Source organism: Dipteris shenzhenensis, chromosome 17 (genome assembly GCF_047967505.1).
Source record: "Dipteris shenzhenensis isolate YYH24624 ecotype China chromosome 17, Dip_SZ_1.0, whole genome shotgun sequence".
NCBI classification, from domain to species: domain Eukaryota; kingdom Viridiplantae; phylum Streptophyta; class Polypodiopsida; order Gleicheniales; family Dipteridaceae; genus Dipteris; species Dipteris shenzhenensis.
In genome coordinates, this window is record NC_141612.1 from 5,890,525 (window position 1) to 6,034,703 (window position 144,179).

Here is a 144,179-nt window from a genome sequence, read left to right on the forward strand (position 1 = left end):
TTGCCTTCCTTTTCGTCTTCTTGCATATGTGACACTTGCATTGATGGATGGCATGCCATGATAGAGGTGTGCAATGTTGGATAACATGCCTTGCTTAAGCTTTCCATTGCTTTTCATGGGCTTTCATTTGGGTGACAAGGCATGGCAGATTGGTTTGAAAATTCGAAGAAGAAAAAACGAGGCCGTCGTGCCACGGCCTAGTTTTGCCTACTCCAAGTATGCATGTAGTAGCCAAAGCCATATGCAACGGCTCTCAAAGCCAAAGCAATCTTCAATTACATTTCCATTCTTTTCGACTTGCATTGATCATGGATGGGGCTTTTATCATTGGAGAATTGGTCATTGATGCGGCATTGATCATTAATGGAGCATTGAGAATTTATGGGGCTTCCTTTGCTTTTCATCTGCTTGTATATGTGAGGCTTGCATTGATGGATGGCATGCCATGATAGAGCTATGCAATGTTGGATAACATTCCTTGCCTACGCTTCCCATTTCTTTTCATGGGCTTTCATTTGGGTGACAAGACATGGCAAATTGGTTTTGTTTTGAGGGCCATTGCATATGGCTTTGGGTACTATTTGAAAACTTGAAGTAGACAAAACCAAGCCGTGGCACCACCGCCTGGTTTTGCCTACTCCAAGTATGCATGTAGTAGTCAAAGCCATAGTCAATAGGTCTCAAAGCCCAAGCAATCTTGAGTTGCATTTCCATTCTTTTCTACTTGCATTGATCATTGATGGGGCTTTGATCATTGGAGCATTGATCATTAATGGAGCATTGATCATTGATGGGTCTTGCTTTGCTTTTCATCTCCTTGCATATGTGATGCTTGCATTGATGGATGGCATGCCATGATAGAGTTGTGCAATGTTGGATAGCATGCCTTGCCTAAGCTTTCCATTTCTTTTCATGGGCTTTCATTTGGGTGACAAGACATGGAAGATTGGTTTTGTTTTGAGAGCCATTGCATATGGCTTTGGGTACTATTTGCATACTTGGAGTAGACAAAACCAAGTCATGGTGCCATGGCTTGGTTTTGCCTACTCCAAGTATGCATGTAGTAGCCGAAGCCATTTGCAATGGTCTCAAAGCCAAAGCAATCTTCAGTTACATTTCCATTCTTTTCTGCTTGCATTCATCATTGATGGGGATTTGATCATTGGAGCACATTCATGGGGCAGTGATCATTAATGGAGCATTGATCATTGATGGGGCTTGCTTTGCTTTTCATATACATGCATATGTGATTCTTGCATTAATGGATGGCATGCCATGATAGAGCTGCTGTGCAATGTTGGATAACATGCCTTGCTTAAGCTTTCCATTTCTTTTCATGGGCTTTCATTTGGGTGACAAGGCATGGCAGATTGGTTTTGTTTTGAGAGCCATTGCATATGGCTTTGGGTATTTGCATACTTGGAGTAGACAAAACCAGGCTGTGGCGCCATGGCCTAGTTTTAGTATGCATGTAGTAGCCATGGATGTTTTTATCGAAGCTATGCTTATATGTTAATATAAAATCATGGCAAAATTTTATCAAGTCCAGTGTTTTAGTTTCACACTATTAGTAGGATACAATACAATTTTATATATTTTCTTTTGAATTTTAAAGTTAATGTAAATCCTGGCGAAACTTTTAATTTTTTTTGGATAAAAGTTTCAAATCCTGGCGATCCTTCAAATGTTTAGTTTTATTAGGCCATACAAACTTTCGACACCAATATAAAAGTTTAGCTTCTTAACGAAACTAAGTTGAAAAATTCATCCATGATAGTAGCCAAAGCCATATGCAATGGCTCTCAAAGCCCAAGCAATCTTCAGTTACATTTCCATTCTGTTCTACTTGCATTAATCATTAATGGGGCTTTGATCATTGAAGCATTTATCATTGATGGGCATTGATCATTAATGGAGCATTGATCATTGATGGGGCTTGCTTTGCTTTTCCTCTACTTGCATATGTGAGGCTTGCATTGATCGATGGCATGCCATGATAGAGTTGTGCAATGTTGGATAACATGCCTTACTTAAGCTTTCCATTTGTTTTCATGGGCTTTCATTTGGGTGACACAACATGTCAGATTGATTTTTTTTTAGGGCCATTGCATATGGCTTTGGGTACTATTTGAAGACTTGGAGTAGACAAAACCAGGCCATGGTGCCACGCCTTAGTTTTGCCTACTCCAAGTATGCATGTAGTAGCAAAAGCCATATGCAATGGCTTTGAAAGACAAAGCAATCTTCAGTTACATTTCCATTCCTTTCTACTTGCATTGATCATTGATGGGGCTTTCGTCATCGGAGCATTGATCATTGATGGGGCATTGATCATTAAAGGAGCATTGATTATTGATGGGGCTTGCTTAGTTTTTCATCTCCTTGCATATGTGACGCTTGCATTGATGGATGGCATGCCATGATAGAGCTGGCAATGTTGGATAACATGCCTTGCTTAATCTTTCCATTTCTTTTCATGGGCTTTCATTTGGGTGACAAGACATGGTAGATTGGTTTTGTTTTGAGGGCCATTGCATATGGCTTGGGGTACTATTTTAAAACTTGGAGTAGACAAAACCAGGCCATGGCACCACGGCCTGGTTTTGCCTACTCCAAGTATGCATGTAGTAACCAAAGCCATATGCAATGGCTCTCAAAGCCCAAGCAATCTTCAGTTACATTTCCATTCTTTTCTACTTGCATTTATCATTGATGGGGCTTTGATCATTGGAACGTTATCATTGATGGGCATTGATCATTACTGGAGCATTGATCATTGATGGGGCGTGCTTTGCTTTTCCTCTGCTTGCATATGTGAGGCTTCCATTGATGGATGGCATGCCATGATAGAGTTGTGAAATGTTGGATAACATGCCTTGCTTAAGCTTTCCTTTTCTTTTCATGGGCTTTCATTTGGGTGACAAGACATGGCAGAGTGGTTTTGTTTTGAGGGCCATTGCATATGGCTTTGGGTACTATTTGAAAACTTGGAGTAGACAAAACTAGGCTCTGGCACCACGGCCTAGTTTTGCCTACTCCCTATATTGCATGTAGTAGCCAAAGCCATATGCAACGGCTCTCAAAGCAAAAGCAATCTTCAGTTACATTTCCATGCTTTTCTACTTGCATTGATCATCATTGATGGGGCTTTGATCATTGGAGCATTGATCATTGATGGGGCATTGATCATTAATGGAGCATTGATCATTGATGGGGCATTGATCATTAATGGAGCATTGATCATTGATGAGGTTTGCTTTGCTTTTCATCTCCTTGCATAAGTGACGCTTGCATTGATGGATGGCATGCCATGATAGAGCTGTGCAATGTTGGATAACATGCCTTGCTTAAGCTTTCCATTTGTTTTCATGGGCTTTCATTTGGGTGACAAGACATGGGAGATTGGTTTTGTTTTGAGGTCCATTGCATATGGCTTGGGGTACTATTTGAGCACTTGGAGTAGAAAAAACCAGGCTGTGGCGCCACAACCTGGTTTTACCTACTCCAAGTATGCATCTAGTAGCCAAAGCCATATGCAATTGCTCTCAAAGCCCAAGCAATCTTTAGTTATAACATCTCAATTCTTTTCTACTTGCATTGATCCTTGATGGGGCTTTGATCTTTGGAGCAATGATCATTGATGGGGCATTGATCATTAATGGAGCATTGATCATTGATGGTTCTTGCTTTGCTTTTCATTTGCTTGCTTATGTGAGGCTTGCATTGACGGATGGCATGCCATGATAGAGCTGTGCAATGTTGGATAACATGCCTTGCTTAAGCTTTCCATTTCTTTTCATGGGCTTTCATTTGGGTGACAAGACATGGCAGTTTGGTTTTGTTTGAAGGGCCATTGCATATGGCTTTGGGTACTATTTGAAAAATTGGAGTAGACAAAACTAGGCCATGGGACCACGGCTTGTTTTTGCCTACTCTAAGTATGCATGTAGTAGCCAAATCCATATGCAATGTCTCTCAAAGCCAAAGCAATCTTCAATTATATTTCCATTCTTTTCTACTTGCTTTGATCATTGATGGGGCTTTGATCTTGGATCATTGATCATTGATGGGGCATTGATCATTAATGGAGCATTGATCATTGATGGGTCTTGCTTTGCTTTTCATCTCCTTGCATATGTCATGCTTGCGTTGATGGATGGCATGCCATGATAGAGCTGTGCAATGCTAGATAACATGCCTTGCTTAAGCTTTCCATTTCTTTTCATGGGCTTTCATTTGGGTGACAAGACATGGCAGATTGATTTTGTTTTGAGAGCCATTGCATATGGCTTTGGGTACTATTTGCATACTTGGAGTAGACAAAACCAGGCTGTGGCTCCACGGCCTAGTTTTGTCTACTCCAACTATGCATGTAGTAGCCAAAGCTATATTCAATGGCTCTCAAAGTCAAAGCAATCTTCAGTTACATTTTCATTCTTTTCTACTTGCATTGATCATTGATGGGGCTTTGATCATTGGACCATTGATCATTGATGTGGCATTGATCATTAATGGAGCATTGATCATTGATGGGGCTTGCTTTGCTTTTCATCTGCTTGCATACATGAGGCTTGCATTGATGGGTGGCTTGCCATGATAGAGTTGTGCAATGTTGGATAACATGTCTTGCCTAAGCTTTCCATTGCTTTTCATGGGCTTTCATTTGGGTGACAAGGCATGGCAAATTGGTTTTGTTTTGAGAGCCATTGCATATGGCTTTGGGTCCTTATGCATATTTGGAGTAGACAAAACCAGGCCGTGGTGCCATGGCCTGGTTTTGCCTACTCCTAGTATGTATATAGTAGCCAAAGCCATAATATGCATTGGCTCTCAAAGCCAAAGCAATCTTTAGTTACATTTTCATTGTTTTCTACTGGCATTTCGATCTTGGAGTAGATAAAACTAGGCCATGGTGCCACGGCTTGGTTTTACCTACTCCAAGAATGCATTCTCAAGACCAATTCCTTCTACAAAGGCTATCAGAACCATAGCCATATTCCACTATTTTGCATCTACCATTTGCCTCATGCACATCAATTGGCTAATAGTGCCAAGATATATTCCAAATTGTCAATGTTGATAGCCATGTTGAATCTCATAGTTCTCTCTCCTAGGTGTAACTCTCCCTCAGAATGCATGGAATATATTGGAGGGTTGGCATTGTGGAATTGTGAGGTATTCACTAGCTTGCATTTGTGAGGATTGGTGGAAGGCATTGGTGCTTTCCTTGTGGGTCTTTTGGTATATCATCTAGAGATTGTGGTGGCAAGTTCCAGCTGTTTAAGTGGAAAAGCTTTCCACTATGGATCCATGAAAAATCCTATACATCAATTGATGGTTTTCCCATCTGATTTAATGGCAATGCTTGCTATCTATTTTATAGGCAATGAACATTGATGTGCTTATTTGTGGATGCTTGCTTTGCTTTTCATCTACTTGCATATGTGAGACATGGCTTTCTATATTGCATACTTGGCTTACCAAGCCCTTGTGCATTGGCAGTCAAAACCATGGCCATATTCCACTTTGTTCCATCTAATTAGTGGAATGGAATGCACAAGCTCATGTTAGTAGTCATTGGTCAATGCTATGCTCATGCTAATGGTAAATTGCTTATATCCCCTCACACCCATTCTACATAATATTTATGGTCAGGAGGCCACATGGCCTAGGGCGCCAATGCCCTTTAGTAAGAATTCATATCAAAATCTTGAGTATGAGATGAATTGAACAATATGGCATGAGTAGAAATTAGTCAAATCAGCACGGTTGTATTCTACACCAAAAGAGCTTCAAATATGTCTTTACACCTTGAAATTTAGGTAACACATGAAAAAGTTACATTAATTTGAAAGAAGGTGGGTTTTCATATTTTAGTGTATCCCCCCCCCCCCCAATCCAAAAGACACCCCCCCTTGGGCTCACATATTATGAAAAATATGTACAAATCTTAAAATCTTGCATATTTTTCAAGGTATATAACTTATATTTTGTGGGAATGGGGACATGAGATTTTCATATTTTTTCCTTGCATATTTGAAAATTTTAAAAGAAATCCATGCATATTGTATATGGACCTTGTCCCCCCATACCCTGGATTTTGGACAAGGGTAGTAACATAATACATATTGAGTTGATGCCCCAGGCCACATGGTCATTGATACTAATCATATGTGGTTCTACAAAGGGGATGAATAGAAGTTTGAAGCTTAGATAGGATGTGGGTGAAGATTCTATTACTGTGGATGAACAAATATTGGAGGGTCAGAGAGTATCTTGCGGTCATTGAGTAGCTAGCATACAGTCAGAATGATTTGCACTATGTACCTTGCATTCCATAAAGTAGCATGCATTCCATTGCTTGGCATTCTATCCATTGTGTTTCATTCATCCCATTGAGTAACATGCAATGCTTTGTGTAGCAAGTTTGTTGGAATTTGAATGAATGCTGTTTTTTTTACTTCAAATTTTTGTGGTCTCTTACTACAGTTAAGAATTGTTTATGTTTTCCAGAGTTATTTACTACTTTCTAATGCTAGACTTCTTTGTTTTTTGAAGAAGTCCTGTAGGTCGAGGAAAACCAGGAGGGAGAAAATGAGGTAGAAGAGTGGGCCAAAGAAAGGGAAGAGAGCAATCTCCTGAACATTTGCAGAGCCAAGAAGGTGGGAATGCAATGAGTGATGAAATAGATACTCATGTGGGTCCTTATGAGGCATCTATGTAGATTGTTCCTTACGTTGTACATCCAAAGATTGTACCTCCTGGAGAAGAGACAATACATGAGCATAGGTTGTACTTGGATAAAGGAGAGGACATTCTGCAAAAAACTAGAATGTTCAGTTGCTTTGAGTCCCCTCCCATTCCATTATTCCGGCTGATCCCATATGCAAAAGTGAGGGGACTAAGAGATGATGTGTCAAGATTGAAGGCTGCTTTTGGAATAGAAGGGTATTAGCCGGAGAAATGAGCTTTCATAGTTTCATGCTGGATATCTGCTAGAGAGGAGACATTTGTGTCTGAGGACATTATGCAAGAATGGGATCCCAATTGGAGAATTGTGAATGAAGAATATGAAGTAGAGCTATCAGGAAGTCGAATTCATCAGAATCCTTCAAACAGAATGTTCTATGTCTGGGAGGGAAACCATCAAACGGTTGCATGGCAATCTATGATAAGAGAGAGATACTCCCATACTAGAGAGAAACACTATAGGGTTTTGTGTACTATCATTGATCCAACAAGAGTAAGTGAAATAGCTTTGCTTTCTACCCTGCAAAGAATGAACTTGTAAGTACTTCAAAATTATCTTTCTTGTATTTTCTCTTCTTTGGGACTTCTGGCTTTAATAGGTTTTGACATGTTTTTATATTTCAGCATGAATACACATGCATTGATGGTCACATCTATCAGGGATGAGCTCGTTAATTGCTTGAATATTTGTTATGTTGATCATGAAAGCTACATGAAGGAACTTCTCGAGAAGGATAGGAAGTTAATATTTCGAATACGGGAAAAATATACTAAGGGGAGTGAGCCTTGGTATTCTCTTAGCAGAAGATACCTTGGGAGGTTGATGTACAATGTAAGTTACATTTGTTTAGTTGATGCATCTTATTAGTTGTTCTATTTGTGGGGTTTCTTTACTCACATGTTTATTTATTGGTTGACAGGTTCAGATATCCCAGTCATTAAACAAGAATCTTGAGCAAGCAAAATTGACTTGTTCTATGGAAGAGCTTTAGAAGCTTGAGGAGAAGGAGCTTGGAGAGCTCACTGCTTTTTATGGTGATAGGACAAGCAAGGTAATTCATTACTTCATGTGTATGAATAAAAAATAGGCAAGTTGATTTTCCATTCTATGTGTTTGAATGTGATGAATGATTCTTATGTCATAATTGTGTGATTTCTTCTTTCCCCTTAGATGCTGAACATACTTGACCCAAAATTGGCAGATGAATGGCGAGCAAAAGTCCTATCTCTTGGGTGGGGACCCGACAGCTTTGCCACATTGGATAAATTGAACATGCTAGCATTGTATGATGCCCCCATTCATACAAAGATAGTATGGTTGTCCTTACTGGAGGCAAGTAAGGAAACCAAGGTACCTTATGGTCTTGTTCGAGGGGATCACGCATATAGAGTGCAAGTCTTTAGTTGTTATTAAATTAATATATGTCTTACGTTCATTTTTGTTTGTTGATGTTAAATTTCAAATTCTTGTTTCAGTTGGCTACGAAGAGAAGCCTTCTTGAAAATTTTGGTCAGAAGGCCTAAGAGCTTCTTATTGATTTTTAGGATATCATCGGCACAGTGGTTATTCCTCCAGAGTGCTCTCTATATGATTATTATGAGGAGGTCAAACTTGAGGCAATAAAATTTATTTTTCCTTTGGAATGAAAAGGGGTTAAGAGTGAAGAGAAGACCGCCTCAAAGAAAGCCTTGTAACTGATTGTAGGTGCTTTATCTTAGATTATAAGTAGTGTGGTGTGAACCTACCCTTGGTACTTTTCCCCTCTAGCTATAAGATCTTTATCCCTAATGTTAGTATTAGGATCAAAGTACCTATGTACATCATAAATAACCTAATTTTGGTCTTTGTTTGTGTAATGCACACCTTCGGAATACAGTTTGTCTCTCAATGTGTTCACCATAGTCTTTCCAACATTTGGTATTAGAGTAGCATTATCTACATTGACTCTATATCTTCCAAGCTCATATTCCATTGGACAAAAGAATGTCAATTTTCCTATGCGACCCTAAAATTGGTCTTGGCATCAGCTCCTATTCTGCAACGAGCTCCCAATTGGGACTTAGAGTTAAATTTGTGATAGGGTACGTGCTGGCATAGCCTAGTTAGTTTAATCTAGATTGTCCCATATACTTTGGTAGTCACCAATTGATTGATGCTGAAATGAATTACACCACCACTGAACAGGAAGTCTTGGCCATGGTATATGCAATCAAAAAGTTTAGACATTACTTGTTAGCAAACAAGTTTGTCTTCCTCATTGTTCACTAAGCCCTCCTCTACTTAGTCAATAAACCATGCATGACAGGTCGTATTACCCGATGGATGCTTATCCTTTTGAAATTTTATTTTATGGTAGCAATTAGAAAGGGATGTACGCACTTCATGATAGATCACATGTCCCGTATCGCTAATGGTGAGCTAGCGATCGGAGTGGAAGGTGGTCTCCCAAATGCCCCACTATTCTTAGAAGATCTAGTTTCTAAATGGGCAAAGGAAATCAAACACTTCTTAACAAAATGGGTTCCCCCAAGACAAAGCACTCAATAACGATAGGGCAAGAAAGCTCATCAAGGATGCAACCCCATACCAACTGATAGTCGCACAATCTACCAAATGGGGAAGGATGGCATTATGCACCGATGTGTCCAAGAAGATGAATTTGTGGAAGTACTAGAGGAAGCTCGTTCAAGCATCATTGGCAGCCACTTTGCTGGCAAACTTATGGCTTGCAAGCTATTACAGGCCAGTTTATCGTGGCCAACATTCTTCACAGATGCAGCTGAGTTCATCAAGCATTGTGATGCATGCCAATACATCTCCATACCTCAAAACTAGGACTGCATGCCATTGACCGGAGTCCTCACTTATCAGTCCTTTGAAAAGTGGGGAATCGATTTTGTGGGTCCTATCAATCCTGCCACAAAGGGAACTCAGGCTAGTTATATTATCGTAGCCACATATTATTTCACTAAATAGGTAGAGGACAAGGCCACCAGGAAAGCAGATGCGAGGGCCATGAGTTCCTATATGAGAACATAATATCTTGATTTGTCCTCCCACTCGAGATTGTGAGTGATAGAGGAACATACTTGATGAATGATACAATAAAAATACTAATAAGTGAGTTCCTTATAGTGCACCAGAAATCTACTCCCTACTATCCCTGAGTGAACGAACAGGCCAAAAGCTCAAACAAATTCTTGTGCCATGATAAGAATGTAAAAGAAGGCGATCTCGCTCTTCTATATAGCATTAAGCACAAACTCAAATATCGCGGCATGGGGTCCTTATCAGGTAGTGAAAATAACGCCACAAGGGTCCTGCAGAATTGCCAATCTTGATAGCATGGAAATTGATGGGGCTACATTAATGGTAGTAAGCTTAAATGATATTACAATCCCTTAATATTGCAAACCTTACATGCTATCCAATGAGAAAGGGAACTAAAACTAGAGGTCGCTCGTATGAAAGGGAAGGCCATACAAGAAGCCAAAGCACGTCAAGATAAGGCAAAGAACATAGGACTTATATCTATTTATAAAGCATCTGTGGAAGGGTTACACCCATGGAAGTACGGACAATTGCTCTAGCCAGGGTGCAAGCCAATTTTAAGTTGTGTAGGAAAACCAAATGTTCAGGCGATGCATTCATTGATCCAGGTGCTAGCCATAATTTGATCTCCTATGACATGTGCACACATCTCCTAGCCTTCAAGGTAACCCTAGAACCCACACCTATAATGGTTCATGCCGTCATAAAGGGCGAGATTTCCCCGCTATCAGGTATATTGAAATTTCTTTGTCAGTTAACAACCATTGTGTGGCAAGTCAATTTTATGCTATGCCAGCAGGTGCCATGGATGATAGGTAATTCTAGAAAGAACATGGTGCTGGACAGTCTATTATCCAAAAACAATCATATCAAGGGTCCACCCTTTTGGCCTTGTGACTACATCCTTTTCCTTTGATTTTTTCACCCTTCATCCTTCGCCTTTGCCTTTGGCCTTTAGCCTTCGCCTTTTTCACTCAACAAAACCCAGTTCTGCCACACAACAAACAAAAGTATCACACATAAAGCAAGCAATAAAGATCAATAAAGACTTCATACAGAGCTATAGGTGGCAACCGTGCTTGTATATTACTTTGCAAACAATCAACAAGTTAGTAATATGAAGAAAAGTTATAGATATGCAGCTGCCCATCCAGTCCTTGTGATGGGACAAGGACTAACGTAACACTTATAACCAAGTCCATATTGAGCATTAAATAAAAAATACCAATTCTCCTTTATAGGTGACTAAATATAGATAAGATAAGAAAAGCTATCTTGTCTATAGAAATGAGTTTCGTATCAATAGAGTCAATCTATTGGAAGTTTAGCAAAAAGAATGTGTAGTTAGTATTAGAAGCTCATCTAGCGCTACAGAGATGACGCTCATCGATGAAGTCACAACTAGAGAGAAGTTCATGTAGAGCTACAGAACTGATGCTCATCGTTGAAGTCAGAGTTGTTTGTGGAGAGCAACTCGAGATTAAGAGACTGTCATATGAAACAAAACGAACCTGTGTTGGATGAGCCTGACATGGAGCGCATGTGGACTTGAATCCTCTTCCTCAGATGCTTCTTTTCCTTTGCTTCCAAGCTAGTGGAAGGCTCTACCAGGGACTTTTGTGCTTTTTTTTTTTACGGCCTCGTTGAAGGAGTTGTTGCCTCTTCATGAAGCTTTTTATTATTTTTCATTGAACGAGCTTCCTCTATGAGATCTTAGTGTGGCTTTGTAAAGGGGTGTTTGGGCTTGAGGCAAGTTGGCATTGGCCACGGGCAATTCCCCCTTGTAGCTAGCCACAATTTTGTATATATTTCTCGTCTAAGTAATACAAGCCAGCACTTTTTGTGGGGGAAAAAGAAAGGAACCATAGTGAGGCGGAAGTGCAAGGATCCAATCATCCAAGGTCAACCTCTGTCCACCAAAAAAGTATGCCAAGGAACAATTTTTCCACTGTCAAAATGAAGAGATTCAAATGATAGCTGGTATTTTTTGAAGCAACGGATGAAATGTGGACTTCATAAGGGTGTCAAAGAGCTCTAAATCTAAAGGAAGTATGAGAAGCACTTGTGTATCTATAAAAATTAGCTCGACAAGATGTACTGATCAACATTCTCCATTTGTATATCTATAAAAATTAGCATTAATACGTAAAGGTTTGAGGTTGGGCTACAGAATCAGGCGCGCCCACAATTAATGTAATCAGGGGTTAAATGTTTTGCCACAAATCAAACCCGAGTAACAGATATCGGCCCCCACCAATCCCAAACAAGGAAATTGCAAATAAACTGGCGTCAAAACTCGCACAAACAATTAAACTAACCACGAGAATTAGAGCCCTTGTCGTAGAACCTCCACTGGGTTTTTGGGAAGGAAAGTGGTGCCGGAAAGGCCTCCCCTGGTCCATTCCCCTACACATTCTCCCAATTGTGCATATTCTTCCCAAAGTGCATCAAGATACACTAGTTAGTAGATCTGCGTTTTGTTCAAGTTTGAAGCTCCACGGCTATGGCGGACCGCGAGCCAGCAGTCGACCCTCTATGGCCTCAAGGACCTCCCTCTCGCTCTAACATCGCCATCGAATGGCTCTCGGAATTGGCCTCTAGAGCCCGCCTTTCCCCTGATCAAGAATTTCAAGGTTTCTTGCAGAGTTTGCTATGCCAGGACCTCACGGTGGAGCAATTTCTACCTGGCCGTCTTGTTTGTAGCCTTCTTGTCCGCCGCCGCGTTGCGGTGGGTTCCTCTGCTGCGTCTTCTAATGTCCGATATTTGCCTTCTCCCCTTGCCGGATTTTGAACCAATTTTGCTGATGCCTGCAGAATAGGTATAGGACGCTGCATGGAGGTGTGATTGGTGCTTTGATTGAACTTCTGGGTTGCACTGTGATCAAAGGAGTCGCTGGACCAAAGGATGGTTCTGTCACCGATGTCAACATATCATATATCTCGGCATCCCAAATTGAAGTGAGGTTTCGGATCTACTTTCTGAATGTTCGTACCTTTGACAGATTAGACGACACAATCCCTTGGGATAACGTCGAGACTCGACGTATCGCTAGAATCACTCCATAACCTTACCGAGAGCAAGATTATGATGCCGACGGTTTTAAGAATTCTAGGTTAAAACGCTTGCTAACCAATTCGACAGTTTTACTTCTTTGACTCTGTGACAATTGTTGGGCACGTTCAGGAGGAAGTGGAATTCGAAGCAAAGGTTCTACGGCTGGATAGGAATGTAGCTGTGGCAGCAGTGGATGTTCGGAACACGAAGTCACAAAAGCCAGCAGCTCAAGGACGAGTCACAATGTGCTTCACACAGGATTCGAAGTTATGAGTAACTTCTACATATTCATCCTTCCCTATACGAAAGTCTAAATATGTTTTCCGCTATGTCCAAAATCGACAATAACACCACTTTCGACCGGATGGCGCGGATTTATCCAGTGCGGCACACATTAAATCTGCTTGTCCGTATGTCTTCGCAGGACATGTGTGAATTTATCCATTGTTCTGAAGTAGATTGTCAGAGGGATACATGGTTATCTTCCATAACTTGTAAGGATCTGTATTTGAAATTTGATTGTTAAATACAAGGGTGGTTCATTTTTTCAGGAACACAAATTTCCTGATGCTGTTTTGTATACCACGTGGGTTTGTTCAATTCACAAACAAACACCTGTTATCAGTTGCATAGAATTCAACCCGAAAAGGGTAACCATGACACAGTCTTGAGAGGGTTCAGGAGTCTTTCAGTAGATGAGAAGAATGTTTATACTAAATGGCCATGTGCAGGCATTCCGTCATAAACATTTTTGTTTATTTACGTTGATCATCTAACGCTCACAAGCACTCATGACAGAACTCTGGTCATTGATTACTGATCCAGAAGTGAGGGTAATGCAGAATCAATGTTTTTAGGAATTTTGCACATATAAATCACCAGTTGGTATTTCATGGAAAATTGATGCTGTCGTGATCGTAGGATAAGAGCCTGAAAAACAGTGGGAAAAGATGCAAATATCTGCTTGATTATTGCTTGTCGCCAAATGTCTTCTTGAATTATTGCTGATGACAGATCGAAGTAGAGCTTCCTTGAAGAAAGCCAAGGAATCACTGGAACACCTGGCATCCTTAGACATTTTGACTGGAAATCTATAATTGCTCCTTGGAAACTCAACCAATCACAACCTAACGTGACGCAACAGAGCAGGAAGAGAGGGACTTTAGGACTGAACTTAGTATATGCAAATTCAATGCGTTGAGCTATGAGAAGAGCTTCATTCAATGATGTAGGCCCCTGATCTTGAGTGCGTTGAGAAATATTTGAACACAAATAAGTTGAATTATATTCATTAAGCCTGTCCATAAGTGGTGGTTAAGGTAGGACTATGTTAATGTGAATGTTCTAGTGTGGGGGAGTGAATGTTAGTTGGAGTTGTGGAGTAGATAGTGTGGTGTAGATCAGTGAGTGGTCTTACCAATAGATGAAGTTGATTCCTATTTTGTTATTTGTTGATGGTACACTTTGTCTATGAATGGTCCAGTGTCAACCCATGAATAGTGGGGACATTAATTAGCTGTTCCATCTTTTGAGCTGACTGACATAGGTAGGTTGAAGCATGCCTTGTCAATGTTTGCTGTATTGTAGTCTATGTTGAAGTGTATGTTGGCATTGAAGGAGGGATTTCTTGGAGTAGTTGTTCGAGCATTTGAACTAGAATTTTTGTGTTTGTTCTTGGGATTTGTAAATGTTGATCGTTGCAATTCGTCCCAAGTTGTAATGAAGGCCTAGATTGGGCCAAGTTAGTGAGGGTTAGGCTGATTCCTGTAGGGGATGTTCAGGCCTAGAGATGGCAAAAAGGAGAGTGTGTGGAGGGAGACTATATAAGTCGACCTCCCCACCAATTTGTACTCACCTTTTGATGTGACATCTAATCTTATCTCCTCCCACCTCCTTCCTCCCGCCTACACTCTCTCTCCCATTCCCTCTCTATCTCTCTTCCCCTCACCCCTTTTCTCTCTCTTCCTCTCCCTCTAACCCTTTCCCTCCTATCTATCTCTCTCCTCCTTCCTCTCCCTTATTATCTTCCCCTTTTCTGCCATCTCTGGCCCTTCACCAAATCTAACCGTGCCCCCTTCATTGCATTGTATGGTCTCACTAAAGGACGAAAATATAGAAGACCACACGGATGATAGCAAGGGATGCCAAAGTAAACTTACCCACAATGACAAGGAGCAGCTTGTGCAGCATGAAAAAGATATGCAAGACAGTTTTACTCCTGAAGCTGTGTCACAACACATTCAGGAGCATGACTGTGGGGAATATGGCCACAACTTCAACATAACTAATGCCCATTAGGTGAGTATCGTTGGGAGTTTTGCTTGCTACACTTAGCAGCCATTAGGAGAAAATGGCATCTCATAGGATTGCTGTAAATGCGAGGGCAGAACTTTGTAAGGGTGTCCTCATGCTTGGTACATGTGATAAATGCTGCCATGTATTGGTACTCGCAAAAGCAAATCCGTGTGCACATGATGTATAGTTCATCGTAGTTGCCTACCAGTAACTTGCAGATACCACTAGCCTATGAGCTAGAAACTCGGAAATATGTAAAATGGTTCCTTGTCCAGCAAGCTGCAGACATAAGCCAGCAAGACAAGCCTTGAGATACAGTTGTTATGATTGTTGTCCTATTGCAGTGTGATGTTGATGTTTTTGGCCACAAATTTTGGCGTATTTGTCATCCGGGCATTATGCTTCTTTATGCTGCATGCACTTATTACAGCTTACCAACAAGGAAGGTCCATGGGTGTTGATATCACAGGGAGATCACCCATATGTTCGCCAGTTCCTTCATTGCCACATTCAAAATGTAATCATAGAAGGGAATCATGATGTTGAAATGAATGGCTGCTCAATAGACATGCTTTTTAATGCAAAGACAACTCATTGAAGCTAAGATGTTGGGTATATCGAAAAGCAAGCAATGCTTCCCATGTGGGCGAAAGTGGACATCAAAACACAATGCATCGTGCAGAACAAAACCCATGGGGACATCTAGAACTCATGTGATTATGAATGATGATCTTGTCAGGATGAATTACTAGCCACATGGCCCATGGTGCCACAACACCCAAGGCAAAGGAATTTATCACATTTCCTTTTGACCCCAGTGGCATGCATAATAACGTATGTCCTTTGTTTAGCAAGGGGCCTTAGTGCCTAACCATCACCTGCAATTTTGAGGAGAAAATTGTTTCTAAGAGATAGATGTAATGAAGGCCAAGATTGGGCCATTTAGTGAGGGTTGGCTAATTCCTCTAGGGGATGTTCAGGCCTAGAGAGGGCAAAAAGGAGATAGTGTGGAGGGAGATTATATAGGTCCACCTCCCCACCCTTTGTACTCACTTTTGATGTGACATCTAATCCTATCTACTCCCACCGCGTTCCTCCTACGTGCTACCAGGGTGTTGCCTACACTTTCTCTCTCTATCTCTCTTCCCCTCACCCCTTTTCTCTCTCTTCCTCTCCCTCTACCCCTTTCCCTCTCTCTCTCTCTCTCCTCCTTCCTGTCCCCTATCCTCTTCCCCTTTTCTGTCATCTCTAGCCCTTCACCAAATCTGACCCTGCCCCCTTCATTGCACAAGTTTAATGAGGTAAATATGGTTAGCAACAACCTTGGTTGTATGATTGTATCTTCTTGATGAGGCTTAGGTGTTGTTTGTAGCAAGTGGCAATGTCGATTCCTTCTGTTGTGGAGAGTGAAAGCTGCTCCGTTGTTTTGTCACGCGTTTCTTGAAGACTATTGTCACGCGTTTCTTGAAGACTAAATATTGTCGCGCAGGTGGCACTTTTGTTGTTGAGGAAGGGAATTTCAAGGTTGGCATGCATTGGTTTCCTTGGCTAAAGTCCACTTGGTCGAGCAACCATGTGCACTCAGATTTCAGGACGACGAAGTCTACCTTGATGTGTTTTTCCTCAATCTTTTCCAAACAAAAATAGTCCTAAGGGGTCATGCACACGTGACAACACTGTGTAAACCAGTCCATGTGATTTGATGTTCGATATATCGAACACAAGGGAGTCCATAGATAGGCCTTGTGAACGATGAATTGTCCGAGTAGATGCTAGTTGGACAAGGAATTGTCTCCGACACACAATGTTGAGATCCTTTTTGCCACTCTAGAACTCACGAGTGATTTAGAGGATGGGAATCCATGAAGAAGGTGTGTCACGCCTATGCTTTTGGCAAGAAACTCCACCCAAAGAACTGGTGGCTTGTATTATGTGTTTGTATTCCATTTACACCATTGACCATGCCTTGCCAATGTCAAGATTTCCCCTTAAAAAATCAACAAGCATTCTTAGCTCCAGTCAGAGTTCCAGATGTGGTATGCCCGTGTGTTTGGCATTTGGTATGGAGATTGTCTTGCTGCATGTGTTGTGCTGCACGTCTTTCCTTTTGATGTGTGGATCTTTATCAAAGATGTTGAAGACCTCATCATTGTGCTTATCTTCGCTAGTGTTGATGTAGAATAGATGAGGCACCATGTGCTTCTGTGGAGCTCACGAACATACAAATCGTTTAATGTTGAAATGTGTGACTTTGAATGTGCACCCACACAAATTCTATTTAGAAGATCGATGAATATCTTGTTGTTTTGGTGCATTGGTTGTAACAACTCATAATAACACACTTGGGATCTCCACAAAGACGATAGCATTGCCGAGCTTCTTGAGCATTCTTGGAAAATCTAAGCATCTTTGGTGGGGCTTGCTTGGGAAAAGGTCACCACATAGGAGGACAACTAAGCCTCCAAATGGCTCGAGAAGATTGTGCTTTATCTCGCACATGCGCATGTTCACAACAACAATGTTGTTTTGACCCACGCTATTATATTGTGTAAAAAGAGTTTGAAGTTTTTTTATTGAAAAGTTTGTGTAGTTAGAATTTAGTAGCGAAAAATGGAGGGAAAAATGAATTATTGTTCCTCCAATGATGTGTGACATCTTGCCAGTGTATGCAAGCATGAGTGCTCTTGTTAGCTCGATGTCCGTAGTGTGCTTGTGCGAATACAAAACCCAACAACATCTTACAAGGAGCAGTAGCATGAGCGTTTTACCCATCCTTGCATTTCCAATCAAGTTTATGTCAACTGTGATGTATTGATCCATGAATTGTTCTATTTCCTTGTTAGATGATCTTCCCAAAGTTGATGCATTGTCAACCCATAGCAAACCATGGTCATGTTAACTACCTCTATTTTGGAACTTTGTGACAAAGAAGAAGTCAGCAATGGTGCCCAAAGCAGTGTTGTCACACTTTTTGAATGTCTTGATGGCCTTAAATTTGTGGATGTAGTAGCGTGTAGGTGTGATAGGATCTGACTGAATGAGTTCACGTATGGCAACTAGACATTTCTGGGGTCTCTGAGTTCTTTATTTCTCGTAATGCTTGCAAGCATTCTACAAGTGGGTTGCACAATCTTTCGGCTGTAGAGAAAGTAACGAAGAACGTTGGCAGCCCCAATTATCTGATCATAGTAAAGAGGTTCCTTTTGAGTCGCTACTTGTAGTTGGCTAATGTGTGCAAGCAGGTTTAGTCTCAATATCCAAATTGTGAATGAAGAATTTTCTCAATGTTTGTGTCTAACAGTGCATCTCTGACTTGGATTGAGGCATCTTTAAGCCAGCCCTTCCTCATACACACCCAAGTGGATGAAAGTGGCAAAGTACCATTTTCATTGTCTTGAAGAACAAGCTTTCTATCGATAGTGCAAATTTTCTATCTTTAGTTGTTAACTCCCACTGGTAACTAGTTCTTGGAGGTACATTATATCTTCGTGGGTGGCCATACACCAGTGTTGGAAATGACCACTCTCCAATGTCCTTGAACAGCTCAAAGGAGAGAAACCTTCTAAAGGTGCAACTTGCAATGTTTTGTCCTCATAGTCAACTACTTGCTAGCTTGTGCATATACCATGCACTAAGGTGTCTGCCTCTAATTGGTCTTCTGTCAAACCCTCTCTCTCTTGTTCTGACATAGGTCCATTTTTGCACCTTCGAGGTTTGCAAGGCGAGAATGTGTTGTTTCCATAGAGGATTTATTTGGACTTTGTTATCTTTGTAAAGGAGGCTATCAAGCAACTGATGGAGTCCATGCAATGTAATGGTGCAACGAACTAGGCCACTCATGTAGTTGTGCATGTACTCGAACTCTGCAATCATGACTGTTACGTTATCAAAAAGGAAGCATGGTAGCACGCATTGCGTTGTATATAGATGTTCGCAAAAACACTCACAACGCCTCCTCACAAGCTAATTAACCCTCATATGTTAGTTCACATATTTGCGCAAATGGTATTCTATTGATAGTAGTCGTCCTTCCAACATGTTGAGTGGAGTCCCCAATGTTCTAGGGAGAGTGGCCAATCCCAAGGCTAGAGAGCTTTTCATTTTGTGGGGCAAAGTAAGAGATCAGAATGCACAAATTTTGTTAGACCCAGATGCAATATATAACTTCATCTCACATGATCCCACCTTGCAACTAGGGAAAAATCTCTTAACAGGTCCTACCACACAGAGGGCCACAATGGATTTAGAGCAACCCATTTTGAAATCTTCCCTCTCACAGGTAACCATTTGTGAACAATGTCAATGACAAGAAATTCGAGCAAGAGGAATGGCTTCTCTCTACTTGCTACTACTCCCCCCCTACCCCTTCCCTCGCTTCATCTCCCCCTTTCCATCTCTGTGCCCCGCTCTCTACCCGTTGCTCTCCCTCACCTCAGGTGTGTCTCCCCATAGCCTCATGGGTGACTTAGCTCCCGTCCTTGGTGCATTGTCCTCACCCGCAAACCCTCAAGAGTTTGTGGTCACTCCTCACACTATGCAAGACATTCGGGAGGGGCTCAGTCACCCTCGGGATCCTCTAGTGTGGTTTAGCATCATCTGCCTGGATCACGGCTAGCTGTGAGTATATGGTGAAGACTCCCAATAGGGCGGTTTTCCCCTTCATGATGGCTTCAGTGGTAGCTCCTTCCTTGACTGCAATAGGGGCCGAGTGCCATTGCCATTGTTCCAAGCCTTGGGAAGGCCTGGTTTAAAGACGTTTCTTTCCATCTTTGGGTGTTCCTTTGAAGGTGTTTTGTGGAGTTTCAAGACATTCTTTTCTTGTGCTATCCTACTTAGTCATGTACCTGCCATTGGGAGCAACCCTCAGTTAGCCTCCTCCTTTGGGTTTGTTGTGGATTTCCCTTTTTATGGGAGTTTTTTGGCAGTAGGTTTCTGAGGGCCTGTGCCCTTTTCCGCTTCCTGAGAGATCTCTTTTTGCTACCCCTTTTCAAGCAACCTCTGAGGGTCTAGATAGTGACCATTGGTGTGGCTAGAGGGGCTCACATGGTAGCACCCTCGACTCCCCAAGCTATTAACATTCTTCTCTCTCTACAAGACAAGCACTAGGTGAAGAAAGTAGTTCAGTCACTTCAAGACAAAGCACATGTGGACAGGATAGTTGGCCTTATGCCAACAAGGAGCCAAGTACGTGATTGGTTCTAGGCAAGCTTGGCAATGGATGGATACCATATTCAGGAGGTTACTACCTATGGGAGAAAGGTCTTCCTTCTCCATTTGACCTCACTTGATAGCACCTGGTCGAAGCAGCTCTAGCATGGAGCCCCTTCTTACTAGGCTCGTATCTTGTCTACCCCATCCCTTGGTATTACAAGTTTGCAGTGGATGACGTGGATGTGACTCACCATGTGCCTTACTTCCCGATGACTCTTTGTTTTTTGGGGCTCTTGAAGGAGTATAGACCCATCCTCCAATCCATAGAGAGAGCCTTTGGCATGGTGGTGGAGCCACCCCCTCAGATGACAACAAGAATGGTAGTTGACGATGGAGTCCCTCCACTCAAACTGATGGTTGTGTTCCCAAAGACTCTTTTAGAGGAGATCTCTCTAGAGACCTTGGATGGTTGTGAATTCAAACAAAACATTGAGATCTCAGGGTTTCCAGGCCAGTGCTTACAGTGTAGGGAGATGGGACACTTGGCTCGTGACTGAAAGAGGGGTCTAGGCAAGGATCCCTCATAGCTGCATTAAGAGAGGAGGGAAAACTCACCCAGGAAGAGTGTATAAGATGCTAGGACAGCGGATGAAATCTTAGACACCCTAGCTAGAGCCTTTTAGAGGGGCCTAGACTAGGGTGAAGTGCAAAAATGCCAACAAGACTACCGTAAAGAACCACAAATGACATGCTAGACTTTGAGAGTGTATGAGGCCAGAGCAAGAGGCACCTCCCTAGTCTCGAGGGGGAAGCAAGAAGAGGATGACTCAGTGGACCCCTCTCCCATGCACCAGAGGATGACACTCTCTTTCGACATTCAAAAAGATCCACTAGTGATGATAGGGGTGTAGAGAACCCAAGGGTCGACCTAGCAGCAGTAGGATATGGGGGGTCCCTCAGCCTCAATGGCCACTGCTCCAATTGCCCCCTCCCCCATCTCCCCGTCGGTCATGCCAATTCTTCCTTGGTCATCCCTACCCCCTTGCACCCTTTTCCCCTTCTTCACCTTCCTGCCCTCTGGCCACCCCCCAGCTTTTTTTGCCCTCAATACCTGACCCTCGTTAGCTCTCCAACTCGTTCTTCTCCTTCTCATACTACTACAGTGTTGGTTGCTTCGTTCTCGTCCTCTCGCCCCCCCTACTCCTAGCTTTCGAGCAAGGGTGTGGTGGATCCCACCCCTCCCTCTCAGGTTGCGGCCTCCTTGCCACAGCCACAGTCCTCCCCTCATCAATAGGATACTGCTTCCTTACAGAAGGCCTCCTCAGGAAGTCGGTTTTCTCAACTTCTAGGATGGAAGCCCCACTCTAGGCAACCCTTGTCGAGGGAATTTTGGAGGATCAAACCATGGAACTACCTAGAGATACCAAACGAGTATCCCCTTGCCATGGAGATGATCATTATGATTTTTCAACCCCATAAAGGGGGCTCAATTGGGGTGATAGGCTCTCACACTCATCCCTTTTGGGGGTTCAACTTTGCCTCCATAGGAAAGACGTGGGCCCCCACTATGTTTGATTGTATGATGAATGACCAGATGTACCGCATGATGGAGGAGTGGATGGGCCCTCAAGGGATTAACATTTGGCTCAACCTTGGTGATACTGCTACTTTTTAGCTTGGTTTCTCCATGGAGAGACTGAGCATAGGCTTTGCAATGGATGGAATCTACTTGGGACTACATTGTACATAAGTCACACATGTCTCACTCCACCAGTGTGCAACCAAGTTGGGGATAGATTTCCCTTTATGATGCAATGGACCCTCAAGATAGGCATGGAACCTATCATCCCTTTAGTATGGCAAGGCATAGATGCAGACTACTCCCATTCCAAGCCCCCTTCAAAATCATAAAAGTCCAACGTGTGGCTCCCTCCTAGTTATAAGCAAGCCTTGTTCTCCCAAGCCTCTTCTCCATGAGCTGGGCTGTAGCGAGATGGAACATGCATGGGCTCCACGAGCAAGCATATCACTAGCCTCAGTGCCTAATACTCCACAAGGAGTATCAGGTACCTCAGTCCTCCACACGAGCTCCACAACCGGGCACATTAGTACCTGATACTTCGCTAGGAGCTATAGAAAGCAGTGGTAGGATGGGCAATGGACTTTCTTTTGATTGAGGAGCATATGCTTTTAGCAGCAAATATTAGTCGCATTGGTACTATCTCCTTCTAGGAAGAGGTCCATAGGCGTGCTCCCCTATGGTAGGTAGAAGTGTTGGTCCTTGAGTTAAGGCCAACCAAGGAGCTTACCAATACAAGAGCAAGCACGATACCTATAGGTGGTGTCAAAGCATCTCGTTGGTTAACTCTCATGGAAAGCAGTCATAGGTGGTGCGACCTTAATTAGATTTTTAATGGTGAGCACCAGTAGCAGAAAGTGGTGATGCCATCCTTGAAGCAAATTAAGGGCGATGGACTAATGGTGAGTAGTGGTACAGCAAGCGGAGCATGCCAACTTTAGAAGGCAATTTTGCAGTAGTTTAGGAAATAACGTTCTAAAAGGGAGAAGGGAAGAGAGAGTGACATTGTGTTTGCACACTCTCTCTCTCACTTGGCTTGCTAGGTTAGGAATCTTGTTACTAAGTATGCATTGCGAGACGAGGCGGTCTTGGTTGTATCATCTTTCTACAATAAACAAGTGTGAATTATTTTATATTCATCTATGTTGTGTATATTCGGTGTGGTGTTAAGTCCTAACTGTTAATAACTTGGTTCTCTCACCATCATACGGTTTTCTTGTTGCAAATTGTTTCTTCACTCAGAGCACACACAAATAGCACTTAGTGGATTGCAAGAGTGAGCATCTTCACTCGAGCAGTGCATTAGATTGGGTTGTTTATGAGCATTGGTGAGCTAACCTATCGAGAGTGAGAAAACCAAAGCGTCAACATTTGATGATCTTGATGGGGAGCAGTCAAGTGAATTTGCAAGTTGACGTGTTGTTAGTAGGGGAATTGAAAGGATTGAGCTAGCAGCCTAAAATTGAGTGGTCATTGAGAGGTTCATGTTGTCCAGTTATGAGTTGAAACACTTGCTGGGTATTGTGAGCTATTACAAGAAACTTATTCGAGTAGCTCTAGACAAGGGGCATAGTCTAGTGTTGTGTTTGAATATCAAAGTGTGGAATATACAAAGTATTCAAATAGCTAATAGGCTACTTTCTGACAGCCAATGGTGGTTGACACAAACTCAAAAAGAAGAAGATATGCGACCAGGCATGAAGGGTTCCTGATTTAAAGGAATTGGCTACATCCTACCATGAGAACTAGTGTGGTCTCAGAACCAGAGTTCAATGCCCAAAGGAGACTGGTAGAAGCATCGACTGCCAAATAGGAGTGTAGAGTGCCATTAGGGAGACTCATTCATGCTTCTATGCAAAATTAGAAGGATGAACCACTGATATTGGCCCGAGGCATTCAAAAGACTTGCAAATGAAGGCCCTTCATGGCAAGTGGAGATTGAGCATTCTTCTATAGAAAGTATGGACTTTGCACGATTGGACATTTCCTCTCTGGTTCATCAAGATGAGCATGAGGATCATGCCAATGAAGACCTCCTTAATACTTGACCAATATTTCAAAAGAATCCCATCGAAAAAGGCATTATCAAAAAAGACCAACCACCACAGATGGCCAAAGAATTAATAGACAAGAACAACAGCATGCTTCTGATGGAGAAAGATGCTACCAAGTATCAAAAGGGTAAACGTGGAACAGTTAAGGCAAATTTTCCCGAGTTCCTATAGACACAAATAGAATTCCTATGTGGCATACTGGTGTAGATCGACTTGCACCTCTAAGACTTGAAAATCTTCCTATGGACCAATTGCAAGTTGGTCAGCAGCAACGACCTCATACACATGAAGGCGGGTATGACAGATGGAGGTCTTGAACTCCTGATCTCCCAAGTGGATGACTATTCACTCAGGATATGAAGCAAACCAAGTGGAAGCACCTCTAGAATGAGTAGAGAAGTCTAAGGCAAATTCCAACATCAAGGTAAAATTTCAAAACTTTAAGGGTACTGATGATGAAGACCCATATAGTCATCTTCAAAGATTCTTGTGGGTTTTCCATATAAATGGTGCCACAACAGATGAAGAATACATGGATAATTTCTGATGTACTATAATCAAGAATGCATAGAGGTGGTTCATTAACCCATTTCCAATTGGATATTTTCTTGATTGGTATCTCTGTTAGAAGCATTCCTATGGTGGTTCAGACAAGAAATCAATGAAGAAGATGTTCACACCAAGCTCAGCAAGCTAAAACAAAACAAGGAGGAGGCCATCCAAGACTTTGTACTTAGGATGCGAGCTCTTATCAATCAATTGACTACTGTGCTAGATGACAAGTCTATGAGAGCTTGGTTGATTATGGGATGCACACAAGTGGACTTGCATAAGCCAAAAATAGTCAATCGAACTAAGATATACAAAGAGGTACTTGACCAAGCTATCGCTCTTGAAAAGAGTAAAGGCAAAGAAGAAAGATGCTGATAGTAATACTAAAGAAACATCGACAAAGAAAGATAAGCTCAAGACCGAACTAAAGAAGGCATTGAAGGAATTAGGTATTCAAGAGAAACCAGGCAGTATAAGTGTTTTAAGATGCAATCACAAAGGAATCTACAGACATCTGACCAGGATATGGCTTGTGTTGCTAATGCTCTTGGTAACACTTAGAGCAAGACTGCAAAATGAAGTACTACAACACTTGCACCAAGTTTGGGCATGATGACTTGGAATGTTGGTTCAATGGTAAAAATTGCCAAGTATCAGTGACCTAGGTGACCACACATGCTTGGCCTACCAGTGCAAACTATTGTGCCTCAAGTAGAAAGATAAGTCTAAGGATAGCAAAAGGAGAAGACAAATCCATCCAAGATCAAATGTTTTTGCTGTGGAGAGAATCATTTCCGTTCGGACTCTGGCTGAACATTTGAAGTTCCTCAAAGCTAATATGGAACAGAAAGAAGTGGATCTGAAACACCGAGCAGTTGTAGCTGAGTTACTAGATGCAATGGATGCCCAAGTGGGTACCAGATCAAGGTCCAGTTGCAACTTCTATAGATACTGGTCCCTCAGACAAAGATATCAGTTGAAAGGCACAAAAGAAATTTGATGCTAAACTTGCCAAAGGTTTGAACGGCAAAGCACCAACAGTGGAGATGTCATCTAAGCAGTCTCAGCTATCCATCACTGAACTAGATGAATCTTCAAAATCTAAGAAACTAAGTGCACCAAAACCGAGCACTCCATCAAATTCTAGCACAGAGTTAGCCCGAGTATGGGAAATATTCAGGATTATGAAAATCAGTCTGACATTTATTGAATTGATGCGGATAGCTCCGTATTGCCATGATTCTTCACTCAGCAGATAAGGAATGTGTAGAGCAACCAAGGGAGGTTGACTCTTTAGTCACCATACCTGTCATTAACACTCTAGTAGTCGATGAAGAAGTACCAGTGATCACCATCAAAGTCAAAAAACAGACCATACCAATCGTAATAGTAGATGGTGGTTCATGAGTAAATATTATCTTTGAAGATATTGCCAAGCAGCTAAAGTTTAAGACATTCAAGCCATCTCATTTCCGAGTACGATGTGATTGATCAATGACTAGTTGACCGAAAAGGTATGCTATAGGATGTTGTTATTTTTGTGGGTGGCATTTATTACATAGTTAGTTTTATCGTGATTGCCATGGAACAACATGCCTATCCTATTTTGTTGGGATGACCTTGGCTTAAAAATGCAAGGGTACTACACGATTGGGGTTCAGAAGAAATGATCATCAAAACTAATAGTCAAGACGCTTGCATTCCTACAAATCCTCGGAAGGTTTCAAGCAGTTATCGCCCTAAGGATTTGGAAGTTATAGACCCATTTCCTCAAGATGTACAGTCATGCTTGATGGAACTACAAATACTTTATGTTGGTGATATTTATATTTTCCAAGTGACTGCTAACATCAAATAGAAACTGAAGGCCAAGAAAATTGGTAAACAAAAAGATTTATTTCCAAGCAACTTCACTCAAGATATTGAAGGAGAAAGAGAGCTAGCCGAGACACCAGTAAGCATTACATGCCTTGGAACTGAATAGTTGGTGCAAAAACCAAACAAAGAACTCAACCTTGGAACGGAATACAGACCTACAATAGTGGTGGCAAGTGCCAATTTATCGTTCAAGCAACTCAAAGTTGTCAAATAACTGTTCACTAGGTATAAGGATGCTTTTGCTTGGAACTATACTGACCTTCAGGGAGTTCCTCTGAGTCGTGTGAACATAGAATACCTTTGGTTCTAGATGCTAAACCAACTCAACATCAAAGGTACAGGGTGAATCCAAATTGCGCAAAGCAAGTAAAATCTGAGTTAGATCAACTTCTCCGTGTTGGGTTTATTTATGCTATTGACTATAGTGATTGACTATTTCCCATTGTGGTGGTGCCAAAGAAAAATGATAACCTGTGAGTATGCATGGATTACCAGAAGCTGAATGCACAAACTGTCCCTGACCCATTTCCAATACCTTTCCTAGATGGAATCTTGGATCAAGTTGCAAGCCATGAGATGTACTCATTTATGGATGGTTACAATGGCTACAATCAAATTACTATTGCTCCAAAAGATCATTGTAAAACTGCCTTTATTACAGAATGGGGTGCTTATGCAACCCGAGTGATGCCTTTTGGTTTGACAAATGCACCATCAACTTTCAAAAGTTTATGGTAGAGACTTTTAGGGACTAGAATTCCTGGCCATTTATTTGGATGATTTCTATGTCTATTCTTCTGATAAAGATCATCTCTGTTTCTTAAAAAGGTATGTCAGAGATGTAGACAAGCTGGTATTGCACTCAATCCAGCTAAGAGTGTGTTCTATGTTTGAGTTGGTATTTTGCTCGGGCATGTTATTTCACAAGATGGTATACACACTAAGCCCGGTAAAATTCATGCTATTCAACAAATGCCAGAGCCTGAGAATCTAACTCAATTGCAATGTTTTGTGGCTTTCATCAGTTTTTACAGTGTTTTATTAAATATTTTGCCAAGATTGCAACTCCATTGTATGAATCGACTTAAAAGGATGCCAAGTTATTCAGCGTGCAAAAATTTAAGACATTATTTACTCGGCAACCCTTTTGTTTTCTATGTTGATCACTAGGCTTTGCTTTATTCGATAAAAATGATTGTCACTAAAGGACACCGATTCTTCTTTTATAGGAGTTCAACTTTATGATTATTCATAAGCTTGGGAAATCTCATCTAGGAGCTGATTGTTTGTGTAGGCTACTTGCACCGGAAGATACTCAAGGAGTCATTACTGAACTTCTAGCTGCCAAGCTCTTTGAAGTAGATTACTATGAGCATGAGTATGCCCAGTTGATGGATCGTTTACCTAATAGCACATTTGTTGACAGTATGCCACAAAACAAGCACATGCAATTAGCCTTGAAGGCTTGGAAATTCACTTTAATTGGTGGACATCTCTACCATCAGTGTGCAAATGGTGTTCTTTGTCGTTGGGTCATATATGCCACATGAGCGAGCATAGTTCTGTAAGAAGCTCACTCTGGTTCATCTAGTGGACGTTTTTGGGGAGAGTTAACCACCAAAAAAGTCTTACAAGCAGGTTTACACTAAGAAACCTTGTTTAAGGACACTCATACTAAGTGTATGTAGTGTGATGTATACCAACATACTGGATGTCTATTGCTAAACTAGTCTATGCCATTACAACCTAATTGTCCTTCGAAAGCCTTCCAAAGATCGGGTTTGAATTTTGTTGGTCCTTCTAAACCTACCAGGTTCACCTAGAATAAATATCTCATAGTGGCAACCAACTATGCTACTAAGTGGGTAGAACTTAATGCACTTTGTGATAACTTGGCTTAGAGCACTACCAAGTTTGTCTTTGAAAATATTATTTGTAGATATGGATGCCCCATATAGCTTGCTCACATTTTCTGAATGAAGTTATGTAGTTGTTGAAGAATGAAGTCAAGATTATGCATACATTTTAAACAATTTATTATGCTCATGGTGATGGTGAAGCTGAATCAACCAATAAGACACTCAAGTTAATCTTGACTAAGATAGTGCAGTCATAGAAGAGCGATTGGGATGTTAAACTTCATGCTGCGCTTTGGGCTTACTGAACTGCCTATAAAGTCCCTACTAATCTAACACCTTTCCAAATGGCTTTTGGATTGGAAGCTATTTTCAACAATTTATTATGCTCATGGTGATGGTGAAGCTGAATCAACCAATAAGACACTCAAGTTAATCTTGACTAAGATAGTGCAATCATAGAAAAGCGATTGGGATGTTAAACTTCATGCGGCACTTTGGGCTTACCGAACTGCCTATAAAGTCCCTACTAATCTAACACCTTTCCAAATGGCTTTTGGATTGGAAGCTGTAGTTGGAATTTATTGTTCCCAGTCTTTGAGTGGCTACAGAACATCACTTAGATGAATCTCGAGGCAATCAAGGGACGATTGCATCAGCTAAGCCACCTGGATGAACTACACCTCCAAGCAGGTTGGTCACAATAGGTGATCCAGTGTAGAAGGAAAGCATGGCATGATAGGCACATTGTGCCTAAGCACGTGGAAAAAGGTATGCTCATATTGTTCTATAATGCCAAGCTGGGACCTCTTAAAACAAATTTCAAAACTTGGATGGAATGGGCCATACAGGTTGAGTGAAATCTATTCCAATGGGATCATGGTACAGCTTGAGGATTTGCAAGGAAATGTGTTCCTGGAGTTGTATAATGGGAGCAAAGTAAAGCCTTACCAAGCAGTAGGTTCCTTGGTTTCAATCGGTTGAAAATGCCTTGGTTGATTGTGTGCCAACACGAATGCTAGTCAACTATTTTGTGACAGTAGAAGGGATGCGCTGCATGCAACCACGTGGTAGTTTGAACATTATGGGAGCGTTCATCTTGGATTATATATCCAAGAAGGGGGTCTTAAACTAAATCATGCAGCCATTTAATTGACAAGATGTCTATTTTTAGCTTCATTTTCATCTACAATTAACTCTGGCTTTCCATCGTCTTCGTCACTTGCTCTTTATCTCCCTTGCTATCAACTTGCCTTCATCTTGCTCTCATCATTTTTGTTGCCACTTTCATCTATTACATCCTACATTGTGCTAGTGATTATGGAAGAACACAGGGCATACAACGATTGTCTGAAAAATGCAGCACCTTCTCGTGTCTCACCTCCACATCCAATCATGGATTTTAGCAACGACGACATTGTCAGAGGCATTCTTAGGAGCAACAAACTCCTGAAATTCATAACAATGAATATCACAGTGTCGACATTCAAGATATACACATCTGCATAAGCTCTGGTCTGTTGGAAGTAGTATTTCAGGTGAGGACTCTAGCAACTCCAAGTCCGTTAGCAACAAACAAATGATACGATGCTTACTTCGATGATGGCAGCTACTCGTCTTCACAAGGGTACTTGACCAGGAAGGCGTTTGACAAAGGCCTCCGAGTAGTCTGCAGGTTCCTCTCAGATTTTGTCGGATTGAAGAAGTGTGGGATACGTGCCATGATGATATGTGGCTTGGATTGTCGCAGCGGTAGAGGATGGCCACGAAGTAGATTGGTTCTCCACCTTTGAGAAGACATTTGAATCACAACTAAAAGTCATTAGAAAAGGCTAGACCCATTGCAAGCTCGGTTCCCATTTGTGTATGTTGCATCACAGACTCACATCCGATGAGGTGCAGTGGCCCAATTCTATTCTCACAGCATTGGAGTAGGATCATTTGGAGCCAAGGAGGACAGCAAACAACATTCTGAGGAACAGGGCTCCGAGGATCATAGTGACCATAGCGGGTAGAGGACTTTGGAGGGGTATCTAAGTTAGGGACAAATGCTGACAAGATAGTCACAAATGAGGTGGGCACTAAGCAACACAAGCAAGAAGCACCTATAGGTGACAAGGCCACCATCCAGCAACACCAGGAGACGCTGACCGAGCAACAGGAGAAGCCCGAGTAGAGGGAGCCGAAAATTGGTGTAGTAACGGTGTGACAGCTCCAACCAGCACAATCACACTCCCTACACCCCTTATGGCTCTAACCCCTCTCAAGCCGTTCCCATGCAATCCTCTGTAAATGCAAGATGATCATTGTGATGGGAATGCCACCGAGTCGTTGTGACAGATTCGGAGGGAGAATATGGTTCATGGTGCTTAGGCCCTAGATTACCTGGCTAACCACACTGGCTCCCTCCCCTAGTATTGGACCATAACTTATTTCTTCACGCACAGTATTGGGAGGATCTGACACGATTCTTTGTGGCACGCACTGCTAATCTGAGGTAGTCATAGGTTGATCTCACTACAGGGTGAGACAATATGCAGGAGCAGCTCAACAGCATGAATATTATCTATGACAAGCTGGTGGAAAATCACTCCCTAATGTGCAAAATCATACCGAGATGTAGACAGACCATGGCAATTTGAAGTGTGAAGTGGACAGACTGTGTTCCATTAATGACAGGTCTTAGGATGATAAGGTTAACCTAGCAGCAGCCAACCTCCAACTACAAATTGCACTGGAGGACGTGCAAAAGACGAGAACAGACCCGAAGGTTCTCCAGGCAGCACAGGAAGAGGTAGAGACTCTGCCGAGTAGAGAATCCCAGGCTTTGGCAAGCATTAGAAGAGGCTAAGAGCCTAAGGGGGGAAAATGCTTGCCTCAAGGGGAAGCTTGAGAATTATGCTCAACTCCAGTCCTTAATTCGGCTACTCCAGGCCCCGACAACCATCCACCCAAATTGCCTCAAAAACAGGAGCCAAACAATGATGACTCGGCTGTGCAGGAAATACTAGCATGCACCACTTGTCACAATCTGCTTCCCAGGCAGGTCCCTCAAAGTAGAGGCCTGTAGATAATTCCAACACTTTAGACACTTCCAAGATAGTAGAATTTGTGACTACACATGCTCTTCTAATGTTGGATCCCAGGGCCGAGCACAATCTGAGTTGTGAAAAGAAGTACCCATACCTTTTTTACAGAGGCGGGAGTTCAAGTGTCCCTTTTGGTGGAGCACAGTTTTGAGGTGGGAACGCAAACATCACCTGAGTGGGTTCTCCAAACCAAGCCCATTTTATCGGGACAAGATCTCCCAATTTCCATGCCAATACCCCAAGTTCTGCATCGAGTACCCAACCACAAGCTTCTACATGTCCACTACAGGGTTTGGCAACACATTGAACAGGTTGATATACCCCTGCTCCACCACAACCTCTCCACTAGGGCATATTAGGGCCGGTCACACCCAAAGTTTCAGTATACGACTATGCCATACGTACCTTTGATTTTTTTGTGTAGGATTGAGTAGCGTGCCAGCACAATGTTTTCAAGGCTAAACAATGCCTTATTGATCTCTGATCTCCCTAAGCCCTCTATGTAGGAGTTACCCCACCACTACTATCCAAAGATGCAACGGGAGCTACAGGAACTCATTACTAGCCACACCAGACTTCCACGTAGCCAAGTTTCTCCTTCATTCACAGCATCATCATGATGGACTCTTAGAGAGGCTAAATAGGTCTTATGTGGGGGATTGGGCGATGCACAGGGGAGGAGCCATTGGCATTTTGGATGGCACAATGATGTCAGACCATTCCCCGACTATTTCACATTTAGAGTAGCCACGACAGGCTCCCCAAAGGAGGATCTGCATCCTTGTGTCCTTATTATAAGAGCAGGAGGTACAGGAGGTAGTGGAAGAGTTTTGGAGTCTCAGTCAATTATCGGCTCAGATGGAGGATGGGCCGTCTGGGTAGCAGAGGCAATCTAGACGAGCAGTGAGGAGTTGCAGACTCAGGCGCTGCACCACCGCCACCTCCTTTAGGCATGTAAGAGAGCTTTGGGATGGGACTTGGCCTTCTTTGAGTGTCTCAAAGAGCAGGACCCACGATCACTGTGGCTAGTATACAGATATAAGTGCGCATGGCTAGGCCTCAAGGACACGGAGTTCCATCATGCGGTGTTCCCCTACCATTCTTCTAGATCTTGTTAAGTGTAGCAGGGTCATAGGTTGACTAGGCAATTCTTTTAGGCCATAAGACCTAGGTTAGCGGGGACATAGCTGTGAGAGGCACAAATGGTCACATGCATTTGGACCTTAAAGAGATTCTCAAGATGACCATTGAGTTCTATGTGAGTTGTTTCATGTTGAGGAGTCGTCGCCCCTGGTGCTCACAGCCAAGAAGACTATTTGGGGCCATGTCGCAGAGCATGAGAAGATAGCTAGAGATGACTTTCATAAATGAGGAGCTCTCAGAGGCTCTCAAGGCCCTACCCTCATAGAAGTGCCCTGGATAGGAAGGCTTGGACCAACTTTCATTAGATGCTTCTAGGAGCACATCTGCACCACTCTTTGACTAGCTTCTTAAGAGATTTTCAATGCAAACTCGTGCAGCAATCTTTGAGTGGAGGGTGGATATGTGAGTTACATCAGTGGAGGCCGATCACTTTACTGAACATAGCATACAAGATTCTAGCCAAGGAGGAACCAAGGTCTTGAGTCTGACTACGGCCCCATCTTGTCGACATCATCCATGACATACAAACGTTTGTTCAAGAATGTAGTATCCTAGGCAACATCCTCCTCTTGGATTTTTAGAAGTCATACGATAGGCTGGAGTGGTCCCTCCTAGAGGGCACCATGTAGCATTTAGATTTTTTAGACAGGTGGAATAAAGGGGTCTTGGCCTTGTACACAAGTAGCTCCAGTCAGATGCTTTCGATGGCCATTACTCTCTCTCTCTCTCTCTCTCTCTCTCTCTCTCTCTCTCTCTCTCTCTCGCTTTTTTGTGTACTTTGTCCCATAGGCCTGTGAGGCCTCCCGTGGACGTTAATCTCTCTCTCTCTCTCTCTCTCTCTCTCTCTCTCTCTCGCTCGCTCGCTTTTTTGTGTACTTTGTCCCATAGGCCTGTGAGGCCTCCCGTGGACGTTAATCTCTCTCTCTCTCTCTCTCTCTCTCTCTCTTTCTCTCTCTCTCTCTCTTCTACTCAGTTTGACAAGGCTACCCAGTTGCTTCCTTCCTCTTTCTTTTTATAGCAGAGGCGTTGGGAAACTTCTTGCACTCTCAAGCTATGGGCCTTATAGAGATGAGGCTATCAATGCATTAGTAGGAAGAGCTACTGGACTTAGAGTTTGCAGGTAACATACCACTTTATGTGGAGAGTTCTACGCAACAAGCCTTGAGGCAGTCATGGAGGCTCTAGCCACCTATTATGCAACATCTAGGGCTAGGATCAGCTGGGCCAAAAATTAGTTGGTTTTCTTTAAAAAAAATTTGAGAAGGCCAATGAGGAACGAGATGGGGGGTAGCCTTCGGTTTCAGATAGATCCCACGAGGGAAGACAATGAGATATATTGGATGATCGGTGGGCATAGACATTCTAGTAGAGCAGCACATTACCCTGGTTTTAGAGTGTGTGTGGTGCAAGCTTCTATATTGGAGCTCAACCAAACTCTCATTAGTAGGCAAGGCCTTGGTGGCAAAACAGTTCCTCCTTGCCATAGCCTATACATAGCCTCATATTGGTGTTTCCATAAGGGTTGCATGGGGCAGCTTAGGCGCTTGGTGCGTAACTTCTTATGGGCAGGATTGGTTGATGGCACTCACAACCCTCGAGCTAAGATGACATGGCACAATATGATTATACCACAAGCCTTGGCACCATTGACCCAGAGATGTGGGGGTTAAAGGCCATTGTACCTTAACCCAGATTATGTACAATAATCAAACACATATATATATGGATGACATAGAAGATTAGGGTGTTCTGCACCTACTAAAACTTGTGTGGCTCTCTCTTCTGGCTCTCCCTCTCTCTCTCTCACCTAATTTCGTTTCACTTCCAATGTTAAGATCTCTCAACTGGTATCAGAGCGCGGGTGTTCTAGCTGTGCCCGAGTGTGATCTTGGAGCCCAAATTTTATCGTTGTAGCTCTGTGGGAGGAAGAAGAAGCTTTCTTGGATGACTTTACCTGCATCATGTGTGTTGGAACTTGAGTTTGAAGCAACCATTCGTAGATCTGTCAGTTCTGGTGGAATCATGAGGTCCTAAAACTTTTGTGTCACTCATCATTGACACTCCAGTGGTGTTTACAAATAGGTCTGTTTGCAAAAACGTTTTTTGGTCCATGTGTTGGACCCAGTAATTGGGACCACGATTTCCAAAACCTTTTATTCCATTGCATTCTTGAGGCCTAAAAACCCCTACCTTTCAGCAGCTCTTACATGATTCCATAGAGATTTGGAGAAATTCCGTCTCTCTTAGGCACCGAATCATCTGTTTCTTTGTCAAAAATCCATTCAAATGTTAAAACCTTTGATTTTTGGATTACAGGTCGTAAGGGTTGACTCCCCATTTCCCATTCATCGTCGGTTGAGATTTTGGAGTTCCAGCAGAAGACAGATATTTGCAGATTATCTTGATGAGTCCAATTATGCAGTGGTGCCCATGTTTTGAGGCATCCCAGGTTCTATTTTCACTAGCAGTCATTGCCATGGGGCCGTGATTTCTTGGATATACCTTATGGAGATCACTCTGGTTGTAGTCTGAACCATGTGCGCTCATTCGTGGTTTGCATTGGGTTGCAGTGGATGCTTTACAGGCCATTTGGACGCATTGTGATCCTTGTTGGATGTGCTGATAGGCCCAGATTGCCTTGTGGGATGCCTTATTGTTGATGTTTAGCACACAGATGCTATTTTATGCTAAGGGACAGCTTTGACATATTGCAGTAGATGCACTCATAGTGCTATGATCTCTTGGATGAGATTTGTTGATGCATATGCTCATGGACAACATTTATGCTTGAGGCATTTTGGCACTTATTGGCATTGGGATTGCCATTGTTTTGCCATTGCAGTTGGCATTTTCCTTTGATCCAGATTTGCATATGGATGCATAGTATATGCACATGAGTCAGATGCATTTTGATGCTTTGAGACTTGAGTTTTGGTGACACTATCCTTCATTAAGTTTTTGAGCCTGGTATTTGGTGTGATTTCTCTCTTGCAGGTACTAGCATTTGGGATTTTGCTTCATTTGCATCATGGCATTCTCTTGCATGTCTGAAAAGGAGTTTTTCAACATTAAAAAGTTATTAAAGGAAATAAAAATTACTGCTTTTCTGTCATTTAGACTTTATGAAATTCCTCTCTTTGAAATTAGATTGATAATCGGACTTTCAAACTGTCCCAAACATGCCAAAACTGCTTTCTATTGTCGGACATACTTCCAAACTGTTTGTTGAACTTCTGTTTCTGTTTTTCATGATTCCAGACAAACTTTTCTTTGTGGAAAGAATAGATAAGGGATGTGCTTCTTCAACTGAAGCAAATTAAACCCTTGGCAGGGATTGGAGCTAAGCCTGCAGATATGTCTAAGTATGATTGGAATGCCACTGCTATACAGACAGAGTGAAAAAGACAATACCCCATGGCCCAATGGCACAAAGGATTTGGTCAGCAGCTTTGAGAAAAGTGGCTAGCACCCAACGCATGCAGAGAGACTTCACTAGGGGGATGGTCACATGGCTCACAGAGGGGGGAAGCTTTCTTGATAGAACCTACCACTCCGGCCTTCCCAATTTAGGGCTAGCTTGTGGCTAGGATCAAGGCACATGAGGCAGTTTTCACTAGCCGTGCTTGGCCTGTACTTTTGACAAAGGAAAGTGTGTGGGAGACAGTTTCCAACATCACTACACCGGGAACATTTAGCCATTTGTAGCTTGGTGATGGGAGGCCAGTAGGTCCCTCCAATGGCCTCTCTATTCACCATCTGGCAAGATATCATTTACACCATGCACGCCATTTGTAAGTGTGGGACTTAGGGTTCTAGAGCAACCATAGAAAGGTGGGAGAGTTTTTACAAGGCATGGCCTGCATGCATATTTTTATATCCTCACACTGAGAGATATTCACTAGTCATATAGTCCACCTTCTTAGTTTCTAGCTCCTATTCCACCTATTCCCTAGGTAGTGTGTTGGGTTCTATGGAAACAAGCTAGTTTCTCCAATGAGACAACCAAGCTTCCTTCAATCTTTTCCATGGTCAACACCTTTTGCAAGTTTGTATGGGTGTGGTTTTTCAAACCATTAATAGATGTTTCCATTTCATTGTTAAAAATAATTAAAAATAATAATTTCCACATCAAAATTTTCGATTTTCCTACCTTGCTAGACTTTTAGATTTCTCTTAATTTGGCATGCCACCAACCTGGACTCGCCACAATTTCCACTTCAAATTAAATTCTACCAAAACAATGAAAGGCTAGTCATCAAGCTTCTGTATATTCTTTGTATACTCTTTACATAGAGATCTTTTTGAGGCACGTTCTCCCCATCAACCACTGATTTACTCTCCAATTCAAGGAAGCAATACAATTTGAAGGCCACTCCTCTATGATTCTGCCCAAGATCATGGCCATAACATTCATTTCTTCTTCATTTAATGAGAATTGATCCCATGCAATTTCCTAAATGCTTTCCTCACATCCCAAACTAGTCCCAAGTTCACAGACCTTTCTTGTGCAAGTTTTATGTGATCCGCATATAGGAGAGCTAAACATTTACCCTTGTCAATGGTGGCCATAGCATGAGATGCCCACAGGTCTTCCAAGCATCCACACATCCCGTAGCAAGATCCAACCCCATAATCTTTAAGGAAAACCATGAGTAGATATAGTCACACCAGGACAAGTCTAGCCACAACATAACCCCGCAGCTGCTGCCATTTTCAAAAATCCGCTACAACCACTTGAAAAGTGGAGATAGATTTCAAACCTTGACATCGGGGATACCTAACCCCCTTTCAACTTTGTCACCTGCATCGCATGTGCATCTCTCTCCTTTCCCATCTTCTGCCCATAAAAAGGCGCTCAGTAGCTTTTTGATTTCCAACCAAGGTTGTGCCTAGAGTTCCCAATTCAAGCCACATACACTGTAGTAGCAGCAGCTGCTAGAATGTGTCAAACTACCAAACTCTTCCATTCCACCCCAAGCTCATGCCATGCTAGCCCCTACTTTTTTCCTTGAGGTTGTCCTTGAATCAATTGAACCTTTGCGTGAGGGATAAGTTTGGTCCCAAAGGAGCATCCCAGTAGCAAATTTATTCACCTCATTACACCCATTTAACCAGGGGTTGCCCTTCGAACTGGGAGGCAGACCCTCAAGACAAAAGTTTTATTCCAACTATAGACTGGACCCAATGCCTTGCAAAATTTTCTCAAGGCATCAAAGAGATTGTCCACACACTCCTTCTTTTCCACAGAGAATGCTACAAAATCATCCGCGAACAACTATGCACAAAGTTGGTTGCTCAAAGGCAACATTACACCTTTGATCCTCCCGTGTTCCATTTGCTTCTTGACTAAATTGATCAAGGAAGTGGTACATAGGGAAAAAGGCAAAGGTGCAAATGGACAACCCTAGCAAACCGATCTATATAGATCAAAGCACCCCGCTACACCACTATTCAAACATAATACTACAGAGGCATTTCTAAATAATGCGATGACTTCTTGGATGACCCTGCCCCAAAGATGAGGCACTCTAGAATTGCATGCAAAAAATGCCACCTAAGACTATAGGCTTTGTCCAAATTGAAGCCAAAGAGTAGGCATTTTTTACCAGTAGTGTGGGCATAATCCAAAGCCAGAGACACATTGGAGTTTTTTTCAAAGATATCCCTTGATTTAATGAAGCCAGTTGTTGTGCTTTGATTCTTGAAGACAAAGCCTTAGCAATCGTCTTGTAGGAGGTGTTGAGCATTATTATGGGTCACCATCACCCACATGCATATGATTTTGCCTTTTCGTGAAAAGTTTAACTAGTCATGCATTTATATCTTTTTGTCATTGCACCATTTGCCATGGTCATTGTCTTATTTAATCAGCTCTGAAAAAGTAACATAAACATTTTTTTGTTGGACCATCAACGCCTCGAGATTTATCACATTATCCATGTTATTCACTACATCTAAAAGCCCTTCAACCATATAAACCCTTGCTTTCCGCTTGTCATCTTGAACGAAAGACTTGCATACAATATCCATCGACTCTGATCTGAAGACTTCTACAATGTGCCAAAATTTAGTCTATAACTTACCATCTTTATCCATGATCTGATCTACGGCATCTCTCGTGTGTTTCCTCTTCGTAGCTTGAAAGAATAGTTTAGATGGGCAATCACCAACGCATAGCCGCAATTGCCTGCTCTGAATTTGAGGCTTCTTAGCTTGCTCTCATTCCCTTCCCTACATAGCATCTTCTACTTCAATCAAAAGTAGCCATGATTGGATCTAATTGTGAATGACCAAAGCCTCCCTTCGGGCCCTTCGAGTTTGTAAAAGTAATTCATCCACCTTTAGTGATAATGGGCAAAGGTGAGCATCCCATTTCCTAATTTTGAAACAATGCGTTGAACAACAACATCCCATCTAACATAGGGATCACTAATCCTATTCCTGCTAGCCTTCCAAGTGGCATGAATCATCTGGTAAAACTTTTCACAACAGAGATATTCCTTATTTAGTTTAAAGGGGATGTGAACGGATTTCTTATTCAGTATAAATGGATTTGGCCACTTTTCCTAGAAGAGGAATCTTTCACAAAATAGGTACATGATTTGACACCAGCTCACTTCACATCCACCAACCCTCATCAGAGTAGTAGAATCAATTTATTCTACTTGCTCTAAACTCTTCCCAACACTCTAAGCCCCTCCCAACACTCTAGCTCCCCCTAGACAACAATATGCACAAGTGCGACAGTAGATTTATTCAATTTCCAATCACCTCCATAGATCCATTTTGCCTAGGGGGTCTTTTCACGCTATAAGTTCCAACACTCTTCCCTCTTGATTGAGTAGTTGGGAGTGTAGACACTCACCACCCCAAAAGAAAACTCTATCACTCTATCGCCACTAAACATTCCCCCTATCTCTAAACACCTCTCTTGCGCTCTACAAATGCTTTATAAGCACCATAACCCCCCCCTTCCCTCAAATAGGGCAATTAACAAACACATCAAAACCCAATTGACAAATAGCAAACCACATGCCATCAACTTCACCACACTTGAGTTCTTGAAGGAAAATATGTCACGATTTTTTTTTTTGCAAGATAGACAAGCAACCCTTCTACTTGGTTTTATTGCACGCCTACGAAGGTTCCAAGACATAATAGACACCCCTTGCATTCCTACCCCCCTTATTAGGCACACCATTGGGAAAACACTTTATAAGAAAATGAGATCTGTTATCTTTACCACCACCATTCGAACTCCTGGCAACATCCTTGATACTCTTCGAAGTCTTGCTGGTGGTTTGCTGCATGACATTGGTGGAGCCAACTTCAATGAGCAATTTCTTCTACATCTCCTTCTCCTCAAGCAGACACTTTTTATGATTGGCCTCTAGCATATCCTCTTTATGGGTAGCACCATATTAGGATGAGGTTTCGAACTACTTAAGTCTCTAGGATCTAGGGGACCGTTGGCCATCACTTACCCCTCATTGACCTTCTTTAACCCCTTGCCACCTTTCGCGGGGGACGATTCTCCTCTAACTTCTTGCTTCTCTCTGTACATTTTGAGCCTTCAGCTTTAGCTTTTCCTTTCTTGCCAACAATCTTCCATTGCTTCTCTTTGTTCGAACCTAGGATCGTCACTAGATCTTGGCCGAATGCGTTCCTCTCTTGCTCATGAGCAAGACTTGATGGGGCTTGCTTATCACTTGCATGTGGCAGTACTTCGACAGGATCTCCAACATCCTTGTCATGTGTGCTATCTTTCTTGACTCCAAGCTCCAGTGCCACATTCCGAGCTCTATTTAGAAAATTTCAGGCAAAGTGACGTGATTTCATGCATATGAAGTAGGCATCAAGAAAGGGACCAAAACACACTTGTTGGAGATAAATTTTCCCATTTGCCATGTTGACTTCCATGAGCTCTAGGATATCTTGGGCTCTATCCTAGAAAATCCATGCCTGCTTAGGGTTGAGACCTGCACAAGCAAGACCTTTCCGAGAGAACATGCAATCCTTTTGACAGAGCCCGCACTTGAAAGATTTGGGGAATCAATCCATAATGCACAATCATGAAACACATATTTGTTGATCTAAAAAGAGGGTCCATGATATTGCCAACACCGACATTTAGCAAATAAATAAGAGCGACCTAAAACATCACTATGAAACTGGTCAAATATACAATTGATCAAGAAGACCCCTTTTTCGAGAAACCAGGCAACATAGTTATTAGCAGGGATATCACATTCGTAAGCTATAAATTGCCCGAGCTCAATCATATTCGGAACGCTTTCAGCAAAGAAGAGATACACTCCTTCTCTAGCAACCTTCTGAGCTTGATAACTTCAAGAGGAATCATGTGCCTTTTGCCAATTTCTCGTTAGCCTTTTTCGCGGACTCCCTTGCTCTTCTATGGACTTCAGTTTATGCAATCTAAAGGGCTTCCTCATCTCTAAGCGGGGAGAAGCCTCCTCAAAACTTGAGTTGCATTGCCTTGGCATACGAGGGTGCGTGGGCTTCTCCTTACCCTTCTTTTCAAAAGTTATCTCCTACATGGAACCTTTCCCTTCACAAGACGTCCCTCCCAACCACCTACCTCACTTATGGAACTTGTCTCGACCTCCATGCCCTCCGATTGCACACTACGGCAATGCTTCAGACCTATCCCAACCCCCGATGCATGCCCGCCACCAAACCTAGCACCACCATCAAGCCTCAAAATTTAAAGTTCATTCCTTTCTCGTAGTCCTCTCTAACTTATGACCATTGAAAGAGCATACGATCTAATGATGTGGAGGACCTCAGGGATTGTATATTTTGCCACATGATAGATGCTATTCGAGGAGATTTCAAAACACTATTAGGGCATCCATGACCGCTTGTTTAGTCATGAATTATGTGGTTCCATTTAGGTAGAGGGAAATTTGTAAAATTAGTTCATTTGCAAGGGGCGAGAGACTAATACTAATTAATTCATTAGGGCATCCATGCCCGTTTGTTTAGTCAAGAATTATGTGGTTCCATTTAGGTAGAGGTAAAGTTGTAAAATCAGTTCATTCGTAAGGGGCGAGAGACTAATTAATTTTCAATAAAGTTCGCTTGGGCTGCATATTGTGAAATGCATTTGCACTCAATTAGAAGCCTGTGGTACATAATGGAATTTAAATCAATATGGTAGTAGCCAGTGTTCACAGAAAACATTTTTCTCAATAAGCTGGATGGGATTAAACGTTGAAGTACTTGAGTTAAAAACCTAGTCATAGTCGCAAGAGCTCTTTGGGCCTTGCCTTTGCATGAGTCTTTTCTTTTCATTTATTTTTTTTCTTATTCAAGCTTTTAAAAAAACATTTTTTTCAACAAAGCACAAAAATTGGGTTTCAACTTTTTGAAGTTTTTGGTTTGCCACGTTTCGAGTGGTAGCCTTATTGACGGTGGGTGAGCTTGGCAAAGCGAAAATAATTTCAAATCCTTTTTTTGTGCACTTCTCTAATTTCTACGTTCCCTCTTTCTCTCTTTCTATTTCAAGGCAAGGCCCACTCCCCCCCCTCTCTCTCTTCTCTCTTCTCCTGTTGCACATCCAAGTCCTCTCTCTCTCTCTCTCTCTCTCTCTCTCTCTCTCTCTCTCTCTCTCTCTCCCCCAAGCTGCGCATATGAGGTAGGCCTTATGAATGCTTTATGAGCATTCATCTTGTTTCTTGAGGATTTGTAGATTTTAAAGCTAAAATAAAATCTCTCTCTCCTAAATAAAATCTATTAATTAGTTAATTTATCTATCACTGCACTCCATTAAGCTAGCTTAATACTAAGCTACACTCTACCTCTCCCTGTGCTCCTCCCTGTCCCTCTCAACGCTTTGCTTGACCTCCCCTTCCCCCTCTCTACCTTGGCTCTCCCTCCCCCTCCCTCCTCTCTTATATGTATACCGGTTGAAGCTTCTGGAATGTCGAATCTTATGGAGTGCGCCTAAATCTCCTCGAACGTCGAATCTTCGGGAACGATGCCTTAATATTTCCCACCCACCTTACCTTAATTTTTGCATCGAATCTTTAGGAACGGTGCGTTAATATTTCCCACCCACCTTACCTTAATTTTTGCATCTTAGGTGAAGATGCCCTTGCTATAAATACGAATACCCATTTTTCAATATCATGGATACCTATTATTTGCCTAAATCTGCAACACTAACACCCATTTTTCAATATCGTGAAGCTGATCCTCCTACAAATTTGCAAATCCTCAAGAAAAACATTCAAAAATTTGAAACCCAAGTTTTGTACTTTGTGGGAAAAAATGTTTCAATATATACATTATGAATGTTATGGGGACGAGCTACAAATACTAATGGGATATATACATTTATACCCATGAAAGAAATTTTGCAGATTGAGTTGAAAAAAATGTTTCAATATAAACATTATTAATGTTATGTTTTGTACTTTGTTGGAAAAAATGTTTAAATATATACATTATGAATGTTATGGGGACGCGCTACAAATACTAATGCAATACATACAGTGATACCCATGAAATAAATTTTGCAGATTGAGTTGTGTGTGTATGTGAGGGAGAGAGCAGAAGAGGTGAGAGCTATGGCGATCGAACCTCCGCTAAAGAAACGCAAGCACTACGAGGGGGACTCTGGCCCTGTGCAGCAGCTGCCCAGCCCCGTCGCGCCTTCTGCCTCTGATGCCGTCCCTTCTAACGCAGCAGCACCTTTAACAGATGATGAGAAACTCCGCAAGAAAAAAAACAGAGACGAAATCGGTTCATTCTACAAGATGTACCGCCGCCTTAAGTTTTGCCTCGATCGCAAGCGAAGCGTCGGCTCTAGCTACAAGCAGGACCTCGAGGACGCCTACTACTCCATCCTTAAGCTTTCTACTGGTAATTTTTCTTTCCTCCTCCTCATTGCGGTCATTGAATCTTAGGACGCTAGATAATTCCTTGTCGTGACCGAAATCCGTGGAAGCCTAAGATCCTACGTAGTCAAGGCACAAGCTTATCCTTGGAACCCAAACTTTAGATAAGAGTGAAGACGAGAGTGCAGCGATTTGCGTCGAGTGTTCATTACCTAAGCACTCCACGAGGAGGTTCCTTTACTATTCCTGTCAGTCAAGTATGTCACTTAATGCAGGACGCATTCGGACCTTACATATACTGCTCCTTGCTATTGTTTTGGATTTATTTGAACTGGCATGGCAGGATATGCTGCGCATCAAGGTGCCTTAATTCATAATATTCCCGCCTACCGTCTTTTAGCTTATCTCTTCTAAGGGCCTCTCTCTCTCTCTCTCTCTCTCTCTCTCCCTCTCTCCCTCTGCCCTTCCACACACACACACCCACTCACTCACCCTTTTTGTATTTTATTTTTATAAAAATTTTCAATTTTATGATATAACATATATTCACTCAACTTTTGAAGGTAGTGCATGGGCGGGCATTAATGGACAAACTATGACAATCAAGTTTGCTCTATCGGAAACCAATAGAGGCATTATTTGGGAAAGGGCTTCATTGTAACAAAGTCGAATTTGACCTTGCCAAAATACTTTTGGATCACAAGGAAGAACGCATGCAGAATTTACGAGGGTGGGCTTAGTAGGCCACCGAGGCCTAGCAAAAGCACCAAAGGTATCCTTTTAATCACCTCTTCAATTGTGTCTTCATGAAGTAGTCTAAGGGATTTTCCATTGGTCCAAGCAGCACAAGTCTCCCCCCAAAGTATGGCTCCTTTTGCAAAAGTAGGCTTGGTGATGCCCACGAGGTGGCTGTATAGTCGTCGGGGATGGAAAGGGGAGAAGTGGGGCATCTATCGGAACAGGAAGGTGTTCAGGAGGGGCAAATACTGTCACAAGGTCTGTTAGACTAAGGAGTTCACTTCTTAGTCGCATGCTGAAATTGTATTGCCGGAATTCACTTCTTAGTGGCATGCTGAAATTGTATTGCCGCAAGTGCGGTCATGCTGAAATTGCTGAATTCACTTCTTAGTGGCATGCTGAAATTGTATTGCCTTAAGTGTGGTCATCAACTGCAGAATTTGTAAGCTTCTTTGCCGATATAGTTATCATATCTCTTATAAGGGTCGAAGTGTTCACAGGTTATGTTGGGGGATGCTTTGTTCTGCCACTGAAAGTCTTAGGGCATATTAGGAGTTTGGCTAGAAGTCTCATCTACGGGATTGGGTTGTCATAATAAATCTAAGCATGAACCAGACGGAGTTCTGATACCATGTTATAAAAAAGGCTACCTTGCTAGAGCCTAATTTTGCAGTGGAATATACCCAATCTCGAGATCATGCTTGATGCACCCAAAGAATACACACATATCTGGAAGTGTATGTACAGCGGAGTAGACAGCATGTCTATATAATGCTACAAATAGGACAGACTTATTACACAGAACCCTGCATGTACCTCACACCTGCAGCAAGTGCTGCTGTATCTGTCTGGTACTAAAATAAGGGTCGATGATGTCTTATTGCCTCCCTTCCTCTGCGCTTCACGAGATTCTTTAGTGGTTATGAGTTGAGGACCTAAGCCCCCTTGCAAACGCTTCTCTATTGGCGGCTTCCCAGTTTCTTGACAGTCTCTGCAACTGGGTCCACCACATACGTTTTAAGCATCATGCAATGGGACCATGAAAACTCTCTGGAAGCCCCAACCTAAATAGACAATCTGCCCCAAGCATGCAACTGAAATCTTGAATAATGTATAGAGGGGATTAGTACCCTAGTTCTTACTCATGTTGCCAGCAATAAACTTTCTTTCTTTCTTTCTTTCTTTCTCAGATTGGCTAGCCTCATCCTCATCCCTTGTGGTGGAGCCTCAATATTTGAGCAACCCATGCAGTCTACCTCCACAAAAGAATTTGGATCTGTGGATCGCTGCTCATTGTTTGACATGATCATTGTCACACCGTGGTCTGCATAATATTGGGGTAAATCTCCTTGGTTGCCACATTTTTCTTATGTGAATCAAGTGTTGTAGCTGATCACACTTTTTCTTCTTCTTCTTGCTCTCACCGTCATAAGAGTCCCTGTCCTCTAAGGGATCATTTTCCTTTAGACTTTACTTTTTTGTGCCTGCCCTTGCTTTCATCTTCCCTTGGCTCAAAGCAGTAAGTGCCTTCTCGTTGCGAACTCCATCAAACAAAGCATGGCCAACTGCTTATTGTCCACTTTCTGACCAACTGCTGCCTGTCAATATCTGAGAACCTTCACTTCACCAAATGGCTATTGTTAGACTTAGCATGTACAACTGATTTTGGAGCGCCACAATATTTGCTGCATGTTGGTCTCAAATAGATCCTTCATATATAGTCAAATTGAATGTGCAGAAGCACCGAATCTGCAGCTGTCGTGATGATCATTGAAAGTGCCTTAGAATCTCAGAGCACCCTTTTTGTGACATCTATTGCATGTGTAGCCTTCACAACCTTGCCCTGACATCCATTTGCTTGGATTTAGTCTTTGTTCCTTTTATAATCTCCCATATTCCTCTTTATGCATTGAATAGTTCTAGATGCATGATGGAGCGGCAATGATAAAATAGTGTAAACTGCCTACTAGGAAGACATTTGTACAAATTCAAAAAATCTACACCAAGTTTTTTGATGTAGATGATTGATGCCAGTATTTTGGGATTTGACTTGCAAACTGTCACGTCCCTGGCTCAATAAGTTGAAGAACTTCAAGCCTTCGCCATTCAACATTTGTATGGCAGATCAGGGATTGGTGACGCCCACAGGCATGCTGAATCCGCCTCTAGGCATTTGGGCTTACAATTCTTGTGGATCATGCTTTTGCTCATTGATATTTGCACGTCCTTCCCGTCTTGGGCGATTGTGAGGGTCTCTCCTCCCGAATCGTTGAGAACCTTGGCACCCTCCAACCATGGTCGCCCCAACATCATTGGGTACTCTTCTTCGCTATCCATTTTGACCACAATGAAGAGATTTGATATCATGTCAGGATAAGGGTGGCTTGCAAGAGCCTAACCTTTGTAACGGAAAGCACCCAGGATCACCAATGCTCAAGATCATACTATTAGTGACATGTGCATACAAGTATACACAAATAATGGCTCTACATCATGCACACCATAGTGCTCTGCATCAGCAGCCCTAAGGCTGTCTCAGATCTGCCCATGCTTCACAGCTTGTGCCCACATGATAGCCTCCTCAAACCCTAGTTTCAGGTGTCCTGCCCCTGTCGTCCTCATTTGTGGGCTCACAGTGGGGCAAGGGCACATCTATCCAACATGGGGTGTTGCGTGCTCATATCATATATTGAGCATATGAGCTGTGAAGAGAGACATGCAAAACATTTGTAGGCCTTCATAAGGCAAAAGCTGCATACACGTTTCAGCGAAGTGAGGAATTGTAATGTGAACGTGACTCTAATGCTACCTTGACACATTATCTGAATTTCCAATGCTTTCTTGCATGATTGATCCTCAAACCCCATGTTGAATGGAGCTGTGATGCAGGTGGAAATCTCCACATGCTTGTCGACAAGACGTGATTGGAATGCAAGGCCTGAAAAGGCAGAGCACATCCAGTCTGTAAGCATGTATGATGAGATTCTCGGGGATGTATATATATGTGTGTGCGTGTGTGTGAGCTGTGAGTTTCTTACAAAAAAAAAGTGTGCGCTCTGAGATTTTCAGGGACGTGTGTGTGTGTGTATCTCTCTCTCTCTACACACACACACACACACACTGTCTGTGTGTGTGTGTATAGATAGATAGATAGATAGATAGATAGAGAAAGAAAGAAAGAAAGAGAGAGAGAGAGAGAGAGAGAGAGAGAGAGAGAGAGAGAGATTAATGTCCTCGGAAGACCTCGCGGGTCTATGGGACAAAATACACACACCAAAAAAACTACAACATCAGTTAGAGACTGAGAGTCTGTGGGGGAGTACAACAACTCAGCCCCAGGTTATTATAATAGCATAACATAACTACGTTCAGGTATTATGTAAGAGTGATCTGAATAACATCAGTTTAAGACAGAGTCTTTGGGTTTAGGTTTGAAATCTCTTATCAGTGCTTGCCCATCTCGGTAGACCGCCCATTTACCTTCCTTCCTTGCTTCTTTCACTTTGATGAGTTCATTTGCCTGTTGTTTGAGTTGGGTCATAGTGAGCTCTTCAGATATCCAAATCCTAGTACCTTTCAGCTTGTTGGTTTGTCTAAGGATCTTGACCCTTGAGCTTTTTTCTTTGAAGTAAATCTGTGCCTGGTTACCCTTTCGAGTGATGAAGCTTATGTCATTCTCGTGGCAAGGCAGTAGGCCGGCCACTGTTTGTGAGCAGGCACAACTGAGTCTCGTGCCATGTGTTTAGGGCAGTAGAGTAGGGCCATGTGTCGGGCCAAGCATACAGGTAGAGTGCATGGACAGGAGCAGTCGGCAGCAGCAGCACCAGTCAGTGGCAGTTTGCAGATCAGCAGCAGGTCTGACCCTGTGCACAGGAGCAGCAGCAGGCCTGGGGCCAGGTCAGGAACATGAAGTAGTGGGGGCAGGAAGGGCTATTTATTGTAACAAAAGGGGCACTTAGTAGCTTTTTAACTAGCTTTATACTTTGTACTTTGTACCTTAGGCTTTTAAATTGATGCCACGTGGCAGTTTGGGCTACAGGTCCATAACTAAAGTTGTAAGTTAGCCTGCCCTAGTTTCTATAAGACGCATGCCCCCCCCCCTTTCCAAATTGGTACTCAGCTTTGGAAATACACTCTTATAATGCCAAATGGGATTCAACAGCCAGGGCCTCTAGCTCTAAGCTGAATTCTAAAGTGGATCTAACTCCTCCTGTCCTTGTGCAGCCCCTTACAAGTTCCTGTTGTAGATCCAGCCCCTGATTTACTTTCCGTCTCCTACTCCCCAACTCTATGAAGGTACTTATCCTGTCCTAACACATTGTACTTCCTGCATACTTCACTAAGTGAGTGATCCTAGCCTATTTCCTGTTCAAAGCTATTCATAACTGTTCTAATCATGCGAAGCTTAGCCTAGGGCTCTCTATTGAAGCTAAATAAGCTAGAGATATCTCTAGTTAGGAGCAGTCATGTTGGATTGGTATCAGAGCACTATCCAGGCAATTTTGTCGGTAAAACTCTCGTCATTTCATGCTGAAAATTGGTGCATGAGGTCATGGGCCTATGATACACCTCTGTACCAAATTTGGTCGCCAGAAGTTATCCCAATGCGTCAAGCTGTAATAGGGACAAAACTTCAAAAATTTCAGAATTTCCAGTTTTGTACATCATTCTGAGTGCAATGCACCAAAATTTTTGGTCTGGACCTGTATTTTGGCCCTAAAAGTTAACGCTGGCACAATTCCAGAATTTCCTACGACCTACTAGAGTGATGTTACGAATTTCATTCCATTGGGGATATTATCATTGCCTTGCTATCCTGATCATAAAGCCCTGAGCAAACTTGGGAAATCCCAGTGTTACCCAGGCTTTATGCGACGCAGGCAGATTTCCAAAAATCCAGCTATCTGGTGATTTGCTGCTCCAAATGCTGATTCTCTGCATATACAGAGTCGCCCCAGTAGCAGCAATCCCTGCTCCAAGTATGAGGCTCATCCGTGGTCATTTGCCTTGCCTCGAAATTGGTTCCTGCAAGTGCATTTTTGGCTATCTGCAGTTATGGCTCCTCTGGAATTAGGGGCTTTTCAGTTCTAGCTGCTATTCAGCTCTATTCTACTCTGTTCTCTTGTAAGTCCAGCCCCTGACTTACTTTCCCTCTCCTACTCTCCAACTCTATGAAGGTACTTATCCTGTCCTAACACATTGTGCTTCCTGCATACTTCAGCAATGCAATTCTGATTCCTAAGTGAGTGATCCTAGTATATTTCCTGTTCAAGCTATTCATAACTGTTCTAAACATGCTAGGGCTCTCCATTTAAGCTAAATATCCTAGAGATATCTCTAGCTAGGAGCAATCATGTTGCATTTATAGCCTCCTGTAGGTCAGCCAGCAGATTGATCTGGGCAGCCAGATCAGTAGTAGATTGGCTGACTGGGTTTCGTGCCGATGAAAGCAGCCTCTCAGTGCCCAGTTGCAGCATCTCCAGTCCCAGAAGTTCCAGCAGGTTCTGGGTCTTCGTCTGCAGCCTTGACAACAGATCCACAGCAGTGTACAGTAGGTGAAACAGTCTGCAGGAAGGCTCTTCCTCCCATGGGCAACAATTCATGTTCACGTTGTTAAGGTGTTGGACAGCACCTATAGATCAGGGCTTTCGAGCTACCTAGAGAAGCAGTGATCTTTTGGAAAATAGGATCCATTGTTCCACCTATAAGCCCCCATATGAGGAGAGCACAGGGACATGGTACCAATGTAGGGGGAGTTTGAGAGTCTGCTGTGTTTGGATGCCACATGGGCAGATCTAGGTGGAGGGAGATATCCACAACGCAATTGTAGGCTGCCACATGGGCTGCTACATAGTCCACTGTTGGAAGCTCTAGAAGAGGAGAAACCTGTGAGCAGCATGCAGCAAGAATAGGACATCTGGTACAGTAGCCGGTACCAGCAGTACAATAGGAGTTGCGGGTCTTCTTGGAGCATCTAGATTGGTAGAAGATCTATTGCGAAGGTGCACGGTGGCTGTTGTGAAGGACAACACAGGTGTTACTGTAGGCCCTTGAGAAAGGGCACAATGGTGAGATCTTGCAGGGCCAGAAAGGCCCAGCAGACTGTGTCAGCATATGGCCTGCTATGGGCTAGGGAAGCCAACAGGGTGGCTGCAGTAGGGCTGGAGCAGGAGCCAGCAGCCTGTGCACAGACGAGAGACCATGGCAGTCTCTGGACTGACAGGTCAGCAGAACGGGGAGGGGGGCCTGATCTAGTCAGGTCAGCACAGGCTCGGTCGTGGTTGGATCTACAGACTGGGTCTGCCCAGTCTGTGGCTGGTTGGCTAGATCTATAGACTGGGTTGGCCCAGTCTGTAGCTGTTTGACTGGCAGTCTACCGGTCTCGATCCCGGTGGCTTGAACTTGACGATAGCCTCCACCATAGAGGTTTAGATGAAGATGATGCCCAAGGGCATGCTGAAGCTCCGAGGCCATTGGGATCATAGTAGCTCCTTCACCACACGGAGTGGGATCAACAGCAAGCCCTCGTGGCAAGGAGGAACATCACAATCTCATTTGTCTGCTCTGACCAGGACCAATAACGGTTTTATCCTCACCACACACCCTCCTGGTTGGCACCGCATTTCCATGCTATAAACAAACTTATCTTGCCTCCTCTTGTCTGTCTCTCTCTCCCCCTCCGCAAATGTGTGCAACGTTGACAGCCGAATCTAACCCTAGTAGGCATTTCCACATTGGGGGTACATAACCATTCAGTCTAGTCCTCTGCAGGGTGCCAAAACAGGTCCTCAAGAGTGCATACAAGGGAACTAGAAAGAAAGAAAGAAAGAAAGTTTATTAAACTCTTCGGAAGACTGATGGGTCTACGAGATTGTGAGAAAACCTGGTACGAACAAGCTGAAAGTGAGCTTAAGCTCAATTTACCTTAGAAAGATAGAGCCGGAGAGCGTCACTCTGAGAGAATTGCTTGCACCCATCTTTCTTTCTTTGCTTGCCTTCTGCCTTGCCTCGTTAACTTTATTTATTTCCTAAAGTCTCAGTTATGTATGTATTTGGGGAGTTACTTATTTACAAGGTGGTCTACATTAGTAGTTAGCGATTATAGTGATGATGGAGATGACTATTACTCAGATACGACTATGTAGCATGTATCTTTTGTTTTTCTGCATGGGTGTTGATGCTTGATAGTAGCTCCACCAGCTTCAAAGCTATGGATGCTTAGAGCTTCCTAGCTAAGTCGTATGAAATAAAGAAAGAAAGTACCGTGGAGGGTCGCCATAACTATCAAGTAGTTCATAGTCACGGCTCTACGTCTGACAAGGGCAACCGTAACCATTGTAGGTAGTGCTCCCACTTTGAACAAGGAGGGGATTTCACCAAGTAGAATATGTGTGTCAACCCTCTGCTTGAGCTCTCGCGTCACTGATGTTGGATTCCGATCGCGTCTGGAGGCTGTAGAATGGGAGCCTGCGTGATCCGGCTGGAAGAACTCCGTGATGATGCTTTGAGAAGAGTCTACCCGTCTCTTTGATCGAAGTATGTGCCCACGAAGTCTGACTGCCTCATGAATAGATGCAGCCAAGCATCTCTGATCTGGGAAAGAGAGGAACACTCAAAATCTCATCCGTCCATCCAGACCTTTTTTGAACTCTGCCAGAGACTCTCTCGTAAAGTGCCATGACAGCCCAACTGATCTTCTGATCATAACCCAAATCCTGTAAGCGCCCGATGAGGAGGGCTCTCGGAACTGTATCAAAGGCCTTACGGAAGTCCACATAAACCCTCTGCTTCCGTGCCCTAGCCTCCTCAATAATACATCCGAGTGTGAGAATGTGATCCATAGTACCATGATCATGACAGAACCCGGCCTGTCCATATGCTCTAAGCCACTGCATCTCAGCAAATTGATTGACCTCAGCGTCAAGCACTGATGCATAAATCTTGGACATGACATGTACAATCATGATCTTGTAGTTTCCCGGGCTCATGGGATCCCTTGCTTGTGTATGGGTAAAATAGTGTTAATAGTCCAGGTGTGTGGGTCCACATAGTTACCATGGAACGGAGTTCCGACATCCGGAACGCTGTTCCAGGAAGCAGGCCGGCCCCGGAACGTCAAATTTTTTATTTTTTGCTCTTTGAAAGTTTCAAATGAGTATTTTAGAGCTTATATAGAAAGTTTACAGCTTTAAAATGTAAGTTTCTTTCATTTTCTAACATAGTTTTATGTCATATGATGACGTGTCGTTGCGGTTCCCGTTCCCCCTTCCTGGAACGCTCCCGTTCTGTCACCCAAATTTCCGGAACGTTCTCGTTCCCTGGTAACGTTCCCGGAATGTTCCCTTTCCCTCAGTGCTTCTAGGCACAAGAGAAGGTGGAGCCAAGAGTAGCAGCAAGGTGCAGCAAAGGCACTAGTAGATCCAGCAGCCCTTAGCCCTTGTGAAGAGCTCAACCAGTGAGTGGATCTCTTGGGGCAAATGAGTGCTGACAGATGGAGAGTTTTGAGCTCCTCCCATAGCCATTGAAGACCTCATTGAGCTTTGTGCAGCAGCAGATTAGGGCGTTGTATTCTGTTATTAGGTCTGAGCGGATTTACATTTGTATGTATGTGTGCACGTCCCGAGTAGGATCTAGAGTTCTTAGGAGTGATCTCGTGGGACCTTTTTTTTTGGCTGCGTGTTCTAACACTGTAGCAGAAGCTTGGACTTGAGCTAGAAGTACACATTCAACTAGTCATAAAGTTTTTAAACTTTTCTAGGAGTGTAGAAGAGAAGTTTACTTCAATCTTTCTTTAAACATTTGATTTTACTACACTCTATACTAAGATAGATTTGGAAGATTTGAAGTCATGAATAATAAGAAAGCTTCTTTCACAAGTTTTCAATGACATATATGAAAAAGACAAATGCAACGTTGTAACAGTTGAAAAACTAGCCTTGCATTTTGATTTTTGATGGATGAAATCTCTTCTCCTCTTTTGCAGATTACTGCATCTCTGACTTTTCAGGGTCTTCTTTAGGACTGAATAGGTTTTGTGAGGGAGTTTGGATGCCATGTTGGAATTTTGGATCATGTTATGATTCTCCATATTGCCACTTGCTGATATTGCAACAAATTCTTTCTTCAGTGGTGCATTGCCCTAGCGGCTAGATTGTCTAAGCATTTTTTGCTTAGAACTTCTCGTTGGAGAGAGACTGAAATGAAATCATTGTAGTCTTTACTAGCAGTTGTAGCTTGAATGATGACTGCTTTTTGATTAGTCTTTGTGTCATGGCTGAGTGTGCCCTTCACCTCCGGAGTGCTGACAGAAACTCAGTATGAAGACCTTTGTATGAGTGGATGCTCAAGCATGTGTGGATATGTATGTGTGAGAGCATACGTTTATACTATGGTCTACACCCACTCTTGGCGGCTGATGATGTCAGTGGGAGTGTCATAGTAGCTAGTCCCTGCTACTTGTGATGTAGTGTATGGATTTCAACCTTATGAGAGACTCTCATGAAATTGAAACTGCACACTATTTTGTGGTTTAGAGGATGAGTTTGAGCATGCTCGTGAATTCATCTATAATATACATGTTGTGATTCTTTAATGTTGAATTGCTGCATTTTTCTATTGTTTGGAGTCATTTCTGCATTAATGAGGGGAATAATTGCAATTAATTCTATGAGCGTTCAATGTAGTTATGCTGCTGTCATCTGTTTTGTACAGAGAACCAGTATTAATTATGTAAATGGCTGCAAAGAGATTCACGAGTGCTGTATGGTGTTCAAAGGCTTTGTCATTTGTGCAATGGATTGGAAATGAATGCCTTAGTTTAACTGCTTTTGGCAATGGATCGGAAATGAATGCCTTGGTTTTACTGTTTTTGGAATCCCAAATTTCTCTTATTGGATCTGATGCAGGCTGCTCCAGTGTACAACGAATTGCTGCAGAACTTATTCCACGATATGCTGTATATTGTCCAAGTGCAATCGAACGTGCATCGAATGCTCTGATACAAATCCTTGATTGGAGTGAGAGTGTGGTTTTTCAAGGGGGAGATTTTGATGGGATTGCATTCAAGACCCTGGAGGCATGCATGTCAGGGCTGGTAGAGCTTTCATCTGCAGCAATAACTGCAGCATCTGAATTTCCAGAGATTTCTGATACGTCTACAGCAGTTTGTCATGGAATAGCTTTCTACTTGCTGGGTCGATTGGAAGGAAGGGATCTTATCAAGTCTGCAGTCACAGAAGTAGGGTTTGAAGAGCACTGCTCTGCTTACTTGAAGGATGCAACATCTATGCAGGAGAAGTTGCTGATATTAGTAGCATTTAATCTCGTTAAACTCTTTTACTTCCAACCTAGGAGTGTTTTTGCTGCCTGTTTTGAGGTTTTGAAATCAGCTGACGAGAATCAACGAAGGCAAGGGCAACACTTTTTGAAACAGATCATGGATGGTCAACCCTCTGAAACCCAAGATCCCAAGAATGTGTGTACAAACGAGCAAGAGAGCATGAAAGGATCCACAGAAGTTGCATATAAAAGTTCTGATAGGATGGAAAATCTGACTGAAGGTGATGATGCCTCCGTACTGGCGACCTCACAAACTGAAGAAAAGACTAACTTGGTGATGAAGGTATGATCTTGAAAGCTAAACTTTATGCTTATACGATTAATGGTTGCTTCCATATGTCAGTTATAAAAAAAATGTAACATGGGCTCACTGCAATGCTATGCTTGGGAATCCAATGTGGCATGCAAGACTATCTACTATGCTGTGTGGAAGCTGCTGAATGTGTGTACATAGATACATGCAAATAGAGAACTCAAGCACCTAGGACACGTGAGATTTCTAATGTACGCATGCTTCATTTATGATTTACAAATGCTGGCAAAAAGGCCTAAATGACTGATTGTACATGACTGCAAAGTGATATGAATGTTTATCATGCGGGCTACTGCTGATGCTGGAGGACTTCTGAGGAGGGGACACCCTGATCTCTATGCTGATGCAGCGATATGCCGGCTGAATGGAGCCGCGAACCGTAGGCGATGGGGGCTGAAGCTGATGGCAGAAATACGTGAGCTGGAACTGATGGCTGAATGCCCAAAATGGGGGGGCCGAGGCCCCTTTTATATGGCCTGGACCAGCCAATTGGGAGCTGGTTGACTGACTTGGTCAACCGACCAGCTCACCTGGTCAGCCCAACTGGGTCGATGTAGTCCGCCCTGGTTTTGTTCCAGCCCAGGCTGGCCATTTGGCCTGCAGACTGCATCCTGCGGTGGCATGGCAATTGAAATGCTGAAGGCTAGATAGGAGTGGTCGGCGAGGTCATGTACATGTGATACAAGGGTTGGGGAGTAGTCCACTGTACTTATCCCCCACCATGTGGGAAACAAGTGAGCCCTCTAGATAACGGCCATTGTGTGAAGAACCGGACTTCTCGAGGATGCCAATGTGTGCAATGCATGCAGAATTTGAATGTCGATTGGCCCCCCAATGGGAGAAGAGCGCCCTTGTGAAAGGACGTGTTTCTCTTTTCGACCTACATGCAAGGTGGGAGAGATATGGCGGATGAATGCAAGATGAATAGAGAGAATGCTACGTGATTCACAATGAAAGGGTGATACCCTTTCATTAATGTCCCTTGAGATCACTCAAGAGTCAAGTTCCATCTTCCCATTTCCACCTACCATGCATCTACCATCAATGCACCTTAATGCACCCTTCCCTTCCTATTGCCCCTAGGACATAGACACGTGTGTGCACATCTTTATGAATAAAATAAGTGTCACATGTCTAAATTTGATGCCGTTTGAAGCAGTGGCTCCAGCTCGACTAGTTCTATCTACTGAGATGATCCACCGCCATAACAAATCGGTCAGTGTCCATCATAAATACAAATACATGTCACACCATTAGCGTATAATATATAATAATGTTCCAATGTCTACTGATCACGGATTAGTGATTTCTCTTGTCACGACACTCCCTCCTGCTTTAATGGGCAGAAGTCCTCTTCTAGAACCTCTCTTGTCTCTTTCTCTTGCTTACGCTTTTCTCTGTTACTTCTACATTTGCATCTCCTCTTCATAATCTGCAAACAGTCTTCTCTTGATAGTATACGATCTCTTCTAAATCGGAACTAAAATCTCATCCTCTAGTTTTGGTTCCTCCTGATGCTGAATATCCAAAATGCATAAGTACCAGGGCAGTGCCTCTTCAATATCTCTTCATGCTCAGAATCCTCTTCTGAATACTAAGCTGTTGAAATCTCTTCATAATAACCTGCTCAACAAGCTGAAACTTATTCTCAACAAGTTGGTCAGTATTAAAACGATGCTCTCACCCAAATGTTTCATTCAACTAGGTAGTCCTTGGTTAGTGATGATTTTACAATCTTGGTTGGAGCATTAGTGAGATTGGTTAGTGATGAAATAGACCTTGGTTGGAAACTATAGATCATCAATCTCTTTTTCCAACTCTTCTATTTCAGCCCTATTCATCCTTTAAGACGCTCTACATGGAGGATGAAATTCTTTATTCTCTGTCCATACTCTACAATGAATATGCCTACTCTCTATTCAGTTCACACATCCATATACCAGTGTTGGCTGAATGGATATCATTTACTCTTGGTTCTATGTTCACCGTAGAGTTCTGGATGATGAGGTAGAAACCTTACCCTCTTGTCCGTTTTACATAATTGGTCTTGGCAATTTTGGCTAATAGAGTAGGACATTTGTGTCGTGGATGCCCTGTCCATCCAGGACGTGATTGGTTGTTAACATTTTGTACAATAGCTTTCTCTTTTCCTTTGTTGAAAGGTTTACGAGGATTCAATTTTCTCCAAGCAATTTCAGCCAATTTAGTGAGGTCTCTAAGGGTGGTTGGGTTCAACATTTCAACCTCATACCTCACTTTCGAGGTTAGGGCTGCTAAATACTTCTTCCTTCTATCAATGGAACATCTGCACAAATCATTGTGGCTACGTGCCCTCCATGTTAAAGAAAGTATGTCTGAATAGTTCAACATAACAACAACTGAGCAAGAGGATCACTGAACAGATCGTATAACAATGTGTTTACATAGAAATAAAACAACTGAAGAGCATGAGAGAGAGAGAGAGAGTGTACAGGCTATGGTTGCTTAAGAGCATCAATCAAGAGACACCTGATAGGAACTAAACCCACAACCATGTTTCTTGTCTTCAGACAGCTGGCTGAGTAGAGAGCATTACCAGAATTGCGGAATCAACACAAACAATAGTGTGTTTTCCATGAACATGAACAGACCAACATTGTACATGGTAGTCGGTCTCGACAGCTCAGACAAAGGGTTGACACACAGATCACACCTTGGGGACATCCCCTCCATGTTTAGCGTCGGGTCTCGCCCAACAGGGGTCACAGTAGCCCTAGTTAGATGCAGAGCTATGACCAAGAGATATGCCAGGGCTGCACCTTTGAGTAGACGACAGCACTCTATCGCCGATCCCCGTCCTCGTGTGAGTCGTCCTCATGTGAGTCGTGCTCTAGCCGCATGTATTATCTTGTAGATTGGCCTTGTGAAGAATGCACCCAAGTATGTGTAGGACTGTAGTATCTCTACTAGCTCACCTCGGTCATGTTGGTGTTGGTCTTCCCAATGTTCATAGTCAAATCTCTCCCCTTGCAAAACATCTCTAGTGCCTCCAGATGTCTCTGCAGCCCATTTTTTGAAGATGATATAAGGACTATGTCAACCGCATATAGCAGTATTTGTATCATCAAGCTAGCTAGCAGTGAACCCTCGACTCCTAGAAGGTTAATAAAAGATGTGATCTCGTCAATATAGAGCCCAAATAGGGTCAGTGAAAGAGGGCGTCCCTGCTTCACTTCGGTGGTGCTCTCAACCCAGTCTGATAAACCACCCGGGGCTGGACTCTCCCTCTGACCGGCTCGTATAGGCGAATCACTTCCCATATCAAGACCTCTAGAATCTGCATCTCCGGAAGCTGCCTCAATGATGGCCCTTAGAGTGAAGATGTGGTCAAGAGCGGAGTGCTGTCGTCGAAAACCTGCTTGTCCTAGAGCCCACTCCCTCTCTAGCACCGACCCACACCTTGGCCAAAGTGTGGCCAATCCTAAGAGTGCGGTAATTCTCCGTGTCATGGGATCTCCTGCTTTGTGTATGGGTGCAACGGTAGTGGTGCTCCAAGAAGACGGGAAGCCGTGGCATACAGTGTGGTTGAACATCTTCGCTAGAATTGGAGCTAGGACTCCTGTCCATGTGCAAAATGCGCGGTCCATAGTCCCTCATGATCTTGAGCTCTCCGGTTATGGAGCCGGCAAAGTGCGCTCTGTATGTTCTGTGTAGTGAACATGTGACATGTGGTGGAACTGGCCATGGAAGACATGTCAGGTGGTGTCGGCATCGGGAAAGAAAAGAAAATTTGTCGAAAGATCGAGGAGTCAATGAGACTAAAAGAACGTGATACAACGGGTTAAAGGGGTTGAGCCTCTAAGTGGGTATCAACACCCATGGCAAATACAAAAAAGAGTCATAACCATAACGATACATAATAAGAAATCTTTGAGCTCATGGAGAAGATGGGAGTTGGTGGCACTATGGTGGGCCATCTCGAAGCGCGGAGATGTGAAGCTTGAGGGAGCCGGTGTTGTATGAGGTTGTGGTGGCATAAAGCGTGCTGACGGCTGTTGGTATGTAGGGTCCGCTATGGTCTTGCGATGAGCAAGTATCATTGTGACTCCCCTCGCTCGTGTCCCCGATCTGGTGAGCTTGGAGGGAAGCTCCCTTAGTTCGATTTGTGGCTCAACCCTGCCGCCTCTCGCGCTCTGGCTCGGGACTTTTGTCTCTTTGAGCCCTGCTGGTTAGTGCTGTCTGGCCGAAAAACTCAATGATCATGCTCTGTAACTGTATGCCCTGGTTTTGCCTATGTGTCAAAAGCAAATGCTTCTTGTGTCGGATGGCCTCATGGATGAAAGTCGCCATGCATCTCTGATTTGGACAAGAGACTAGACTTTGGTGCATGTTGTTATATCTCCCCTCCCCTCCATACAGGTTATAGGGCTTGGTCTGCCCACACAAAGATAAGTGGGGACAGGTTACTCTCTCCCCAAACCCTTTGAGAGCATACAGGTGTCATTCCTTCAGTTTTTAACTTGGCCATATGTGCCTTTGAGCTGGTGCCCTTGTATTTTTTCTTATTGATGGCAGGATATAGATTGCGGAGTGTCAAAAGATTCCGATTGAAGGAAGACTTTTGCCTTTGGAGCTCCCTGTTGTAAAAAATATTTAAGGTGTGCTGACTTACTTTTGGTTTGTTTGGCAATTTGTAGGTGGTGTATTCCAAGCCTGTTTTGGAGAGATGGTTGGTCTCAACTTACCGCCAATTTTGCAGATCGGCAAGTTCTGAAGTTGTCTCTGAGTCTCTCTCACTTCTCACTGCGCTTTTGCAGTCATTAAGTACTTTTACTGTGTCTGATTTAGACCCCTTACATGAAGAAGAGCAAGAAATGCCAGAGAATGATATCGTGGTTGAAGAACCAAGTGTCAGGGAGGAGCCTCAGGATGCTGACAACAGGGAGGATTCAACTTCTATTGTTAAGGGCGTTTTCCATTCTGAAGAGGCATCAGATCCCGGGAGTGAAAGGGTTCTTCCTCCTGCAAATATTGAACCTTGCCATGTTGATACTGGTGCCTCCTTTGGAGACTTGCAAAAGACTATCACTTTTGAAGATGATGGGTTTTCTTTGGATGCCAATGAAAAGAATACCGGGGACCTCATTCCTCACAATGACACTTGGAGCGAAGATATGGAGTATGGGTTGACAAGGCCTGCTAATTTTGCTCCTGGCAATAATATGTGGAGTCATGAAGTTGAACATCGATTGACGACATCCGGAAGTCACACAGTGTTGCTGAAAGCAGGAGAATCACCTACATCATGGACTCCAGCCAAGGATATTGTGAAGAATTCAGAGATAGAGGATTTTAATCGAGTTGCGTTTTATGATGAGGATGTAGGGGTTGATGTTAGGGCTTTTCCTCCAGCTGAATATCAAAGTGATGTCAATGGTCCTATGTCAGGGATCCTGCCATCTCCAAGAGGTTTTTCAACTCCCAGAGCACGCGAATCATCTCAGAGTCAGGGTCAGGTGGCTTGGTATTCAGATGGCGATCCTGCAGCTCTGGATGTATTTGCTGCATCCAAACAGCTCTGGGTGGGCTCCCTGGGGCATGGTGTGACTGAAAGTCTTCTTCGCTATGAGTTTGAGAAATTTGGTCCAATTGATTCACTCTCTCTTTTTCCAGGACAAGACTTTGGACTGATTGAGTACAGAAGTATAACAGATGCAGTAAAAGCTCGAGAGGTTTTGCAGGGCACTCCACCATGGTCTACCCCCTTGAAAATAAAGTTTTTGGATGTAGGTCTTGGCAGCAGAGGAACAATCGGTGGTGTTGCTGTAGGTGGAAGCTCTCATGTATATATTGGGGGCTTGTGCAGTCTGAGTGACAAGGATGAGCTTTTGAAGGACTTAGCGCTTGCATGCTTGAATGAACCGTGCTCTGTTTGTGTCCTTGTGAGTGCTGGTGCCTTATTACTAGAATTTGATGCTCCTGAGGAAGCTGCAGCTGCAATGTTGCATGTCAGGCAGCGCCGTAGGGAGAAAGGGTTTATCTCCACACAATTGAAACTATCGGAGAAGTCTTCATTTTCAAGATCATCTATTGGAGAAGCTGCCAATGGTAATCGGCACCTTTGGGTAGGTCATGTGGATCAGCTGGTTTCTGAGCAAGATCTGGTTTCTGCTTTCCAAGAGTTTGGTGAGCTGACTGGCTGGAAGTTCATTCGCCAAAGTAATTGCTGTTTTATCGATTTCCGCTCTCCAGAGGCTGCAGCTTTTGCCAAGGGACAGCTAAATGGAGTGCGATTTGGGGGTCAGTGCATTCAGGTGGAATACAAAAACAATCCTCACAAAAGTGCGGCAGCGTCTCTAATTGGTTCCCCACATAGTACAAGTTTGTTGCATAGTTCATCGATAAATGGTCCAAGTAGCAGGATAAATCTCCGATCACAATCAGCATTTCCTTTGGGAAGTAGTTCTGGGAAAGGCATCCAGAGTCCACGAACAAGCTCTTCAGTGACTTGTCGAACAAGAAGTCTTAGGGGTGGAAGGGACTATGAAAGAGTGCCAACCAATACTTTATGGGTTGGATTATTGGATAGTGCCATGCAGACTTTTCCTAGTGATATGGAATTGAGAGCCACATTCAATTTAGCTTGCAAAGGCGTTGGCATTGTGACAAAGGTGAAGAGTGTTAGAAATAGTTGGGGTTCTTGCAAGTTTGTTGAATTCGATTGTGTGGAAGCCGCTGCTAGCGCCCTTCAAAACAGTGCAGGTTTTCTTGATCCAGGAATACATGTAGAATTCAGGTATGCTTTTAATAATTTAAGCATATTTTTGGTGTAATGTATATTGAGTTCAGTATTGACATTGATGGGTCAACTAAATACTTTTTTGGCAGCAACTCTGCACTCTCTCTTCAGCAGAACGAGTTTCCTTACACAAGTGTGGCACACCTGGGTGATGATCCAAGGTCCCTTTGGGAGAAGGAACAGGATTGGGATCGAGGGCTACATTCTCCTACTCCTGTGGATCAGGATGAAGGAAGAATAACTCTTCTGCGTGGGCAGACTAGCCTTGGAGGTGGATGGGGACAATCTCACAGTGGAGTTGGAACGGAGGACAGTAATTTCAGGCTCGATAGAGGTAGTCATTATGATAGTTCTGCTGAGCTGAGAGATGACATTTTCAAGAAGGAATCAGGAATGGGGAGGTTCAACTCCACAAGTAGCTTTAGAAATATTGCAACTTGTGGAGATATTACCTCCATGGACAGTCCTGGTATATCTCAAGGTAGCAGTCATGCATGGCTTAATAGCACAAGAACACTTGATCGCCACTCTTCCCTCGGGGGTAGTCTTACTTCTGTTGTAACACAAGGTGCACTGCTGGCTCCATCTCCTTCACTCAAGCATCCTCCTCGGATACATCTTGATAGGCTTTCTTCAACTGGTTCCTGGGCTGCTCAAGGCATGGTGCCATCTTCACCAATGGATCAAATTTCACCTGTAGCCTCTTCTCTGGTGAACATCTCTCTCGCAGGTGTCTGTAATAGTGGTTCTGTTTTGCAATCACCTGTGACACCAGTAATTCCGAGATTTTCTAGTAGTGTCACACATTCATTCGAGCAGCTGAATCCTCCTCTACCTCCACTGCCACCTATTTCTCCGCCGCCACCACCTCCATTGGAAACTCCACCTCCACCACCCCTGTCACCTCCTCCACCACCACCATTCCATTTGCCCCCTGTCCCTCCGCCTCCTACGTCTCCTCCCCCCCCTCCACCTCCACTTCCCATAGAGTGTCAGCCAGAATCGATGGTTGGGTTTGTGAAGAGCAATGGATCTAATAATTCAAAGCAACATCATTGGCGAGGACCATTGTGCAAAAGTGGATTTCAGTATTGTGAAGTGCTGGCTTTTCGGCAAGATTCAGCTGTATGTCAGTATGAATCAATTCGCGAACCAGCAGGGTGAGCTTATGCAATTTCTTCTGTCATGGGATTCATCTCATTACTCAAAAGTAGATATTTTATTTTTCTTGATTTACTTTATTTAAAATTGTTTCTAAAAGTTATTTTTACAATTATGAACCCTAGGTGGCCGAGTAAACTAGATGTAACCAAGCGAGCAGACTACAAATCTGTCAAATGCTCTTTTCAAAATACTCCAGGGAATCAAGTATGCCTTTGTTTGGGACTTTCTATTGTTGCTTTTAGACATAAGGTTTATATGTTTCACTCTTGGACGTGCATGCAGTTTTAGCTTATTATACTGATGTAGTTTTCTAAATCGTTTGTCATGGTGAATGATTCTCTTTATCTTTGGACATTGGACATAAATCATGATGTTATCTTCTTTTTATAATTCTCTATGGGTTCAAGATATATGGCATGTAGTCTACATTGTGAATGGCATGGCTGACGTTGAGATGATGCTTGTGAGATCAGTATTGTATACGTTTTTATCAGGTTGGTTGGAGCTAGGTCCACCTACTGTGTCTGAGGTCAATTGGAGTATCTGTTAGTACATGCATTGTGTTTAGCTAGTCAGCCTCACTTTCCATGGGTGCGAGTAGATTTGACACTTGTGCATTGTGCCCTTTTCCTTTTTATGTAGAGCCATGCTCATTGTTTAGATACTACCGTTCAGAATGGACTAGGTGACAAATAGTTTTAAATTTTTCTATACCGGAAAGTTGTAAAAGTAGGGTCTTAGTGTGGTGGTGGTGTTGATGTGGAGATCCCAGGATTCAGAGGAGGAGGTGGTGCCAAGAAGGAGAAGCAAAAGGATATGGAGCAGTAGCAGGTGCAGGAGAAGGATGTTCTTTCTTTTCTTGTGTCCCCCCTTGTGTTGTGTCCAGACTTGTCGGACATGAGGGATAGGTTCGACATGAGCAACTTTGTCATGAGGATGTTCAAGAGAGTGAGCATTGGGTTCAATCCATTTAAACAGCGCATGGGATCTGGTGGACTTTCCCATAGGCTGAAAGGCTTTAGGGACAAAGTGGTCATGGTTTTCCTCATATGGGTTCCCTTACAAGCGAGTATAAACTCAGTCAAGGTGGAGCATTGATTCTCCAACCATAAACCAGGTTAATGTCTAGAAGGTGGAGCATTGATTCTCAACAAACCCCCAACCGTAATTCAGGTCAAAGGTGGAGCATTGATTCTCACTCCCGCACCCCCCCCCCCCCCCCCCCCCTCCCCTCTCATATGCCACGGGCTGAGCTCCTTTTGGAAATATTTGAGGCATTCTCCGTTGTGACAATAAATGAGATTAATTGCTTTGGAGACTTTGCTTGAACAAAGTGGGACTGAACCTTTCTGTGCTCTGTTGGGGCATGGAATACTGGATTCTTTACTATAGCTGTACAATTTTGCTTGACCAAAGTGGACTGAACCTTTGTGTGCTTTGTTGGGGAATGGAGTACTGGATTCTTTACTATGGCTATACAAATCTGGTTGCCACATTTGAATCTTTTTGTCAAAAACCCATAACATCCAAGATCCATCTCAGCCATACTGTTTCACATGTTGCAATGGAGGCAGCCCTTTGTTCTTCTTTTGTTGATCTTCGGTTGTCTAGATCTCTTACCCAATCCGTGTCACAGAATCCCTTGAGAATATCTCGTCCTGTACTGGACGCTATAGTGTTGAGTACATTTGAAGTACTGGAGGGCATGTATGGCAGGCAGCTAGTGATTCTCCCTTGGCTCTGTGGAAATCGGTTAACTCAGCAATCCAATTGCAAAGCTGGTGTCAGGTCTCATGTTGGAGAGATATTTGAGGCTTCCTATCAAACTCTTGTATTCTACGATGTTTACCAGGGGAATTGAGTCTTCATTGGTAAACTTGCTACTTATATCCATTGGATTTGATGCCGGTTTGCAATTGTCCTTCTAGAATCTCTTCAGATGGCAGCTTATGAGAACATAAGCATAGCTTTGCTTACTAAGTTCTTCTTCTTCCCTCCCCAACCCCCCCCCCCCCCCCCGTTTGTACTGTTGCTTGTTCTATATAAAATTTTTAATTCGTAAGATTGGATATATTGAGGTATATATATTGCTACGTGAGGTGGAAATGCCATCTTTTTTCTGATGATCCTCCATCGTGAGAACATAATGTAGCAATCTAAGGTCCATCATCTGAAACTCTTTCTAAAAGAATTTCTGGATTGCTCTGATCTTCTCTTCATGATCACCTAGTCGAGGTTAGATTATTAACATACAGAATAAGCACCTTGTCAAGATTAGAGTGCCTACTCAAGAAACATATAGAATTAGCTAAACTCTTTTACTTTTCTTCCAGAAGACGTACAACTTGGCATCTAAAGGACTTACGAACAACGCAATAGGTCTGAAAAGATCATCAATGCTTGTGCACTATGCCATCGGGGCCCGTTTCATTCTATAGAATGCCTTTCAGAGTTTGCACACTGTGTTTCTTGGAATCTGGAAACTACACAAATTTCCTTTTCCAGATCTCAGTTTAGGAATGCTGAGGCCATTTTTCATGTGCAGCAATTGCAAAAACTGCTCTAATGGTCAATCTTCTTTGAGAAAAAGTTTGCTGTAGTCGATCTTCTGCCTGTGCATATCCTTTGGCTACAAGTCTAGCCTTGTGCTTGTCGAGTGACCCATCCGAGTTACATCTCCTTGAAGACCCATCTGGCTCCAATGACTCTTGGAAGCCCCTTATAAGTTCCCATATGAGGATGACAAAAGGGCTTCACACCTGTGGTGTGAGAGGGGTCATGTGGGCAGAAGTCATGCTCTCCATATGGCAGCCTATGTGCTGCCCATGTGGCATCCTAGCAGCCTCTCTCTGTCCCTACCCACGGGGCACTCATCTGATTGGATCCCACCGGGCAGGCTGAACAGTCGACGTGGGACTGCCATGGAGCTGCCCATCCTCGGGGCTGCTCATGGGCTGCAGGGAGGGGCCATTGGCTGGGTTTATGCCAAGCAAAGAGCCCTAGGTGTAGGCTGATGGGCTGGACCTTCCGCAGGCATTTGGCATTCAGCCATCAGCAAGCCAAGGCACTTCAGTGTGGAGACCAACACATGGTTGGAGAGCAACTGGGAGTGCATAGGGCTATATCTGAGCAGCACGATCTTCCTTGAGCAGCAGCTGAAGCCTTTGGAGATACGCAGCAGTAGGGAGCACTTGGTCTACATATCTAGACATGATGTTTTGGCTATGCTTCTGGCTATGTTTCCTCAGGTCTGTAAAGTGTTCTTTATTTACTTGTGTGTGCGAGATAGGTGGTGTGTAGGATCCTCACAATTTCTTCTGCTGGGTGACTTGTGGTCAACGGTTCCGTTTTATGCAAGGTCATTAAATCTAAATGCCTTAACTCTTGAATGTTATCAGGGCGTAATCCACAAGTGGCCTGTTTCTCATGGCCTGGAATGCAGTTAGGGCCCTTTTGTTGTACTAGACTCCTCTAAGTTCTTCATGTACCATTGGGATGTCTCTTAGGTCTTTGCTGTAAATGCTCTTGAAGTGCAGTGGCTTGTCCTGTTCTTCCTTTAGATGTTGCTGCTTCTTGATCTGGAATGATGGAGGGAATGAAGGGCATTGTGCCCTTCTCCTCACCATGAGACTCAGAAAATAATCTGCCAAAACAGAGCATCAAAATTGAAAGCGTGAGCTTGGGACAACATCACAAAAGGAGAAAGAGATAAAAAAGAGAAGAAACCAAGGAACCAGCACCTAAGCAACAGCAGAAAGGAAAGCCAGACATTGTGGATGACATTGACAATAGGAAAAGGGGCAGCGGGTTCAGACAGAAAGTGCCGCCTTGCACAAGTCCACAGTCATAACGGCCTCAGCATCAGCATCAGCATCATCCCCACCCTCATCATCATCATCATCATCATCATCATCATTAGCTTCAGCATTGGCATCGGCATCAGCATTAGCGTCAGCCTCGACATGCCTTTCCAGTCCAAGCTCTACCTTACGCGCTTTCCCCCCCTTATGGGACTCTACTTTTTTGTCGCCTCTACCCCTCAGCCAGCCACCCTTTCCATCTACTGTTGGGCTCACCTCAGCTATCTCCTGCATGTCCCCCCACCCCTCTCATTCTTCTATCATACGCTCCCTACGCTCAGCCTACCTAGCCACCCCCTCCCTATGCTCAGCCTACCTAGCCACCCCCCTCTCTGCTCCTCCCGCTCAGGCTACCCCTACGCTCAGCCTACCCCTACACCCCCTACACTCAGCCTACCCCTACGCCCCCTATGCTCCCTACGCTTAGCCTCTCCCTACGCTCCCTACGCTCAGCCTACCTAGCCAACCCCTCCCTACGCTCAGCCTACCTAGTCACCCCCCTCTCTGCTCCTCCCGCTCCCGCTTCAGCCCCTCACTGCTCGTCACCTTAGCTTTATTAAAAAAAAAAAAAAAACTCGCCACCTTAGCCTCTCCTTCTCTACCTCTTGGCTGCCTCTCCACCTCAGGCTTCCACCCCGCCTTGCCACCACCTCGCACTGGGTGTGCCTCCCATCATGGGGGGGGAGCCGGTGCTCCCGCTCCCGGTCGGACACTAAGACCTGCACCCAAAAAAAAAAAAATCAGTCCAAGAGAAATGGGGGACAAAGCCAAAAGACGACAACAACAACAACAACAATAACAAAAAAAAGCAAACGACACAACTGAAGTTGGAGGATGTGAACACACGTTACAACCGAAGTGACTCGGGGTAGACAGCAAGGCAAAGGCAGGACCCGCCTCAGCTTCTCCAGCCGCTATCTCTACCTCGACCTCAGCTTCCGCTACAGTTTCAGTTTTAGTTTTAGTTTCAGCTCCAACCTCAGCTCCCTCTATCCTTTAGCCCCCGCTTCAGGCTCAGCTCCAGTTCCAGTCTCAGCTCCCTCTACATCTACGATCAGTGACATACTCATGCCCATGGCACCGGTTGTTCCCTTCCCCTCCTCTCCTGTTACAGCTCTCGCACCGCCTATGACCCCTACTTCGGAGGTGTCATACATTGTTCCGCATAACGCTTCACTCTCCCCTCTCCCTCTTAGTTAGCCCACGCTCCCACACCCCGTTGGGACTGCCTCATCCATTCCACTGTCATCTCCGTTCCTCACCTAGTTCACCCAGTCACTGTCTAGTTTCCGGACTTAGTCCCACGCTTTCATGCCACAGTCATCAGAGTTTCAGCATGGACATGGGTGGGCTGATACACCAGTGCTGGTCCGCTTCCATTAGGAGCAGAGCCGCATCATACAGGAGCAGGCTAGGGCCATTCGGGAGCAGGCGGGTCTTATTCAGGGACTTAGAGAGGATATCATGCAGCTTTGACAGGAGGTCACAGCCATACACATTGTCCCAGGGAGTACCCCAGTGGTCGAGGCACAGATTGCGAGCATGCAATCTGCTATTGAGGAGACTTCTAGATGGGTTGACATGGCCAAACGGGAACCCGCAAGGGTAACCGTTTCGGCTACCCTCATGGAGCAGCAGCAGAGAGCCAGTAAGGCTCTCAACATCAGAGTACGCGGGATCCCATGCACTGAGGCTACACCGATGGTAGACGCGATTGCGTCGTGGTCGCTACCCTGGGTGTGGCTGAGCACAGGATAGAGAGGGCATGGCGGGTGGGGAGAGATCCCAACCGAGAAAGAAAGAAAGAAAGAAATTTTATTAGATTCTTCGGAAGACCGATGGGTCTATGAGACTGAAAGAAAACTTGATACAAATCATAGTAAGGGTGGAGCTACTAAACGAGCATCATCACCCGTGCTGAATCCTAAGTTTGATCATACATAATCAAATAAATCTGAGTGTGACAATGAAAAGAAAAAAGATTAGAGCGGAGCAGAATTCTCCATATGTCATGTCACCTTGGTTGGTGCATAGCCGGTGATGGGACGTTGGCGTCCGTCAAGGGGTGCCGTGCGTCTCGGTCTCCTGGACGAGGCTCGACGCAAGACCAGAGCCACCATGACTCTCGTGGGACGTATCCCGGGTCCAAACAATGACGAGAGGCTCCCGAGAGTGATCTGTGTGTTGTCCCCTCGATGTCTCGTGTGTCGTGCTGTGGTCATCGGGTCGGGGTCTCTGTCACGCTTGCGACTAGAGACTGGACGATCAATGTCACTTGATGGGAAGAACTTTGTGATCTTGCTCTGAGAGGTGTTTGATGATGTGGCCAAGCCCCGTCGCCTGAGTAAGTACTCTCTGTGTCGGACCCCCTCGTGAAGGAAGGCCGCGAGGCATCTTTGATTTGGGTAGGCGAGGAATCTGGAAAGGAGCCCGGAGCCGTCTCTGAAGAGACAGTGGTAGCGATCTCGGATCTCGTAGTACATTGGGCACCTGAAAATAAAATGCTCCTCCGACTCAACCTCCTGACAGTTGCACAATATGCATATGCGTCGCTCCCTAGGGATCCCCTCTACTCTGCCGCTCTCTATGCGGAGGCGGTGTGATGATACCCGAAATTGTCTGATGGAGATTGGTAGTGAGTGAGGCATATGAAGCTCAATGTATCTCGGTGGTGTGATGAATCCCTCCTCTGAAATACGAAGACATTAATCTCTGTAGAAACTCAGCTTCACTGGAAGCTCCCTCGGCTCCAACTAGGTCCTAAAGGTATGTAGCTGGAGAAGATTCTCTCGAATGATCGAGATGGTGGGTGGGAGTACCGGAGGGACATCTAAACTATACTGAAAGGGAGGTATCGTATCGATGTGAAACCCTAGTCTCACAAACCATCTCTGAGTCCGTGCATACCAACATCGCTCGTCTCCCTCTACTGCCAGCCTCATGGAGGAATCGAGAGCCAACCATGGTAACCTCTGTCTCCGTGATGTGCAGTCCCCATATGATCTAACCCGGTATAGATATGTGATGGTCTGAAAAGCTGCATCTAGATGGAGTGGAGAAGCACCAAACTCAGCCTGAATGATGTGATGTGGTACAGAAGGTTTCCCCCGGATCATCCGTGAGAGCATGAGGATCTGGAGGCGCTCCACCTGTGTCCACTCTATCTCTGACATGTCAGGTCCCCAACAAGGGCTGTCATACATACCGGCTGGTCGGACCAAGGAGTCGAAGAGAAGAGCCTTGGTTCGAGGGTCCTGGAAGTGGGAGTGGAAGCATTGTCTCTCTAGCCGAGCTAGTGAGGCGTATCCCCTACTGAGTCTGACGTGCATCGCTGGTCTCGTCGTGAAGATCGGGCCGAAGAAGATGACCCCCAAGTAAGTGTATGAGGATACAATCTCAACTGGTGACCCACCAAAAGTGAACAGCTTCCGTTGCATGTTTGCTCGAGAGGTGTTAAAGATCATGACCTTGGTCTTGCCAAGGTTGATTGCCAAATCATGGGATAAACAAAAAGCTTGCAGTGCATCCAGGTGTCGCTGGATCCCCTCGTGTGTGGACGACAAGAGTGCCACGTCATCTGCATAAAGAAGAATCCTAATGATGATCCCAGCAAGTGAGCAACCGGTCCCTCCGGAAGCCCCCATGAAAGTCTCAAGCTCATCGATGTAGAGACCAAACAGGGTTGGTGATAAGGGACAACCCTGTTTGACCCCTATGGTACTCAAGATCTCATCTGTCTAGCCTGCGCCTGTCCGAACTCGGTTTGAGACTCTCTCATAAAGTGCCATGACTGCCCAGATGATCTCTTGATCAAATCCCAGTGTCTATAGCCGTGTGATGAGACGAGCTCGAGGTACTGTGTCAAAGGCTTTGCGGAAAACCACAAGGCAGCAATATACCCTCTCCTTCCGTGATCTGGCCTCCTCAATGACACTCCTGAGTGTGAGTATGTGATCCATAGTCCCATGGTCTCGCCTGAAACCAGCCTGACCCTCTGCTCTGAGCTCTCTCATCTCTGCGAACAGGCTGACCGACACATCCAATACAGCTGCATAGATCTTGGACATCACATGTCCATTCATGATAGTCCTGTAGTCATTCTGGTCCATGGGATCCCCTGCCTTGTGGATGGGGGTGATGGTGTTGAGTGTCCAAGTGCGGGGGAAGCCAAGGTAAACATCGTCATTGAATATCTTTGCTAGGATCGGGGTTAATGTGTCGATCCCATATGCGATAAACTCAGTGCATAGCCCCTTGTGATCCTTAGCTCGGTCATTGTGCAGTTTCAATGCTGCGTCCTTGACTCCCCCTTTGGTGAACAACGTGCAAGTGGTGGGGCGAGGAGTGTGTATGAGATCTGGAGTGGGCTGTTGTGGGACATCATAAAGATGGTGTGCATACGTGTGCTAGACTCTCGTGTCGGTGAGGGGTGATGGAGACCTACGCTCAAGGAATCTCTGCCAAAAATCCTTGTTGCTGTACAAGATGTTCAGCAGCTCCTCCTCATTTCGACGAAGAAATGCCTGCTTCTTCCGACGTACGAAACGTCGGTACTTGCGTACCGTGTCTAGTGTGTTCAGGAGGTGACATTTGGTTTCAAGTCGGAGTTGTCAGCGATAAGCCTTGCACTCTGCATTATACCAGTTGTTGCAGGGTACAGAACCAAGAGGTGGTGGTCTAGTGGACCGTGTGGTGTGGGGAAAGATTTGGAGGACAACCTCGTGGAGTGTGCGACTAATCAGGGCAGCACGGTCCTCTATGAGTGGTATGTGATCGATGTAGGTTAGGAGTCTGTTTAGGCGTCCTGAGTAGGCAGGTGAGAGGCTGTGATCAAAGTGTATGTCGTGGTAGGTGTCGTGCTTTCTATGTGGTGTGGCTAAGCGTGGGGTGGTGATAGTGAAGAATATGTATGTGTGATTAGCTCGTGGAGGGAGTGGTGCTACGGTGAAGTCGGTGATACATGAAGTGAAGGTAGGGGATCCCATGATGTAATCTACTACACTAGTGCCCCTCCCGTGTGGGAAGCAAGTAACCCGAGGAGGGCCATAGGTCAAGCCCGTTGTAGATGATGAGATCATGCATCCTGCCCAGATCGAGGAACACGTGTCCATATGGAGTAACAGGCCCGTGTCGGTCCAATGAGATCTTGGTCATACCTGCTCCGTCTAGGTCCATGTCAAGTAGCATGATAGAGTCGTCTCGGAAGTCCAGGAGTGGTGCTTGGCGTGTGCTCGTCTTGGCGTTGAAGTCCCCAACAAGGAGAACTTCCCCGCGGGCTGAAAGGTCTAGGATATCCTGATGTAAGGGTGAATATGGTGATGTCTCAACCTCCTCTCGTGCGACTTTGGCGAAGTGGGATGTGTCTGGCGGGAAGTAGCATATTGCTATGAAAAGGTCACGAGTGATTGTGTGTCGGATCTAGATCCACATGAATCGGGAGTGTGCGTCCTTCCTCTCAATGGAGATGGCTCCAGCGAGGGAAGACCTATACAATATTGCGACCCCGCCTGATCCTCGAACTCCTCCTGTATCCCTCGTCTCATCCCTGAAGGTTGACTCCCATGTGCAGCCATTGACTATCGGTAGTGGACGCTCTGGGCTCTGGTGTGTCTCCATGTAAAAGACTATGTATCGTCTTGTATAAGACTCCGAGAAGTTCCCTAGGTCTGACCATAAGGTACCATTACAGTTCCAAATGGTGTAGGCTAGGGTTTGGGAAACCTGAGTCTCATAGGTCTTGTCTCCCTAGGGGGTACGGGTGGGAGCCCAACGGGTGCCGGTCTACAACCTACCATCTTGGACCACGTCCCATTTTCCCTCCTTGCGGGCAACATCTCGCTGCTGCAAAAGAGCTCGTCGCTCCTCAATCTTTCCTCTTCCCCATCTCCTCGCGTATGTAAATTTGGACCGAAGGGTCTCCCGCCTAGTCCCCTGTTCTCATCCCCCTTTGCCATTCATTGTGGGGGAGGCAGGGCGGAGAGGTAGAAAGAAAGAAAGAAAGTTTATTAAAGTCTTCGGGAGACCGTGAAGGTCTATGAGACTAAAGATAACTGATACAATGAGCATAACGGTGGTGGTCTCAAAACGGGCCAACCAACCGTATCTACAAAAAAGAGGTTATGAAGGACTGTGTGTCTAGTCCTGATACAAAAAATATGTGTCTACCTCCAGATGATACAAAGAAGAAGGGGGGGGGCACCAAAAATGGGGCAGAGGGGGGAGATACAGTATACATGTGCAGGTGGTGACCGTCAGAGACCAATCATAGAGGGGCCGTCAAATGGGAGGTCGGAAAAAACCCTGCGATAGATGATTGGCCTCTGACGTCACGCGGCCTAGTCGAGCTCGGTCGTCGGGGGCGGCGGGTGGCCCTGTGGATGAGGGCAACGGTAACCCCAGTGGGGCGGGCAGAGAGCAGAGACGAGATGTCATGGACCTGGATGTGTGAGTCTGTCCGCTGACGCAGCTGTCGTGGCTCTGGCTCTCGCTCACGTCCACGTCGTCGGCTAGACTGAGAAGAGGTATCCTGTGACTGAAAGAAGTCAGTGATAGGCCGCTGGGTGTCCTCACGCTGTGTGTGCTGCTCGTGTCGCCGTGCTCGGAGAGAGGTATCTCGGTGGCAAGTCATCTCATGTAAGAAAGCGGCTAGGCATCGCTGATCCGGGAACTGCAGCATGTGTGGGAGGGAGCCGAATCCATTGCGGAAGAGGCAGTGGTATCGGCCTCGAATGGCATAATAGATAGGACATCTGAAAGCAAAGTGCTCCTCCGACTCGATCTCCTGCAAGTCGCAAAGTGGGCAAAGGCGGTCCTCTCGTGGGATACCCTCTGCGCGTCCGCTCTCGATCCGTAATCGGTGTGACGAGACCCTAAACTGACCGAGGGAGATCCGGAGCGCATGTGGTAGATGAAGCTGTGTGTAATCCGGAGGTGTGATGAAGCCCTCTTGTGAGATCCGGAGAGGCGAGGGGCAGGGCAGAGAGGTGGAGGGATAGGGCGGAGCGGAGAGGCTACGGGAGAGGCCTACGGGAGGGAGCGGAGAGGCTACAGGAAGGGGCAGAGAGGCTACAGGAAGGGGCAGAGAGGCTAGCGGGAGGGATCGGAGAGGCTAGCGGGAGAGAGGGCAGCGGACTCCCGTTTCGCCACGTCCACCCACCTAGTCATCTCTACTATAGCCGACTGTATCGTGGCTATCTGTGCCTCCATCTCTGTGACTGGGGTCCCTCCAGGCGTTTCTCTCAGGGTCCCGAGCTCCTCTTGAAGCTGTGTGATCTCGTGTCTGAGCCCCTAGATAAGGGTGCCCTGCTAGTGTATAATGCGGGCCTTCTTGGGTGTATCGGCCTGTTCTTGAGTGTAATGTGTCAGCTTTGCCTGACGGGCTTGGATGCTGTGTATCTCAGCCAGTAGGGAGTCCCAAGCATCTGGTGGGGGCCTAAGAATTCTTGGTCCAAGTGGGAACTGGTTCTCGAGAGGGGTTGGAATGAAGGTGGGCTGCCGAGGTTGTGCTGAGGGTGGGGACAGCATGATCTGGGCGGGGGAGTGGTATGTAGGAGTAGTGAGGCCGGACGAGGTGATGAAGGGTGGCTGACTGAGAGGTAGAGGTGATACGAGGGAAAAGTACTGTGTAGCCGTGGCCGGTGGGGCTAGTGGTGAGGCTATTGAAGAGGAGACCTGTGATGATGATGCAGGAGAGGGGGAGGATAGAGGTGGCGTAGATGATGAGGCGGATGATGGTGGTGAAATAGTGGTGGTAACCATAGAGGTCGAGGATGTGGTGAGCAGCATGGGCTTCGGGTGGGCCCCTTTCTTCTGGGCCGCGGTGCTGTCCACTTTCAAACCACTGCGGTTGCTGTGTTTGTTGAAGTCCTCCAGGCTGAGTTGCTTTTGTGTTTTTCCCTTGTCACCGTTCCCCTTCCCCATCTCCTCGCGTATGTAAATTTGGACCGAAGGGTCTCCCGCCTAGTCCCTTGTTCTCATCCCCGTTTGCCATTCATTGTGGGGGAGGTAGGGCGGAGAGGTAGACGGAGAGGCGAGGGGTAGAGCAGAGAGGTGGAGGGACAGGGCGGAGCGGAGAGGCCTACGGGAGGGAGCGGAGAGGCTACGTGAAGGGGCGGAGAGGTTAGCGGTAGGGGGCGGAGAGGCTAGCGGGAGGGACCAGAGAGGCTAGCGGAGAGGCTACGGGAGGGGGCAGAAAGGCCAGCGGGTGGGAGCGGAGGAGATGCTATGGGAGAGCTGCTGAACAGTTGAGCGAGGGGAAGGCTGAGCGAGCAGGGCGGTTGAGCGAGGGGGAGGTTGAGCTGAGCGAGCGGGAGGCTGAGAGAGGCGAGGAGGCTGAGAGGGGTGGGAGATTGATCATACGGTTCCATGACACTCAAACACGACTTTCAGCTCTACGATGCAGGTCAGTCATTCGAGATCAGCCAACGATCTATGGATGAGGACCTCACACCTCTACAGGTTGAGGAGAGGCGCTCTTTGCTGCTACAACGAGATTAGGCTCGGAAGGAGGAAAAGTGGGAAGTGGTACGTGAGGGACGACTTCTCACAGGCCCCCGTAGGGCACCTGCCCCCTCCCCTACATAGGGAAGTGGGGTCTATGAGACGCAGATATCTGAGACCCTGTCTTGCACCATTTGGGACTGTAATGGTACCTTATGGTAAGAACCTGTAGGCTATCTCATGGGCTATCCATAGATGCCACTTATACCTTGGTATGAGCCTTGTAGGCCTAGTTATAGTTAGTTAGGACTATTGGTACAGTTAGTTTATGTACCATCTAGGTCAGTTAGGACACTTAGTCCAGCTAGGGCTAGCATTTTGGAGCTGCCTCGAGCTGCGTGCCGGCGTTTGGAGCCATTTGGATCTGCTGAATTGATCCCGAGACTTCTCTTTGAGCCCTTCCCTTCTCATTTGGTGTCCTTTTGCCTCGGGCTGCGAGCTTCTCTCCATTGGATCTCTTTCACTCCATTTCTACGTGCTCTCCTCCTCGTGGGAGCACTTCTTTTGCTGTAATTCTCATTTCCAGCCCTCATTTGCTCGCTTTCAGAGCCTGTCATTGCTGTTCATCATTGGGTAAGCCGTTGTTGCATTGGCTTTTTCTTCATTTGCATTTTGGAAAGGCCTCATGTTGCCTTGGACCTCAACAGAATCCTGTGGCTGAGCGGAAGAATAGATCAATGATGGAAATGGCCAGATGCATGTTGAAAGGCAAACATTTGCCTAATAAGTTGTGGTTGGATGCGGTCATGTGTGCAAATTACATCTTGAATAGATGTCCTACAAAGGCATTGCAGACTATCACACCTTATGAGGCTTGGACGGGTCGTAAGCCTCGCATTTCCCACATGAGGACTTTTACAGAGACGCACTAAGTTGGATGATACAGCTGTTAAATGCATTTTTCTTGGGTATAGTTTACAGAGCAGAGGCTATAAGCTATATCAGCCCCGCATGGGCAAGTGTTTTGTCAGTTGGGATGTTGTGTTTGATGAATCTTCCACTATGCCTTTGCTGGACTGTCAAAAACAGCATGTTGTTGATGCCTCAGACATATTTGATAGCTTGATGCCTTTGTTTCCATCCGATGCTCAGGATGATGTTCCATCTGAGGTTGTCCCTCCTCCATCTGTTGGTCATTTACAGCCCCATGTGCATGCAGAAATTCAGCCTGATATGCCTATCATTGATTAGGATCATTTGCACCGGGCTCTTGACTAGGAAAGAGCAAAGATTGAGGAGCCTAAAAAGGTACCCCGTTGGCTCCTTGACACATTAAAAGACAGCAAACAAGACACTCCTCTGCCAGCCCGTATGAGAGCAGTTGTCCAGAAAGAGCATGCTAGTTTTGTTGCTTATGCTTTGGTTGCTACAGCATGCAATGAAGAGCCATTATGTCATCAAGATGCCTTTCAGAATGATTGTTGGATGAAGGCCATGCAAGCTGAATTGGACTCTATCCATCAGAATGACACTTGGGAGTTGTGTGATTTGCCTTATGGCAAGAATGCCATTGGGTTTACAAGATCAAACCGAAAGCTGATGGTTTAGTGGACCGTTACAAAGCCCGTCTTGTTGCTAAGAGCTATGCTCAGCAGCATGGCATTGACTTTGAGGAGACTTTTTCTCCCACTTCCAGGATCACTACCATTCGCATTGTTATTGCCTTGCTACCCACTTTCATTGGTAGATACATCAGCTTGATATTAAGACAGCTTTCCTTCATGGGCATTTGCAAAAAGAAGTCTATGTTTCCCAACCTCCTGGCTTTGAGGTTGACGATTTTGAAAGCAAGGTATGCCGCTTGAAAAAGGCCCTCTATGGATTGAAGCAGGCACCTCGGGCTTGGTATTCGACAATTCATTCTCATTTGCTCACAGTTGGCTTTCAGAACAGCCCTACAGAGGCTACCCTTTACATCTGCAAGCGTGGGACAGATTTGCTGATTTTAGTCCTTTATGTTGATGACATCCTTGTAACTGGGACACATGCTCAGCAAATTGCAGATTTTAAAGTTGATTTGCATAAGACATTTGCTATGTCTGATCTTGGTCTTCTGCACTACTATTTGGGCATTCAATTTGCTAGCAGTGAGGGGGGCATTTTAATGTCACAATCCAAGTACATTGGACAGCTTTTGCAGCGTTTTCAGTTTGAGGATTGCAAACCAGTATCCACATCATTAGAGACTGGTTTTCACTTCTCTTCAGAGGATCCGTCTTGTTGCTAAGGGCTATGCGCAGCAGCATGGCATTGGCTTTGAGGAGACTTTTGCTCCCACTTCTAGGATCACTACCATTCGCATTGTTATTGCCTTTGCTGCCCACTTTCATTGGTAGATACCATAGTCACATGAAAACCCGTTTCGTCCTCTTCGAAACCTCGAAACGCGAAATAGACGAAACGTTTCGAAATAGGATGAAACGCTCTCAACGAAACCTTTGTTTCACCCAACTTGTAGCTGTGAAGTTGAGTACAGAGCGGCCTTTATAGCTACAGTGGAGTATGTTTGGCTTCAGAAGCTACTTGCAGATCTTTGTGCATGTCAGAGTGGTCCTACCGTCATCTTCATTGATAGTCAGAGTGCTTTGGCTGTCGCACGGAATTCGGTTTTCCATGCTCGCACAAAGCACATTGAGGTTCACTACCACTATGTCAGAGAGCGATTATCAGTAGGTGATATTGAGTTGTCTTATGTTCCCACTGAAGACAACTTGGCAGATCTTTTTACGAAGGCTCTACCTCGACCTAAGTTTGAGGCTTTTCGGCAAGCTTTAAACTTAGTACCTTTTGTAACTTGATCTGTTGTACTCTGTACAGTCATAGGTTGCTATATCCTACGGGACGAACATGTGCAACCATGACACTAGATATTTAGGTATCGTGAGCCATGTCTAGGATACTTCAGCCCATACCATGGAGGAGGGTTTGTAGGCTATCTCATGGGCTATCCATAGATGCCACTTATACCTTGATATGAGCCTTGTAGGCCTACTATTGGTATAGTTAGTTTATGTACCATCTAGGTCAGTTAGGACACTTAGTCCAGTTAGGGCAGTTAGCCCTAGGGTTTTTCTTATGTAAGCTCTCCCTTGAGCCTCCACACTTCAGTTTTGCAGCAATCTAGCATCTCGTTTTTCTCCATTGTGCTTTCATTTTTGAGCTTCCATTGCTTCCAACACCCAACAGAAGCAGGGAACTTCTCGGAATCCTATACAGGCCACGACATAGTCTTTAATACAGAGACACATTAGAGTCTAGAGCGCCCTTTTCCAATAGTCAGCGGATATACATGGGAGTCTGCCTACAGAGATGAGACGAGGGGTACAAGAGAAGTTCGAGGTTTAGGTGGAGTTGCAGTCCTTTTTAGATCCATACTTCTGGGGACCATTTCAGTAGAGCAGAGAGATACACATTCCAGATTTCTTTGGATCCGGATTCGACACATGGACAGCCGGGATCTGTTTGTCGCAGTTTGCTACTTCCCTCCTGAGACCTCCTACTTTGCCATAGATATTCGAGGTGATAATGAGACATCCCCATTTGCTGCTCTTTATCAGTCCATCGTTGACTTCTCTAGCCGCGGAGAAGTCCTCCTAGTGGGGGACTTCAACGCGAGGACAAGGGCCCATCAAGTACCACTTCTTGACTTCAGAGATGATTTCACTCTACTGGTAGATATTGACCTTGAGGAGGCAAGTATGCTACGGGTTTCGGCTGACAAGTGAGGTCCATTCTCATCTTATGGGCAGGTCCTATTAGACCTCGGCAGGATACATGATCTCATTATCTATAATGGTCTTGACAGATGGCTCGCTTCAGGTGGTTTCACATGCTTTCCACATGGGGGGAGCTCCAATCTTGTTGATTACATCATGGGATCCCCTGTCTTCACATCTCGCATTACTGACTTCACTGTAGTACCTCTCCTCCCTGGGGCTGATCATACATACATTTTCTTTAGCATCTCCACCCCCCTTCGCATAGCACCTTCCACCTCACTCAGTTCTTACTCCACCTACCACGATATACGCTTTGATCGGGATAACTCCTCTTCTTACTCCGGCCCGTTTGTACATACTTCTCGCGTATATTGACTTCATACCTCTTTAGAGGATCGTGTTGCCCTTGTTACCCGCTCACTACACGAGGCTGCCATTCACACTTTCCCCCACACCACCTGCTCCACCTACTTACCACCCGTTAGAACCGTACTTTGTAATAGTTGGTACGATTATGAGTGTAAGGCTTTATGCCGTTAACTGAGATTCGAAACCAAAAACAGTCTTCCGAGCGCACCAGATACGCTACGCGAATACCGTAGACTGGTATGGAGGAAGAAACTAGACTTCGTTCGTCGGAATGAGAAGGAGCTATTGAATATTTTGTTTAGTAACAACTCTAAGGACTTCTGGTGGAGATTTTTAGAAGGATGGTCTCCTTCGTCACTCACTGACACTTAGATCTGGTTTGATTATGCATGCACACTTTATGACATCCCAAACCAGCCAGTCCCTAATCTCTCACACATGCCTCGCCCCACATCCTGTACCCTTTTCACTAGAGGATTAACCACCTAGCCTCGATCTTAGCAAAGCTTTTTAATGAAGCTGTTTGTTTGGGGTTTCCACACACTTGGACCATTAATACTATCTCACCCATCCACAAGGCAGGGGATCCCATGAGCTCAGAGAACTACATGACCATTATGATTGGACATGTCATGTCCAAGATTTATGCATCAGTACTTGACTCCGAGGTTAGCAGACTTGTAGAGTGTCGAGGACTTAGAGCAACAGGACAGGCCGGATTCCGGCGTGATCATGGAACCATGGACCACATTCTCATACTCAAATGTATCATCAAGGAGGCGAGGTCACGGAAGCAGAGGGCTTATTGTTGCTTTATGGATTTCTGCAAGGCATTTAACATGGTTCCGAGAGCCCGTCTCATACGGCATCTACAGGACTTGGGTTATGACTAGGAGATCATTTGGGCTGTCATGGCACTTTACGAGAGAGTTTCAGGCAGAGTTCAGGTAGGATCCGGGTGGACAGACGAGATCATGAGCACCATCGGGGTCAAACAAGGGTGTCCTTTGTTGCCTACCTTGTTTGACCTCTACATTGACGAGCTTGAGACAGTGATGCAGACATCGGGGGGTGTAGGTTGCTCTCTGGCGGGCACGCTGATCCAGATATTGCTCTACATAGATGACGTGGCTCTCTTGTCTTCTCAGCAGAGGGGCTTTAGAGACACCTAGACGCACTACAGTCCTTTTGTGAGTCTCATGATTTGAAGGTCAACTTGGGTAAAACCAAGGTCATGATCTTCAATACATCTCAAGCCATCATGCGTCAGGAGCAGCTCACATTTGAGGGGTCACCTGTTGAGATAGTTTCATCATACACTTGGGGTTATCTTCTCCAGACTCAGCTTCACTATGAGACCCGCGATGTAAGCACGCTTGAGCAAAGGGTATGCTTGATTGGCCAGACTAGAGAGGCAGTGCTTCCGCTCGCACTTTTAGGATCCACGTACCAAGGGGTTGCTTTTTGACTTCCTGGTTCGCCCAGCGAGCATGTACGGTAGCCCTTGTTGGGGGCCAGACTTGTCGGATACAGAGTGGTGGGCCCGTGTGGAGCGGCTACAGGTTCTCATGTTATCACAGATGATTCGTGGTAAGCCATCCATTTCTCATCAAATCATTCAGGCTGAGTTTGGGTCACCCCCTATCTGTACCGAGTTAGGGAATATGGGGATTACACCTCGGGGCATAGCAGGCTACCATGGATAAGACTGGGGCTGTGGTTGGGACTGACATCCGGGGGTGCGACAGGGGATCGATTAGACGGGGAGAGGAAGGAGTATACAAAGGGGGAAAGTAGGTAGTGGGGATGACATGATCCTAGTGCTCTTGAGAAACCTGACTTGCAAACAAACACAGGGAAGAAACCATATGATAGCCGCAGACATGCTCACCACCCAACCACGACATCCAGGACTTGGATTACCCCTCCGAGCCATATGTTGAGCTGTTGGCACATTGGCACATCTCCCAACTAGATACCAACTAGCTTGGTGTCCCATACCACTAGGTGGCACCCAAAGGGTCCTTGGATCTACTGCTGGGCCTTTGGCTACGTTAGAAAGCAGGGACTCATCTGCAACACGATCCAGGATCCAAACTTGCAAGGAAGAGCCAAGCTTGCTCTGACTTACATCCTTGAAAACTGAACCCTCGGGCTCAAGCATAAAAAGATTGAAACCAGTACTTGAATGCTTTGCACTGGTATAAGCAAATTCAACTAATATTCTTCCCATCAAGAATGCCTCTTGGAAATATATGCCCGAAGCATATCCTCGAGAAGACCAGATCATCATAAAGTCCCTGGTCATCCCCTCTTTGAAAATCCATGTCATGCTCCCCCTCGGGAAGCTTGGGATTAGTTGTATCAGCCATGAGGGTGTTGTGGCAGAGAAAAGGAGGGCTGAGGCTGAAATTCGAAAGAGAGAGCAGCCTAAGGGAAGAGGCAGCAAGAGGGGATTGAGGTGGCTATCCAAGCAGTGAGCTAGGGGCTGCCAGAGAGAAGAGGAAAGAGGCAAAATTGGCAAGGCTGACAGAGAATATAAGGGTGAATGAATTGGGCTATGGAGCAGGCAGCCTGGCTGAGAGGAATTGGTGAAGGAGAGGCTGGTCGCAATACCTTGCTGCATCAATATCTCGAATTCAAGGGGCTAGAAGCTTTATAGGCTGAGGTAAATCCTAGCTTTTAGGAAGCAAAGCTATTCTAAGCTAACTTGATTTAGCCATCCACCTAAATTGGAATGCTTTTTGCTTTTAGGATTTCCAAGCATGCCAAATCTCGCCCAGCCAAGTTCTGGGTTTGGTCAGCTCCCAACACAAACCATCTCCTCCCTTTTTCTTGCAACGCCTACCCTAAAACCCTCAGCAAGGAAATTCGCTGCTTCCCCCAGCCTAAACCCTAATTTCAAAACAGCCCTATGCATCAATTGTGCAACCCTGTGGATACTAGTCTCCTCGCCTGGAAGTCCATCTCAAATCCGAACCCCTAGTCATGAATCTCTCTCCTTGCTTCCTCAGCAATTTATCTTACACCCTCTTCACGAATTTTCTCTATGCCAATCCAGACGAATCTATAATCCTGATTCCTAACTGACGAAATCACAAGCTCTTGTAGGGAATCATTAGAAATTTGGAATTTCAGTCATACTTGAAGAAAATTTGTCCACACCTTCTCTCTTCAGAGATTCATACCTCAGGCATTGGCTTTGATACCAACTGACATGATTCAAGCGCTCCTGAGAACTTGGACCTGCAAATAAACACAGGAAGGCAACCATAAAACAACGATGATAGCCGCAGGCATGCTCACCATCCAACCACGACATCCAAGACTTGGATAACCCCTCTGAGTCACAAGTTGAGCTGCTGCCATAAAGAGCCAAGCTTGCTCTGACTTGCATCCATGAAAGCTGAAGCCATAGGCCCCTTATATAGACTAGAGCCCAGTGCTGCTAAAGATAGTAGAAACTCTGACTCGTCTTATGCTCTTGCAATTTAACCTGAGAATCACTTGCCTAGCCCCTAGCCTCCCCAGGCTACCTGAGCTAGTTATGTGTGCCTAAAGCACATGTTAGATATGGTCCATGCACACGATAGGGGAGGGAGCAGATGGGGCATTGAAACGGAAGTAGGCGGAGGCGAGGGAGTAGACAGGGGGAGGGAGCAGGCATCTATGAAAGGCTAAAGGGTCCATGAGGTTTAAAAAAGTCAAGATACAATGAAAGCTAAGGGGTGGGGCCACTACAAACGAGCCCCCATACCCCAGGTGGTTGTCTGACACAAGAGAATAAACAAATACATTGTGCTGTTGCCTGTAGGAGAGAGAACCAAAATGTAAAGGTAATGATGGGAGGCCCCCGTAGTTGGTGGCCAACAAATTAGCTATCCATCCGGATGACTGGACTTGTGTATGTTGTCTGTGGGGCGAACTCCACCGGTTGGCGGAGGATTAGACAAGATGATCTCATCTGACAGTCGCTCTGGATGTGGTGAGGGCTAGCATCGTCAAGTCTTGCCCCCTTTTGCTCCGTTTGTTGTTGTCCCCATTAAGATCTCCTATTTCTTTGGGCTGATAGCACATAAAGGGCTGCTTGTAGGCTGGAGCAAGGGAGGGTGGATGAGGTCTCTCACTATTGTGGGGTTGTCTAGGGCCCGGTAGTGCTCCCCCAAGATGGTGGCAAGATGACGACGTACCATGTGACACTTGAGATAGCCTCTCAAGCCTATAGGATAGATGGTTTGAGTGTCACCCACTTGGATATCCAGGACGCAGCCCCTTCCTCTCACTAGAGTCTTGAGTTCTCTCCCGGGGGAATGCATTTGGGAGATGGTGGCCAGCATCACAGGCTGGAATGTCTGGGCAGTGCGCTGAAGTTTAGTGCACCAGGCTGTTGATGTTTTAAGTTTTACCCTTTTGTTGATTAAAAATATTAGGCTTTGGATCGAATGCTCTAATGAGAATTTACTTTCATTGAGAGTTTGAAAGGTAGTGTAATGTTGATCTGTAATATTTTCCATATTAAATGTTATCAAGTATGTGTGAATTTGTCGAGAACAAATATGCTTTTTGCAACTTTGTGTAGTAAGGCTTAAACAATTGTTGTCACCTTCAGCAACTGCTAATTCTTCTTCTCAATCCATTTTTTGATGTTTTTAATTCTTACTACTCTATGTAGTGGCGATTGAAATATTTACTATCTGTTATTGTATTAAACAGAGGCAGGTTTGCCGGCTGTTCGTGTGCCCAGGAAACAACAATCATGAGGGGGTACGCTTCCCACTCCCTTTGTGCATTGGGGCATCTGTTACATGCTTGCTTGCTTAATTTATTTATTTTTTCCCTTAAGACATGAGTATTCTAAAACCCATATCATCTTGTTACTCTACCTGCTTAATGGATATGCTTAATTTTATCTTTAAGACAGGAGTATTGTAGAATGTATATCATCTGATTCAGCCAGTGTGTGTGTCTTGTGTCTCCCTTTGAAATCAAACTTTATTGAAGTTGCTTGATATCATCTTCGACAGTTTTAGTGTCTGTGTGTGATACATGCAAAATATGTCTTTTTGCAAAGAAAGGAACCTTCTATTAATGCTTGAAAGACTTCATGCAAAACAGCAGCCCCGAAGGTGCTGAGTATGGAAAAAGCTGGAAAGAGGCTGAAAAAAGAAAAAACCAGCCTGTTCCAGAGAAACCCAGCTCACTGCCTAGGGGCTCTTTGGTACAGGGGCTAACAGCCAGGTGGGGGGACTATACAACCAACGAATCGCTCGCGGAGTGAAAACGTAGAAAACTCTTGCAGGCTAATCTTGGGATCAAGTTGTGTGCTCATTTAATGAAGTATTGCAGATGCATTGGTTTATCATGTCTCCTATTTTCAAAGGACTATGAACCTATTGGCGAATAGAGATGGAGGGACTATTTCATACTGATTGCAACTTCCAAGGTTCGCGACATTTTATTGGCATATTCTCTTAATTAACCTTCTAAGTGGAAGGGCCGGCCACTTAAACCCTCTTATTGCAGGGAAATGGGTTTGTTGGCAAGCCTTAGTTGGGGGTCATTGTTATCGAAATAACATTATGATAAATATAATGGACATTACCCCTTTGTAAAGAAGCGGGTCTAGCTTCTAAGAGCCTAAGCACTCAGTGGAATATTTTCCCAGGTAGATCCAGATAAGTAACACTCACGAGGACTTGTTGATGATGTGTGTACAGGAACCCACGAACACTCTCAGATCTAGAGAGAGTGATGAACACCATGTAGGGAACCCAGAAGGGACATTTGATGTATTGCTTTGAATAGGACACAACTATGTACACAAGAACCTTCAAGTGAGATCCAATGTGCTGCAATGTCTGAGTGACGTAAAAGCCTCCACCTACGCGCTCCTTTGTTCGGAGTCTGCTGTGTGCTCTAGTGAGCTTCAGTGGTTTTTTACTGAGCTACAGTGAATGCAGAGACTGGGCTTCGAGGTCCCTATGTATAGAGGGGGACTGATCTGCCCCCCATTGTGATATGGGCCAACTGGTCCCTTTGACAGGCCTACCAGAGGCCGATCCAATGGCTGACCTTCGCCGCTGGACCCACCGACATCAACTGTCCTCGCTGACCAGCTTCTACTGGCCTCAGCCGTGTGCCTCCATTTGTCACATCTGCTGGCCTGCACACAGTCCACCGTGGCTGATCTCTCCCTCTGAGATCCAGCCCTGACTGTTTCAGAACTCGAGCCTTGATTTGCTCTATCTGCTGCCCCAATTGATAGTCCTGTTTGCATGCCTATCTGACAGCCCATGTGGCAGCCTATATGCTGCTCACATGACTTTCCATGTAGAGTTTATCCTCTCCTATAACTCCCATGTGGCACTAGTAATATCCACATGGAAGCCTCTCTCAATCCTTTGTCGTATGCAAATGTCCTGTCCTAGCGACCAGAGAGGAGGGGAGAGGGACCTAGACAGACTGATAAGGCTGAGCACCAGCATCGCTCTATCGATGATTTCCTTCCTTGATGTCTCCAGCCCTCACCAGAGCAAAAGCCATTGTCGGCTGAGATCATCATTTATATCTTTAGCCGACTTGTGGAGTTGATCCCTAGACAGGATACATAGGTTCTGTCATTCTGATGGTCAGCTGACCGACTAGCCCAACGGGGATCTTCCTCCTCCTCCTTTATGGTATTTTGGTTCTCATACAGACATTTATTGTGTATATCCCGCAAAGACATCCTGATGCATTTCTCTATTGACTTTCTTGTGTCAGACATCAGCTTTGGGTGTGGTTGCCTGCTTTAGTGCCCCCACCCCTTAACATTTATTGTATCTGTTTTTTCTCATAGACCTTTCAGTCTTTCTTTCTTTCTTTCTCCTCATATGGAGGCTGGCAAGTGGCGCAATGACGTTTCTACTCGTTGGGCTCACACATTAGCCTTGCTAGCAAGCCTTTTGGGACCTCTTGACTCTTTATATTTTAGACTTTTGTACATAGGTTTGCAACCATTAAAGTTGATGATCAATTTAACATGATTTTATGATTAATTTGTATGCAATGTTACTTTCAAATTATAGAACCAGCATTTTTCTACTAGCACAAAAGTTTTAGGCTCTTACCTAAGCTCCTCATAGCATATGTGAAGGCTGAAATGTTGTTGATGTAGTTCTGTTTCAAATGACTGTACTGCACTATGCCAGATTGAACTCTTGCAAGTATTTGCATTTGGTGGAAATATGCTACAGTCAAGAAACATGTGTTGCCAACTAGTTGCAGGCTTTGCACTATAACAATCATTTGGTTGACCTCCCAGAGGGGGCACACTTGTACATTGGACCGTATGGATAGATTTTCTGTACATATTACTAGATCTCAGCAGATTAGTGCGTGAATGGAAGAGTTTCCCTCGATGAAATGATGCTCACACTGCTGGATGTTGTTCATTATCTAGAGGATTGGGTTGACGGATGGAGTGGACAGCTAGACATCGAGTGGAGCAACGGGATTGCTCGTTTTGTAGAGATGCTGGTACTTTGGCAGAACACAATCAGCGAGGGATGCCCTCCTTGGTGGTGGTTCTTGTGGTTGAGCTGGGTGGTGGTGGTTCTTCTACTCGGAGTTGGAAGTGTAAGTTGAATCGCGACATAACCCACTACTAAGTTGAGGCGATGGGCTAGAAGCCAAACTCAACCAGAACTATCTGATGTGGGACCGATGGCTTACTGTGGATCATCATTTGTGACAATAAGAGAACTTGGTGTCTCCATTGTGGCCCAATCTACCTTTGATAGATTAGGCCCCTAGAAAGGACCCCGATACATGCTTGTTGGGCGGACCAAGAAGTCAAAGAGCAGAGACTTGCCTTGGGGATCCTAGAGAGTGAAAGCAGTGTTGCTCGAGTCTAGTAAGTGCGGTGTATCCCTTGCTCAGTTCCAAGGTTGACCTTCAGATCATGTCTCTTGCAAAAGGTATGGAGTGCATCCACATGTCATCAGAGGCCCTCTGCTGAAAATGGAGTAAGACTGCATCGTTTGCATAGAGGAGAATCTGGATAAGGAGTTGGCGAGGGAGCCCCCCTGAAAGAACAACACACACACGCACACACGCGACAATGTCCCGATGAAGGTCTCAAGCTCGTCGATGTATAGACCAAAAAGAGGTTGGTAATAGTGGACAACCGTGTTTGACCTTGATAGTGCTCATGATCTCGTATGTCCACCCTGTACCCATCCGAACTTTGCCTGAGACCCTCTCATAGAGTGCCATGACTGCCCACATGATCTCCTGACCATACCCTAGATCTTTGTTGCCACTCTAGCCTTGGTATGGCCTTGTAGGCCAGTTAGGACACTTGCTCCATATACGACATGTAGGATTGGTACACTTGGGACATATAGTTGGGCCATCTATTGGCCACTATTGTATTTTCTCATCATTTAAGCTTCCTTCCATTTGACTCCCATCCAACAATGGTATTAGAGCAGCTTCTGGATCCAGCCTGCTCCCTCCCCCCGAGCAAATCTGCCCCTAATGCTTCAGCTCGACCTGTTCAGCACATTCGCAGCGCGACTTGCAGCTTAGACAGTCCCACGACTGTTCCTTGAGCATTTGCGCCGATCACTGTTGGTGCAGCTCCTGCGCAGCGCTCAAGTAGCTTCATTTGCAATTGTGCCTATCTCGTGAAGCTTCCACGCAGCTTCCATACACCTGCAACTAGAAGGTGCTTACCAAGCAGCCATTCAGCTGCAATTGCGTCGCCACAAAGCTCCACCTTGAGCTACAGTCCTTTAGTTCCCTTGCAGCTCGACTAGCATGTGAGGCATTTGTAGCTCCAACTGACCAGAATGGGGTGACCGGAAACTGGGTATTTCTTGTCTGCGTTCGTGTCTCCAACAGCTGCAATTCGTCGCCGTTGGACTGAGTTTTAGCCTCAGCCACTCAGTCCAATTATCATCAACCAGTCCGAACTGCTGCCAAATACTGTCGCCATCACCCCCAACAACATTTTGACATGAAAAACTGCCTGAATCAACTTGTTCGTACAGTAGTATGGACATCCCTACATCTCTTTAGAATCTTGCCAAGTGTTGTACTGCTCCAAAACGCCATCTGTATAGTCTCCTCTCAGCCCATTTGCTATGGTTGCCTGTACGGGCTGACATGGCAGACTGCCACACAGGCATTGTTGAACAGTAGGTTACTTCTGCATAGGTATTTGGGGCAACTCAGTTCTGGTTTTTCTGCTTGGACATTGTGTTTGCAGGTTAGTCAAAAGAGTTGGCTTTGGGATTGCTAGAGCACTCAGAAATTGGGGCTTTGGGTCTATTGCCAGCTCATTGCTGTCAGATTGCACTAGTACTGTGAGATTTTGATTTCTCCTGTGTTGGCCCTTTCTTCAGCGCAATTGCCCTCTCACAATTTGGGGCTTTTGCTCCATTTGTTCATGGAATTGGCCCTTGTGCATTTGGGGTTCTTTTTCAACTACGTTCAATGCAACTCGGTCACTTTTGCAGTCATATGCCCTTGATTTAGTGGCTGGACAGAGTTTAGACATTTGCGGTCATTCTACTTGCAGCTCGACTTTTGCAGGGCAGATGCGTGCATTTGGCTCAGGTTTGAGCATCCAGCTGGGCAGTCACATGTGCATATACTTTTCTGTGATTTTTACCTGACATTTGCGGATTTGCAGTGAGATTTTGGGCAGCAAGCTCATTTGCACAGTGATAGCCTTGAGGATTTGACATTTGCAGAGCACGTTTCTTTTTGCTTCTTTTGCAGTGGCAAGCAATAATTTGCTTGGGATGCTTTCAGCGGAGGACAAGCTTGTTGGCACCAACTATCGCATGTGGCCGGCCCTACCTGGTGCATCTTTTGTCGGTTGCCAATTTTGGGGTATTGTTGTAGGATCAGAGTTGAAACCTTCCTCCCTGGCATCTAGTGCCACTACAGCTGCCTCCATGGTGATGCTACTGTTTCTCCATTTGGATCATCTACCATTGCTGTCGCATTGCCTTCCACGCCGGATCAAATCTGATGGGATGAGATAGATGCACTGGCACATGCCTTGATTACTTTGTCTTCAAGAGGTTAATTATTCTCCATATTCAGTCTTGCAGGACAGCAAAGTCTGCATGGATACATTGGCTAATCTCTCTCAGATTCGGAATGAGGCCAGAGTTGCCATTTTGCGCAGATAGTTGGACAATGTCAAGATGGAAGAAGGGGACAACGTGGATTCTTATCTCACAAAAGTCAAGACTTTAGAGAGCAGCTCATAATGTTGGGAGATTGTGACAAATTCTCAGGTTGTGTCCACTACGTTGAGTGGCCTTGTTGATTTTTATCAAGACTTTGCTGCAACTTTGAGGTTAGTTGCCATGGGTAACTGCAACCATTACAGCTTTGATTAACTTGTCACCTTGCTATTGCAGGAGTAGAGCCGTACAAATAGGGCTGCTTCCATCAGTGCAGACCAAGCCTTTGCCACAGGATCACAAAGGCAAAGGAAAGGCAGCAAAATTTCAGCAAGCCCAAAGCTACTTCTGGTGTGATGACAAGAAACGAAAGACATGCAACTATTGCAGGAAGCCCAGCCATGACATCTTGGAGTATCGAAAGCGCATTGCTACATAGAAAAAGAAGTAGCAGCAAGAACTTGTTACAGTTGCTTCTACTATACATGAGCACTGCTATGAGGCAGCAAATATGGCTCATGATGACAAACAATCCATTGACATGTGAGACCAATTTATTAGTTTCTGATTCTATGTCCGATTGGTCTTTTGATGGTGGTGCTTCCTAGCACATTACCTCTTGCAAAAAGTTATTTCTCTCCTTGGATCATGCTCCTAAGGGGGGCATAGTCACATGTGCCAATAATGCATCTTATCCCGTGAGAGGGATTGACCAAGTTGACGTCACTTCAGTATCTAGAGATATAGTTACTCTTTTTGAAAGTTGTATACTAGCATGGGGAAGGCTATTGTCGCAAAGATGTGGTTTTTGCTGAGCAGGCAGCTTTGTCTTGGCTGGACTCTCAAAACTGCCTTCTCTAAATGCCTCTGATGTGTTTGATTCCTTGCTGACCCTCTTTCAGTCAAATACAGAATCAGACCAGCTCTTGCATGGCTCAACTCCCTCAGTTTCTAGTAGTTCTCAGCCTCCTCAGATTGATGCCCATGTTTAGCCAGATGATAATACTATTGAACATGCAGTTGCAGAGGAGACGGCTGTCGTTAGACAGCCAAAAGCAGTCCTCAGGTGGCTCTTGGACACTCTTAGGGACAGCAAGCAGGCTGCACGCACTAGAGGTGCACAGAGACAGATGCATGGCAATTTTTTGGAGGTTGCTTTGATTGTCACAGCCTGCAATGAGGAACCTTTATGCCAGAAGGATTCTTTTGACTGCAAAGAGTGGATGCATGCTATGAAAACTGAATTCCATTCATCAAAATGGCACATGGGAGTTGTGTGATTTGCCTCCTGGCAATTGTGCCATCGGGTTTACAAGTTAAAGCAGAAAGATGATGATGGTGTAGACCACTACAAAGCTTGTCTTGTTGCCAAGGGCTGTGCTTAGCAGCAAGGCATTGACTTAGAGGAAACCTTTGCTCCCACATCTTTGTCATTGCTATTGCGTCACATAGGCATTGGAGGTTCATCAACTTGACGTTAAGACTGTTTTTCTTCATGGTTTTTGAGAACGTCTGTCAGCCCACCTCTTGATTTTGAGGTTGGGGGGTCCTTGATGATGTACGAGGTTTGTGGCGGCATAAAATAGTGATAGAGCGTTGGTGGCGATAAGTATGCATGGAGTCCATTGTGGTCTCACAGTCATACTCATAGTTGAATTCTACGGTAGTTAGTCACGACAGCTGTGGCATCCTTTTCAAAGGACGAATCTCCCCTGATCTATGGGCTAGCAAACCAACATCTTAGGTGATTGAGAAACCACAATCAAAGCTACATGAAAGAGTAAAGCTGCTTTTGGGATTACACTCAAATTAAGAAAATGACCTGAAAGTTCGCGGCACGGTTCATTGTAGCATTGAGGGTGTAAATGTATACCAGGGAGCCACAATACAAGAGCAGAATTTAGATAAGAAGAGGAGAAAACCAAAGATTCTCGGGGGCGAAGCAAATTCTGCAAATCCGAGCCAAGACCTGGTAGATGCCCCAAGAAGCTTCAAATGCAAGCATTCAATCTATAATGCTCGTTTCGAGGCCCAATGTAAAATCCTTAATTTGGACTTACACTGCGAAGGATTTTCTACTAGGATCCCTGACACCAGGATCCGAGATCCTCGTTTCTATAACAACCCATAGGCCCAAAAACCGCCTTCTTTGAACTCTACGTGCATTCCACCGGACATACAATGGACAAAGCAGGGCCACCACTATTCTTGTTTCCCTTCTGCACTTACTACTACCATCTTGCAATGCTCTCCACGTCGACATCAGGTTCTGGATTTATTCAGGATATATGGTTTGGAAAGAGGGGAGAGAAAAAAGAAAGAAAGAAAGTCATATTAACGTCTGCAAGAGACCTCATGGGTCTATGGGACAAAGTACAAAATGTCAAAAAGACTTAAAACATCTGGATAAGCCAGAGGGTCGAGGAGTACACATGGCATCTCAGCTCGATTATTATATCACACCGATACATACTAGGACTATAAAACTAATAGAAGTGGCCTTCATAACATCAGTTTAAGATTGAGAGTCTTTAGGTTTAGATTTGAAATCTCTAATTAATGTTGTTCCATCTTGATATACAGCCCATTTTTCAGCTTTACGTGCATCCTTCATTTTGGTGAGCTCGACACTCCTCTGCTTGAGCTGAGTTAAGGTGAGTTCCTCGGAGATCCAAATCCTTGTGCCCTTCAACTTGTTTGTCTGTCGGAGAATCTTAATTCTCCCCGCTTTCTCCTTGAAAAACACTTGTACTTGCATTCCTGTTTGGGAGACACAGCTAATATCATTATGATCCCACTCTACTTGTGGTATTTCCTTCTTGAGACATGCAATCCTCTCGTCTGTTGTGTAATCCTCCTCTTCATTGAAAAGGCCAAGGCAATCCTTGGGCAGCCCTCCAATGCGTAGTATCTTCTTATTATGTGCTATAGCTTGTTGCTCTTTTACTTATGTGTATAGATCTGCTTTGTTAAGTTTGCTGTCGCCATCTCTTCCTTGGCTGAACTCACTTGAGTGTTGATCATTTCCTTGACCTTGGAGACAAGAGTTGGTGCTGGTGGAAATGTGCTGAACTTCTCCATGGCTTCTGTAATAATTTCTTGCTTGCCTTTCTTCTCCATCTCGTTCACCTTTCTGCTAAGAGGTGCAACTAGCAGCCCGATCTCTCTGATTTCATGCTCCAAGTGGTAAATGTGCTCCTGAGGATCTAATCCAATCCTTTTCTTGTAGGTCGCTAGGTGTTGCTGCAATGTCGGAGTAAGAGGGCTTGTTGACGGGGGTCGTGGTGAAAATCTTCACCTTCGGGAAATCCATGGTGGCCTTGCAGATTCTCCAAGCCCTTCACTGATGCTAACCCCCCGTGCTGAGCCAAGGGCTCGGCTCAGCTCAGCTGAGGTTGTTGTTCCTGTTAGACTGTACGGGACATGCTGTACGGGTGAGGTACAGTGACCTATTGTATGGCAACCTATTGTATGGTGACGGTGGGTGAGAGAGAGCTACGAGTTGTACGGCTGACGGGAGGGAGCTGTACGGGCGAAGAGAGAGAGAGAGAGAGAGAGAGAGAGAGAGAGAGAGAGAGAGAGAGATTAACGTCTTGAAAGGCCTCATGGGCCTATGGGGCAAAGTACATCAAAGAAGAAACTCATACAAGCCTTTGTGGGTTGAAGCAAAGGGCATGAGTGCTATGCTAAGCTAAATAGTTCAATAGCTCAAACTCAAAACTCAAAAGATGAAAGCTGAAACTATGAATCTGAACTCGATCCTGTGGTGGCTCTCCGGTGGGCTGCAAAGGTGTCTTGGACTTGGGTTTGTCGAGCTGTCTCTTGGTGTGGTGGAGGCTGTGGTCTCCTCAACCTTTGTATCCGATGGGCTATGTCAAGAGTGACGCGTCGTCTCTGGCAGTCTCCTTTGAGGAGAGATGAGATAGACCGAACCTCGATTGTGCTTAGTCTGGTCACTCTCCGTGTTGTGTGTGGTCTCGGTGTCTCTGGCTTGGCAGCTTTGTGTCGTCTCTCCCCGCTGATCCAAACTGCCCTCATGTCAGCTAGCTCCTCCTCCACCCCACTATGTCGTGGAGCTGACTCAAATGCATAGAAGTCTATGACATGTCGTTGTGCCTGGTCTACATAGAGAAAGAAAGAAAGAAAGATATATTAACGTCTTTAGGAGGCCTCGCGAGCCTATGAGACGAAGTACAGTATCAAAGTGACTCGTGCTCATACAAGCCGCTATGGGCTAAGGCAAAGGGCTCACTAAGATCCTTTGCTGAGTACGATACTATACTGAAATCAGTGTGAGAGATTGCGGAGAGAGAGAGAGCAAGAGAGTGAGAGCTTGAGAGCTGAAAGCTTGAGATCTGAGTTGCAATAGAAGAGTGTAAAGAGTACAACTCAAAGAGTGAGAGATAAGGTTTTGTCCTAGTGACAAAACCTTAGTAGTCACTAACCATAGTTAGTGAACTAACTGCGGTTAGGGGGAAAAACCTCTTAAAGAGGGAAAAGTGCGCCTAACTAGCTTATTAAATTACATTGGTCACTGCTGAATTATATCTATAATTCTAACACCTCCCTGCAGTGCCAATGTCATGTACAAGGCTGATCAATCACCAAACGGATATAAGTTCAGGGCACTGCGAAATGCCTCAAACTTTTCACGTGGTAGTGCTTTGGTGAAAATATTTGCAACGTTGTCATGTGTGGACACAAAGATCATACTGATCTCTCCTGCATGCAACTTCTCTCTGATGTAGTGATAGTGAACCTCAATGTGTTTCGTGCGAGCATGAAACACTGGATTCTTTGCCACTGCAATGGCACTCTGACTATCAGTGAGAATTGGAGAAGGACCCTCCAAAGACAGATGAAGATTAGCAAATAGACGTCGCAGCCAGACACATTCAACTGTTGCTGTGAAAGCTGCCCTGTACTCAGCTTCACATGATGAGGTAGCCACTGTAGATTGTTTCTTGCTCAGCCAAGAAATGCAAGATTTACCCAAAAAGAAACAATTGCCACTGGACTGCCTAGTGTCATAATCACCAGCCCAATCTGAATCACTATAGGCATGCATCTGCAAGTCACCCCCCCTGGGAAATAGCAAGCCAAAAGACTTCGTGCCCTGCAAATAACGGAAGATGCGCTTAACTGCCTGCCAATGCATAGTTTTTGGGCTGTGCATGTACCTGCTCACCTGAGATACTGCAAACTGAATATCAGGTCTAGTGTTGCAGAGATATATGAGGCATCCAACAGCCTGACTGTAAAGTGTGGCATCAACTAATTCTCCTGCATCATGCATTGTGAGTTTTAGCCCTGGCTCCATGGGAGTGGCTATGGGCTTACAATCATGCATGTTAAATCTGTCCAAGAGTTTTTGCACATACTTGGATTGAGACATAACAGTGCCACGTCTCTCATGAGAGAACTGGATCCCCAAATAAAAGTGAAGCAGCCCCAAATCTGACATGTCAAGGTTGGTCTGCAAATCAGCTTTGAAATCTGCAATTTTGTCTTCATTGGATCCTGTGAGCAGTAAGTCATCGACATAAAGAAGGATGACTAAAATTTCCCCCCCATCCATCTTGATGTAGAGGGTGCTCTCAGTAGGACTATTGTGCAGCCCCTTGCTAGTCAAAAAGGCATGAATCTTGGCATACCATGCACGAGGGGCCTGTTTCAGCCCATATAAAGCTTTGTTTAGCTTGCATACTTGAAGTGCATTTGCTGTAATTTCAAAGCCTGGAGGTTGTTTGACATACACCTCTTCCAGCAAGTCTCCATTTAGAAGGCTGTTTATGTCCAACTGATGAACATTCCACTCAAAATGTGCAGCCATTGCAATAACTGATCGGATGGTGGTCATCCGGGATGTAGGAGCGAATGTCTCCTCATAATCTATGCCCTTTTTCTAAGCATAGCCTTTAGCAACCAGCCTTGCCTTGTATCTGTCAATGGAGCCATCTGGCTTTCGTTTGACCTTGAAAACCCATCGTGTGCCAATGGCATGTTTACCTGGTCGCAAGTCGACAACATCCCAAGTCTGATTTTTTTCAATGGACTGCAACTCATCGTGCATGGCATTCATCCAATGGACATTGTCCTTTGCCTCTTCGAATGTGGCAGGCTCCTCCTCATCAAGAAGAGTACCTGCATATGCTGATTCCACTGAATTAGCACCTTCCATGTGCCTTGCTGCACTGCAAGTCCTGCCAGGTAACGGAGCATCAATTTTACTCTCCCTGAGAGTCTGTAACAGCCAGTTTGGGACTGTTTTTGCTGCATGTATGTCTGCAATTTCTTGCTGCACCACCTGTTCCATTGCCTGTGGAGGTGGCAAGACATCCTGTGGCGGAACTAAAGCATCGGGAGGTGGCTGTAAATTCTGATTTGCATCAGAAATATCAGCAGGGGAACCCAAGGCAATGGGTAGCAATCCCTGAAAGACATCCTCTGAAGAAGGCATTTGAAATTCAGCCTGAGTGTGAGCTGAATTTTCTGCAAATATCACATCTCTACTGACAATGATCTTGCGTGTAGCAGGATTGTAGAGTACCCCTTGCTTTCTGCACTGTACCCAACAAATATGCACTCAATGGCTTTATCTGACAACTTGTGCCTAAATTCAACTGGCACATGAGCATAAGCAAGGCATCCAAAGACTCGGAAATGATCCACTGAAGGCTTTCTCCCATTCCAGACCTCATAGGGAGTTTTTGTTTTTAAAGCCTTAGTGGGAGCCCGATTCAAAATGTAATTGGCACACATCAGACCCTCAAGCCAGAATTTGTGAGGCATGTGTTTGCTTTTCAGCATACATCTGTCCATCTCCATGAGAGTTCTATTTTTCCTCTCAGCTTTGCCATTTTGTTGAGGGGTCGGCCTCACTGTGAGCTGATGCACAATACCCTTGCCTTTCAGAAAAGCATCAAAATCTGCAGACAAGTATTCCCCACCTCTATCTGTGCGCAATGTCTGTATCTTGAGTCCGGTTTCATTTTCAACCATGGCTGAAAAGTGTTTAAACACCATGAACACTTTTGATTTGCGCTTCAGCCCAAAGACCCAAGTGAAATTGGAGTAATCATCAATAAAGGTAACGAAGTAGAGATGACCACCCAATGATGGAGTCCTCATGGGACCACAGACATCACTGTGTATACGCTGTAATTTGCGGACAGCTTTAACTGAACCATCCTTTTTGAAGGGGAATCTATGCATCTTGCCTAAAATGCACCCTTCACAGGCATGTGGAGGAGGTATCTCAAGAGGTGGCAATGCATCAACCATGGAATGCTTATGAAGTGTCATCAAGTTGTTGTAATGCATGTGGCCATATTAGGCATGCCATAATTCTGCATTCTGCATGGCAGCAGTAGGGGTAGAAACTGCAAGAGGCTGCTCTTTTCTCAAAAAGATCAAGCTGAAAAAGCCCACGCAGCAGAGTACCAGATAATCTTAAGGCATAATCATCTTCCCTGTCTCGGACAGTACTTTTGTCATCCTTAAAGATGACTTGAAATCCAGCTCTGTTAAGAGTGGACACTGAAAGAAGATTTTTGGTTATACCAGGCACATATAAGACATCTGAAAGTCTGAAAATTGAGCCATCAATGGCAGTAAGCTCAACATTCCCTATGCCACGTACTGAATATGATGAGTTATTGGCACAAGTGACTTTCTTACCAACGGGAGGTGGATGCAAGGAAGTAAAAAGACACTTCCTAGAAGTCATATGCTTGGATGCACCGCTGTCAAAATACCAAGTGTTCAGTGTTTCATTGACACTGAAAGCAGATGCATCCGTAGAAGAGTCATAACTGCAAGTAAAAAATGCATATGTATCATCATCACAAGTGGATGTACTATCCCGAGCATCTGGAGCAGCCAGCCTAGAATCTGAAATGCAAGATAAAAAGGCATAATCCTGTCCAACAAAGTTGGCTGTAGCATCCCCACTGTTAGATGCATGAGGAGCTGAATCTGAAACAGCCATACCGGAGCTGTTTTTCTTCTCTTTTGCAAGCCTTTTCCTGCATTCTGCAATGTGATGACCTGGCTTTTTGTAGTAGTGACAAAAACCCTTCTTCTTGGGCTTACTTGCATCATTTTTAGCCTTTTCTGAAGGCTGTCCTGACTTTGGAAGGCTGATTTATTGATGTCTTTGCCTGTCCCTTTGTTTTTGATTTAAACTTTGAGAGCATAGCTTGTTCACCTGCACGTGAAGCCAAGTTTTTCTTGGTCTGCTCTTCCTGAAGCAGAAGTCCTATCAACTCATGAAAAGTGAGAGGATTTGCACCCCCCCTCAATGATAAGTTCAGCGAGGTATGAAAGCTGAGATAAGACTGAGGAAGAGAAATCAGAGTGGTAGTAATCATCTCTGAATCAGGAATAATCTCATCTATGTTTAATAATTGCTCTCTGAGATCCTGTAGCTTTGTGAGGTGGATTGACATGGAGTCACCCTCTTCCATATGTGTATTACTTAACTCTCTTTTCAAGAAAGATACCCTTGCATCATTCCGGGCTGCATACATGCTTTCTAAAATATCCCACGCTGCCTTCGAGGTCTTACACGACCGGATATGCGGAATGATAAATCTTTTCACTGAAATAGAGATGCATGACAAAGCTAAGGCATCCCGTGAATCCCATCTCTTCTGCTCTGAAGTAGTGGCTATAGCTGCACCAACAACTTGTTCTGCAGCTGCACCCTGTGCACGACCTCTTCCACCTCCTTGCTGAGGAGGGGTATTAGGTGCCATACTTGCTGGTCGGATCTCACCCCCATTCACATAATCCCATAAATTGCGAGAAATCAGAATATTGTGTACCATAAAACTCCAGAGGGAGTAGTTGGTACCATCCAACTTGTCTTCCTGTGAAAGACCACCGAATTGGAAGTCATTCTGATTTTGCTGGGCCATATCTGAGAAAGAGATTTATGCAGATACAAAACTGAATTCCCTTATTGGGAATGAAGTGCACAACTCCCAAAAAACACAGCCAAGCACTGGCTGTAAATGCAACTCAGATTTCTGTACTTGCACTGTCGGAAATCTGTCCAAGCATCAAAAACTCTCCAAAATTTGCCAAAAGTGCTTCAAAACACTTCAAAAAAAAAAAAAAGGGCAGTATGAACTGAAATCTCCAGAAATTGCTCTCCCAACACAAAAGCCCCAAAATAGGCCCAAAATTGCAACCAGAAAGGGGCAAATTGATCAAAAGCCCCAAATGTTGCAAGAATTGCCCTCTGTCTGCAAAAGCCCCAAATTTTACTGCAAAATTGCAGTGTAATCACAAAATCCCCAAATTTCTTCAAGAAATTGTACTGCAAAACTGAAAGCCCCAAATTTCGAGCTTGAAATTGCAATCAAGAAGGGGCAAATTCACTAAAAGCCCCAAATTTGCAATTTCTGATCAAAAGCCCCAAATTTCAGACCAAATCTGCAGATATGTCTGCATTGTTTGCTTCGCAAGTAACTGTGAACCTGAAAATACCCAAATGACAGCAAAGAACTGCAAGTGTCTGCTGGTACAGTGAGTACAGTCGATCAAGTACGAATGTACGACTGAGTACAGATTGTACGGACAGTTACACAGAACCGTACGGTGATGATGCAGGCTGTACGGAATCAGAACCTGTACGGAAGCATAGCTTGTACGGAAGTAGGGCCTGTACGGAAGCAGAGCTTGTACGGAAGCAGGGCTTGTACGGAAGCAGTACGGAAGCATGGTCAATGACCTGCTGTACGGCTTGTACGCGCAGGTACGGACGGTGACCGCGAACCGTACGGATGGTGACAGCGAACTGTACGCGCAAGTACGGAACTGTACGGCGAACCGTACAGTCTGGCGACGGACTGTACGGCATAATGTACGTTGCTTCACTTGTACGGACGATGCAGGAGTAGTACGGCAGGGTACGGTACGGCAGGGTACTGAAGGTACGGAAGGTAGCAGCAGGAGCGTGGGCTGTAGGCTGGAGCTGAACGGGGAAGAAGCAGGGAGCAGGATCAATTGCTCTGATACCAAATGTGAGAGATTGCGGAGAGAGAGAGAGCAAGAGAGTGAGAGCTTGAGAGCTTGAGAGCTGAAAGCTTGAGAGCTGAGTTGCAATAGAAGAGTGTAAAGAGTACAACTCAAAGAGTGAGAGATAAGGTTTTGTCCTAGTGACGAAACCTTAGTAGTCACTAACCATAGTTAGTGAACTAACTGCGGTTAGGGGGAAAAACCTCTTAAAGAGGGAAAAGTGCCCCTAACTAGCTTATTAAATTACATTGGTCACTGCGGAATTATATCTATAATTCTAACAATCAGAAATACAAAACACAAACACAGAGAGAGAGAGAGAGAGAGAGAGAGAGAGAGAGAGAGAGAGCTGACCGGATTCTTGGTTGGTGTATTACAGTTTCAGCAATTCGAAGCTTACCTCAGGCAGCGAGATCGTGCAGGTGTTGTGATGATTCCGGAAAGCGGAAAGCTGTGGGCTCGCATCCTTTTCATTCTTCCTTGGTCTCGTGAGATTTGTGATTTGCTTGTGATACCACACCAGCCAAATGATTGCTTAGTTGGCCTTTTATTACCCTTGGATACAGCTTTCAACTAGCTGATGTATGGCGTAGTGAACTTAATATATGTTATGATCCATTCTGTGAAAGCTAACCTCGAATTTGGGACCCAATTGTGTCTCTTCTTGTGAATTATGAATGTGTACAGCTTTTAATTCAAGATCCACAGGGAGTGTTTCTCTTTTTTTGTGAAGCTTCCTCTCTTCCGGCTTGAGGAGAGTTCATGGACATTCCACATCTGCATGTAGATTGGCTTTATTCGTACATACACACTATGTCAGAGGTGGCTCTTCTAGCCAGGTCAACATTTCATTGCTAGCAAGGTGTTATTATTATTATTATCATCTTTTTTTCTTTTCTTTTTTTGGGGGGGGGGGGTTTGTAAACAGTTTAAGAAATCGACTGACTAGATTTGTCATCTAATCCAGTCAGTATTTTTGCTTGGCTTTCAGGATATGTATTTTGTAATCGAAGCAGAACTTTGAATTTTTTAATCTGAAGTTTCATTGAAACTGAGTGTGTTAATATGATATTTAATTGTGTGTGCTTTTTATAGCATGCCTTTTTAGGCTGGAATTTGAGAAGGAACACTTTGATGCAACTGTTCTCTAGAAGTACATTGAACAAACTCCATTCATCTTTCCTGTTTTTCTTTATTTGTTTTGTAAATACCTTTGCCAGCACAGCGGGGAGGGGAGGCCTGTGTGCTGGATTACCGTAGAGGAGCAGGATAGACAGGACAACAGTTTATTTTTCTTAGTTTCCTGAATAGATGAAAGTAAACTTATGTCGGATATCATAGATGGCATTGGAGCTGGCAGTACAAGGAAGCTGATCTGTGAGCATCCATAAACTTGAGTAGGGAAATCTAAACTGCCTTTATGGGGCTTATGCTCTGAGATGGTGCCACTATGGGGCTTATGATGAACTTGCTCAAGTTATAGTGCTCCCTCTCAAAACAAAGTGTGTTGTAAAACATAATTCGACCTACATGGATGTGAGAGGGGTTCTTAGCAAATGTATGATTTAAATTCATAATGGAATGATGTATCAGTGATCAAGCGTGTAATAAGGTGATGACAACAATGTGTTGGGAGGCTTTACGATGCTGATATATACATGCAAGAACCAATGCCAAGAAAAGTCAATATGAGTTTACAAGTTTTCGTCCATGCTGCGACCTGCTGGTATTGCGATAATTCTTTACATCTTAAACGGTGTCATGCTCAAGTATGTGTGGGTGTGTGGATTTGTATGTGAGCATTTTTTATACTACGGTCTACACCCACTGTTGGGCGCTGATGACATCAGTGGGGATGTCATAGTAGCTAGTCCTTGCTATGCGTGATGGAGTTTATGGTTTTCAACCTTATGAGTGACTGTCATGAGGTTGAAACTGCACTATGCTGTGTTTTTAGAGGATGACGTTCTTGGATTCATCTAGGTATATATGAGTTTACAAGGGTGGCATGTGTAATGCAAAAGATGTGCAGTTGTCCTATATCCAATAGAAGATCACTCTGCTACCCACCGCCAAATTACTGAGATGGTGTTAGACGTATGAATGTGTAAATTGATGATAGATCCAAGCGAATTGACACCATTGAAACCAGTCGGGTGATCTCTAAAAGACTCTGTTAGTCTACAACTAGACCACATCGATACGAGGAATGGAACAAAAGATTTTATCTTTGTTTATGTTATGTGCTAGTTTGAAGAGGCTCCAATGGATTAGGATGTGGTTTTGATATTGAGGCTTATTGAATCTACATTTTGTTTTGCAAAAATCTGATCTGAGGTGATTAATGTTGAACACGAGTTGTTGAGCATTTTTGCTTTTAATAGCTCCTCAAAATTCCTCATGGATTAAAAGCTATAGCCATTTGAACTTTTGCCAAACTTTGTCCAGAGGAGTGGTTAAAAATGATGTGGCAGTGTGTGCATATGGTGCATATAAATGTGTGCTTGTGTAGTACAATGTACTCGGACGCAAAATTTATCAAATTACACGGAAATGACTCATACTACTTTTGACACTTGGAATTAAATTACAGGTTGTGTGACCCACAGATATTAAAACTCTAAAACAAACCACACATACTAGATTAATTAGAACTATCACATTCCTCTATACAATTAGCATTTCTTAGCTTCTTTCACGAGACATTTTCATGTAACAATGTCAATGTAACCATGTGAAGTAAATGCAATGAATACCGGGTTTACTTGTTATTTCTAGTTATATCACTCATCTTGGTATTTGTAAAATTCTTAGAAAGAAAGACTACGAAAATTTATATGTATTATTGCTCTTTTTTTTTGAAAACCTTTCTTTTAGAGATCAAAATTGATTTATTTGAGGATGGAGAGCCAAAACTAGGAAAACTTAGGTTTCATGGTTATGTGTGGATGGGATGAAATCAAAGAAATATTCTCTTCGATAGAGGTTAAACATGTGGTGGCAACAAACGCCACAAAGGAAGTAAATTCTATTGTGCCAAGCAACCATGCTTGGCTACTTATTCTATTTGATCCTAGTAAAGACACGAACTCAGTATCATGTTTGGGGTTCTAAAGTACAAGTATGTGAAACTTTCTTACATCATGTTTTTTGTGATCAAAGGACTACGATATATTGCCCAAACCTTGGGGAGAGACAAAGATTTCGGTTTTGTTGTAGTCTTTTTAGATTGACAACTAGTCACCAATAGGATTATTTCTAATTAACAGGTATTAGAATCTCCCAAAATACATAGATTCTCAATCTATTTGGCTTATCAATCATCACATTCAATTCAACTAGATGTAATCATTGCAAACACTCTATTTCTAGTTAGCTTAATTCTTGTTTGTGTTATTCCAAATACTTGGCAATTTTGAGCACTCATTTGATATCATGCTAGAAAGCATTGCCTAGCTATCGAACTTACCCCAACAACTCTACTTTAGTTGCAAGTGTCAAAGTAGTACGATAACTGTTTTCAATGCCGTGAGCGTTTTTGCATCAAGGAGATACTAGATTAAGAGTGAGGTTTATTATCATTAAGAAGCATCATTAGCAAGTTGAAACCTTCTTTAAGAAGTGATAGTCATTACTTAAAGGACACTATGACAAGCAACACCCGTTTATGTAGATGGTAAAGTGATCCAATTTTGAAAAATATAAGGTTATGTAAATCGTGGACCCACACCACGTGAAATCTTTAAAGTTTCTTTGGATTTCTTGAATTGATGGAACTAAACCTTCTAGTATAAAAGCAACCCCATCAATGTGAGCTTCGTAATTAGTCGTACTTGTTATTTGAATTGAACGTGAATGATGTAAAATGTATAAAGATAGATAAGAGGGCATATGACCCGTTATTAAGGTGGCAAGCTTCAATTTTGCCAACCCTTCTAGATGGATGGCCTCATAAGTATGTTATGTAGGTGATGTGCATAGTCCAAAGATACATTATTTTATGCCATCTCTCCACTCCACCTCCTAGTTGACATTTCAATGTTTTGAAAGATTCCATGTGAATCACACTAATATTGCACTCGATCTTGGCATGGGAGATAGAGTTTTGTTGTTTATGGAAATAAAGTCAAATTGGTTGTCGCACCCAATTGAAGGCTTTGCCCCTTGTGTGCACATGAAAGATACCCTCCATCCACCTTGTGCATGAGTAATTATCTTCTTATTCTATTTTCTTTTTAATAAAGTTTTCTTCTTTCTCTCAAGAAATGTATTTTAGTTTGTGAGTTATTATATATTTAATTAGTGAGTCAATATATATTGCAATTACAAATATTTAAATTAAGATATAAAAATTTTCTTAGCCACTATAATTTAAAATATAATATACTAGTTAGTTTTATGTTACCATTAGAACATATTTAGAGACAAATTTACGTTTGGTTAGGATTATAATATTAAAATTTAAATCTCTCTCCCCACCCATCTTAGTGTCTTATTCTTTTCAATTAAAATTACAACTATCTTTAAGTTTAGTGCACTTTCTTTGCGATTTCAAAATTAAATTAATTACTTAGTACATATTTAAAAGCATATTTAATGTAGAACAAATTTAAATTATAATTTAGATTTGTTTTTAATTAAATATAGTTTTAAATATATACTAACTACTTATCTTCGTATTATCTTTTTAAGTTTTATTGTTTTCATAGATTAGTTTTTTCTTAGAGGAGATGTTTTTTCTCCACATAGCCAATCAAAGCCATGCTCAAAATTTTCCACCAGTTCATATCGGAGCCAGTCCCTTTGCTCACATGCAGTTTCACGCTCATAACATTTCCTTAAACCCCACCATCCACAGTCATTGAGCAGAGTTCACAGTTTTGAAAGATATTGGTGGCAAGTCAGTGGTGGGCAAATTGTACTTTTATTTAATTTTGTGATTTCCATGTCTTCATTGTAAAGCCTCTAGCTATTTTTCTTGCATTTGTGCACATATTTGAGCCTTGTAAAGCCTCTAGGCTATTCCCAAACCATTCACTGTTCATTGAGCATATTGCACGTTTTCAAAAATTCAATGAGATTGGAAGTTGTATAAGTGGGCACATTGCATCAGTGGGCAGTTTTGCAATTGCAACAGTGGGTAGATTGCATCAGTGGGCAGATTGCAATTTTATAATTGAGTGGATTGCACATTATTTCATTTTGCACTTTACATGCCGTTATTGTAAAGACTTATTGGCTATTTTCCTTACTTTTGTGCACATATTTGAGCCTTTAAAGCCTTCTAGTCTATTCCCTACCTTTATTATCATATCAAGCCTTTTAACATATTGGATATATTGCATTTTCTAAAATTGTAGTTGCTTACTTGTATCTCTCTAAAATCTTTATTATTTTTTTCTTGTATGATTCCAAATTATTATGGAGCACTCCATGGAAATTTTGAATCTCGATGCTAGAGTATTTGTCTCTAACGCTACCTTGAGTTTTGCAAGGAAAAGAGTATGCCCTTGGGAATTTCAACAAAAAGTGGATTAATTGGGTGTTAGAGCTTGGTTTTTGTTTCCAAAGGAAAGCAAGGTATTCTTCATGATGTAAAAGAAAATCCTCTAAGAAAAGGACGAGCCGTGGAATGCATCGTTCTCCAAGAAAGACATGTTTTTCTTCGTTTTAATAGGTGTAATGATGGACCCAAAACATACTTTAATGAATATCTTCACAAAGGATTCATATACTTCAATTGGGGGCAATCATTTTGTTGTGTCAAGGAAAGATGTGATACGGTTTCTGCTAATGCCTCCTGAACCATCGAAGTTTCCAAAACTGTGTATTGCATTGGAGTCTCTTGCAATGTGTGTTTCCCATGTGGATGCAAATAGGATGCATAGAAAGATCATGGTTGAGTACTTTGAGGATGCACAATATGCATCTCAAGTTTAGGAATCTCGACACTTGGCAAAACATGCACACTCTTTGTTTCAATGACAAGTAGGACATGCTCCTTTTGCTCAAGGAAACAAGATGGACATGCACCTTTGGATCAGGGACTTGCTCCTTTAGTTTAGGGAGAGGATGGACATGAACCTTTGGATCAGGGACCTACACAAATATTCCAAGAGGAGCAAATAGTCCATGCAACTCACGAACAAAATGAAGAAGAAGCACAAGGCTTAAGTGCACTCAAAGTACAAATGATAGAAGAAGAGCAAGGATGATTAATAGCAACTATGGTATCAACCCTTAAAGGAAAACCATGGCGTCAAATGGAAAAGACTAGTACTTCAAGAGCCATAAGTTTAAGCATGGCTAGAAAAAGTTATCGTCCCTCTATAAAGAAAGAACTAATGGAAGTGGAATAGGAGACAAAAGAGGAAGATAAAAAACCTAAAGTGGAGCAAGATGAACCCACCTCGACAATAAACCTAAATTTGCATCTTAATGAGGTGATCACAGATGATGTCGGATATATTTGGGGACAAAAGCCCTATGCTGTGAATGCCTATGATGTGTAGGAGGCATGCATCTTTACCAATAGAAAGAATCTTGACACTTCGTATGCTTTACAAATATTCCAAGCTTTAATCGATGCAAAAGAACTGGTAGTGTCCAATGTAGTTCTGCATCCAAAGATGTTTTGTCCGCATAGAGAAAACTTTCAGGATGCAATTGTATTTGAAGGGCCTACACATTTTAAGGAAACTTTCACTAAATTCTTTATACAAACTCTTCAACAGATTGAGCATGAAAAGGGTACAGAGTCAAATGCCAAGAGGGATTTAAAGGAGGCAAAGAGGAACTTCTTACTTCATTGTAAATTTCAGTCGATTGATGGCCAACACTTTGCTTTTTCTTGTCATCAAATCGCCCGAGAAGCAATCGCGGCCAAAAGAGTTACTTCAAAGCAATTTGCAAAGATACTTTTGTTCTATTTCTACATGGCAACCATATGTATATTGAAAAACAAGATCAAATATCTGATTGAGTCTGAAAGATTGAATCATGATATTTTTGCAAATTGTAAGATAACCTTGGCATTAGAGGTCTTACAGAAAGCGAGGTTTCTATGGTTCACATTTGGTTTCCTAAATCATTTGAAGAGAAGTGCGACAAAAGAAGATGCTCGAGCTCTCATAGATTTCTATACTTGCCTAATTGTAGTGGTACCAAGGGCAAAACAAGAATGAGTAGAAGTAATCACAAGTTTCAAGGTAGTGAGGGAGAGATACCTAGATAAACAAGTATTATTTTTTGCCCTATAGAAGTATTTGGATAGATATTGGATATGTGCATTGCATGTGAGAGGGGAGAGGTGACTTATGAAGCTAGACCTTCATTTCTCACACAAAAGATGAGAGTTGATGACAAGCATGGATGTGGAGGCCTATAAAAGTAACTACCAGACACTTATGCAAAAGAGAGGGGACCGCAAGGATGTGGAGGCTTGTAAAAGTACTTACCAGACACATGTAATCATGGCAACAGAGAAGATCCTCAAGAAAGAATGGTTTTTTGGCAAGAAGGACAAAGACCATTGCATGGAGGAGTGCATGAACATATAGGTGAAGCGTGATGTAGTGGATAGTGCTATAAAATATTTGCTCACTGATAAAAGCGTCCCTATTGGTCAATGCAAAAGTAACTCTAATGTTGTGAAGAATATATCAGATTTATCCATAGCTAAGGAAAAGGCATGGGCACACAATTGGATGAAAGTGCAGGAATATGGGTCACAAGTAGTTACCTCATTCATGAGAAAAGAAAATCTACAAGTGCGGACATATGTAGAAAGGCTGGCCATTGAGCACCACAAGAGGGTATCAACAAATCTCAACAAAGGCTTTGAGTTCAAAATAGAGATTACTTTAGAATCTTGAAGGCTTGTGCTATACAAGGGAATTTCAGATAAGGAATTTTTACTTGATGTCATTGATTCAATGTGGGACAAGCCACAACTATTCTTCATGGATGAAACTTCTAGCAGTGACATTTCAAGTTCATTGATACAATACTATATACCACCATTAGTAGAGTGGGAGTATCCAATATTGTGATCTCATTGTGATTTTTTAAAATAAGAAAGACAAGGACAACATGGTTAGCATATTAGAAACACAATATGATGGCGATTTAAAGATCTACAATTATGCAACAAAAAGAAGCAAGAGAGAATGCGGCTTGAAGATTCAATGCCTTGAATCCTTCATCTTGTGTATGCAAAGTCCACACCCTAATCGCTTAGTATAAAATATTAAAAGAGGGAACTCCAAGAGTTTGCATGTTATGCTAGAAGAGCAAGAAGTCACTAATTGTATCCCCATCATAAAATTCAAAAGCAATGTTGTGAATATCTAGCTAAAAGTGGCAGTGTTTTGATTTCCATGATGGAATATTTATAGCCGGAAGGTTCACCCTGTTTAGAACAAGGTATCTATTTGAATATCTCACTAGAAAAGGGGTGTTCGATGAATATTATTGAGAATGAGAATTGCATGGAAAGGTGATCTAAACACAAGCTACCATAAGGAGCTACAAGATAAGGAGGTCATAGAGGATAGCATGGATGATGAGGTCAAAGATAATGAGGTCGCAGATGATGACATGGATGATGATCACGAGAGGTTGGATAATGAAGAGGGAACTCATGCCGTGTCTAATAATGATGACTCACTAGGTTACGAAAAAAACCACGAGAATATGTAACGGTATAAAATCTCTCTCTTTAAATTTACTATATTTTCAATAAGGATTATATTTAAAGATAGTTAATATAAATTTATCAATATCATTAAATTTCATATTTATTTATAGGTGGCCGAGGAGGAGGAGGAGGAGAAAGATAGTGAAGAAGCAAAGATGAGCAATTTTTAGTGTGTTGCGAACTCCATTCTCCTCCTCTTCATTGCACATATGAGTGGAAAATTCTTCATTCTCATCATGTGTCATGCTTCGCCTTGTCTCATTCTTGCCTCTCTATGTAATTTGTTTGCAACAATCCAAATTGACCTACTTATCGCTTCCTTTACTTCAGATATGACTTGGGAAAGATCCATCAATTTATTGTTTAGAAAGGATTATAAAGAATTAGAGGAAATGGACAACTTGCAGGGGCGATGGAAGAAGAAACAAAAGAGGCCTTGCACAAGGACAAGGGTGGGAGAATGCTAATGAGAGAGGATTCAATGCTTTTGCAATGAAGAGCATGGGAATTTCATAATCTCAGGGCAAGAGAGATAGAGAGAAGAGCTTTTGCAAGGACAAGGGTGGGAGAATGCTAATGACAGAGGAAGTGCTTTCAATGTAATGAGAGTGGGAGAATGCTTTGCTCAATAGTGTGAAGTGAAAGATTCCAAATAAAGTGATCGAAAGATTTGGAGTAAAGTGGTTGGGATATGGTTCACATACTTATAATTATATTACCATCATAACTCATTCAATGCTTTTAAAGAAACACATAATGAGACATTCATAGAATTAAACAATACACATGGAATAAACATCATGAGTACATGCCTCTCATATATTCAAACATTTTACATATTTATCATATCAGAAACAACATTTAATTTATGAGTCAAGTTATAATGTTTTTACAAGAAGAATATTGGGCTCCTTTAGAGCAACGCCATCTATAATAGAGTCTACATCTACAATGGAGTAAATGCCCCTCATGTATCCAGACATAGACATTCATATAATTAAACAATAGACATGAAATAAATATCAAGAGTAAATGCCCCTCGTAATAAAACATCTCACTTAATTAACAGCAACATTATGAGTCAATTTATATTGTTTTTGCTACAAGATTGGGCTACTTTAGAACAAGACCATTTATCCGCTTCACAATGGAGTAGACTCATGTGATGCTTCCTCTCGAGAGACTGATGCTTTGGGTGGAGGCTATGATGCTTTGGGGGAATAATCCTCTTGAATCCTAGGAGAATTGATTTGGATGATAGCCAACATCGTGTCTTCATATGTCTTGAGCTCATTTGACCAAAACCTAGTAATATTTGTTTCTTCATTTGAGTTTGTGGTAGCCCCAAACTTGTTGAGATCTTTGGATGATGATTTCTTGATTGGCTCTTCCCATTTCTTGATCAGTTTTCCTAGAACTCAACATATCAACCATAAAGGTGTAGTAATAGATGAAGAAGAAGGGAGTGTTTCTAGAGCTATATTCTTCAGAGGTGTAGTCGTGACGAAAGGGAATAGACTCCATCAGTAAATCCTCCATGGTAGCTATTGGAGCAGTAGGGATTGTAGACTCCTATATCGTATTGATTGTAGACTCCTCTGATGCTTCCTTTGGAGGTTGTGATGCTTTGGGTGAAGAGTCCTCTTCTTGAGCTACATGGCACTCCCCAATGCCAGCAATTAGGTTTTGAAAAGTCTTAACCATATAGGGAGCATATAGGTGTGTAGATCCATCTCCGTATATAATGACATTTAGATATGTGAGCTCAAATTTGGATTGAGGAGTAACACACGATTGTAGCACACTCGCCACCCACAACTGTGGCTATCATTTTGCTCGACTACCTGGCATCTTATGAAAGACATTTTTTCTAGCAAGTCACCTTCCTATTATTCTATGACTATCTCAAAGCAGATATCAACTTTCTTGTTGACCTGCCAATCATAATATATAAGAAAACTGAGTGTGTGCATTCCATAGGATCCATAACATGAAAGTAACAACACATTAAGTGTACACTTCTTATGCTGTCCCCGTGCCATGATAGCCTTGCACATGCTCCATGGCTACACCCTCCATGAACATAATATGCTTTCATTGAAGATGGGAACTCCCATGCACCAAGGGGCTATTCATGAAGGATTCAACCAATGAAATTTCCATTATGATGCTTGGGTAGCATACATGAGCAATTGCGTTACTACTCTAGAAGTCCCAAGGTACTATCATAAACATTCAGCAATTGTAATGTTCTTTTTTTTAAGAAAATGAAATTGAAATAGTTCTCCATTTTTAATTGACTTTTTTGTGCACAAGAAATGATGATTAAAATTTCATTAGTGAAGGTGGCTCAAGAGTTAAAGGAAGAAAATTGGATACATTGACTAGTCACTATCACTTAGAGAAGCATGACTTGGAAGCATGTGAAAACATAAATGGGCATAATTTTTTAATTCAATTTTTTAATGTCTTGTATCGTGCACAATTAATGACAAAACAAATAAAATTTTGTAAGCAGGACGTGGAAACATAACGTGCTACTCATGCAGTCTCCAAGTGTATAAAAATAGAAAATTGAAAGAAGAACTTTTGCCTTTTTTGGTTTAACCTTTTTCTACACAGCTATTATTTTGTCACTTGGTAGCAGGGACTTGTGGGGAACTTGCACATAACTCTCATAATGGTCCATATGTTAGGACCTACTTAATATGTTGAATAGCTCCACCAGCACTCCATTCCATTTCGCCAAAATCGAATAAACTAAATGCAAAGGGATTTTGTTAATTAATGGATTTAAAGACTACATTAGGACTCGGTATATTTTTTAGCTAGGAAAGCACATGGATTCGGTTGATGGATGTCAATGCATTCTCATTTGTTAGTTCATGCTCTTGTGAATTTTAGTCGGCAATTGCAACCTTCTTCAACATAACACTACAGCCTAATTCTTCACCACGTTTTACATAGCCATCATTGATAAGCTGTGTCATCCATCCACATTACAATCATTGCAGCTACATAACATCGTCGTTGCCTTTCTCATATTGCAATCATTCAACTTCTGTAGATTTATAATATTTGCCATCCGGCTTGAGCCCAAGGCTTGAAGACATCGAGTAGTCGAGAGCTGATTGCTCGCATCTACCCCTTCGGAAGTTCCTCAAAGATCTTTGTACATAGGAACCCATAATTAATCTCTCTTCAACACCTAAATTCATGCCACTTTGGGCTTCAAATCTTAAGATTTAGCACCTTAGATAATTTGCTCAACACAAGATACATGATGTAGCTTTTGTCGCTCATTCTTCTTTTCTATCACTTCTATAGTGCACCTGCTGCATTGTCTGCTCATTGTCTGATTGGGGGGTTTAGATCTCAAGCATTAACTACACATGAACGACACCCATTTCGATCTCATGGCTTGAGATCTAGAATGATCGAACATTTTCTTGAATAGTAATATGCATTGCAAGCGAAATTTCATTAGATGTCGAGACAACCATTGAAGAAGCACTTACCACTGGTGGAATCATTAGTTGTTGGAACTTCCCCAACTGTCACTTCCTGTAATTTCATGCACCTTAGAGGCCATCCCCATACCTTGCACAGACTACTGTTGTAGGCTGGTTTGGTAGGTAGGGGCTGGTCCCTATGTCTTAATACAAGGCACCCTCAGAAGGTGCTCAGCCCTCCATCAAGGAGGGTCTAGGGGGTGAGGAGGGACACCCCCCACACCGCCATCCCAAGATGCAGTCTGACAAGATGAACAATCCAACCAATACAAGCAAACGATTTCAGTGCAGCCTTTGATGAGATTAAAGTTTTTCGGTGGTGCCACCAGTAACTTAGCGTGAGTAGCTCTCCTATGGGATGAAACTAAATTTTGGAGGCAAGATGGAACACCCTCCACCGAGAAGGCTCTGCATTGTCACTATCCCTAGTATGGGGATGGCCTCTTAAGCTGTCAGTTGAGGGTGGCCACACCCAACAAGCTTTTGCAATTTGCATAATTCTCACACCTGGAACACATTAAGTGATTCTTGACAAAGTCCATGTAGAAGCCACTCATTCTATGAAACTGTGTATGTGGTCTGACGCACATGTGTCCAAGCGGTCTTTTGTTGTCTACCCAACCGAATAAATTTTTCTTGTTGGATGATTTTGCTAGAGCAAATGCAAATGAAAAGGATTCCCGCCATGCTCTACTTAACAAAGACTTGACATACATGCATCTAGTATGTGCCCCCATACATTGATAAATGCACATATATATATATATATATATATATATATATATATATATATGGGTATTACAAGCGAAGCATCAAAAGGAAGAAATCCAAAGTCCGTTCTATCGATAATATAATCCTTCCAAATCAACGGATCCCCCACCAACTTGCCGGCATACATGCATATGCATAAAGTGTAGATCCAAACATTTTTTTTCCAGTGCAGATCCACCGTTAGTCCTTGCTTCCAAGTTCCTTCGAATTTGACTCATGCGGTCGGCTTGGATTTTCGTGAACACAAGCTATAAAAATGTTAGTGATCGTGATCAGTTCGTGCATCCCTAGTACCGAGACACCGTCAGTGACAATATTAAGTGTAAACACCACCTCGACACAAGCGCACTGAATGCAGATAAAAAACGGTTTTTTTCCAGAAAAAGTTCAAAGCGCTGATCCAAACATAAAGTGAGTTATGAAACATCCATTGTACTAGGAGATGATGTCGAAAATGATGGAGACAAATTTGCCTCTAGGATTTAGAGTTAGTGCACATGGGAAATTTGGTGTGACTCTAAGGCTGCATCTAGAATATACGCGTGTGAACGAAAGGTTGTGAGCATTAAATGCATCTGACAAACTGTTGGAAGCTGCAAGGAGCTGCAAAATGCCATCTGACTAGCTCCAGAGAGCTGCACAGCTTGTAGTTGGCAAGTTTTGATTGGGATAGAGCATTGAAAGAACTTCAACCCAGTGTACAATAGAAATGCAAGCTACCTATTGGTTGGAGGAGAAATTGAGCTTTGATGCTCAAATTGCAACCTCTGAATTTGAGGTCCCAAAAATGAGCACCAGTGGCACATTTTAGGCCTCGTGTGCACTAAGTCTTACTAGGTGTTCATAGGCATCAAACTTTTGTGAGAATTATGTCAAATTGCCGGCTGCTTACGAGAATTTTCTAGGCTAGGTAGATTTTTGTGAAAATCCGGAGGGAGCTTCTTCTTCCTCCTTCCCCTCAGTTCCCTCCATCACGCTTCTCCTCTGTTGGCCTTGCTAGCTCGTAGTTCCAGCCGATCTCCACTAACCATGATCACCCCACTGCCTGCTGCGCTAGCCTTGGTATCCTATCCCATTCTCTATATCTAACAAACACTACGTCCTTGCCTTCATCATCTCCTACCTTTGCTACTACTTAGTACTACCCATGGCATGAGGCACGGCATATTGGTTCGATGATGACCAAGCCTTTGACTGGTCGCTTGATGACCCGAGCCAAATCGACGGCATGGTTCCTGGAGGCAATATGTTGATGGGGCGTAATATCATGCGACGGGCAGTGATCTCACTCAATAGCACTGCCCCGCATGTGGCGATACCACCCCTAAATCTTAACACAAACACGATAACGATTTCTGGCTGGGTGAAGCGTAACGGCATCCAAGCCAATGGGGCAGGGCTCGCCTTCTGTCGTGGCAATAATTAAGTAGCTGGCTTGGCTATCGGAGAAGCACAGGAGCTATGTTACACCTGGGATGTAGGAAGCAGTCCTTCCTACCGCTTCAATTCCAAATTCACCTTGCCAGACTCAACGTGGACTTTCTGTGCCCTGGTCATCTCACCGACTGCGGCAACGATCTACATGAATCCAGTCAAAGGAGACTTGCAATCCGTTACAACAACAATAGGTACCTTCTCGCTGGTCAGCTTTGAATACTTCTTCTATCTAGGCTACGATCCATTGACCACGACGCGTCGCTTGAAGGGAGACCTAAAAGACTTTCGCGTCTTTCAGTGCGCACTGCTTGGCGTGGAAATCATCTCCCTTGCTAATGAGAAAACAACGCCATCCAGTCATGCTGTGATCTCATTGAACGCCACTGACGGGCATGTAGCAATTCCAACTCTGAATCTTAACTCAAACACGGTGACAATTGCTGGTTGGGTGAAGCGTAACGGCACCCAAGCTCATTGGACATGCCTTGCGGAGTATCGTCGCTCGAATGTAACAGCTGGCTTGGATATAGGAGATGGAGGAACACACGAGCTACGGTACGTCTGGCTCGAAAACAATCCTTCCTTCAACTTCAAGTCCAACCTCTCCTTACCAGATGCAACGTGGGCTTTCTGTGCCGTAGTCATCTCACCGAGTGCTGCAACGCTCTACGTGAAGCCAGCCGAGGGAAACTGCAATTTGCTACAACGGGTACCTTCCTGCCGGTGACCTTCGAAGATGACTTCTATCTCGGCTATGATCCAAGGCCAGACACGGCCCGCCACTTCATGGGGGACTTGAAAGGCTTCCGCATCTTTGGGTGCTCACTGAGTCGCATGGAAATCGTTTCCCTTGCAAATGAGAAGGTAATGCCATCGCCATCTAGCCGGCCTATGATCTCACTCAACAGCACTCATGAGCATGTCGCAATTCCACCCCTAAATCTTAACACAAACACGATGACGATTTATGGCTGGGTGAAGCTTAAGGGCTCCCAAGTCAACTGGACAGGGCTTGTCTTCTCTCGTGGCAGCACAACAGCTGCTGGCTTGCATATCGGAGAAGCACATGAGCTACGTTACACTTGGGACTGGGAGGGAGAGAGCCTGAGCAATCCTTCCTGGCAGTTGGATTCCAAACTCATCTTGCCAGATGCAAAGTGGTCATCTCACCGACTACTGCAACGATTTACATGAAGCCAGTCGAGGGAAACCTGCAATCGATTACAGCAATGGGTACCTTCACGCCGCTGAGCTTCGACCACGAACTCTATCTAGGCTATGATTCACTGAACACCACCCGCCATTTCAAGGGAGAACTGACAGGCTTTCGCATCTTTCGGCTACTCTGATGCTGGAGGAGATCATTTCCAGTGCTGATGAGAAAGCAACGCCGTCAAGTCCGTCCCGTGCCGTTTATGGCAATAACCTTGTTGGTTGGTGGATGATGAATGAAGGGAAGGGCGATGCTCTCGAGGATTTCTCTAATAGCAACGCAAAGGGATCCATTTTTGGAGCGATTTGGGGGAGTTGCGGGCTGGTCTTTGATGGCAAGGCGAAAGTTGATTGCGGCACAAGGGCCTCGCTTCAGGCTACCATATCTTTTCAGTGTGTGCATGGGTGAAACTGCCCACGACGCGTCATCATCCAGCAGCGTTCTGGGCCTGAGAACAGCTCCACAAATGGCTTTCATGGCGAGTACATGCTGAGCGTGGGTGGCGATGGCACACCGCGCTTCATGGTCTTTGGTGACAATGCGTACCAACAATTCGACTTTGCTGCAACCAAAGCGATCAACGATATGCTAATGACTCTTGCACAAGCCATCACTCTGCCATGCTTGCTTCTGGTCTTGCTCTTTGTCTTACAAATCTCTTCAAAGTTTTCATGAACCGCTCGAGAAAAAACATCCACCGACTATGAACGATACCTGCAATGGCCACCTCATCAACTATGTGCACAAGCAAGTGCACTTGAGTTGTCATAATGCTCGAGGGAAAGTGTTTCTCAAGCAAGCATATGGCTTCAATGGATTCCACCCTAGCCTTCTCGATGCTCGATATGGAGATCTCTTTTTAAGATATCCACCTATTTCATATGCCCATGTAAGATATATTCATAATCAGTCTACAGATTATTCAGATAAAATTGAAGAAAATGCAATCAATGCGATTTGATAGTAAGCATACCTCACAATACCACTGATCTTGAATATAGCATTTCTAACATCTTCTTGTAAGCACCCTTTTATTGTAATTGGGAGGATGAACTGTCAAAGCTACAAAGAAGTCATGTCAATAATATAACATAATCATAATTACACTGACGCATCACGATTATCGGTACACTAATCACGAATGTTTTTATCGAAGCCATGCTTATATATTAATATCAAATCTTGGCGAAAGTTTTCAAGATCATTTTTTTAGTTTCACAATATTAGTAGAATGTAGTACTATTTTATATATATTCTTTGGAATTTTGAAGTAAAAAATGTAAATCTTGGCGAAAATTTAAAAATTTTTGCATAAAACTTTCAAATTTTGGCGAATGTTTCAAACATTTATTTTTATTAGGGCATATTAACTTTCGATGCCAATATAAAAGTTTAGCTTCTTAACGAAACTAACTTGAAAAAAACATCCATGACACTAATCCTACAGCTTAGAATACTTGTTATAAGACCTTGTGCCAATCATGGGACTTGATCCCACTAAGCTTATTGTCCTTTGAAAATTCTCCTTTTAAGCAACGCATGTACCCTGTGGGTGTTTGAAAAAAGGAAATGTCTGCCTTGACCGCTGCCTCCTCTCTCGTGGAGAGGATCCATGCTGCTTTTGGGAGGATAACTTTTCCCGAAGCACGCACTTGGGGCCACAAACGAGACATCCTATTCATAGCATGAAAGTCTTCTCACAATCCTCTCGAGTCTTTGGAACCAATCAAGTGTGCCCAAATAGTACCCCCACATTCTTGAAGATATGCATGGGATCCAAGAGATAATTGATTTGTAACTGACTCCAATAAGGAAGCTCGTGAAAGATCGATAGCCTCTTCATACCAGGAGGAGGTTCCTCTCCATTCACCCTCCAATCTTGAATCCACCAGTCACTTGCCTTCAAATATGGTGGTGGTGGATCAAGCTGACCTCCACGCGTGAGATGGTCCAACGGAAGGTATCGAGCATGACCTTCATAAACATTTTTCCTCATATGTTTGGAGTACCATTGTTAGCATTTTCTTCATTTCATCTCTTGATGCAGGCATGGTATTTGGTGTAGGCAACATCTTCTGGAGCAACCTATCACAATTCAAACATACATAGGCTTCAAATAATGATGATCCTCAAAGCAACAAAGAAGTCATGTCACTAATCCTATAGCTTAGAATACCTGTAAGACATTGAGCAAGCTTAGAATTCTACAGCCTGACATTGAGCAAACATTTATAAACTCCTACATTCTTTGAATTAGAGTGATAGAAGTCTGTATTTGTTTGCTCAATGGTAGGTTATTGAAGCTTCACGTGGGAAAAAAGAGAAGGAAAGAGAGAGGAAAAGAGAGGAGAAAAAAGAGAGAAAAAGAGAGGAGAAAAAGGAGAAAAGAGAGGAGAAAAAAGACAAAAAAAGAGAGGAGATAAGAGAGAAAAAGAGAGAAAGTGAAAAGAGAAAAAGTGGGGATAAAAGAGAAAAAAAGAGAAGGAAAGAGAGGAGAAAAGAGAGGAAAAGAGATGAAAAGAGGAGATAAGAGAGAAAAAGAGAGGAGAAAAGAGACGAAAAGAGAGGATAAAAGAGAGAATGATAAAAGAGAGTCATAATTCAAACATACATAGGCTTCGAATAATGATGACTCTCAAACATACATGATGATTCTCAAAACAAACAATATCCAAATAATGAGTCAAATTAATGCGGGAGCTAACCTCATTAAGGCCGAGACACTTGTATCCGACCACCCATAGTTTGCTTGCAGATTCAAGATTGAGAGACAAGCCCATAGTTTAGACATCCTAGCACCCTCGTACAACTGTGTTGATTGCAACTCTTGCATATTGACCTCAGACTATGACATCACATGTACATGTGATGTAGTGCCCCTGAAAATAGAATCCATCATGTTCACCATACCCTCATCATCATTTGGCACATCCGGGAGACTATAGTCTTGCTCAAAGTGTGAAGGTATATGCGCAACCTTGCCACCCTCCTCATCCTATCTCAAGATTTCGTGTAAATATAAGATCTTGTCTCAAGGTTTCGTGTCATAATGGTATCCAATATTAATCACGAACTCAAATAGCATTGACTTATCGATGATCCACCACCATGTGCAACACCAATGGTGGGTACTAGTTCAAGCTCCTCCCCATACATCTACAAGTGGTGCATGACAATACGATGTTGATGTCGTACTTCTCACTTGCAATGAGTGCAATGACAATACAACCTCTCTATAAGCCACTCTATGCTCCTGGGCATTGGCGCATCCTCTGATGAGCTTCCACTCGTCCCTTTCATTTGCACACTTCTAAAATCACAACGTGAGCTGCAAGGAAATCTATTAAGATCCAAAAAATAGAAACCCATGAGCTCCTTTTCTCTCTTCTGACAATAGTGCCCTGAACCATCGCTATATAGCGATGCTTTTCCATGTTCTGTCACTATATAGCAACGCTTTTTGGATATAAACGTCGCTATATAGCGACTGACTCGCGTCGCTATATAGCGATTGACTAGCGTCGCTATATAGCAACACTGGGCGCTTAAACCCGAAACCTTGCATGACGCTTTCTTTCACATCTCTATTGTGAGAAAAGCAAAAATCTCTCTTCCTACCTTATATTTAATGACCTCGCTTTCATCCTCTCTATTCCCCACTCTTAAACCCTACCCAGCCCCTCTCCCAACACTTGTGCTCCCTCTCCACCTTTCTCCCTCTCTACTTGTGTGAAAGGAAGTTTTTAAAGAAGGTGAGTCTCTTTAAGCAATGTAGGTTCATTTTTTGTGAGATTTCATTTTGTGAGCATTGAAGCATGTTTCTCCTTGTATTGCTAAGGCTATGTGCTAATTTTTATGCTTGATTTTCAGAGGTTGACAAAAAACAAGATTTGGTGAAAGAAAAAACACTCACCTCTTCTCTTTTTAGTATTTCTCTTCCTCCTCTTTCCCCTTGTTTATAGGCTTATGCTTCCTCCTTGTTTGTAGGCTTATGCTTGTTTCCTCAATCCAATTCCTTTGAGAAGTTGCTTCTCTAAACTCCTCCTTCCTCTAACTAGTTATCTGAAAAATGGTATGTTTCCTCTCTTTTGTAGGACCAGTCCACGAAACATCGAGCGGGTCTTTTTCAGGTAAGAAAGTGCTTTCTCTTTTTTCCTTTTGTTATTTTCTTTATTTGCATTGGCGCTAGCTACAGTGATGGGCGTAGGAACCCTCTCTTCCCCTCTCTTCTCTTATTCCCTCTTCTTCCCTTCTTTTCCTCTTTTCCTCTCTCTTTTCCCCTCTCTTTCTCTCATATGTTCATGCATAAGCATAAGCATAATATTTCTCTATTCCTTCTCTTATTTTTCACTCTCTTTTTTCCTGTCTTTTTTTCCTCTTTTCATAAGCATATTATTTGCCTATGCTTACGCTTATGCATGAGCATATGCTCATATGCTCATGCATAAGCACAAGCTTATGCTTTCTCTCTTTTTCTCTTATGCTCATATGCTCATGCATAAGCATAAGCATATGCTTTCTTTCTTTTTCTCTTATGCTTATGCTCTTTTTCCCTCTTCCTTCTCTTATGCTTATGCTCTTAAATCCCTCTTCCTTCTCTTATGCTTATCCTCTTAAATCCCTCTTCTTTTTCTCTTATGCTTATGCTCTTTTTCCGTCTTCTTTTCCCCCTCTTTCAATCTCTTTTCCCCTCTTCCTTCTCTTCTTTTTCCCTCTTCTTTTTCCCCTCTTCCTTCTCTTGTTTTCCCCTCTTCCTTCTCTTCTTTTCCCCTCTTCTTTTTCCCCTCTTCCTTCTCTTTTCCCCTCTTCTTTTTCCCCTCTTTCAATCTCTTTTTCCCTTCTTTTCTCTTTTCCCCTCTTCCTTCTCTTATGTTTATGCTCTTTTCCCCTCTTTCAATCTCTTTTTCCCTCTTCCTTCTCTTCTTTTCCCCTCTTCTTTTTCCCCTCTTTCATGAGCATATGTTTTTTCTTCTTTAATACTTATGCTAATGCATGAGCATATGTCTCCTTCTCCTTCTCCTTCTCCAAGTTTCCTTCTCTTATTTTTTCCTCTCTTTTCCTCTTCTTTTCATAAGCATATGCCTATGCCTATGCTTATGCTTATGCTTATGCATGAGCATATGCTCATATGCTTGTGCATAAGCATAAGCATATGCTTTCTCTCTTTTTTCTCTTATGCATATTTGGTTCTTTTCCCCTCTTTCAATCTCTTTTTCCATTTTCTTTCTCTTCTTTTCCCCTCTCTTTCTCTTATGCTTCTCCTTCTCTTTTGCTTCTTATGCTTTCCCTCATATGCTTTTCGCTTCTTACCCGCTCTTGTTTTTTGCTTTTTGTTTTCGTGTGCCAAATCCCTTCAAAGTTTTCATAAACCGCTTGACAAAAAACATCCACCGACTATGAACGGTACCTGCAATGGCCACCTCATCAGCTATGTGCATAAGCAAGTGCACTTGAGTTGTCATAATGCTCGAGGGAAAGTGCTTCTCAAGCAAGCATACGGCTTCGATGGAGTCCAGCCTAGCCTTTTCGATGCTTGATATGGAGATCTCTTTTTAAGATATCCACCTATTTCACATGCCCATGTAAGATATATTCATAATCAGTCTACAGATTATTCAACTTAAATTGAAGAAAATGCAATCAATGTGATTTGTTAGTAAGCATACCTCACAATACCACTAATCTTGAATATAGCATTCCTAACATCTTCTTGTAAGTACCCTTTTATCGTAATTGGGAGGATTCTCAACAAACAATATTCAAATAATGAGTCAAATTAATGCAGGAGCTAACCTCATTAAGGCTGAGACACTTGTATCTGACCACCCATACTTTGCTTGCAGATTCAAGATTGAGAGACAAGCCTGTAGTTTAGACATCCTAGCATCCTCTTACAAATGTGTTGATTACAAGTCTTACATATTGACCTTAGACTCGGACATCACGTGTACATGTGATGTAGTGCCCCTAAAAATAGAATCCATCATGTCCACCATACCCTCGTCATCATCTGGCACATCCGGGAGACTATAATCTTGCTCAAAGTGTGAAGGTATATGCGCACCCTCGCCACCCTCCTCATCCTGTCTCAAGACTTCCTGTAAATATAAGATCTTGTCTCAAGGCTTCGTGTCGTGCACGTATGCAATATTAATCACGAACTCAAATAGCATTGACTTACCGATGATCCATCACCACATGCAATACCAACGGTGGGTACTAGTTCGGGCTCCTTTCCATACATCCGCAAGTGGCATATGACAATATGGTGTTGATGTCGTACTTGTCACTTGCAATGAGTGTAATGACAATACTGACAAAACATGTGTGCCTCAGGATCTATGGAGCACTCTAAGGTGGATGGAACCTGTGTGGAAACATGATGAAGAGAGTGCTCATGACATGTATCTCAAGTCAATTAGAGCTTGTGCAGGCTAGCTATTGGTGGCGCTTCTTTGGCTGAAGCTTTGGCACAGTCGTTCAGTCAGTCGGTGAAGGAGTTGGTTGGAACTACTTCGTCAATGGAGGAGGGAGCCGCCTTGGATGCAGCCGTGAGCTGGAGTTGCTACACAGAAGCTTTGGAGGCATTTTCCACTGTGCTGAGCCTTTGCAGTGGCTGGACGAGAGGCAACAGATAGCATTGTAGATAGCCTTTGCATGCATTGTTGTAGATAGCTCTTTGGAGTCAGTGTAGGAGAGGTTGGATAAGTATCTCATAGGAGATCTTGTAGCTGGAGAGAAGTCAGTTTCTTGTAGAGTTCTCTCAGAACTTCACATATCTCAAGAAAAACCTTTCTTTCTCAACTAGCATGAAAGAAAGCTCTCTCAACCAAATCTCTCTCTTCAGAAGAGAAGAACAACTCTCATAGATTTATCTCACAAAATAGATCTCTTAAAAGGAATGAGCTCTCTCTCTCTCTCTCATCAAGAATGACAAAGATATCTCAAAGCAATGAACGGAATTTTTCATTCAATGGACGGAAATTTTCTCTCTCAAGAGACGGTAATTTGTTCTCAATCTAAAACTAAAACTAACCTAGGAGAAAAACATGAGCTCCTAAGACATGTCTACAACTAATCTAGGAATGGAAGCAATCCTAGTGAACTACTAATGAGCTAAACTAGGAGGGCTAAACCTATGCTCTGATAGCATGACAAAACATGTGTGGCTCAGGATCTATGGAGCACTCTAAGGTGGATGGAACCTGTGTGGAAACATGATGAAGAGAGTGCTCATGACATGTATCTCAAGTCAATTAGGTTCCAAGATAGATTAGCTTGGACTCATAAAGAGAATCTTGAGATAGTGCAAAGTGCTTGATTGATATTACTTCAAATGAACCTCCCTTTTATAGGTGAGGGTACTTACATCCATTTGCTTGCTCACATGTGGGATATCTCCTCCATGCCATGTGGCAGCTTACCCTTTTCTCATACCTTTGCTCTACATGTGCTCATGGCACCATATCTCTCAACAAATACAACCTCTCCGTAAGCCACTTTGTGCTCCCGGGCGTTGGTGCATCATCTGATAAGCTTCCACTCATTCCTTCCATCTACACACCTCCAAAATCATAACATGAGCTGCAAGGAAATCCATTAAGAACCAAAAAATAGCCACCTATGAGCTTCTTTCCTCTCGAGCTCACAATAAGTGCCCTGAACCGTCACTATATAGCGATGCTTTAAGGATATAACCATCGCTATATAGCGACTCACCAATGTCGCTATATAGCAATGCTAAGGACTAAAACCCAAAACCCCACACGACACTGTCTTTCACATCTCTATTGTGGGAAAAGCAAAAATCAATCCTCCCATCTTATATTCGACGACCTCTCTTTTCTTCTCTCTGTTCCCCACACTCCTCACCTGTACCCAGCCCCTCTCCCAACAATTGTGCTCCCTCTCCACCCTTCTCCCTCTTTGCTTGTGCGAAAGGAAGTTTTTCAAGAAGGTGTGTCTCTTTAAGCAATGTAGGTTCATTTTTTGTGAGATTTCATTTTGTGAGTGTTGAAGCATGTTTCTCCTTGTATTGTTAAGCCTATGTGCTAATTTTCATGCTTGATTTTCAAAGGTTAAGGACAAAAAATGAGATTTGGTGAAAGAAAGAAGACTCACCTCTCCTCTTTTTGGTATTTCTCTTCCTCCTCTTTCTCCTTGTTTGTAGGCTTATGCTTTCTACTTGTTTGTAGGCTTATGTTTGTCTCCTCAATCCAATCCCTTTGAAAAGTTGCTTCTCCAAACTCCTCATTCCTCTAACTAGTTATCTGAAAAATGGTATGTTTCCTCTCTTTTGTAGGGCCAGTCCACGAAACACCGAGCGGGACTTTTCAGGTAAGAAAGTGCTTCCTCTTTTTTCCTTTTGTTATTTCTGTTATTTGCATTGGCCTGTAGCTAGCGCCTTAAGTGCTAGCTGCAGTGATGGGCCTAGGAACCCTCTCTTTCCCTCTCTTCTCTTATTCCCTCTTCTTCCCCTCTTTTCATCTTTTCCTACCTCTTTCCCCCTCTTTCCATCATATGCTCATGCATAAGCATAAGCATAAGCTTTCTTTCTTTTTCTCTTATGCATATGTTTTTCCTTCTCTTATGCTTATGCTCTTTTCCCCTCTTCTTTTTCCCCTCTTTTAGTCTTTTTTTCCCTCTTCCTTCTCTTCTTTTCCCCTCTTTTTTTTCCTCTCTTTTTCTCTTATGCATATGCTTTTCCTTCTCTTATGCTTATGCTCTTTTCCCCTCTTCTTTTCCCTCTCTTTCAATCTCTTTCCCCTCTTCCTTCTCTTCTTTTCCCCTCTCTTTTCTTATTTCCATATCTCTTTTTTCCTTCTCTTTTCCCCTCTCTCTTTCTCTTTTTTCCTTTCTTTTCTCTTCTTTTCATACACATATGCATTTGCCTATGCTTATGCTTATGCATGAGCATATGCTCATATGCGCATGCATAAGCATATGCATATGCTTTCTCTCTTTTTCTCTTATGCATATGCTTTTCCTTCTCTTATGCTTATGCTCTTTTCCCCTTCCCCTCTTCTTTTTCCCCTCTTTCAATCTCTTTTTGCCTCTTCCTTCTCTTCTTTTCCCCTCTTCCTTCTCTTCTTTTTCCCCTCTTTCAAACTCTTTTCCCCTCTTCCTTCTCTTCTGTTTCCTTCTCTTCTTTTCCCCTCTTCCTTCTCTTCTTTTTCCCCTCTTTCAAACTATTTTCCCCTCTTCCTTCTCTTCTTTTCCCCTCTTTCTTCTTTTCTTTTTCCCCTCTTTCAATCTCTTTTCCCCTCCTCCTTCTCTTCTTTTGTCCTCTCTTATTTTCTCTCTTTTTTTCTTCTTTTCTCTTCTCTCTTTTTCTCTTTTTTCCTCTCTTTTCTTATTTTCATATCTCTTTTTTCCTTCTCTTTTTCTCTTATGGTTTCTCTTCTTTTCATAAGCATATGCATTTGCCTATGCTTATGCTTATGCATGAGCATATGAGCATGCATATGCTCATATGCTCATGCATAAGCATAAGCATAAGCAAATGCTTTCTCTCTTTTTCTCTTATGCATATGCTTTTCCTTCTCTTATGCTTCTGCTCTTTTCCCCTCTTCTTTTTCTCCTCTTTCAATCTCTTTTCCCCTCTTCCTTCTCTTCTTTTCCCCTCTTTTTTTTCCTCTCTTTTCATAAGCATATGCATTTGCCTATGCTTATGCTTATGCATGAGCATATGTTCCCTCTTTCAATCTCTTTTCCACTCCATGTCATCACACCTTGCCACCTTGGCATACCTCATCAACATTGCCACATCACATTTCCACGTCATGGAAGAGACTCATATATTCCATACCATATTGCCACATCATCACCATGCATGGTGCCACATCAGCCACCTGTATACACATCATGATGATGGCAAGCCACATCATCAACATGCATGGTAAGTTATACATGCATGTGATTTGAGTGCATGAGGCATAGAATACCACGATCGAGGTTTATGACCACGATGTGCGTGAGGCATAGAATACCACGATCGAGGTATTTGGAGGTATCCAAAGCCATGGTTTATGAGCATGATCGAGGTATTTGGAAGTGGAAAAATAATCAAGTTATCATTGTTTATCACATATGTTATTCTCAAATTGCATTAACTAAAATATTAATCAAGATAAGCACATATGTTATGTGAATATTAAACTGAGATAAAATCAAACGATGCAAATATTCAAAATGAACATTGGATTCCATGTATATATAATATGATTAAAATCAACTTATTGTAAGAAAATAATACAACGTCTATGCTCAACAGATAACAGGATCTTGTATGCAAGAGAGAAAACAAGATAGTATGGAGAATAAAAAATTTGATTACTGTAGAACTGATACAATAGATGGCGCTGCCTCCCAACCATGCGCTCCTGTGAAAGAAGCTTCAATGACGTGCCGAAAATAGTAGAAGACGGAGGCTAGATGCTAAGGAATCAGGGTTGCTATAGCCAGTGATGAAATGGGCTTCACAGGCTTGCTCTTATATAGCCACCAGTCGTAGTCAGTTAGGCTCAATTGGGTGGCCGACCCAGTCTGCCCAAAACGGTCGACTGGGGGTCGGTCCCAAAACAGGCCACCGACCATACTATAGAACCGATGTGCAAAACAGAGCAACTAACCTACGGTGTCCGTTCGGCCCACAGCCATCCAGGATCATCTGAGGCTTCAAACGGGCCCTGCAACCCGAGAGTGGGCTACCTCGGAAAATGCTCCGTCTACCCTCAGTGCGGTCAGTTAAGGGATGCCTTCCCGCACTTGCATGTAGCCTAGTTGGTGGTGTGCCAACTCTATCTGAAGCCGTCCAGCCATCAAGCCACACATGGCCCCCATCTGGTGTCCAAACCAGGACCTACCGGATAACCGAGCTACTCAAATGCCTTCTCCTCATATGGGGGGGCTTACAAGTAGAGTTAGATGGTTCCCGCGTAGTTACACGAGAGTGGAGCATTGATATCTAACACTTATTTGAGTAGACCACAAAAATTAGTTTCAAAACAAAATCAAATGTAATTTTAGTAGCCAATTATCTTCAATCTTAGCACCTTCTCCACCAATAATAATCAAGAGAAAACCCATTCTTAGCCATTCTTGCCTCCCCATCACTTTGTCACACCTTCCATCCTACTTTCATTGAGAATGGGTTCTCAAAGCCATAGAGCTAGTAGATGTGAATAATAGGAACCCCCCCCCCAAATCTCATTGACGAGGAGCGCAAGCGGAAGGCTTGTGAGCGCAAGAGAGCCTCTAGAGCTAGAGCTCATGCTGCCACCACCGATCCACCTCCACCTCTACATCCCACCTCCACCTCCACCTCCACCTCCACCCCCACCCCCACCCCCACCCCACCTCCATTGTCCCCCCCTCCACATCCTCATCCGCTCCCCTACCTCCAGCCTCTGCCCTTCCCCTAGCCACCTACATTTTGCCCTCCACCTCTACCTATTCCCCCTCCCCCCTCCCCCCTCCCCCTCCCCCTCCCCCTCCCCCCCTTCCCCTTGGCGCCTCCCTTCCCCCCTCCACCCTACCATCTCCCATTGATCCCCTTGCCCCACCTTGCAGCAGCAGTGTTGCTTCACGATGTGACTTGCCGAAGTCCATTATCTGTCATCGTACTAGCAAGATTGTGCAGTCTTTTTTTAGTGACCTTATGCCAGCTTTGTAGTCTGCTTTCTCACGTCCCTGATTGATCACCCTGACTTGGTAGATGTAGGAGGCTTGCTGGTCTTGGTGCACGTAGAGATAGGGTTGTATGTAGCGAGGTCGTTAGCAATGTTCGACGTTCCTATGCTTCTATTAAGCATAGGAACTCCAGTGATGCCTTGGCAGCACACCGTGCTATTGTGGCTGCCATTAGTAGACCTCACATGACAGGCCATGTGCGTACCGCTTCACGTCTTCTTCAGATTGCACTGTGCACATTGCGAGCAAGCATGATTAGGAGGCAGAGTCTAGAGGAGAGTGAGACTGATGCTCTGTGGGCTTCGAGTGGTCGTGCACCTCATAGCGATCGATTTTTGGATGATTCCACTAGGTCCTTCATACAACAGTTTTGGGAGGAGCATTGCAGAGCATCCCCGGTGTTCAAGAAGGCATTGTGGAAGAGGGTGTCACGCGGTGTGTACATTGAGCATGGTGCATGTTTTTAGGAGTGTACCCAGACTGAGTTGTACACTCAATTTGTAGAGGCGCACCCGGAGTTCAGGATTGGGCAGAGGTCATTTGAGCGATGCAGGCCATGGTTTGTGCGATGCTCTCAGGAGCATGACACGTGCTATTATCGCTACCATGTGGATTTTGGATTGATGTATGACGTATTCCGTTCCCTTGATGGTCATAAGGGAGTGGTTCCTACTAGCCCTCGTGACTTCATTCATTCCATATTGTGTACACGAGATGGCAATGCTTTATTCCACTCCCTTGATTGTGTGGAAGGCAGGTGTACTTTGTGTGGTGACTTTGCTAGAGTGCCACGAGTTGCACTAGATACTTGTGATGTGCAAATGGTTCGTTGGCAATAGTATGAGCACACTACCTTGACATTAGATGGTGGTGCACAGTCGAGGAGGTTGCAGCTTGTGGGGAAGGAGACACCACGTGTTGTATTCATTGACAGTTTTCGAGGGAAGCAATACCGCTACATACGCCACTCGCACACTGTGAAGTGGGAGGATCGTCAGTTCCGTGCATGTTTGAGGACATTTCCTATACGGGTGGATGTCTTAGTGGTGGACTTTGCAGAGAATTATACCTTTGCACCACAGCATGATATCCAATCGGAGTATTATTTCTCCGAACAGGTGACGTGTGATTGAGTTATTGGTTTTTTTATGGCCTCATTATATTGAATTATGGCCTCATTATATTGAATTATTTCAATAGTCATATTTTTTTTCAATGCCATATTGCAGGTTGCTATATTTGTGCACATTAGCTATCATCATGCATAGGCTCATGTGGATGGCATTGATAGCACCATGGACTCACACGTCATTGTGCGAGAGTATCACTTCTACATTAGTGATGATCGATCGCATGATGCCCATTTTATGTAGCATTGCTTCACTTTGCATGATAGTTTCTTGAGGGATCATGGTGTCACATGGCAGCAGCGCTGGATCTGGTCAGACGGCTATGGTGGTCAGTTCAAATCTACTAGATAGTTTTATTTGTTCTGTAGATGGCACCGTGAAACAGGCATTTCGATCACATGGAGCTACTTCAAGACAGGGCACGGTAAGGGAGAGCACGATGGTGCAGGTGCTTACATGAAGCGTGCTTTGCCTCAATACCAGTTGCGTCACAGTGCCGATCGCTTCAAGGATGACATGATGTGGTGCGGTGGTGCAGCCAGCACTTATCCACTAGTGCTATCTCCTCATTTCAATCGCGTGACGATAGGGTGGTGAGCCGGTAGTTTTGGTGCATGGACATTGGGAGTCTTGATCGGTCTAGGCCTTTTGATTGTTGTTTAGTGTCTAGCACTCTTGATTTCCATTCCATCAGGAGCATAGGTGAGTCTCACCCCGCGATCTTTTCTCGACGGTTTGCATGTTTTTGCTCCGCACGCATTAATGATGATTGGGGAGGGTGCACCATGATACCATGGGATGATCCATGGGCACGGCGAGTGCTTTCTCCCTTCCAGCCTTGGGAGGAGGTACATGATGATCAGGATGCAGGATTCAGTTCCTCTAGATATTATGACCAGCTTATAGATATGTTGCGTATTGGTGATATCTTCGCGATCATTTCTTCGGAGGGCAATGAGGAGGGTGTGGATTATTACTTGTTGTGATGCTCTATGGCAAAGAGTGTGCTGAATGAGGATACAGTGTATGGGCATGGGATGGACTTCTATGCTCATAGCATGATCATAGGTGGCCACTATTCTCAACAGATATAGAGGCGTGGTCATTATATTGAGTTCCAGGAGTACATGGTGGATCAGGAGGCATACATGTATTCTCATCTTGTTGTTGCGATCAAGATTACTTTGAGTCATGTTCGCACTCGCAAGGCGACGTCCACTCTAGTGGAGGATCATGAGAGCATACTTGCAACTATTGGCATGAGAGCCGATCCTGAGGAGTAGCACATTACATATCATAGTTTTGGAATCATCAATTGATCAGATAAATTTTTATTAGGTATCACTAGTTGATTACATATTTTTGTATTCGATATGTATAGGCTCACTATGTGACTGTACCATTGTAATTTTCATGGACCCATATTTTGTATTTCACTATGATGGTTTTATACACGTTCATATACATCATTGTATTAGATTCTATTTTATACATGATGTCCGTTGTCTTCTCAATAGGATTTTTTGTTTCTGTAAAACAAAAAATTGTTTATTAGTAGTTATGTTGTAATTGTGTTTTGTGCTTTAGGACATTTTAAAAATGTGACTAAGAAAATTCGTGCACGTACTAACCAAATACGCATGTGGACTTATCTGTTGGGGATGAAACTCTGCATGGCTCTTAGGATACCCTAGACCTACATCCATGTAAGATTTGGTCTCCAAATGATTTGGTATGTGCCACGTGGAAGGTATAATGCATACTTTTTTGCAAGCACTCCCTACTAGTGACTACGTATGGAAAATGGCGCACGTACTAACCAAATATGCATGTGGACTTATCTATTGGGGATGAAACTTCGCACAGCTCTTAGGCTACCCTAGACCTACATCCATGCAAGATTTGGTATGTGCCACGTGGAAGGTATAATGCATACATTTTTGCAAGCACTCCCTACTAGTGACTACGTATGGAAAATGACACACGTACTAACCAAATATGCATGTGGACTTATCTGTTGGGGATGAAACTTTGCACCGCTCTTAAGCTACCTTAGACCTACATCCATGCAAGATTTGGTCTCCAACTGATTTGGTATGTGCCACGTGGAAGGTATAATGCAAACATTTTTACAATCCCTACTAGTGACTACGTATGAAAAATGGCGCACTTACTAACCAAATATGCATGTGGACTTATCTGTTGGGGATGAAACTTTGCACAGCTCTTAGGCTACCCTAGACCTACATCCATGCAAGATTTGGTCTCTAACTGATTTGGTATGTGCCACGTGGAAGGTATAATGCATACATTTTTACAATCCCTACTAGTGAAGGTCGTATGAAAAATGGGGCACGTACTAACCAAATATCCATGTGGACTTATCTGTTGGGGATGAAACTTTGCACAGCTCTTAGGCTACCCTAGACCTACATCCATGCAAGATTTGGTCTCCAACTAATTTGGTATGTGCCACGTGGAAGGTAGAATGCGTACATTTTTACAATCCCTACTAGTGACCACGTATGAAAAATGGCACACGTACTAACCAAATACACATGTGGACTTATCTGTTGGGGATGAAACTTTGCACAGCTCTTAGGCTACCCTCGACGTACATTCATGCAAGCTTTGGTCTCCAATTGATTTGGTATGTGCCCCGTGGAAGGTATAATGCGTACATTTTTACAATCCCTACTAGTGACTATGTATGAAAAATGGCACACGTACTAACCAAATATGCATGTGGACTTATCTATTGGGGATGAAACTTTGCACAGCTCTTAGGATACCCTAGACCTACATCCATGCAAGATTTGGTCTCCAACTGATTTGGTATGTGCCACATGGAAGGTATAATGCGTACATTTTTTCAAGCACTCCCTACTAGTGACTACGTATGGAAAATGGCGCACGTACTAACCAAATATGCATGTGGACTTATATGTTCGGGATGAAACTTTGCACGGCTCTTATGAAACTTTGCACGGCTCTTAGGCTACCCTAGACATACATCCATGCAAGATTTGGTTGCCAATCAATTTCGTATGTGCCGCATGGAAGGTATAATGCATACATTTTTGCATGTACTCCCTACTGTGACTACGTATGAAAAATGGCAAACATACTAACCAAATACGCCGGTGGGCTTATCTATTGTGCATGAAACTTTGCACAGCTCTTAGGCTACCCTAGACCTACATCCATGCAAGATTTGGTCTCCAAATGATTTGGTATGTGCCACGTGGAAGGTATAATGCGTACATTTTTACAATCCCTACTAGTGACTACATATGAAAAATGGCGCACGTACTAACCAAATATGCATGTGTACTTATCTATTGGGGATGAAACTTTGCACAGCTCTTAGGCTACCCTAGACCTACATCCATGCAAGATTGGGTCTCCAACTGATTTGGTATGTGCCACGTGGAAGGTATAATGCGTATATTTTTACAATCCTTACTATGACTACGTATGAAAAATGGCGCAGGTACTAACCAAATACGCATGTGGACTTATTTGTTGGGGAAGATTTTGGACCAATCGTACATAATCATGTATTAATATTGACAATGTTACTACCAATGAGCACCATTCCATGCTAAACATTGATATTTTTTCTTAATCTACAATTTACAAAAATTAGTGACAATATTAGTGTAATAATTGCAAGCATTGATATATACGAAATTCAATATGATGTTCAAAATGATAAAGTTCATAGCACGAGAGAGAGAGAGAGAGAGAGAGAGAGAGAGACCTTATGCTTGAAGACCTTTTCAATGCTTAATGTTTACAATTACTTCACACGGCATTATTTTTAAAATACCTTATGTATTAGATGTGTGAATTGAGATATCTGAAATTCAAAATGATACTCCTAATTTCAAATGTTTATGTTAGATTTGAACAAACTATAAACTGAGATAAAAAAAGTAAGGAGAACATCATGAAAGTACCAAAATGATCATACATCATAAAAGTAAGAACAACATCATGAAAGTACCAAAATGAATGTGTACATCATCATCATCATCGTGCAGAAGTGCATCCCTAAACAAGATATGTGTGAAGCCTAAACAATTATCTTGAATCAAAATCTGATAACTTCACATATGATCCTCTAGTCATCCTCTGATGTGGCTCCTGTATGACCCGCTACCCAACCGTCTGCTGTGTGCCCTCAGACAAAGCCGAATCAGAAGGGCCAGCCTCATCTCCTAGATCAGATGGGCTAGCCTCATCCTGATGAAGAGGAGGGAATGATGCACGAGCCACCGTTGCCATCTCTGCCTCCCTTGCCTCCTCTATGTATGCATGCCTCAACTCCCAAAGTCGTGCATCTGCGAATACTGGTGCCTCAAATCTAGCATGAGTAATCGTCTCTACATGTAGAAGATGCTGGGGTTTCGGCCCCGCCCAAGTTGTTGCTCCACCCACTGCTGTAATGATATATGAAGCTCTGCCTCTCGCTCAATACGACGTGCCTCCTCTGCTCATGCCTCGTCACTTGGCATGAAATCACCATATGAGAAGTGTCGCGGAACACACGCAGCAACCACTGAAGTATCAACACCCTCTTGTTGCAGCAAAGCTCTCTGTGCCTCCTCCTAGTAGTGCTCTGTCAAGACCATGCAAGCAAATGGATCAATGGCCTGATGATGACTAGGATACAGATCATCCATGCCTAGTCCTCTATATGTGGCCACATCAATGTCAGCAAAGCATACAGGGCACACTGATCGTGCCACCATGTGCCGGGTCATGCAATGGAGATGTGCGATGTGGCCACACCCTAGTCCAAACCACCCTACGGTGTCCAAATCCTCGTGGCAAAGGACAGAAGTGGTGATAGGAAGCCTGGCTATGACTGGTGCATCTATGGGTGTCCTAGTCGGCACATCTACAGGAGGAGCGGGGTACAGGGCCACACTGGGGTGGATCCTATGGCGAGATGGATCATGACTAATATGTCTCAACTGCAAAATATAGTGCTCTGCTCGATGGTAGGCTATGCGTGTCTGAATCCTCTGCTCCTCCAAATATTCCTCCAACTGTCGTACACGAGACTCCATATCCTGTCACAATAGATGTGCTTGCCAAGCAAACATGTCACGTACATGGTGAGAATGAACCAAAAAACTTCAGTTCAAAACACGCAAAAAAAAAACAAACTAAAATAATCAGAATAACTATCCTCGACCATAGACTCAGCCAACAATGCCTCCAACTCTGCAATCCATGCATCTCGAGTATCCAACTCATGCTGAGGTGGTGTAGATGTGGGAGGCTCCATGGATGTGGGAGGTGGAATCAAAAGTGATCTCGATAGGGCAGAGACCATGTCGTGCAAGGATGAGGCCACTGAATGAACATCCCCCCTAATCCGTCCTCCAATAGCTTGCAATGCTGGTGCAAGGATAGTGTGCAGCTCTGGTATCTCGCGTCAACGCCGAACACCTGTAGTCTGACGCTCCTGATGCCCCATCCTACCATGTCCTACTCCTGATCTTGGACGGGTACTAAGGTAGTCTACCCGATGACCAAGCACAAACTCGATGTATAGCTACATGGCAAATGACCTGGCTATCTGATGGTTGTGAGGCAATCGACCACCATTCGTAGCGGGATATCTCGGATAAATGTGTGCTGCTATGACGGGGTGCCTATAATGTAAAATATAAAAGGGCTGCCCTGATCGTGGTCGCATCGCCTCAGTGTGACCATCCCAAAACATATCCTCTAAGGCCTGCCTCTGAGGTGACTCGCGCTCAAACAACTCTCGAATGGCTCTCCAATCCAAGCCATGACCACCGATCTCTGCGTCAGCCTATGCCTGAAAGGTATCCAAAACATCCTCAACTGTGTCTAATCGACCTAGAGCATCAATGACTGAATTGAGACTTGCAACCAAGTGAGGGGGTGCCCTAGCATCCTGCAATGCCCTCATCTCAGCTCTCAAAATCGCAATTTGCATATGAACAGTGGTGCCAGAACTTGCGCACTGGCTGGCGCATGCACAAAAAAACACATGGAAATTAATATTCTATTTGGGTAATGAAAATTAATATTCTATTCAATCGGACTTAATAATCTATTTGCGTAATGAAAACTTTTAGCTAGCCAATTTTGATTGAATTTTTGCAAAAGCTCATGACAAGGTTTCATGGAATAACATAAGTCTTTGTATTTGTCTATGTAACTATATCCATACATAGATCTACAACCTTCCCTAGTTCCCTATTTCTATGGGGATGAAACTTTGCATGATTTGGTCTTCAACTAATTTAATATGTGCCACATGGAAGGTATAATGCGTACATTTTTGCATGCACTCCCTACTAGTGACTACGTATAAAAAATGGTGCACGTTCTATGGACTTATCTGTTGGGGATGAAACTTTTCACAGCTCTTAGGCTACCCTAGACCTACATCCATTGAAGAATTGGTCTCCAACTAATTTGGTATGTGCCACGTGGAAGGTATAATGCGTACATTTTTACAATCCCTACTAGTGACTACGTATGAAAAATGGTGCACGTTTTAACCAAATACGCATGTGGACTTATCTGTTAGGAGTGAAACTTTGCACAGCTATTAGGCTATCCTAGACCTACATCCATGCAAGATTTAGTCTACAATTAATTTGGTATGTGCCACATGGAAGGTATAATGCATACATTTTTACAATCCCTACTAGTGACTATGTATGAAAAATGGTGCACGTACTAACCAAATACACATGTGGACTTATTTGTTGGGGATGAAACTTTGCACGGCTCTTAGGCTACCCTAGACCTACATCCATGCAAGATTTGGTGACCACTGATTTGGTATGTGCCACGTGGAAGGTATAATGCGTACATTTTTATAATCCCTGCTAGTGACTACATATGAAGAATGGTGCACGTACAAACCAAATATGCATGTGGACTTATCTGTTGGGGATGAAACTTTGCACGGCTCTTATTCTACCCTAGACCTACATCCATGGAAGATTTGGTCTCCAATTGATTTGGTATGTAGTTTCATGTGCCACCTAAAGGGATTGCTAGCCACATGATCTACCCTCTCCTTGCATCAACCTCTCGCACCATATGATTTGAAAATGATGTGTAGGCGAATGTGTTGTTCAAATCATCCTATTTGTTTGATTGATTACACTTAGTCACGTACTCCTTAATGAGGTAGGATGTCGTTCGGATCATCCTATGCACCTAATGGTAGATGGGCCAAATGTGTGGCTATGCCTACAACAGTGCTATGTTGCAAATGCAACACATGCACTCCCTACATGCTCTATGTTGCTCCACTCTTCAATGGAAGATGCACACACAATAGTTATGTAACAGTGTTATTGAAAAAGGGACTTACATGTGCATCCTTGGTCTTATTTCATTTTCAAAGAAATTTTAAACTTTGTGTTAAAGATGCTACACTTTCCTAATTTGAAAAATAATATAAAAACTAATCTCCTTTTTAAAATAAACGAAATAGATGATTTTAAAAAACAAAATATATACGTTTTGACATTTAAATAAATATTCACTAACTTGAAAAATAATATAAAAGCTACTTTAAACTCTTATTTTCTTTTTTTTATAGATGATTTCTAAAAACAAAATTTAAACGTTTTTATATTTAATTCAAAACTTCACTAATTTAAAAAATAACATAAAAACTACTTTAATATTTTTTTAATAGATGATTTTAAAAAACAAAATATATACATTTTGACATTTAAATAAAAACTTCACTAACTTAAATAATTTTAAAGCTACCTTAAACTCTTATTTTCTTTTTTTTAAAGATGATTTTTAAAAATAAAATTTAAACATTTTTTTATTTAAATAAAGAAATCACTAATTTGAAAAATAACATAAAAACTACTTTAATCTCTCTTTTTTTTAATAGATGATTTTAAAAAACAAAATATCCTTGTCCGTCGCTCCCACAATTTCATCGATTTTGATGAGGAAGAGCTCGATCGAGGTTTGAGGAATGAGGGGGTCCCTCTCTTTATGTACAAAAATTTAGGGTTTCAATACCACGATTGAGGTATTGGGATGCCACGTACCTCGATCGTGGTATTGGACATGCAACATACATCATCGGTCCAGCATACCACTTGCGATGCCATATACCTCGATCGTGGTATTTCACATGCCACATACACATCGGTCTATCATACCTCGATCGAGGTATAGACATGCCACGATACTTTGATCGAGGTATTTCAACTGCCAGCACAGTGAATGTCAGATGCCACATACCTCGATCGTGGTATTTGACATGCCACATACACATCGGTCCAGCATACCTCGATCGAGGTATAGACCTACCACAATACCTCAATCGAGGTATGTCAGCTGCCAGCACAGTACAGGTCGGATGCCACATACCTCGATCGTGGTATTTGACATGCGGCCAAGTCATCGGTCCAGCATACCACGATCAAGGTATGTGGACTTGCCACGATACCTCGATCGAGGTATGTCATCTGCCATGTTGGATGCCACATACCTCGATCGTGGTATTCGACACGACCGATCTCATTGATCCACGATACCTTGATTGAGGTATGTGGACTTGCCACGATACCTCGATCGAGGTATAGGCTCGGTTCGGTGAAAGAAAGTCTAGGACCTCGATCGAGGTATTGGCTTGGTTCGGTTGTCCTCGTGTGCAAATTTCATTAGAGACGATACCTCGATCGAGGTATTTCACACCAAAGCAAAACCTTTGTATTTTCACTCAAGGGGGTGTCACAATCACCCGCAAGTGGTCCAGAAGTGGACACCCTTAGCTTGCTACCTTCCCAAAGCCATGGTTTATTGAGATGGAGGCCATGGGAGCGATGGTCGATTGGGTTGAGGTGGTTGCTCACACGGTATAAGTCTACTCCTACTTGTAATCTCACTTTTTAAATTGTTTTATTCTTTAAGTTTCAATCTAATTTCCAATTAATATGGTTTCACTCTTAGAGTGCAAGCTCGAACAACCCATCAGTGGAGGTGTTCAGTGATGACGAGGGATTAGGCTTACATGGCTTCGATGAGGGACAAGGATCAGGCACAGCTCATGAGGGCCAGGGATCAGGCGTAGCTCACGAGGACTAGGGATCATCAGGCCAGTGTGACCACGATGAGGACAAGGATTAGTAGTAGTAGTAATTTGCATATACTTCGGCATGTATATGCTTCTGTATGTCGACTCGTTTGATCGATTTTGTATCACCCTTTTCGAAAGGGTAATTTTGTAGCAAACAATGTTATATGTCTTCGCCATGTATATGCTTCTATCGCTCAGCTCGTTTGAGCAATTTTGTATCACCCCTTTCACAAGGAAAATTTTGTAACAAACAACATTCTTTTGTAATTACTAAAAAGGAAACATTAGTGGGGCAAAACAAGGCTTGCTTGGCCCTGTTTAGCCCCACTAATGTTTTTTTAAAGCTTTTGTTAATCGTCACTATATAGCGACGTTTAGCAGTGTTGCTCTATAGCGACACTTATATAGTGACAATTCTTTTTCGATGCTAATAGCGACATAAATACTGACCTTTGTGCCCATTAAAAAAAAAACTTTTTAGTATAAAAAAGATCGGTATTTTCGTCGAAAAAATGGCCTGTGCCTTGTAGTGAAGGACGTTGTCTTGGAGTGACCATTGCACTAGTTCTTGGAGTTATAGCTCCGTTACCTATTTTAATGTATTACAGAAGGAGGTCTATGATGACCCATGTGGTGGCAAATAGAATGAGATCTATGACAGAGCCACCAAGATGGTTCTCGGAGTTATATATTATGTACCAAGGAAAATGCAATTGAAGATATGGCCCTTGAGGGGTCCCCTTTAGGGGCAAGGGACATATCGACATGCCCTATCTGTCCAATGGCATCCTAGATATTGTATGATGCATGTCGATGTGGCCCTTGCCCCTAGGGGGCACCCCTCAAGGGACATATCATCAATTGCATTTTTTTTAAGTTTAATTGTATTTTTCTAGGCGTATCTCCATGCAACCCTAACGGTTGGTCATTGGAGCTATTTTAGCGCTATTTTGGTCCTAAACCAAGGAAATTTTAATCCTACTTTACTTGTATTTGTGGTCTCAATGGTGACTCACGTGTCATGGGAATCTTGAAGGAATGCCAATGGAGTCTCCACTCCATGCTACTCTTTGTGAGAGCAATGCAAAGCACGAGCCGTTTGCATGTGTCACTCAAGCGTCTCCCGGATTGTTGCAATGTGTTTCCATGAGAGAAAGAGGAAAGGGAGAGAAGAGAGAGGAGAGGGAGAAGGGGAGAAGAGAGGGGAGAGGGGAGGGAGAAGGAGGAGGGAAGGAGAGAGTGAAGGGGAATGGAGTGGCAAACACAAAAGCACTACAAAGGAAGTAAGAGAACACCCAAAGACACTCTTGAAAGAGAAGAGGGAGCTTGTATTCCAAATTTGTGCATATAACAATGAAGACCAAAGTCAACAACTTGGCCTTTTATACATGTCACCTTTTGAAGGGAGGGCCAACCCTAATCTCTTTATACCATTCTCCCTTCTCATTCTTTTACCATCCTCTTGGTCCCATCTAGCTCCAAGACACAATCACTACTACACACGGGGCCTTACTTCGACGGTTAAGCACCGACGTTCAGCACACGTGGGGCGTAATTGTTGGTAAGCAAAGCGGGTTTAAAAAAGTGTTGCTATATATCAACTCTATATAAATGTCGCTATATAGCAACATTTATATAGAGTTGCTATATAGCGACACTTGCCAGACTTGTAGGAGAAGAGGAGGAGGAGGGAGGAGAAGGGAGGAGGAGGAGGAAGGAGGAGAGGGAGAGGATGGGTTGCAAGGTTAGAGGAGAGGGGAGGAGGAGTTGCAAGGTTAGGACATGCTTTTGTACGTGGAGTGCAAGGAAGCATGGACACTTGGAGACAATTGCTTGGAATACCAAAGTAGAACTCAACACAATGCCCCAAAGAGTGTGGGCTTCATTCCATTATGGGCTATTTATATAAGTTGGAGAGCTTCTCTCTCTACATGTAGGAATTGTAAGACATTATCTCTACAGTAGAACTTGCATGTAGGAGTTGCATGTTGCATGTAGGATTTACATGTAAAACTTGCATGTAGAACATGCATGTAGGAATCGCATGTAGGAGTTGCATGTTGCATGTAGGACTTGCATATAGAATGTAGAACATGCATGTAGGAGTTGCATGTAGAAACTACATGTAGGAATCATATGTAGAACTTGCATGCAGAACATGCAAGTAGGAGTTGCATGTTGGAGATGCATGTTGAGGATTCCTAAGAGAGATTATTCCTAGCCTTATGCAAGTACAACTGGAGCTTTGCCGCTACTCTACAAACACATTATGTGCTACCTAAGTCCATGTTGGCACAGAGACAACACATTCAGTCGGTTCATCAGGCTGTAATAACAATAGTTTAGAATGAGAACTATGGTTTGTTAGATATGCTCAATGCCCCAACCACCAGTGGTCCAAGGTGCTTAAGTTGTAAGGCCCCCATATGAGAAGAAGCCATGTGTGAGCCTAGCTGGGTGCGCATAGACCTCGAACAAGGGCCAGGACTCTACCCTTGTACTTACCAAGATCTAGACACTGGATGGATCCTGACGTGTATGTCAGATGATGTCTATCAATGAGACTGTTGATGGTAGAAAGGTGATTGTGTGGGAGCCCCTTATTCTTGCTGGGGCCTAGGGGCCAGCTGGGGGGTCCCAGGGGGGCCAGCAGCCCCCCTGGTGGGGGTTCGAGGGCGGGAGCCCCCTAGGCGACGTTATAGGGAATATTCCTTGAATATTCCATGGACGACTAGTCAGTTCCACTAACTAGGTTGACTGGTCGGCTCCACCGACTAGGTCGACTAGTCGACTCCACCGACTACGTTGATCCGACTACCGCCCTCCTAGCTATAAAGAGGCGACCTCCCCAGTCCATTGTATCATATCAATTCAAATCAGATCAAATCTTCCAACTAGTAGCTCTTCACCTAGTATCTATCTAGATCGCCACCTAAGCTCTATTGTGGGAGTGCACGGGTGGATGGAGCCATCATCTATACTACATCAGTATTGAAGGAAAAGTTTGTTCCTCTCCAATTTGCTATGTACTCTCTATTCTTTGTTCAGTTTTTGTTCCACTGCGCCGTGTAATTTAACATGGTATCAGAGCCCAAGTGGCTCTAAGGATCAAAGAATAGAAGAGAGGCGAGGGCTTCAATAGCATACGGAGTGATGGCAATAGGAAGCAGCTCAACAGGAAGCGACTTGAGTTCAGCAGCTACTGCTGCACCAACAATCCATGCCTTGAGGATTCGCCCACCAGCCTTCACTGAAGGCAAGCTAGATGGTACGAACTACACTCTGTGGAAGTTTAAAATTATTGCTATTCTAGATTCATATGAGCTTCTAGAGACAGTACTGGGGACTTGACCCAGAACCACAAGTAATCCCCGACCCAGCAAATCTAGGGAGTACAATACCTCCTAATGCCGACCTTCTATGAGCTTGGAAACGTAGGAATGCAGATGCTCTGTGTGCCAGTACTACTAATAGTGTTTTGACCTTGATTCAGCATACATCTAAGGCAACTGTGGCTTGGAACATATTGAAGAGTCAGTATGAGACATGGAATCAGACAAGGATCCAAAACCTGGAGAATCAGCTGCAGCTAAGAAGTTTAATAAAGGAGAGTCAGCGGAGGTGTTCATAACCTGAATCAAAAATCTGTGTGACTAGATGGCTAGTGCTGGGATACAAAAGACTAGCGAAGAGCTAGCTCGGTGGTGTCTCTAGATATGTCCACCAAGGTTTGATGGACTAGTAATAGTGCTTAACACTCAGGTGAGACCCCAACCATTGTCATTTGAGGAGTTATGTGCTTTACTTATGGAGGAGGAATGGAGGCTTAAAGCTCAAGATGGAGGCGGCAATGGGGGTGCTGCTTTCTCTACCACTGCGAAAGGCAAAGGTGGTTCCTCCACCAAAGGTGAGTCCTCTACTAGTGGTGACAAAAGGAAGAAGGGCGGCAAGGAGAAGTTTCAAGAAGAATGCTTCTACTACAAAAAGAAGGGCCATATGATTGCATATTGCCAGGGCAAGAAAGCAAATGAAAAGAATGGTATCTTGAAGAAGACAGATAAGGGGAAAGAGATAGCTAACACAGCGGAAGTAGAGTTGGATCTATTTCTGGCCATTGAGGAAGAGTGTTCCTCAGTTCAAGAAGCTTCAACCACTGACTCATGGGTGTTGGATAGTGGTACCTCCCGTCACATGACCTGCAAGAAGGGTCTATATTGTTCCATGCAGCCTCTATAGGAACCCATCACCGTGACGGTTGGTAATAACACAAAATGCCCTACTAAGGGTACAAGTACGGATTCATTTGTTTTTGTAAATGGAGATGTTAAGAAACTATCTAATGTGTTGTATGTTCCACAAATCAAGAGAAATTTGCTATCAGTTGCTTCCATAACTAACCTTGAGCATGAGGTGAGATTCAACAAGACAGGATCAAAAATTCTGGATAGTGTAGGCAATCTTGTTGGAACAGGAGTAAGGAGGAACAACTTGTATGAGCTAAGTGCTCTTACAGCCACCGTTGGAGTGGGCACAAGCAGACTTTGGAATGAAAGATTCGGCCACATCGGATTTGCAGTGCTGAAGGTGATACAGAAGCAAGGTATGGTTGCTCACTCAGCTGCAGTCACAAAAATCAAAGAACCGTGTGAAGCATGCATGATGGGCAAGCAACAAAGAAAGGCATTCCCACAAGAAAGAAAGAATAGAGCAAACGCTCCTCTAGAGTTGGATTTGTGCGGTAAGATGCCTACATAGGCCTTGGGGGGATCTTCCTATTTTTTATTGATTTTTGACGACTATAGTAGGAAGATGTGGGTCTCATGACCAAGTGGAGACCTGTAGGGGTATGAGTGTCCTGACTCGTCTACATCTCCCGAGTCAGCACAACATAAGCAACCCTTCCTACTCTTCCTTCCCTTATGATGGGTACGCCTAGGTGATGACCTCTCAGTCGAAGGGGCTAGAGGGGATGGCTGGACAGTAGGTCCAGCTGTCGGTGTAGGAGAGGGATTTGCTAAGGTCCTCTGGGATAGCAGAGAGAAGAATATCACTACCTCCGCATCAGTCATCTATGCGACAAACTCGTTGGGACTCTCGACAAATCCATGGGCTCCTAGCAAAGGAGATCCCTGAGGGGTAGTCGCAGTGCTAGGTCCGAGAGGAGTTGGGCCAAGAGTAGTCACAGGGGTAGGCCCCTGAGGTGTCACTTGAGTGGAATCAAAGTCATCTGGAGACTAGAGATCATGTCTCCTCCTACGAGGGTTTTCGTACTCGTTGGACGTGTGACGTGATCCCATGTCTAATTTGGGGGGATTGGACAAACGTAGACACAAACATGAAGATAAAAAACAAAAAATAAAAAACAAGAGCGGGTAAGAAGCGGATAGATAATTAATTACTTAGGACAATTATGAAATTCAAACTCAAGAAATTATGAAAAGGCAATTAATAACTTGTGAAAATTATGAAATGACATCAATGCATAAAGGATAAATATGAAAGGACAATGATTTACTTAAGACAATTATGAAAAGCCAATTTTGAAATGACAAATATTTATGAAAGACAAGTGGAATCCAAGAAGATTTTCATATATAAAAAATATCGCCAAAAGTATGTCTCCAAAAGTATGTATATAAAAAATATATGTCTCCAAAAGCATGCTTAAGCAAAATTTGTCTCCAAAAGAGACATTCTCCAAAATTTCCAAATTGGTGGAGGAGGTCTACTGCTCTACATTACTATTCGAGGTACTTTCCTCCTCTGCGCTGCTAGGCGGGTCACTGGGGACCTCATCCTCCACTTCTTCTAATATGTGGTCATGCTCTTCAGCAATTACATACTGGCAATCCACGAAGGCCTCCACACAATCCATTATATCCTTTACACATTCATATTTGAGGCTCCACCGATCATGGCGGTCTCTCCACAACCTACAGAGATCCCGTAGGTTGTGTCGTGCATTCCTCAGTCGCCCTTGCTCGACTACCCTTTAACTTGGACCCCACTCAAGCAGATGCACCCCATGTTGTACTTCACCTAGTCGCTCTCTTGCACAATCTTCTCTTTACATGAGCTAGTAGAGAAGCTATGTCTATAATCCCTACGATGTGGGGAACCAGGTTGGGGTTTAGGGAGGACACCCATGGGTGAGGGCATGGTTTTTCCATTTAGAATCTGTTTGAAAAAAAAAGATACAAATACGGCTAAGGAGCATGTGAAAAAAGAACCGAATACGACTAAGGAGCATGTGAACTATGCTCATGCATAAGCATAAGCATAGGCAAATGCGTATGCTTATGAAAAGCAGAGAAAAAGAGAGGAAAAAAGAGAAAGAGAGGAGAAAAGGGAAGGAAAAAAGAGATATGAAAATAAGAAAAGAGAGGAAAAAAGAGAAAGAGAGGAGAAAAGGGAAGGAAAAAAGAGATATGAAAATAAGAAAAGAGAGGAAAAAAGAGAGATGAAAAGAAGAAAAGAGAGGAAAAAAGAGAAAAAGAGAGAAGAGAAAAAGAAGAGAAAAAGAAGAGAAAAAGAAGAGAAAAAGAGAGGAAATAAGAGAGGGGAAAAGAAGAGAACTCGACACACAATGCTCTAGACTGCACTTCTGGCTCTTGTTGCCACCACAGGGTTTAACAAGTCCCCTGGATTGATTTGATTACCTATCCTTGAGTTATGGTTGAGTCTGCAGGAAAAGTTGTGATATAGTTGCTTTCACCCAATGAGTGGGATAAAGATGACATCAGTGATAGATGGATCAAGCTTGCTGTCATCTTTTCCTCATAATCCTCAAACACCATAGATTGTTTTCTCAATGTTTAAGAAGCTAGTATCAAATATTTCTTCAAACAGACACACATACCACCCTTCAAGAGATATGGCTCATTGAAAGAGGTGACTAGTTGTTTGAGTATCTATCTGTTCGTTTGGATTGAAACTGAGTCTGGATAGATGGTCATCAATGGTGAGGGATGCCTCTAGGATTACTGCTAGAGATTCACTGTATTTGGACTTTCCTTGAGTGTTTTGTTTTGTCATGGCTACCTCGCATCTACAATGCATGTTTGTCCAAGGATTTGATCAGTGCCTTTGCCTAATCCTAAGAAGCAATATATACTTGGTTGTACCCATTCCAAAAATGTCTCTGTCAATGGTAGGGGGTAGTGATCTTTGATTATACCTGCATTGATGTTCTTCAGATTCACACATATTTTGAGCTTCTTGTTTTTCTTGGTGGCACCGAGTCAGTGTGCTTGATCTCATAAATAAAATGAACATCTAATAAATTTTCAAGTCCTTCATAGACATGGG

The 144,179-nt window shown here is 43.5% G+C and overlaps 2 protein-coding genes and 1 pseudogene across 3 annotated transcripts; all 3 read left to right on the forward strand.

The window, feature by feature from the left end:
* The first annotated feature begins 7,005 nt into the window (after positions 1-7,005).
* On the forward strand, positions 7,006-8,411 carry LOC147891582 (uncharacterized; annotated as a pseudogene). The gene is made up of 5 exons (XR_015542400.1): positions 7,006-7,287; positions 7,375-7,582; positions 7,671-7,802; positions 7,922-8,087; positions 8,312-8,411. The product of XR_015542400.1 is annotated as an uncharacterized LOC147891582 (transcript).
* A 3,801-nt stretch (positions 8,412-12,212) lies between these two features.
* Positions 12,213-13,414, forward strand: LOC147891583 (uncharacterized). Its single transcript, XM_087388864.1, has 3 exons — positions 12,213-12,530; positions 12,617-12,760; positions 12,987-13,414. The coding sequence occupies exons 1-3, from the start codon at positions 12,306-12,308 to the stop codon at positions 13,128-13,130; spliced, it is 513 nt and encodes a 170-aa protein (XP_087244990.1). The 5' UTR covers positions 12,213-12,305; the 3' UTR covers positions 13,131-13,414.
* A 29,599-nt stretch (positions 13,415-43,013) lies between these two features.
* LOC147891584 (uncharacterized) lies at positions 43,014-100,187 on the forward strand. Its single transcript, XM_087387957.1, has 7 exons — positions 43,014-43,341; positions 53,960-54,675; positions 59,382-61,480; positions 61,573-62,643; positions 62,770-62,851; positions 83,808-83,858; positions 99,684-100,187. The coding sequence occupies exons 1-7, from the start codon at positions 43,047-43,049 to the stop codon at positions 99,879-99,881; spliced, it is 4,512 nt and encodes a 1,503-aa protein (XP_087244083.1). The 5' UTR covers positions 43,014-43,046; the 3' UTR covers positions 99,882-100,187.
* Positions 100,188-144,179: the final 43,992 nt, after the last annotated feature.

Bases quoted from the DNA above. Each gene is read 5' to 3' on its own strand.
- LOC147891583 (XM_087388864.1), top strand. From the start codon at position 12,306: ATGGCGGACCGCGAGCCAGCAGTCGACCCTCTATGGCCTCAAGGACCT. The intron at 12,531-12,616 runs GTGGGTTCCTCT...TGATGCCTGCAG, and splicing joins TTGTCCGCCGCCGCGTTGCG to AATAGGTATAGGACGCTGCA. The intron at 12,761-12,986 runs GTGAGGTTTCGG...GGGCACGTTCAG, and splicing joins TCTCGGCATCCCAAATTGAA to GAGGAAGTGGAATTCGAAGC.
- LOC147891584 (XM_087387957.1), top strand. From the start codon at position 43,047: ATGGCGATCGAACCTCCGCTAAAGAAACGCAAGCACTACGAGGGGGAC. The intron at 62,644-62,769 runs GTGAGCTTATGC...TATGAACCCTAG, and splicing joins TCAATTCGCGAACCAGCAGG to GTGGCCGAGTAAACTAGATG. The intron at 62,852-83,807 runs GTATGCCTTTGT...TGTATTAAACAG, and splicing joins AAAATACTCCAGGGAATCAA to AGGCAGGTTTGCCGGCTGTT.